This window comes from Camellia sinensis, chromosome 13, assembly GCF_055761805.1.
Source record: "Camellia sinensis isolate YWXY chromosome 13, ASM5576180v1, whole genome shotgun sequence".
NCBI lineage: Eukaryota > Viridiplantae > Streptophyta > Magnoliopsida > Ericales > Theaceae > Camellia > Camellia sinensis.
Window position 1 is genome coordinate 9,335,713 of NC_138973.1, and position 144,179 is coordinate 9,479,891.

Consider the following 144,179-nt stretch of genomic DNA (forward strand, 5'->3'; position numbering starts at 1 on the left):
AAATGCCACTATATTAAGATAGCTAAATTTCTATACAAAGGAGTAGATTATAAAACATAATATTAAGATAGAAAATGATGTAAAAGTCTATTTTTTAGATCTAGTGATGTGTCATGGACTAAACTCTTGTCATCCTCTTGAGAAACCAGCTCCATGAGTGGTACTGCGTATCCCGTGCATTATATACCCAGGGTCCAACTTAGGTGATATGATAGGGATCTACTTTGCCTGCCTTGCCGCTCACAAACTAATGCATTTGTAAAGTGCTTGGTGTAAAACTCACATTTCCAATGAGTCGGCACGTGACATGCTACCACTACCAATCCTTGACACCCTCGTTAAGGGACATTACCTTGCTTGCTTTCATGCTTGTTTGTTCCCCTATCCGTAGGAACCCGCCCCATGCGAACACCACCCTTGGTGCGGACACCATAATGAAGGTGCTTGGTGTAAGTCTATAACAATCACGACCCGTGATTAACTGTTAAGCCATGATTAAGTATGCCTGACGAGTAATTAAAATGAAATCTTGAGTTAATTAAAAGTGAATTGCATTGTTTGTATTTATATATGTCTATCATAAGAATATCTGTTCATGTTTCTGTTTGTTTTGTGAATTAAATACCTTATCAACATCCGATTATGAAATTGACTTAAGTTATGTGTTATTTGAAATTTTTAAAATTTTATGGTAGGTTTAATTGAAATTTGATTCAGAACGAATTAATTAGAATAAATAACACCCATTTGCTTAGTTTAAGCTTAGGTTAATTAAGTCAACTTAATGAATTAAATACCTTATCAGCATCCGATTATGAAATTGACTTAAGTTATGTGTTATTTGGAATTTTTAAAATTTTATGGTAGGTTTAATTAAAATTTGATTCAGAACGAATTAATTAGAATAAATAACACCCATTTGCTTAGTTTAAGCCTAGGTTAATTAAGTCAACTTAATGGGGCCTATATAAGGCTCATGTCTACTCTTGCCTAGGTTACACACTCTTGTTTTTTCACTCTAGAGATTCCAAACGTGAGAGAATGAGAGAATTAGAGGGTGAGAGTTGATTTCAAGAAGGAAATGAAGAAATTGCTAGGCAATTAAGAGGCAATTGGAGAATTGAGAGAGTTAAGAGGGACCACGCGTGAGTGTGCTTATGGTTAGGACGGAACTGAACCAAAAATTAAGATCCAATTTAATTTAATTTAATTTATTTGTTTTACTAAACCTTTTTCTTTCCCCTTTTTCAGTTTTGATGCCTTTTAGGTCCCTTACTTTTTTTGCCCTTCGGCTTTTGTCATTTTATAAGTGCTTTTAAAAAAACACTAAAGCCCTAAAGACATTTTTATTTATTTTATTAATGCATAATACAACTAAAAGAAATCAAAAACAACATTATATGTATCCATTAAGAATCATGGAGGAATATGCTCTGTTGACCTACTTTATTAGATTTCAATTCTTAGTCCTTTTGTCTCTACTTTCTTTTTATTATTTAGTAAAATTATTTATTATTATAAAATTATTGTAATATATGCGGTGTTTCGACCAATAAGATCGTGCGAAAGATGATGGATAAGGGTCAATTTTATCTTCTACACACCCAATTAAAATGAGTCAGATTGATTCTATCTATACTGTATCAAATTATTAAAAGAGTATTGTAATAAAGTTTTTGATCTTTTAATAAAAACAATAAAATTATATTTGAATCATAAAGTCAAGTTTTGCTAATTTTGATGGTAATTTTAGAAAGTTGCAACGATAATATTGAGAGAATATTCGCTTTGATTTTGATTTTGAAACCAATGTGTAATCTTGAATCATACTCAAGTTAATTTTGTCATTTTATGCCACAATAAATGTAGCTATTGATGAACATATATGCGTATCCATTAAGAATCATGGAGGAATATGCTATGTTGGCCTAGTTTATTAGCTTTCAATTCTTAGTTCTTTTGTCTCTATTTTGCTTTTATTATTTAACAAAATTATTTATTATTATAAAATTATCGTAATATATGCAGTGTTTCGGCCAATAAGCTCTTGCAAAAGACGATGAATAAGGGCCAATTTTATCTTCTACATATCCAATTAAAATGAGTCAGATTGATTCTATCTATACTGTATCAATTTATTAAAAGAGTATTGCAATAAAGTTTTTAATCTTTCAATAAAAATAATAAAATTATATCTGAATCATAAAGTCAAGTTTTGCTAGTGTTGATGGTAATTTTAGAAAGTTACATTGATAATATTGAGAGAATATTTGCTTTGATTTTGGTTTTGAAACCAATGTGTAATCAAATACTCAAGTTAATTTTGTCATTTTATGCCATTAAATGTAGCTATTGATGAAAATTACAACTTTTGGCATTTAGGGGTGTAGTGGGGCTCGTGGAAAAATTATAATATAAATTCACTTCATAATTTATGTGGTATATTTTTATAATTCTATTGGTTATATATTATTTATTTATTTTCATTTTATTTTATAGATCTTACATAAAGCAATTAATAAAATTAAAAAAAAAACATAATCTAATTATAATTTTTGAAAGACAGGATAATTCCTATTATATTTAGTTATACGTGCAAAATGAATGAAAATTAATGAACTTATGTAAGAGGGAAGGAATATGAATATTTTTTGTCCCACTCTATTTATTGAAAAAATATTACATATAATTTTATTTTTTTCGTTTATGAATACAAGTGAATGAGTCTCATTCTGACATATTTTTCTTATTTTTAGACATAACTAAATGAGTCCGATGATCACATTCCCATTCCTGCGTGAATGAGTCTCGTGATCACATTTCCATTCTTGCACATGATTTTGGTTATCCAAATTTATATTTGTTTTGAGAGAAATGTTAGATAAATAATTACAATTAATGGAGTGTAGGTGAAAATTGTAAAAAATAACACAATTCTCATTTACATTTAGTACATTTTTCACTTTACTCGTGTTTGTCATTACTTTCACCATTTCACATTTATTTGATATTAGTGCATTGCTATTCAGGTTTAAAAATTAGACTTACTTTTTAAATTTAATAATGTGTCAAGAAGATACGCAGTACAACTCGTAGAACCAGTTTTTCGAAAGGATGACAAGCGCTCAGTTCGTGACAAGTGATATTAGAGGTAGCCTAGGGGCACTAAAAGATAAGGATAATACGTGGGAGTTTGTCACGACCCAAACTCACCCCCGTAGGTTTAGTGTCGTTATCGGCCAGTAATCCTTGGATCACCAAAGGCCTCTAAACATATTAATATATAGTTAGTGGCTGCGGAAGCAAATATACAATATAAACGTAGTCCACTAAGCTATGTTGACATACATGGAACAAAATTTTCAAAAAAAACTTCATTCACATAAGTGTGACGTCATAATTACAGTATCCACATCACATTCAGTACAGATATGACAAAATGGGACTTAGCCCTATAACACACAAACTGAAAACCATTTCATGTTCCAAAAGAAACGAAGTCTCAAACGTATGCCACATAAACTTGACTTGTTCACAATTTGGAAACCTCCTCAGAAGGCACAACAGCTGGTTGGAAAAAAAAAAACAAAGACTTCAGGTCATCAACTCTGGGTCTGGTCATACGCCTAGTGACCTATATACATATATGAATAGTGAGTGAAGCTCAATAAATAATAACAGAGTAAAGGGGTAAATGAATGATGTCCCATAACTAAATCAATTCACAGAAACGGATTCATATTCATATTCTTGTTCAAGTCATTGACAAAAATCAGAATTCTTACTTAATCTTACATCCATTAGAGCTAACAGATCACATACAGAGCATCGAAGATCATACTTGTTAGTTCCATAAAGGAACCTCCGGCCGGGTACGGATAACTTATCAGTTCCATAAACGAACCTCTAGACCAGGTACGAATAACTTGTCAGTTCCATAAAGAAACCTTCAGCTAGGTACAGATAACTTGTTAGTTCCATAAAGGAACTTCCAGACCGGGTACAGATAACTTGTCAGTTCCATAAAGGAACCTCTGGCTGGGTACAGATAATTTGTCAGCTCCATAAAGGAACCTCCGGACCGGAAACTAATAATATACTTAAGCCACGAAATTGTCAGAAATTGCACAACCATTCATTGTACATAACATAGCATTTCATAGAACAGATCTTATTCTGTATACAGAAAATAATAAGGTTGAACATAGCTTTACTACGTTACTACTCACATAATATTGCACAGATAACTTTGATAACAGCCAATGGATTAACAGTTCATGGCGCGTGACCTACACAAACATATCAGATACACATATTGAAACACATGCTCGGGTCATACTTAACTTATTTCGTTTCATTCTTAGTGTGTTTCTAGTCCTTATCCTTCGTATCATGTCTTAATCTTGGCCCAGGAATGCCTAGGATGCAATGAGGATGCCAAAATGCATTTGAAAACACTTGGTAAAAAATGCTGGAAACAGGAGTCTCGCTCAAGCGCAACTTCCTTCGCTCAAGCGGACATGCAAATGTGAGTGGTCGCTCGAGCGCAACTTCTGTCACTCGAGCGGTCTGTAAACTTTTGCAAAAGTACTGGTTGCTTGATTTTCCCGCTCGACGGTCGCTCGAGCTTGAGACTCAGGTCCTCGCTCAAGCGCAACTCTTATTGCTCGAGTGGTCTGTAAAACATGTGAACCTATGAGAGATTTCATTTTACGCTCGAGCCAACTTTTGGTCGCTCGAGCGGAAGCGTAAGATCACAGAGTGGTTGCTCGAGCGCAGGATCTGTCGCTCAAGCGAAGGGTGCGAATTCTGGAATCTCCAGATTTCACCCCCAAGTCCAAAACTCGAATTCAATGCCTTCAAACTCAACCTTTGGGCTCCAAAACTTGAGAAAACATGTTTAAAATTAGAAGACATGGAGAATGTCACGCCTCCAAAAGTACACAATAAATATAATCCAAAAACATATATAAGTGACAACATAAATCAGAGTATAATGTTCTTTCATTTCTTAACATAAATAGTACAAAAGGTTTAACATAAATAAATGCTCTATAAGCTTACATCTTTCCAAGTCTTGGTTTGGTTACAACAAATAGGAGATTAGCTCATATAATTAAAGCCCTAAGCTATACAAAAAATGAAACAAAATAACGAAGCTCTTGCTTCCCAAAAGTCCCTCCAATGCTATCGCCTTAGTAGAGGCATGCCATCAATACCTGAAAATATTATTTTCCCAAATAGGATAAGCCACAGCCCAGCAGGAATAATCTAACACAATATATGAAGTTTAACAAAGATATAAGTACGATGTGCATTTACAATGCATGTAGTATAACATTCATAAGATACCAAATCTGATTCTTGATCCATTTTATTTCAATTCATTTCTGGTTCATTTATTCCTCTCAATTCATGAGTCAATTTCATTATTTCTTTCATAACCAAATGAGACTACAACTCAATGGTTCTACAATTCCACAATCAATACAGAAATACTTCAAACTGCCATTTAATGGATATTTTGTCCGCGGGATCGACACCCATGTATAAATTTCGGGACTTTCACCCAAGACACTCCGATTAACTTAATTATAATGGAGTCTATCCTCTTTTTCCTCCCAAACAATGGAGTCCATCTCCTTTCTCCTCCCAAACAATCATACATATACAATGTATATCAACATAGTCATATTCAATGACAACCAATAAGAGATTAGTTTCAATTCACCTAATCTATATGTAATTTCTATAACAATCAAAGCTATCCTCCACCGATAACCCAATACAAATATTTCTAAACAGATATGCAATCTCAAGATAGATACTTTATTCAAAATTTTTAAAGATGTAAGGTATTACATACTCAATCCCACCATCTATTCCAATACTTGCTCAATTCCATGTTTACAACACCAATTTCAACTATTTATACAAAATAAATATGATAATCATTTTAGGGCAAAAATCCCCTTCATCAAAATATCAATCCAAGTACCAAGTCAACCATTTTGACATAATATGACTTCATTTTCAAACCCTATGTTCATTTATTTCACTTCTATCAAAAACCCTTCTTTTCATTTCACCCAAACCCTACGTTCATGCACAAATATCCCCAATATTCCACCATTGTTACACAATGACAAATAACTAAGCTAAAAACCATATGAAAGTGTAGAAAATCTCCACCTCAAGTCTAGAAGATCAATGGAGCAAGGATAAAACTTCAATGATGCTAAAACCAAACTCTAATCGAATAAAAATGGAGCTTTCAAGATGCTCTACCCTTTTTCCAAAGGCATTAGAGCGGAGAGAGCAAAGGATCTAGGCCAAAATATAGAGAGAGAGAGAGTCAAGATCTAGGTTTTTAGAAAGTTTTAGAGAGAGAGAGAAGAATGAAAAAGTGATATAAAATGTCACTTTGGCGATCTGATATACGCACAGTTCGCTCAAGCGGAAGAGTTGATGCTCGAGCATTAGACACAAAAATTTGTTTCGCTCAAGCGCAAAAGTGGCTCGCTCGAGCACAAAATACACACATCTAGAACTTTTGCAAACAACAGATAAACCGCTCGAGCGCAATAAAGTCCGCTCGAGTTCCAACCCGCTAGAGCGTGAAAAATTCCACTTCAGTACTTTTGTAGACGTGCAAAGTACTGAGGGTTTGCAGATCCCACTCGAGCGCAAGAAAGGTCACTCAAGCGGATGACCAAAAATCTGGGCAACACAATTTTTGAAAACCAAGTAACCAAGTTGTTCCAAACACACTCAACATGCCCAAATAACCAAATTTAAGGAGGAATAAAGAAAAAGGGTAATGAACAACATTCAGAAACCATAAACCCAAATCCGGACCACTATAAGTGTCGGGTCAAAACCTGAATCGCTATAGAGAATCAAAGATCATTTCATGAAATCAAGGCCCAAAAGCTAGCCCATTGCCTAAAAGTCAACTCAAAACTTTGAAAACATATCATATATGCAATAGAGCGAGTTCAAAACTTCTAAATCATGATCAAAGAAGGCAAATTTGTGGAAAACATAATAAATTCTCAAAACTATGGTAGGCTTGGTGCATGTGTGAGGAATCTTAGCAATTAAGCTCAAAATGGAAGAAAATGTGCATGCATGCATGATGTGTTCCTCCTTCTTACCTCACTAGCTCAATTCTTGCATAATTTAACTAAATTCTCTTGAATTCTTGTAAGAGTAAGTCAAATGAAAGCTTAAGGAATGCGAGTCTTACCTAAAGTCCTCAATTCTTTTTTATGGCTTTTTTTTAATATTTTTTTTAATGCTATCCTAACAAAAAAAAAGTGATGTTGTGACAATCTATTTGAATATTTAAGACAATTTTCTATCTCGCACATGTCTTTTTTAATTATTAATCAATCATCTTTTCTTTTTTTTTATTCATGAAATGGATATGCAGATAGGCTACTCCAACATATCCACCAAGGAATATTGCCCCTTAGCACCTACAACATATTTGCAGGGAATCCCACCGCACCTACGTCAGGGCCGAAGTTTAGGCCCCCGCGTGCTCCAGGCGTTAAAGAGTATGTTTAACCCCAACAAGAGGCTATGAAGGCTCGAATCCAAGCCTTAAGCGAGGGATTCAAAAGTCTTATCTTTTTTACATATAACGGTATCATAAAAATAGAATAAGTCTATGAACTCCACTTTAACTACCAGTTTGGAAATGTGTGGTCGAGATTGAATTTGTGTAGTGTGGGGATCCATGTATAGAATAAATCTGAACCATAAGATGATAATTCTAGATAATTTGTAGATAGTTAAGTCTAAATTTGTTGTATTACTATAAAAATAAGTCTAAAAAATGAACTTATATATATTTTTCTCTTTTTCTGTATTACTTTTAGTGTATCATCTGTCTCCACTTTTGCAACAGAGAGAGATATTAGTAGTGAAACTCATTATATCAATGATAGAATGACATATGAGATGAATTCAGTATGCTCCATCTCAGCTTTCTCTCTAGTTGAGAGCTTCTCTCTCTAGACTTTTCTTTTCCTAGGGTTTTTAGAGGCTGCAACAGTTGGCAGTGGAGAAAAGGGCTCCAGCAGCCTCTGGCCTCCTCTCTCCTTTCCCCTCTCCCCTCTTCCCTCCCCCTACCCCTCTTTTTCTCTTTTCTTTCCTTGCTTTGTTATCTAATGACTTGAAAGTTTTGGCTTGCCACACTCTCATTCTTTGTGAGGTGTTTCTTTTCCCCCTCTATTTTAACTCTGACAGTGGCCTTCACGAATCCGCCGTCACGCCTCTTATCTGCCTTCCGCCGGCATCACCTCCTCATCCGCCTCATGTTTTCAGCTATCATTGCCTTATTCCCCAGATCTACCGGATGTTTCCCCAAATCCTTTTTTTCTCTGCCAGAATCTTAGCCTTTCTTTCCTACCGCCTTCACCACCATCGGATTCGCCACTGCTGCTGCTAGTAGTTTGTTTGGTTGTGGGTTTGTTCATTTTTTTTGGGTTTATTTTATGTTTTGTTCTACTGTTTTTTTGGTTATTTAGAGTCCATCAGTGTGGGATTGTTAAGTTTACCCTCTTTGTGGTTGGGATCTATGATTTATTTCGGACATGCTTTATTGCCAAACTTTTATGATCAACTCTGTTTCACAGTATGAGCGCGAGCGCAAGCACGAACACGAGCACGAGCACGAAATGTGTGTTTGAATATTTTCATAGTTTTCTCTCATTTGTGCTTCTTGCTTTATTTTCACTTTGTTTGGTGTAAGTTTTGGGTTGGATGGACTCTTGTAAGTGCCGTTTGGTTTTCTTGAATGAAATTTTCTTTAAATTAAAAAAAGAATGACATATGAGATGATACATATCAATAGATAGTATAAAGGGTAAATTACAAATAAACTTTCTGAGATTTGATTAAAATATGAATTGCCCTCTGTGGTTCTGGGAATTACATTCCACCTCTTGAGATTTCTAATTTCATAACAAATCGCCTATTTTATTAATAAATCATCAAGTCAATTATTGTTTTTAATGATGTTAATTTAGGTAATTTTATTATTGTATAGGAGAGCACTTATGAATTTCATTTTTTAAGTTAATTCTATTAAATAAAAAATTCTAACAATGGAGTATTTGTAATTTTTCAAACTATATAGGATAATTTGTACTTGAAGCAAAGCTCAGAGGGTGTATTTGTAATTGTTACCCAAAAGACAACCTAAGGGGGGGTGAATTAGGTTTTTGCAAATAAAAGTAATAATACCCTAATAAAAATTATGACTAGCACAGTAGATAAATATAGTTAATGAAATAAAAATAATTAAAACAAGTGTTCTAACAACTATATCAATTAATGATTTTAGCACAATAAAAATATGAAATATACCTATGGCAATTTCAATAAAATAAAGAGATAAGGAAGAGAGAGGCAAATAAATTTATAGTGGTTCGGCTTCAACTCGGCCCACGCCCACTCCTCAAGCTTCACTTGAGATTTTTCACTATTTTCTAACTTCACAGGGTGCTAGCAACCTTTTCACAGATGGAGAAATCCTCCACGGATTTTACACAGACTTTCTAAGTCCAAAAACACTGAGTGTACTACACTCTTACAGGGTTGAAAAGAAGGTATTTTTGCTTTCATAGAAAGCTACAAGAATTATCTCTCAAAGATAGATATAAAAATGAAACTCTGATTTTTCTATAACCCTCACACAGGAAAGATGGGCTTAAAGCTATACGACTCAATGTATAATTTCTAAGAGATGATGTAAACAAAAATTGAAGAACACTTCTTAAAAAAAAATTCAGAGAGTAGATAAGAGTGATTTTAGATCAAAGAATATTTTCTGGTTTCCGTAACTTGTTTGTAGTTGCTGTATCTTGTTCACATCAGAGGCTTTGATATATATAATGAAACTTATAGCCGTTGTATTCATTTGAATATCTTTCACTCCATCATTACTAATTTGAACTTGTGGGAGACAAGATCATTACTAATTTGAACTTTTTGAACTTCTGCTATGCTGGGCTTCTTTGAACCTCTGTTTTGGCCTGTTTAAACCTCTGTTTTAGGTTGTTTGAACCTTTGTTTTTGTTTTGAAATGAACTCCTGATTTAAGCAAAGATTAAATACATTCTAACAACATTTAGGATATTAAATACATTCTAACATTATTTAGAATAAAAGTTTAGTAAGAAATAGTAAAATAAATTTTGATTATATTTTTATCTTCCAAGTAAATAAAATCATAATTAAATAAATTATCAAAATAAATTTTGATTCTATTTTTCTCTTCCAAATAAATTAAAACAGAATTAAATAAATCATCAAACTAAATAAGTCTAATAGTAATTTACCCTAATATAAAAAGTGATGAATGTAACATTATTATTCTCCCAATAATAGAGATCTCCATTGACATCCTTCAATTGCAAATTGCTTAATGCTAGTAATAATTATAAGAATGTTGATAAATTATATCAATGATAGAACAATCTATGAGATGATTCATAACAATAGATAGTATAAAAAAGTGACAAATGTAACGTTATTATTATCTCATAATAGAGATCTTCATTAACATCCTTCAATTGCAAATTGTTTAATGCTAGTAATGATATTAAGAATGTTGATAAATTATATCAATGATAGAATGACATATGAGATGATACATAACAATAGATAATACAAAAAAGTGATGAATGTAAAGTTATTATTATCCCTGTTACAATATCACACAGAGAGAGAAAATATTATGTTATGTATATATTAAATATTGTGTTAAATAATTATGTAACAATGTATACAAGACTCCTTTCTATAGGAGAAGAGAAAGTTAAGTATGGTAATGAATATAATATGGTATGTATGATAGACAAAATATATAGTTACTATATTTAACACCCCCCTCAAACTCAAGTATGGATATCAACTTGAGTTTGGAGAGAGAAACTAAAACATGAAATAAAACTAAAAAATAAAATAAAAGGTAAATAGATTGCAAAGTCCGAACAGGAGCGCAAGGGCGCTTAAGATAGATCAGGGGCCAGATATGGTTGTGTTGGACCGTTTGAGGAACTGGTCGGAACTAATGCTGGGATAGTTTAAGGTCATGCCGAACCATCTTAGAAACTGGCCAAAACTAATGCCGGGACAATTTAAGGTTGTGCCAGACTGTTGTAAAACTTGGACGAAACTAATGTCGGGATAGTTTAAGATCGTGTCGGATCGACGAAAAAGAGCTGGATGTTGAGCCAGCAAGCGTGACACACACATAACTTATGATGTAATGTTGAACGATGATGACAACAGATGAATAAGTGTGCCAAGAGTTGACTTTGGTGGTACGCCAAGAGGCGGCTTGGACGGTGCGGCAGAGGAGATGGCTTGGGTTGTGCACCAAAGGGGGCGGCTTAGGTGGTGCGCTAAGGGGGTGACATGGGTTATGCGCTAGAAAGAATGGCTTGGGTTGTGCGTCAAAAGGGTCGACTTAAATGGTACGCCAAGGGGCAGCTTGGATGGTTTGCATGGTGTATAACCATGCTCACCATAATATAGATATAATACCTCCTCTCAAACTCAAATAGGTTTGAAGATATAAACCTATTTGACAGTGAAACAGAGGAAAAGACAAAATGGAGCAGAAATAAAAAAAAAAAAAGAAATAAAAAAAAGAGATTGCAAGTAAAAAAAATATTATAGAAATATTTAGGATAGAAATAAACTAGTGGATAGAGGAAGAGATCAACACGAAGCGATATAGTGGAATGGGTTGAGGTCTAGCAGCTACCGCCTGCCGGTGAAGTGAAATTTCTATGTACTTAACCTAACTCTGATACCATCTTACAATATCTACGAGAGAGAGAGAGAGAGAGAGAGAGAGAGAGAGAGAGAATATTATGTTATATGTATATTAAATATTGTGTTGAATAATTATGTAACAATATATACAAGACTCCTTTATATAGGAGGAGAGAAACCTATGTATGATAATAAATATAATCTGGTATGTATGATAAAAATAATATATATTTACTAAATTTAACAATCCCAATAATAGAGATCTTCATTGACACCCTTTAATTGCAAATTGCTTAATGCTAGTAATGAGAAATATGAGGTAAAAAAGTTTGTTTGAGATGTGAGTTGGCTTTTTGACTATTTTAGCCTGGAGTTAAAAAGCTCGTTTGGGATGGACTTTGTGGTTTTTTCGACTTTTGTAAGAAAAAAAAATGATTATGATTTAAATGTGACATTTTATTTTATTGGGCTAAAAAACCTATTTTGTTTTTTTGGCTAAAATAACCCTAACTTCACCCAAACCCACATACCAAATGAGCAGTTAGTATATTTGGAATGATTTTTTAATTTTTTATGAAAAGATGTGCAAAAAGTAAAGAGAAAATGAAATATTTGACTTTTTGATATAAATTATTGGCTTTTTAATTTTTTTAGTAACTTTTTGACATTTTAAGCTGAAATAGTGAATTGCTAAACGAGACCTAAGAATGCTGATAAATTATATCAATGACATATGAGATGATACATAACAGCGAATAGTATAAAAAGTGATAAATGTAACGTTATTATTATCCCAATAATAAAGATCTCCATTGACATCATTCAATTGTAAATTGCTTAATGCTAGTAATGATATTAAGAATGTTGATTAATTATATCAATGACATATGAGATGATACATAATAATAAATAATATAAAAAAGTAATGAATGTAATGTTATTATTATCCCAATAATAGAAATCTCCATTGACAACCTTCAATTTCAAATTGCTTAATGCCAGTAAAAATATTAAGAACGTTGATAAATGTACCAATAAGTACATCAATTACACCAATTTCTGAATTTGGAGTACTTTATAAATCGAGAAAAAGTTACTTATTTAAATATAATATTTCGTTTGGTTTAATTTGCTTCATATAAAATATTTTAGAATTGAAATAAACCATACTGACAAAAGATTGGTTAAAAATTAAAATTTTGATTGTTTTTGAACAATCCACTTGGTTCCACCGGATTTTCTTGCACCACTATTTATTTTTAGAATAATGCTTGGGACCCCCTTTTGGGGGTTACCCCCTCACCCCCTTTGCCACGTGGCAGGGGGTGATTGGTGGAGTAGGAAAAAAAAGAAAAAGAAAAAGAAAAAGAAAAGGTAACCAATGAGAGAGAGAGGGGGTCAAAGGGGGTGGGAAAAAAATGGGGGATGAATCATTACTCTTATTTTTATACTATACTTAAAGGGCGTGTTTATTTATGTATATTAATAATGATTATGCAAAAACATTTATTTTGTTTTACAATTAATTACACTAAGATCCTTAACTATTAACGAATAATACTTTACTCATGCATTTATGAACTATACATATTAACCATTTCAACTATGAAAATCATACAATACGTCTCTTTTTGAGGTATAGTTTGAAAGGGGTCTATAAGAGTAAAAGTGTTACACTTTTATAATTGAAAAAGTCAAAATATATAAATTCATTGATAAAAAAAATAAATAAAAGATATTCCCTCATAGATGAATGTTTGCTGTGATAATTACATGCATGAACTTGTAACAACTCTTTTAAGCCGTCCTATATGTTTGTCATTGTCGTTGATTGAATAAATTAGAATATATTGATTTTAGCATAGAGATTTGGGAAATAGATAACAAACAAAAATTTTAAAAATAAATAAAAAATAAAACACAACGCATAAAGCCAGCCTACAATGGCCTCGTTTGGTGTAGTTGTCAAAATAGATTATATATTATAACTTAACAGATTACCGATTATGACTTTAATCAGAAGCTGTTAATCTGTTTGGTGTAACTGTTAGATTATAGATTTAAGTTGCTGAGTAGTATTTATTAAATAAACTGTGAAGTAACTTTTTCAATTAACTTTTATTTTTTGTAATTCACTATTTGTCTACATTTCTCATAAAATAATAATAATAATAATAATAATAATAATAATAATAATCTATAGTTCATTTGAGTCTTTTTCTATTTTTAAAAAAAATAAAAAATAAAAAAAAATCTAATAATATAACCGTAAATTAACATGTCCACAGTAGAAGCTCATAATTAGAAGTAAGGGGTGAGTAGTTTCTCAAAATCAACTTTTTTGAGTTAAAATAAGTTGTTAAAATCAGAAACTGTTTGAAATAAGTTTAACTAATCAGTCCAAAATAAGCTTTCCAAAACTAAGTCTCCGTTTGGGAAGTGGGTTGGCTTTTTGGCTTTTTGGCTTTTTGGCTATTTTAGTCTGGGCTATTTTAGCCTGGTTTGGGAAGGGCTTTTTGACTTTTTGGCTTTTTTGATTTTTTTTGTGAGAGAGGATTGTAATGATTATGGGTTGGATTTGATGTTTTGTTTTTTGTGGCTAAAATAGCCTATTTTGTTTTTTGTGGCTATTTTAGCCAAAAAAGCCTGGCTTTTTGCTTGCCAAACGGAGGCTAAAAGTTACAAGTTGGCTCAAAAAAACCAAACAAACACCCCCAATATAGCATGAGAAGAACACTGGTCTCTTCCTTCCCACTTCAAAAATAGCACTTCCATCTTTTTATTTTTATTTTTTAATTTTTGAGTGAGCAGGTATATATACTCGATTAATAAATAAATTACACTTTAACCTTTTACTAACAGTATTATATTTTTCTTCATAATTTTTAATTTATTTTAATCTCAACTATCTATTAACATTCTATTATGAAAAAATATATGAATTTTACACACGTATATATCTTTCCTCTTACATATTTTTCATATTTTTCATAAGATATAAAAAATATGTAGATATCTCCTGCATATATGTAAAACAAATTAACTCCTAATTGAGCATTTTAATCATGAAGTTAGTAATTCATATGTTACTTTTCTGTTCTGTTAATAAAATGACAACAATAAGGGTTGGATTGAAATAAATCAAAAAAAAAATTAATATAGCAAAAATAATAATTACCCATAAGTGAGGAAAGATATTCACATGTATATTTTTTTTATTCCATTCTGCTTTGTTGCTCTGTTTGCATGTCTCTAACCCCCCTCTCTCTCTCTCTCTCTCTCTCTCTCTCTCTATAGCGACACATATTCTTTCCCTATATAAATAAAAAGTTCCTGAATTTCAAAAAGCACAAAAAAACAGTCTTGAAACCCCTTTTTTTTTTTTTGAACAAGGTCTTGAAACCTTGAAAACCCAAAAAGAATCGCTCTCTCAACGCTGCTTTTGCTTCAGTTTTAATCTCTCTCGATTCGGCAATTGTTTCTACTGTGAAAATGGTTGTCGATCAAAGTTTTGATGAACCTAATGATCGGTTTCCGATGGGGATGGGAGTACTGGCGGTCGACGATGACCCCATTTGCCTCAGGGTTTTGGAGACTCTGCTTCGCAAATGCCAGTACCGTGGTTCGCTTTCTTCTTATTCTCTGTTTTGGGTTTCTTTGTAGTGTTTTTATGCGAAATGGGTCTCTAGATTTGGACCTTTTGCTTCTTGATTTGGTGTTTTTCAAGTGAATATGTGTAACTGTACTCAATCTTTTTCTCTGTTTTGATGAATATGTATGTGAGATTTTGGAGGTGGATTGTTGAATTTGTGCTTTGGCATGTGTTTTTTTGGAGTGAATTTATAAGATTGCTGTTACAAAAGGTTTGTTTCTGTTTTTTTGGAGGTGGGATTTTAGATTTCTGATTTTTTAGCAAGATTTTGTAATTGATTTGTTGATGGGTCTAAATTTTACACCTCTCTCTCTCTCTACCTGCTTAACATGATTCAACTTTAAAATATGCATGATGTATTGGCCTAAATTTCTGTGTTTTCTAGGGCTGGAAAGAGAAGATATATATTTTTCCCTATATTGAACAGATGAGTTAGTACTTGAGAGATATATATTCATTTCCCAAATAAATATTGGATATGAACTCTGTAATCCTGGTTCCTAGATAGGGTTTCTGATTCAGTTGTGGTTTAGTTTCCATTTAAGCTGTAGTTTTGATTTTTGATTCCTTGAAAATATTTGGGAATTGAATTTGGCTTTTATAATTGGGTTATGGATCTGCAGTTACGACAACCAGTCAGGCGATCACAGCACTGAAGTTGTTGCGAGAAAACAAAAACAAGTTTGATTTGGTTATCAGCGATGTCCATATGCCCGACATGGACGGTTTCAAGCTGCTTGAGCTTGTGGGGCTTGAAATGGACCTACCTGTCATAAGTAAGCCAGCAGCATTGTACATGAGACTATTTTATTGCTTCCTTGTCTTTTTGGAATTTCTTTTGAATGAATATGTATATATAGATTAAATACATCCATTTAGGTGTTATTGACTGTTAGTTGATCATTGCTTTCATTTGAGATTATTGTATACTAAAGTCTTTCTTACATTTTTTATTAATTAATTAATTTATTTCAAGTGGTTTTGAAAATTTTCAATGGCTTTAGTGTTCTGGTTTTTAACTCGGTGGTTGATTTGGAAGTTGAACTTCTGAACTGCAGTATTTACTTCTAAAACTGGAACATTAAAAAAAAAAAGTTTGATTCTTTATCGGATCATAAAAACCCACTTTCTGTAGATCTTTTCCTTCTCTTTGGGATCAAACATCAATTGCAACAATTCAATAGACGGCTCATTGGGATACATGTAGATGAATGAATAATACCCCCTAGGAACGTATAGGAAGTTCTTTCCCTTGTATGGCTTGAGAGAAAGATGATTCAAAGTTCTGTTTTTGTATAGAATTACAATGGCAAATGGTCTATAAACTGATCAAATCCATTAGATTATGAGGTCCTTTTTTCTTGTTCTTTCCTAGGGAAAAAAAAAAAAAAAAAAAAAAAAAAAAATCATTTGTACTCATAACTCAAGTTGGATAACTCTCAAATAGCTCAGAGGAAAATATTTGGGCATTTCATTTGCTGACTGGTCTTTAAACCCCTTTCCTTTTTGTCTCTTTTAAAAGGTAGGATATATCTTCAATTGGTAGTGATTATTTATTTAGGTTTTTGGTTTTCTAAATTTATGGACTTGTTAATGTGGTTCTAGTGTTATCTGCAAATGGCGATACCAAGCTTGTCATGAAGGGCATCACCCATGGAGCTTGTGATTATTTGTTGAAACCTATCCGAATTGAGGAGCTAAAGAACATCTGGCAACATGTAGTTAGGAGAAAGAAAAATGATCCCAAGGATCAGAGCAATTTTGACAAACCTCATCACGAAAGTGGAGGAGGACAAGAGATCACAGTGACAGGGGATTCTGATCAGAATATTAAGCTCAACAGAAAACGAAAAGACCAGAATGAAGACGAGGGTGATCGTGCTGACGATGGACAAGATAACGAGGATCCATCAATGCAGAAAAAACCTCGGGTAGTTTGGACAGTGGACTTGCACCGCAAATTTGTTGCAGCTGTTAATCAATTGGGCATTGACAGTAAGTTTTTTTTTTACCCTTGTAAGCAGCAAAGTTTTCCATTTGTTTACTGTATGTTTTGATCTTGGATTTATTGAGAGAGGGAAATTAAAGGGACATTAAATACTTGTACCTATTCGTTTTTTTATTAGAAGTAACCAAACAAAAAATGGCATATGAGGCAATTTGAAGTATTCCTGGTGGTAGTTGAGTGAGTTAGAATTTTTTGGGCTCCTATATCTTCCTCCACTCTTCTCCTCTTCTCTTCTCTTTTTCTCTCTTTCTCTCTGCTTGTTCTCACAACTTCATTTTCTGTAGAATTCTTCTTCTGATTTTTTTCTCTCTAGAGGCTTCAATTGCCACGTACAATGGAGGCGTCTCGGGTATTCATAACTGACTTCCTAGGTCGGTTAACAAGTCCATAAATATGGGAAGAGCTTTTGTATTGGGCATCAAGTAGACGTGCACCAATCAAGTGAGCTTTAGTGGTTTGTGCTCGAGAAGCTCCAAAGTTTGGTGTGAGTGATGTGTCCTAAAAGACTTGAGCGTTCCCTTAGCGTGTGTATTGTGTACAAATGAGAGGTGTGTCAATTAATGTGTGATTATGAGCTACTCATGTGCACTAGTGTGCACAATTGTTGTGTACCGGTCGTGTTTAAATAAAAAGTACTTTTGTTGTGTTCATATTCAACGAATCAACAGTGGCAATCAAAGAAACATGTTGACCATATCTTTTACTTCTCTCTCATTTCTAATGCAGAGGCCGTACCTAAAAGGATTCTAGACATGATGAATGTGGAGAAGTTGACTAGAGAAAATGTGGCAAGCCATCTACAGGCACGGATCCTTATCTTTCGCATGGTTGTTTTGTATGATGATCTAAAACTCTTGCGTGTCCTTAATACTTTGCTCAATTTGTGCAGAAATACCGGCTTTACCTAAAAAGGATTAGCTGTGTAGCGAGTCAACAAGCTAATATAGTTGCAGCTTTAGGCGGCGCAGATTCTGCCTATTTGCAAATGAGTTCTCTGAACGGATTTGGAAATTATCACAGCATGACTGGTTCTGCACAGTTTCAGAACGCTATTGTTGGGTCGTTCTCCTCTAGTGGAATGTTGGATAGATTGAACACTCCAGCTGTTCTAGGTTCACGTGGCCTGTCTTCAACAGGAATGATTCAGAGTAAGTTCCCGCCAGTTATACTACCCGGAAATCAAAATGGCAATACATTTCAAGGAATGCCAACATCACTGGAATTTGATCAACTACAACATAACAACGGTGTCGATCACTTTGCAAATCTATCCACTGGTACTAATGAGTCAATGGTTTTCCCCATTTCCGGTGACTTCTTAGATGCAAACATAAATGGTAGTACCTCAAGAAACTCTCTTCATGGTGTCCCTTACAACCCTGTGATTTTACAAGGGCACCCTCAACCTCAAGAAATTGAAAGGAGGGGAGTATGTGGAAATCAATCTCGTGTCACTGTGGAGCCCTCAAATATTGAATTTCCTTCACATATGCCAGATTTTGCTAGATGTACTGACACTTGGCCTGCTATTCAGTCTTCTGAGATCCAATCAAATTCTTTTACATCCAGCGACTTTAGAATCAATATGTCTTCAATAGCCATGGATGGTGGGAGTAATTCTCATGATATTTCTTCCGTCAATTCAACAAATGCTCAATTTCCAGAGTTGAGAACAGATTTAAAATGCCTAGCAACCCTGGGACTTGGAAGTAATGGTGAGCAAAGAATGAATAATGGCAAGAAATCAGGGTGGGATCACAATAAGCTGGATGCATCTCACAACCCTAATCTTATGCAAAGCCTGATGAACTCTGTGATCCCTCATGGTGTTATGAATTCATACAACCAGAGGTCGGATCCCATGAACACGGTGGGCAATAGAAATAATGATTTCAGTATGATTGGACGACCAAACCTTGTTGATCATCACTTGTCAGTGCAGCGTAATGGGGTTGAACAATCTGCCATGGAGGCAACAGTAAACATAAAGCAAGGATACTCTTGTAATAACGATGACTCCTTGGAAGATCTAGTGAGTGCAATGATGAAACAGGTATGATTTAAATCTTATATTGTCTGTTTTTGTCCTGTTAGTTTGATGTCTTCGTTCACATTGTCTCCAAATCATTTCAATTCTTGGTGATATTAGATTATGATTCTTGATTTTTGAACCATTTGCACATATATTGAAAGTACACTGTTCTTAGCAATTTAGGACATGGAGGAAGTTTCTTTAATTTACCAACAGGCACGGGCTTCTATTTCATATATCTATTAGATTCATACCTATCAACATATACACATTTATATCTGCTTGATCCATCTGTACATCAATGTTATTAAGAAACATCAGTTACGTAAAATGGAACTGCTAAATGTGGAATGCTATCTACTATTTTAATACGAGATCAGACATTGATTTTTTTTTTAGTCACATGTGAGCATTATTATTATTATTATTTTCTTTATTTTCAACTTTTACAAGTTTTGCTGCTTGCATAAAGCCATGTCATGTTTCTTGTTGAATAATCACAGTTAAATCATCTCCTCTGGTTTTCCTAATGAGCGGTTGAGGTTCCTAAAATTCTGATCTCATTGTCATTATTATTCATTTCAATTTCCTTCATCAGACCCAGGATATTTTTACTTTTAATTTTATTTATTTATTTTGTAATTTCCTCTTTGAGCATTTAATATTACAATCTGATATATGTGATGCAGGAAAATATAAGAGATGGAGACTTTGGATGTGAAACACACTCACTTGGGACTTGCATATGAAGATATATATAAATATAGATGTTAGCTACTAACACCAAGCAAAATAGTGTTTGATGAGAGTTTATGCTATCAAGTAATTTGTAGTTAATTTGTTCTTGATATGTAATCAACAGATTTGCAGGACTGGATTTCATATTTGAATGAACCCCTCTATCTTTTTTACTGATACTGAGAATTTAAACAGAAAAAAATATATATATTTGAATAAAAAAACCATTATCAACACAAAAAGTAATAATTTATTGACTTTAATAAGTGAACTTGAATAAAATTTTAATTTAAAAGGACCTTATTTATGTTCAATTTTTTTGTCTTCAATCTAGAACTTTGAAGTAGATTTTTCTTCAAGTTTGGATAATTGAATCAAGAATTCTCTTTCATCATTGTAAATTGAATCACTATTTGGGATCCAAGATCCTATTTTATCTTTAATTCAATCTAAATTGTTTTTATCTAATCAATAGGTGTAAATAGAAAAGACAAATCTCTTAGACAATATTTAATGTTGCATCAACCTTGCATCAGATTGAGCATCAGATTTGAATTTGATGGAAAGAGTCATTTTTTCTCTCTCAAATGATTTCACTAAATTGATATTAAATTGAAAACGGAGCAAAAGTTTTACCAAATTAAGGAGTTGCGTGAGATTTTATCATTTCACCGTGCGTTTACGTTGGAGGTGGCCCTACCGGACAACCGGCTAGGCGTCTGGCCGATTATCCCACCGGTCGTCCTTGCTTACAAAAAATTGCATATCTGTTGTGCAGTGTTTCAACCAGTACTAAAAGGCTAAAAAACAGACAACTCCAAACCCACCATTACCATGGCTTTATCTTCTCACTCTGCCCCCCACACAATCCTCACCAGTACTCCCTCTTCCTCTTCACATTCACTTCCAAGACTCCTCTATCTTCCCTACCACCACTCCCTCTCTTTCCCAATCAAATCCACCACCACTCAATACACACAAAATCTTCCTACCACCACCACCTTCCCTGTCTTTGACAAATGGAGAACTCATGTCTCTTTCTTTTTCGCTTTCTTGAACAAGACCAGAGATGCCAAACCCATTTGGATTTGGTTGCAAAGAAAATTGAGAAAAAGAAAAGAAAATAAAAGAAAGTTCTAAATTACAAGTTTGATATATAGTTATATGTTGTATTTAAATCCTGCAAAAGGGAAAAAGACACCCAATTTGTTGAATTAGGAGTTGAAGTTGTTCTTGTGGCCTTTAACCCACTCATAGTGTTGAGAAACCAGTTAGTTGTATGTGGAGGGAAGAAAAAAAAAATTCAGAACTCTAACCGGTTGACCGGCCGGTCGTCCCACCGGACGTCTCTAGTGTTTTGATGCACGTTACAGTGCAACGATTGAAGCTGCTCGTATCAGATTGAGGAAATTGCTTCTTTTTTTTCACTCAAATTTGGTGAAAAATTTGCTAAACCGTTGAAAATGCTCTTATGAGAGCAATTATGAATTTTACTTTTTAGTTAATTCTATTAAATAAAAAAATTTAACAATGGGGTATTTATAATTGTTCAAACTACAGGAGACAATCTGTACTTGAAGCAAACCTCAGGGAGTGTATTTGTAATTTACGGTAGTATAAAAAGTGATGAATGTAACATTATTATTCTCCCAATAATAGAAATATCCATTGACATTCTTCAATTACAAATTGCTTAATGCTAGTAATAATATTAAGAATGTTGATAAATTATATCAATGATAGAACAACCTATGAGATGATAAATAAAAATAGATAGTATAAAAAAGTGATGAATGTAACGTTATTATTATCTCAATAATAGAGATCTCCATTGACATCATTTAATTGCAAATTGCTTAATGCTGGTAATGCTATTATGAATGTTGATAAATTATATCAATGATAGAATGACATATGAGATGACACATAACAATAGATAATACAAAAAAGTGATGAATGTAACGTTATTATTATTCCGGTTACAATATTTCAGAGAGAGAGAGAAAGAATATTATGTTATGTGTATATTAAATATTGTGCTGAATAATTATGTAACAATATATACAAGACTCCTTTATATAGGAGCAGAGAAACCTAAGTATGGTAATGAATAATATGGTATGTATGATAGGCATAATATATAATTACTATGTTTAACAATCCCAACAATAGAATCTCCATTGACACCCTTCAATTGCAAATTGCTTAATGCTAGTAATGATATTAAGGCCTCGTTTGGGAACAAATTATTTTAGTAACTTTTTGGTTTTTTGGTTAAAATATGAGGTAAAAAAAATTAGTGTGTTTGAAATGACTTTTTAGTTTTTTTACAAAAGAATGTGCAAAAAAATAAAGAGAAAATGAAATCTTTAATTTTTTTGTACAAGTTGTTGGCTTTTTAATTTTTTTAGTGACTTTTTAACTTTTAAGCTGAAATGTAACGTTATTATTTTCCCAATAATATAGATCTTTATTGACATCCTTCAATTACAAATTGCTTAATGATAGTAATGATTATGTTGATAAATTATATCAATGACATAAGAGATGATACATAACAATAAATAATATAAAAAAGTAATGAATATGACGTTGTTATTATCCCAATAATAGAGATCTCCATTGACAACTTTCAATTTCAAATTGCTTCATACTAGTAATAAGATTAAGAACGTTGATAAATATATCGATAATTATATCAATTAGATTGATTTTTGAATTTGGAGTGCTTTACAAATCAAGAAAAAGTTACATATTTAAATATAATATTTTGTTTGGTTTAATTTGCTTCATATAAAATATTTTAGAATTGAAATAAACCATACTGATAAAAGATTGGTTAAAAATTGAAATTTTGATTGTTCTTGGACAATCCACTTGGTTCCACCAATTTTTCTTACACCACTATTTATTTTTGTATTCTACTTAAAGGGCATGTTTATTTATGTATATTAATAATGATTATGCAAAAACATTTATTTTATTTTACAATTAATTATACTAAGATCCTTAATTATTAACGAATATTACCTTACTTATTCATTTATGAACTATACATATTAACCATCTCAATTATGAAAATCATACAAATACATTTCTTTTTGAGATAGTATGGAAGAGGTTTACAAGAGTAAAAGTGTTACATTTTTATAATTAAAAAAATCAAAATATATAAATTCATTGATAAAAAAAATAAAATGATATTTACTCATAGATGAATGTTTGCTATGATAATTATATACATGAACTTTTTCATTGGATAAATCAGAATATACAGCATGGAGATTTGGGAAATAGATAACAAACAAAAGTTTTAAATATAAAAATAAAAATAAAAAACACAACGCATAAAACCAGCTTGGGGTTGGAAAGTGAGATTTTAGTTTAATTTAGGTTAAAATTTTAAAAAAAAGATAAAATAGGTTAAAATAATTAATAAGACAAAATATTACATCAAATTTATAATTATTTTATTTTTTTTCTTACAAATATCACATCCAATTACAAAAAAATTCAATCATCTTCTCAAATATAAAAATATTAACCTACTAAAATAGCAACTTCTCAAACACCCATTGAGAACAACACTGGCCTCTTCCTTCCTACTTCAAAAAAAAGCATTTCCTTCTTTTTATTTTATTTTTAATTTTTGAGTGAGTGGGTACATATAATAAATACATTGCACTTTATCCCTTTATTAACAAGTATTATATTTTTTTTCATAATTTTTAATTTATTTTAATCTCAACTATCTATTAACATTCTATTATGAAAAAAAGAAAAGAAATAACGTATATGAATTTTACACACGTATATATCTTTCCTCTCACATGTTTTCTATAAGATATGAAAAATATGTATGTATATATCTCCTACATATATGTAAAATAAATTAGCTTTCAAAAAAATTAAAAGCAAAAATAATATTTATCCATAAGTGAGGGATAAAGTGTAATTTGCCTAATATTTACTTTATCCAGCTTTCAAAATTATTCCATATTTTCTCTCATTTATAGAGAGAGAAAGAAACAAAAATAAAAACAAAACAAAACAAAACATAAAAAAAATAAAAAAAAAAAAGAAAGAAAGAAAGAAAAAAATTAAAAAAAAAAAGAGAGAAAGAGGAGTTTTCAGTTTCACTCTATTATTTTTGGTGCTCTCTCTCTCTCCAAAGTATACTCTTCCAACTTGTTTTTTTCAGTCTATGTAGTCATATATTCCATTCTGTTCTGTTGCTCTGTTTGCATGTCTCTAACATCTCTCTCTCTGTCTCTCTCTCTATATATATATATATTAATTCAATGATAACAGACAATCAACTTTCCCCAATCACTCTCTCTCCTTCTCTATAGCGACACATATTCTTTCCCTATATAAATAAATAGTTTCTGAATTTCAAAAAGCACAAAAAAACAGTCTTGAAACCTTGAAAACCCAAAAAGAATCTCTGTCAACTCTGCTTTTGCTTCAGTTTTAATCTCTCTCGATTCGGCAATTGTTTCTACTGTGAAAATGATTGTCGATCAAAGTTTTGATGAACCTAATGATCGGTTTCCGATGGGGATGCGAGTACTGGCGGTCGACGATGACCCCATTTGCCTCAGGGTTTTGGAGACTCTGCTTCGTAAATGCCAGTACCATGGTTCGCTTTCTTCTTATTCTCTGTTTTGGGTTTCTTTGTAGTGTTTTTATGCGAAATGGGTCTCTAGATTTGGACCTTTTGCTTCTTGATTTGGTGTTTTTCAAGTGAATATGTGTAACTCTACTCAATCTTTTTCCCTGTTTTGATGAATATGTATGTGAGATTTTGGAGGTGGATTGTTGAATTTGTCTTTGGCATGTGTTTTTTTGGAGTGAATTTATAAGATTGCTGTTACAAAAGGTTTGTTTCTGTTTTTTTGGAGGTGGGATTTTAGATTTCTGATTTCTTAGCAAGATTTTGTAATTGATTTGTGGGTAATGATACTTCCCACTAAAATGGTGCCCAGTGGCAAGCACTTTAACCAAAAAAAAAAAAAAAAAAAACAAGACGCAAACGGTGAGTCCCGTCCGCTGTCACATCATTAATGGTGCTTTTAGAAGTGGTCTCAATCATTATTTATGATTTGTTGATGGGTCTAAATTTTACACCTCTCTCTCTCTCTCTACCTGCTTAACATGATTCAACTTTAAAATATGCATGATGTATTGGCCTAAATTTCTGTGTTTTCTAGGGCTGGAAAGAGAAGATATATATTTTTCCTATATTGAACAGATGAGTTAGTACTTGAGAGATATATATTCATTTCCCACATAAATATTGGATATGAACTCTGTAATCCTGGTTCCTAGATAGGGTTTCTGATTCAGTTGTGGTTTAGTTTCCATTTAAGCTGTAGTTTTGGTTATTGATTCTTTGAAAATATTTGGGAATTGAATTTGGCTTTTATAATTGGGTTATGGATCTGCAGTTACGACAACCAGTCAGGCGATCACAGCACTGAAGGTGTTGCGAGAAAACAAAAACAAGTTTGATTTGGTTATCAGCGATGTCCATATGCCCGACATGGACGGTTTCAAGCTGCTCGAGCTTGTGGGGCTTGAAATGGACCTACCTGTCATAAGTAAGTCAGCAGCATTGTACATGAGACTATTTTATTGCTTCCTTGTCTTTTTGGAATTTCTTTTGAATGAACATGTATATATAGATTAAACACATCCATTTAGGTATTATTGACTGGTAGTTGATCATTGCTTTCATATGAGATTATTGTATACTAAAGTCTTTCTTACATTTTTTATTAATTAATTAATTTATTTCAAACCAAACCAAACCAAACGAAGCCTTAAGTCCCATCAAATGGGGTCGGCTAATTAATTTATTTCAAGTGGTTTTGAAAATTTTCAATGGCTTTAGTGTTCTGGTTTTTAACTTGGTTGATTTGGAAGTTGAACTTCTGAACTGCAGTATTACTTCTACAACAGGAGCATTAAAAAAAAAAAAAGTTTGATTCTTTATCGGATCATAAAAACCCACTTTTTGAAGATCTTTTCCTTCTCTTTGGGATCAAACATCAATTGCAACAATTCAATAGACGGCTCATTGGGATACATGTAGATGAATGAATAATACCCCCTAGGAACGTATAGGAAGTTCTTTTCCTTGTATGGCTCGAGAGAAAGATGATTCAAAGTTCTATTTTTGTATAGAATTACAATGGCAAATGGTCTATAAACTGATCAAATCCATTAGATTATGAGGTCCTTTTTTCTTCTTTTTTCCTAGGAAAAAAAAAAAAAAATCATTTGTACTCGTAACTCAAGTTGGATAACTCTCAAATAGCTCAGAGGAAAATATGTAGGCATTTCATTTATTGACTGGTCTGTAAACTTTGTCTCTTTTAAAAGGTAGGATATATCTTCAATTGGTAGTGATTATTTATTTAGGTTTTTGGTTTTCTAAATTTATGGACTTGTTAATGTGGTTCTAGTGTTATCTGCAAATGGCGATACCAAGCTTGTCATGAAGGGCATCACCCATGGAGCTTGTGATTATTTGTTGAAACCTATCCGAATTGAGGAGCTAAAGAACATCTGGCAACATGTAGTTAGGAGAAAGAAAAATGATCCCAAGGATCAGAACAATTTTGACAAACCTCATCATGAAAGTGAAGGAGGACAAGCGATCACAGTGACAGGGGATTCTGATCAGAATAGTAAGCTCAACAGAAAACGAAAAGAGCAGAATGAAGACGAGGGTGATCGTGCTGACGATGGACAAAATAACGAGGATCCATCAATGCAGAAAAAACCTCGGGTAGTTTGGACAGTGGACTTGCACCGCAAATTTGTTGCAGCTGTTAATCAATTGGGCATTGACGGTAAGTTTATTTTTACCCTTGTAAGCTGCAAAGTTTTCCATTTGTTTACTGTATGTTTGGATCTTGGATTTATTGAGAGACAGAAATAAAAGGGAAATTAAATATTTGTACCTATTCATTTTTTTATTAGAAGTAACCAAACAAAAAATGGTTTTATGAGGCAATTTGAAATATTCCTGGTGGTGGTCGAGTGAGTTAGAATTTTCTGGGCTCCTATATCTTCCTCTACTCTTGTCTTGTCTTCTCTTTTTCTCTCTGCTTTTTCTCACAACTTCATTTTCTGTAGAATTCTTCTTCTGATTTTTTTTCTCTCTAGAGGCTTCAATTGCCGCGTACAATGGAGGCTTCTCGGGTATTCATAACTGACTTCCTAGGTCGGTTAACAAGTCTATAAATATGGGAAGAGCTTTTGTATTGGGCATCAAGTAGTCGTGCACCAATCAAGTGAGCTTTAGTAGTTTGTGCTCGAGAAGCTCCAAAGTTTGGTGTGAGTGATGTGTCCTAAAAGGCTTGAGCGTTCCCTTAGCGTGTGTATTGTGTCCAAATGGGAGGTGTGTCAATTAATGTGTGATTATGAGCTACTCATGTGCACTAGTGTGCACAATTGTTGTGTACCGGTCGTGTTTAAATAAAAAGTACTTTTGTTGTGTTCATATTCAACGAATCAACAGTGGCAATCAAAGAAACATGTTGACCATATCTTTTACTTCTCTCTCATTTCTAATGCAGAGGCCGTACCTAAAAGGATTCTAGACATGATGAATGTGGAGAAGTTGACTAGAGAAAATGTGGCAAGCCATCTACAGGCACGGATCCTTATCTTTCGCATGGTTGTTTTGTATGATGATCTAAAACTCTTGCGTCTCTTTAATACTCAATATTTTGCTCAATTTGTGCAGAAATACCGGCTTTACCTAAAAAGGATTAGCTGTGTAGCAAGTCAACAAGCTAATATAGTTGCAGCTTTAGGCGGCGCAGATTCTGCCTATTTGCAAATGAGTTCTCTGAACGGATTTGGAAATTATCACAGCATGGCTGGTTCTGCAAAGTTTCAGAATCCTACTGTTGGGTCGTTCTCGTCTAGTGGAATGTTGGATAGATTGAACACTCCAGCTGTTCTAGGTTCATGTGGCCTATCTTTGACAGGAATGATTCAGAGTAAGTTCCAGCCAGTTATACTATCTGGAAATCAAAATGGCAATACATTTCAAGGAATGCCAACATCACTGGAATTTGATCAACTACAACATAACAACGGTGTCGAGCACTTTGGTGATCTATCCACTGGTACTAATGACTCAATGGTTTTCCCCATTTCCGGTGACTTCTTAGATACAAACATAAATGGTAGTTCCTCAAGAAACTCTCTTCATGGTGTCCCTTACAACCCTGTGACTTTACAAGGGCACCCTCAACCTCAAGAAATTGAAAGGAGGGGAGTATGTGGAAATCAATCTCGTGTCAGTGTGGAAGAATTTCCTTCACATTTGCCAGATTTTGCTAGATGTACTGACACTTGGCCTGCTATTCAGTCTTCTGAGATCCAATCAAATTCTTTTACATCTAGCGACTTTAGAATCAATATGTCTTCAATAGCCATGGATGGTTGGAGTAATTCTCATGATATTTCTTCCGTTAATTCAACAAATGCGCAATTTCCGGAGTTGAGAACAGATTTAAAATGCCTAGCAACCCCGGGACTTGGAAGTAATGGTGAGCAAAGAATGAATTATGGCATGAAATCAGGGTGGGATCACAATAAGCTGGATGCATCTCACAACCCTAATCTTATGCATAGCCCGATGAACTCTCTGATCCCTCATGGTGTTATGAATTCATCCAGCCAGAGGTCGGATCCCATGAACGCGGTGGGCAATAGAAATAACGATTTCAGAATGATTGGACAACCAAACCTTGTTGATCATCACTTGTCAATGCAGCGTAATGGGGTTGAACAATCAGCCATGGAGGCAACAGTAAACATAAAGCAAGGATACTCTTATAATAACGATGACTCCTTGGAAGATCTAGTGAGTGCAATGATGAAACAGGTATGATTTAAATCTTGTATTGTCTGTTTTGGTTCTGTTAGTTAGATGTCTTTGTCCACATTGTCTCCACACCATTTCAATTCTTGGTGATATTAGATTATGATTCTTGATTTTTGAACCATTTGCACATATATTGATAGTACACTGTTCTTAGCAACTTAGGACGCGGAGGAAGTTTCTTTAATTTACCAACAGGCACAGGCTTCTATTTCATATATCTGTTAGATTCATACCTATCAACATATACACATTTATATGCGCTTGATCCATCTGTATATCAATGTTATTAAGAAACATCAGTTACGTAAAATGGAACTGCTAAATGTGGAATGTTATCTACTATTTTAATACCAGATCAGACATTGATTTTTTTTAGTCACGCGTGAACATTATTATTATTATGTTCTTTATTTTTGACTTTTACAAGTTTTGCTGCTTGCATAAAGCCATGTCATGTTTCTTGTTGAATAATCATCACAGTTAAATTATCTCCTCTGGTTTTCCTAATGAGCGGTTGAGGTTCCTAAAATTCTGATCTCATTGTCGTTATTATTCATTTTCAATTTTCTTCATCAGACCCAGGATGTTTTTACTTTTAATTTTGTTTATTTATTTTGTAATTTCCTCTTTGAGCATTCAATATTACAATCTGATATATGTGATGCAGGAAAATATAAGAGATGGAGACTTTGGATGTGAAACACACTCACTTGGGACTTGCATATGAAGATATATATAAATATAGATGTTAGCTACTAACACCAAGCAAAATAGTGTTTGATGAGAGTTTATGCTATCAAGTAATTTGTAGTTAATTTGTTCTTGATATGTAATCAGCAGATTTGCAGGACTGGATTTCATATTTGAATGAGCCCCTCTATCTTTCTTACTGATACTGAGAATTTAAACATAAAAAATATATATATTTGATATAAAAAAAATATTATCAACAAAAAGTAATAATTTATTGACTTTAATAAGTGAACTTGAATAAAATTTTAATTTAAATTTTATGTTCAGTTTTTTGTCTTCAATCTAGAACTCTAAAGTAGATTTTTCTTCAAGTTTGGATAATTGAATCAAGAATTCTCTTTCATCATTGTAATTGAATTACTATTTGGAATTGGATAATTGAATCAAGAATTCTCTTTTATCATTGTAAATTGAATCACTATTTGGGATCCAAAATCCTATTTTATCTTTAATTCAATCTAAATTATTTTTATCTAATCCATAGGAGTAAATAGAAAAGACAAATCTCTTATGATACTCCATCTAGTATATATGTTGCTTTTGCAAATGTTGTTTTTTTAGCTTCTTTTGCTGCGTTGTTTATTTATTGTTTATTGTGTTGATTAGCAATCCCATGAGAATACTCTAAACCACAATTTATTTGATTTGCAAACATAAATTTCATACAAAAAATTTTACTCGAATGATGTAACGTTGAAAATTTTGAAATATTAAGTCATTTTGATGGGTAATTTATCCGAAATATAAGCCCAAAAGAGAAAAGTTAAATCGAAATTGAAAAATTTTACTCCACATATTGTACACACTTTGTTGAGTCATGTAATTTTTTTGATAAATATTATAAATTTTTGTGATAAATATTACATAATCTTTTGATGGTGATGTTACGACAACTCCTTAAGTGAAAATATTATATTTTACAATAATTTGTGACACAATTATATATTTTTGTTTACTTTTTTTTCGTCCAAATGTTACTCAACAACAAATAGACTATTATATTTCAAATTGTTGAGACAATGCAAAAAAAACACAACACTACAATAAAAATAACTAGGAAGATACAATACTTTAACAATGTTTAAATAGATGATCAAAGTTAATTCATTAGAACATCAAAAAAAATAAAGTGAATTCGTGTGTAAAAACAACGTAAGATGAAATTCTATAACTGTCAAACTGCTATTTCTATCTAGATTGAAAATATTACTTCTCTACCACCATAAAAATAAAAATAAAATAAAATGAGGGGGGGTTAAAAAAAAAAGTTCGGGCAATACAGCCAGTAATATTAGTTCATTTAGTGTAATCATGCAAAATAACCGAGGCCAAGGTCATTTCCCAGTGCTTTCATGGTTCGGAGTGTCTGCATCAGCATCTTGCTGCTTTTCTTCCATTTCCGCATCTCCTCCAGCTTCACTGGTGGTACATACAGGTTGAGTAGTAGTACCTTGCACATCAAAACCTGAATTGCTCTTCTCTTTTTCTAGGTCTGGTTCTGTTTGAGGCCCGGACTCCATTGTTGGCACCTTATTCTCAGTTGTTGCCTCGGGACCGGACTTGTCATAATCTCCTTGCAGTGTGGTTGGTGTCACCAACTGTGAATCTGCATTTAGTATCTGATGTTCTGAACTAGAAGAAGAATTCTGCTGGACCAGAAAGAGGATTTTGTTTATGTCTTGATATATGGATTCTAGCGGAAGGACGTTCTTGAAACCTGCTGGTTTGTCTGCCAAATATGCCTCCACTGATTCATTTGCATTTTCTCCTACTACCTTGCACATCTACATTTATATGGAGAGAGAGAGTAAGAAACAATTGTTAGTTCTTGCATATTCATTTGTCTCAATATATGTGTAAAAACTGCACTACAATGTGTAAGAAAGTATATGAAGGTATCTGGGAATATGTGAAAAGAGCATTGAAATTCTACATATTTTGGCATTTTCTCTACCTTATTGACAGTCCATAGGGTTGCCATTAGCATGATCTATGATTAAATAGCGCAACTTATAAATTTTACCTCATTATAAAGCCGAGCAATTTCCAAGCGAACAGGTTTATCATCACAGGCAACAGCTGAAATTTCTTCTGAAGCTGCACAAGAACAGGTCAGATCATATTAACTACCTAAACAAGCCCTGGCTCTTTTAACATGTTAAAGATCAGTGGTCCATCAGTATGCAATGAAATAACAACAAAGCACGAAGGAATCCAATATACTAGTTAATAACTGAGAGTTGCCAAACATTATTCTTGATTTAAAGAAACAGTGGGTGCACTTACTGATCACTTGTGGTAACTGATTATTAGTTTGAGAATCAATATCCATGGAGCATGGGCTTGGTATATCGAGAACCTTGGCTTCAGTCTCCGGCTCTTCAATAGGAGTCTCATTTGCTTTTGCGTCACCCTACAATAACATCAAATAATAAAGACAAACCATATGAGTTAAGTATTGCTTCATTGCAGTAAACTAAGAATGCAATTTATGTAGTCTATTTCGCGCAATTTATGTAGTCTATTTTGCTGGCAACTCTTTCATATAGAACCATATTCAGAGTTCGTAGCGATTAAGTCACATAGGAAGATGAAATAAACAAACCGCCAAACAAGAATTAAGATGGTATGCTTTTGATTTTTGGTTAATAGAATAATCAAAAAGAAAATAAACCTAAACAGAAGATAAATTGCTTTATTTTTCTTTAGCTGGTCAAAAAGTATTTTAGAAATTCCAACCAAACAGTGCCAAAATATTTTTTTCAACATTAACACACCAACGAGAAGAATATGCAGGAAGTAAAACTTGTGAATGAACTTACAAAGACTTCTTTTTGGTATTCTGTGTTTAGTAATTTCTCCAGAAAAAGAACCTTTTTCTTGATAAATTCAACCTGTCTTCTCTGCATCTCTCTATAATGATATAATGACGAAGAATCTTGAAATAACTGTGATCGGTTTGCAGCGTCAGGTGCTCTGTTTGCAGCATCAACTGCTAAATCGTTCCCAACAACAGTTCCCTTTGTCTCATTCATAGGAGTTTCGGCACTAACCACATTTGCACCATCTTGTGATTGAGATGCTCCTGGTACAGGGAGAGTTACAACCGGAAGATTCAGCTCCTGACAAATGACCTCTTGAACCTTCAGGTCCTTGTCATCAACAATAGCTTGCCACCTTCCATAGCCATGCCTTCACATCCAACCATATTAGTTATGAACTTATGACTGTTAATATCTATCATATATAAACTATGAGCACTTATCTTACGACTAATCCTATCAAAGTTTGGGCTTGTTTGGTGCAGCTTATGAAGCTTCTTATAGATTTTTTATTTTGGAAATTTGTGCCAAAATGTTTGGTGTTTGGCACTCACATAAAACATTGGGGGTGTGACATGCTATGGAAATGCGACTTGCCCCATAGTTCTGGAAAAATAGTGCACACGACACAGACATTTACTCATAAACACACAAGTACTTCCATAGATGCATAAATTCACATATAAAAAATGTATTTCTTGTCACGTCTTTGTATTTAGTCAAAATCCACTTTTGGAATTATTCAAGTTCACAAGGCTTGAGCCCATCCAATGGCCATTTTATTTCCAATATCAAAAAGCAACCAAAATATGCTTGTCTGAGAAAGATACATAAAATCAGAAGCTCATGGTTAACAATAACATTAGTAAAAATAAACATATAAATGATAAGCAATACAATCAATTTCCATAGAGTGTTACCAGCAAGAGTCCATCATATCAAAGACGTGGAAGTCAACAGCTATGGCATGCTTTTAGGACATTAACTGAAACATAAACTTTAAACTTATTGACAAATATAACTAGTACTGTACTGCCTACATGATCACTTCTATTCAATATATACTTTGAAAATGAATTTATTTATTTTTTCTCAAGTAACTCACACAGTGTATCTAGAAAATGTTTTGCACCAAATTACCATAACACAGAATCTAAAACCGTGGTTGGCAATCAAATTAAACAAATCAAAAAATAATTGTCACCAACACATAAAATTCCCATCAAACTATAACTTACAGCTATGTACTTTAATACTTCTCTCATATCTTTCCCTTCTTTATAAAGGATGCATCTTCCTTTCTATCTCCATTTCGTTCAATTTACCTCTTTTTAGAACAGAAAAGAGAAATAAACATAAAAAATAAACATACTTTAATACAGCACGGAGTAGTAATAGATCATGATGCTCTTTCCAAAACCTTCCACTCTTCAATCCTGGGAAACGAGATACTATGTCATCTGGAAAAAGGGGAGTGCCTAGCTTTTCCGATGCAGCCTTCACCTATCATTGTACAAAAAGGTTTATAGTTAAAATTTTAAATGAAATTACCACGACAGTTCTAAGATTCAATATATGATATTTCTAGATCTTCATTGAAGCAACATTTACATTTAAGGACTGCTTGATAGATGTTGAGGGGGCATACCATGATACTACCAATGGAAAGGATTATAATTTTTTAAACTTCTGTGCAATGAGTTAGCATTTCAAAATTACAGTTCTATGGATTTTTCAATCCATGCCAATGTGCATACATGGATTGCTTCAACTAAGAGTTCAGCTTATTGTAATTCTTTTTTATATTGAATTTTTTAAATGAAAAACACCAATGCTTAAGACTCATGTCATGCATCCTAGACCTATATGTCAGGAAGTTAAAAATGGAAAAACCAGGCTTTCACCATATAAACACTATTTGAGATAAGGAGGGATAGGACAACAACAGTCCTCACAAATCATAGCTTTAAGATGATTCCCAAGTTGACCACTCTTTTAAAAATCCAAAGCTACAAAAGTACTAACCAACCAAGTGAAACTCTTTCATCAAGCATACAAAACTTACTTTGTCCCTTATCAGAAGTAACACTGCAATCCTAACAAGTACATCTTCTATCCTTAGTCCTTCTTTAGGAACACCATCTGCAGCAAAATAATGAGTGAGAACAACAAATTAATAGCAGACAAAAAGGAAGAGAGAGAGAGAGAGAGAGAGAGAGAGATTAAGGTCATAAAAGATGTAGAAAAAGCAGCAGCAGAAAAACTAACTAGAATAAATAATCACCTGAAAAGGTTGGTGAGTCAGTAATATCCTCAGCGATGTGTGTCAAGAAAAGAGTCCCATATCTGGACAACAAAGATTAACCATAAATCAATGCACCCTACTGTTACAAAATTGCAAATAAATAAATAAATAAAAATAAAAATATGAAAGTTTTCGATTAACAAAAATGCTGCAGTCACATTTTAGCATCACTACAAGTCACTAATCAAGAAGATTCCAAATATTAAGAAGATATTATATTGCGTACTCTTTAATTTCTTCGCAAGTCTTTTGCTTCAAGCGTGGTGTGAACTCTGCCCAGTCAAACTCCCCAACTCCAAATCTGTCAAACAATCTATATCATTAAAGACCAACATACGAGCACAAATATATCATTTATTAGAATACGAATAAAATAAGTTGATTCTGCATTTAAATATACATCCAAAACTAAACCTCATCATAATCTGAACAAATGCAGCCCTTTGATTTTGATTGAATCCCTTTACTCTAAATGATCTCCCTTCACCTTCCATCAAGGGAAGTGATTCAGCACTATCCACTGCAAATGATTGGAAAAAGGGCCTATGATCAAACATGATCACCAACTTCTTCAAATTATCGTATTAGGATGATACTAGCTACACAAAACAATACCACGGATTTTCTTTCTGTAAGGCCTCCTCCCAGTTAGAATTCCAGATGCAGTTGTTTCTTCATCAGTTAACTCAGCTTCATAGTTATCGTCTTCTCCTTCAGAACTTACATCTTCCAAACCAGCAAGGTCCTCGTCTTCTACAGACACCATCTAAATGAGCCCCAAGAGCACATGAGAAACATAACATTAGAAATCCATCTTATTTCATGAGCAGTCAGGTGAAACATCTGTCCTGGACAGGACTCAGAGATGTTCACATCGAAGAACAACAATTTAAATTTTCACATGGGATTATTAACATAGTATAGAGCAGAATTCCACAACAACTACTGTTTTATTCCATAGCATGTCAGAAGTTGATGCAACTTCCAAAGTGAATGAAGTTTAACAGACTCTGGTATCAAAGAAATTCAATTTGAAATAACAATTCACAAGATGAATCATAGGTTATGTGCTTCAGAAATAATGAAACAAAAAAGAATGGGTGAGGATTGATAAATTTGAAAGGAATGCAATGTGGATTAATTCTCCAATGATGATAAAGAATTATGCACAAAAGGGCTTAGAAGACAAACCCTCTGTGCCAGCAAATTAAATTGATTACAAAAGCAATGTACCTTTTAAAATGATGTAAAATACCTGTTTACGGCTTCTCTTCCCCTTGCCCATGGCGTTAAACTCTTCAACCTTGTGTACTTCATATCTGTCTTTCAACAACTCTTCCCAATAGCTAGCTCTATCTGGGTTGTTGGTGGTAGTTTTATTTTCAGTTGATGCCTTTCGTGCTTCCTCTTCTGCTGCTGCTTCCACTTCATCAATGTACTCAAAATTTGCTACCTAAAGCATATGTGCAACTTTAGTTTCCTTAAAACCAAAAAGCATAAAATAAGATACGACAAAGATATCATAATAAGACAGGCCAGATACCCAGTTGGAATGGTGAAAATAAAAAGGGAGAATATCAAAAAAGTGGAGACTAGAAAAATAATTCAAAATGATGGAGGTACAAGTGATTTATGCATTAGATAATGCAAATAAATCTTATACCATCATTTAAAAATTATTATTTTTTACTTTCCACTTTTTCGAAATTATCCCAAATAAAAATGAGGTCCAAAACTATTAAATGTAAACAATAGAAACCACTACAACATCTAACCAAGAAGAAATTATATAACAATGAGTCAGAATATGTTACATCTTTACTGGCTTGTATGTTTTATTAATTCAACTTGAATACCCACATTGTTGCTCATATAACTTCCCAGAAGTATGAAGTTATTGGAAAGTGAGAGAAAATAGCAGAGTTTAGACAATCTGAAAACAACTTTCCTTTCATAGGAGTAGAGTGGTCGATCTGGAGGTTAGCAACCAAAAAAAAAAGTACGGCTATTAGCTAAGCAAATAAGTACTTAAGAATAAAATACATGAACTTGTTCCATGTCACAAGGGACTGAAAAATTGATCGAACACCAATGGACTGGAAATCTGTCCTAGCACCAGGAATATTCTGAAAAGGTATTAAATGTCTAGAAACTTTGTTATATAGATCAAGGTCAAGCCTTAAAGGTGGAATATGCGAATAAAGTTTGTTTTGAGAGGCTGACTGAAGTGGCCACAGAAAATTTACACCAGGTGCTTCTGAGTAAAGAGACTAGTCCTGACACTTGGATATAACTAATATTGAAAAGAAAGAGAGTAAGTAAGATACAGCGGAAAACCAATACAACCCCCGTCCAAGAAGAAACAATATAACATGAGAAGGAATAAATTGTTCTGACCTGCATGTTTTGTTAATTCAACTTGAATACCCAAATTCTTGCCTACATAACTTCCCAGAAGTGTGAAGTTATTGGATGCTGGGTCTGGAGGTTAGCAGGGTCAACATGGAAGGAAGGGTTTGGCTTGCCCACTCTTCCGGTATCCCAATATAACTTATAACTATATTAAGCCCCACAGTTTGATAATATAGATTAGCAATGACGACGAATGAACCTAAGAGAGCAGCACTTGTTCAATGAAGTTCTCATGTTCAGTTAAGGTCTCACAGCATTCATCAAACATTCTTCATTCTTTTGTGAGCAAGTTTCCCAAATTCTTTTGCTCATAGACTAAAATTTATTGCTTCATTGACCACAAAGGGAATGGGAACACGAGGAAAAACAAAAGCATCTCTCACAATCATCTAAAAAGTATTAAAAAGGGATTATTAAACTCAAAAGTTTGTTACAATTTTGAAGTGTCTAAAGCCGAAGTTCAAAAGAAGACCTTATGAGGGCATAACAATATGACAACAATAAAAAGGAAAAATAAGAAAAATGCTACATCCACTAGAAGCAAACATTAATGGGTTCTTTACCAACCCCATTAAAGTGATTAAGTCAGATAATTTTCAATAACTAAGCAACAACTTAAAAATGAAAAGTTCACTTAAAAAGGGTCTGAATTTGAATTAGGAAAGTCTTGACTTATTATTTAATTCTTAACACATGAGATGGGATTAAATGGTAGGACCTGCAAAAGGATGCTATGATAGGTACTGAAGAGCTCTAAGAGAACAGCATAACCTATGTAAGAAGTAGGAATGTATTTTCAGCAGTAAGAAAAACTTTGACTGGGCAATCTCCAATGACACATTCAGAAGGAAGGGAACAATATTCAGAAGGCATTTTGACACTACTAATGAAGTAATTTAAAAAACAACTGCGTAGAGAAGAAACTAGTTGCTTACAGCAAAACAAGATCACATATGCAGCTCACAAGTGTCAAGAAAACTATATGATGCAGGCTACCAGAAATGCACACTCGTACCCATATATAACGAAATACTCAGGAGAATGACAAACCTTAAAAGCTTTCAAAAATCCATCTTCTTCTTCGTCATCCATAGTTGCATCTTCATCTCCAAGTTGATCACGATTAAGTAACCTAACAAAAATCAACCATTAAATTTGTGGAGAATTCATTTGGATATCATGGACAATAAACATCAGCATAGAAAACATAATTTTACCTATCGATTGCAGCATCATCATAATGAATTTGCCGGGATTTCCCAGCTTCATCATTCTCATCAGCAAAAAGTTCCTTGGAGCCATACCTTATGATGTCATTTAATTCTTCCTACATTCAAATGGAAATAATGTCATCATACATCAATTTTCAAAGGAAAGCAGAAACTATCAGGAATTCGAAATTGTTTTCTTTCCCGATGTAAGAATTAAAACAACATAGCTTATATTTAATCTACTATGCATTACAAGTAGAGAAAAACAGCATACAAATACAAAGAATTCATAACACACCACAAGCCAGAATACTACAAACCCTAAAAAATCAACCAAAAAAACCAAAATTTTCACGTCTTGGCTTTTTCTTTTTCTTTTTTTTTTTTTTGATGAATAAATAGATTTTATTAGAAAAGCATCAAGATGATGCAAGGAATACAAAAACCACCCACAAAGGGCCAACCAAACTATCTAAGTAAATCCTCCACAAAATCTATAAAAACCAAAACACTTGGATCGGCTAAATCCGTAACCCAACTATGCAAAACCAGCAACAACCGACTCTCAAGCCAGGAAACGGAACGGCAATCATTCTGAAAAACACGCCTATTTCGCTCCAACCACACCAACCACATCAAATAATGAGAAGCAAGAACCCAAGCCTTCCGACGTCGCTTCCCCACCCTAACCCCACCCCAGCTTTGAACCACATCCAATAATGACCCCGGTTGCACCCAAACCATCCCAAACGAAGCCACAATAGAATTCCAAAGTCGAGACGCAACTGGACAATGTAAAAGCAAGTGATCCACTATTTCCCCATCCTTACAGCACATACAATACCAATTAACCAAAACCTGCCCCTGCTAACGCAAGTTATCAATAGTCAAAATCTTCCCAAAGCAGCAGTCCAAACAAAGAAAGCCACCTTGGAAGGTAAACCCGTCACCCAAATGCTCTTCCAAGGAAACACTACCCCACTCCCCCCCTCAAGCATACCATAAAAATAAGACACTGAAAACACCCCTTAGATCTCGAACAATCCCACACCAAAGAGTCCGCTCCATCCCCCCCATCCTTGACACCATACAAAACGCCCAGCAAGTCCACCAGTTGATCCAATTTCCAATCTTGCACATTACAGCGAAAATGAACATTCCAAACAAACACCTACCCCTGCCTAATTCTAACAGACTCCACCAACTCCTCTCCATCCACAGCAATAGCATAAACCATAGGAAACATACTCGCCAAAGGCACCTCACTACACCACCGATCCTGCCAAAAGTGAGTCCTTTCCCCTACCCCGACCTTAATCCGAGTCCTATCCCAAAACTTCGTCCACCCTAGCCAAATTCCTTTCGACAACCCACGATCATGAGGATGGACCACCCCCTTTGAGCACCATCCCCCTCTGGCCACCCCGTACTTCGCCGCCACCACCCTCCTCCATAACCGCTCCGTCTCCATAGCAAAACGCCACAACCATTTCCCTAAAAGAGCTCGGTTAAAACCCACCAACCTCCTAACGCCTAAGCCCCCCCTCTCCTTCGAAATACAAATCCTATCCCAAGCCACCAAATGATAATGAAAACCCTTCCCTCCACCACCTCATAAAAAATCTCGTTGCAACTTTTCCTACCGCCTAGCAACCGCCACAGGAATCACATGCAACGACATAAAGTACGTCGGAATACTAGAAATGACACTCTTGATCAATGTGAGCCGCCCTCCCTTAGACAAATACTGTCGCTTCCACCCCGCCAACCTTCGCTGCACTCTATCTACCACCCCATCCCACACCCCTTTCGCCTTAAAGGTAGCCCCCAAAGGAAGCCCCAGATAGGAAATTGGTAACTGAGCCACCTTACACCCCAAAATAGCTGCCAACACCGGAAAACGAACGACCTCGCCCACAAGAATTAATTCTGACTTGGCCAAATTAACTCGAAGCCTAGACACCGTCTCAAAACACAGCAACACACATCGTAAATGCCCAATCTGATCTGCATCCGCATCACAAAAGATAAGCACATCATCAGCATAAAAGAGATGAGAAACCACCAGAGGAGCAAGCCCCTGCCCCACCTCGAAACCCGTCAACAAACCCCCTTGAACCACCTTGGACAATAAACGACTCAGCGCCTCCATCACCAAAATAAACAATAAAGGAGATAGAGGATCCCCTTGCCGTAATCCTCGTCATGTAGGAAAAAAGCCCGCCGGAATGCCATTAACCAAGACTGATAACCGCACCGTAGAAATGCAAAACTGAATCCACTGCCCCCATCGCTCCCCAAAACCCATCCGTTGAAGCACATACAACAGAAAATTCCAATTCACATTATCTTAAGCTTTCTCAATATCCAGCTTGCACATAATCCCCGCCTTCCCTTGCCGAACACGCGAGTCCACACATTCATTAGCCACAAGCACAGCATCCAAAATTTGACGACCCCTTACAAACGCATTCTGAGACTCTGACACCACCCCTTCCAGGACACCCCGAAGTCTATTAGCCAAAACTTTAGCAAATAATTTGTAGACACTACCCAAAAGACTGATTGGCCGAAACTCTCTAATATCCTCCACCCCACCTTTCTTGGGAATCAAAGCAATAAAAGTGTCATTAAGACTCTTCTCAAACTGTCCCTCCTCATAAAACTGATCAAATACGACCATCATTTTTGCCTTCACCACCCCCCAACAATGCTGGAAGAAGGCCATGGAAAAGTCATCTGGCCCAAGGGCTATATCCCATGACATACTTCTTAACGCACCCCAAACCTCCTCTTCCACAAACGGGCACTCCAGCATCAACACCACCTCATCTGAAATAGTATCAAAAGTAACTCCCTCCAAATCCGGTCGCCACCCCTCCCCTTCCGCCCTAAAAAGATGCTGGTAGAAACCCACGATACCATTCCAAATATCCACTTCTGAGGAAAACAACACCCTATTGACCCACAACCACCCTATCTGATTCACCCGCCGATGAGCATTTGCCATTTGATGGAAAAATTTAGTATTGCGGTCCCCGTCCTTCAACCACAAGCACCTGGACTTCTGGCGAGAACTAGTCTCCTCCATCCTAGCAATCCGTCCATAATCCTTCTGCGCCCCCTCCCAGCACACCACATCATCTGTCGACAAGCCCTCTCTTTCTTCCTTCTCATCCAACCCCTGCAAAATCGACGAAGTACTCGCCTTCTGTACCTCCAACTGACTAAACAGCTCCTGATTTCACCGTTTCAAATTAGATTTAAGCAACTTTAACTTTTGAGCCATCCGGGTACTAGGCAACCCGGCCACACTATAACTCCCCCACCACGCCTTTACCGTCTCGCCAAAATCTTCGGTCTGTAACCACATATTCTCAAAACGAAAAGGCGTCGGGCCACGCTGCACTCCCCCACTATCCAAAAGGACAGGCCAATGATCCGAGACCGGACGATGTAATCGAGCCTGGAACATCTGGGAGAAATGCTTTTCCCAATCCCCCGTGACCAGGAATCTATCAATACGAGACATTGACCAACCTCCGGACCAAGTATAATCCCCTCCCTGCAACGACATATCGATCAACTCCATCGTATCCATAAAAGAGGAGAACGCCTTCATCGGCCCCGTCACCTGCCTGTCCCCTGTCTTCTCTTCTAGACTCCGCACAACGTTGAAATCTCCACCTACACACCAAGGCCTCTCCCAACAAAAAGCAACAGCCTGTAACTCCTCCCAAAAAGCCTCCCGCTCCGATCTCCTGACCGGCCCATACGCCCTCGTAAATACCCAACGAAAATCATCATCCAAACATCTGAACAGACAGGATAAGGAAAAACCTCCCATCTCCACCCCCTCCTGCACCACCACCCGATTATCCTAACACATAAGAACACCACCTGCTGCCCCTATAGCTGGTTGGAAGGCCCAATCCACATGCCTCCCACCCCAGATATCCCTGACAACATCCACCCTCACACACTCCATTTTGGTTTCCTGAAGGCACACCACATCCGCTCTAGCACTCTTCAGTAATGATCTAACCACTGCCCTCTTTCCTTTATCATTTAAACCCTGCACATTTCAAATCAATATTTTCAAACGCATGGCAACAACAAAGGATCTCCGCGCCCCTTCCTCATCCGCCGACCAGCTTCGGTCCTGTTACAATCATAATTAATGGAGCACTTTAATCTACGTAATTCCTGGCCTCCTCTATCCTTCTGGCCCGTGCTCTATAACTCTTGCCCCCTTGACACACCTCCTCGCCATGACATCTCAAAGGCTGAAAACAGTTTCAAAGCCTCTTCCCCATGCCCTTTAAAAGAAACACCCAAAAATTTACTAACCTCAGCAATCCGAGCCAACACCCACTCAGAAACCTCTTCCGACGTTGGTGGCTGCTCTGTCTGGAAATGCACCTAAGAATCCTACTCTATATCGGACTGAGAGATGGGTGCCACCATTTCCCCAGCTTCCACTACCAATGGCTGAAGGACTATAGCTAGGCCATCACCAATCTTAGCCCCACCAACTTTGATTCTGCCCCTCATTCTTCATGGTCCTCCTCACATCCCTGCTCAGCCTATCGAGCTCCTCCCCAAGCGGCGAAAGTGAAGAAGCTAATTCACCAGCCACTGTGTGTTGCCCATGGTGTAACGGCAACGTGGGAGACCCCGCCTTCCTGAGAGGCGTTAACGTGTCGTTCATCCCCAACACTGGCGCCTCACCGCCGTTGTTTCGGTGACCCGACCCAATAGCAGTGTATAACGACCCGAAGACCTGGTATATCGTTGGGTTCACCTGTGGGCCCACCTTCCTTGTTGGACCAGGTAATCCTTGAGCTAAGGCCTGAGAAGAGTTCAAAAACCCATTGGGCCGCACAACTGGATCTCTAGTCAAAGAAGATTGGGCCACATGCATAGGCACCCAAGTGGTAGGGCCTAAAACCCCCTAGCCCACCTTCTTAACTTGAGAGGCCACGGGGCCCAAATTCCCCTGGCCCAATTTATTAATTAAAGGCCTTGCATATGGTCTGCCCACATACCTATCTCTCAGACCCTCCTTCCCAAAGCTACGACTTTCCCTAAATCGTCCAGACGCCTAATTCCGCCAATCTTCACGCCTCCATACTCGGGTTTCCTTATTCGTTACAGTCGCCAGCTAGGAAGCTTCAACCGACGGCCTCGACTCCGGCCAAACTGGTAGTGAGTACAACCACGACTCCAAACGAAGCAAAACCCTAGTAGGAAGGCTTCTCCCTTTTCGGACAGCAACCGAACTATTCCCAGGTCAGTCGACTGTTCGTTGGCCTCCACAAAGCCCCCGCACCGATCGCTGACAGCCCAATAGGTTTCTTCCCCACGGAGGTGCAAAGGTATACCCATCACTTTAACCCATTTGTACATCCCCGCTCCCAACTTTTTCCCCTTGCCACAGAGCACAGTCAGTGACCACCAACGCAGAGCTAAATCTCGTCCATCAATCACCCATCTGTGCCGCAACACACCTTTGGCCTCACACCGAGTTGTAAAAACAAACAAGAAAGCCTAACTCCTTATCGGACGAATCTCCACTCGCCCAACCCCCTTCCACCAACGGCCAACCCAATCCACTAAAGCTGAGAAGCCAACTCCTCTGCTCCCCCACCTCTCCCACATGACCCACCAACGCCCTCTTTAACAAATGAGACCACCCCTCCTCTGACACACCCTGCACCACCACATCATCAACCTCCAACAAGTCAATTGCCCCCGTAGCCGCTGTGGCCACTCTCCACCCTTTCGGTGCCTTCTTACCAGCATCAATCCAGGTCACCCAACCATCCCCTTTAGCAAATCGTTCCAAAACTAGTGCCACACCCTCCCAGCCTTCCCCAAAATCTGAAATGGGAAGAAAAATCTGAGTTCTTTCACCCTCCGAGGTAAGCATGATCTGAAACGAAGAACTGCCATCACCCTCTGTACGAATCCAAACCACCACATTGCATCGTCTCCCCTCCAGCCGACCCGCAAATGACTGACGGCCTTGGTTCCGCGATGCCCATCGCATCTTCTCACCTATCCATCGTACTTCAAACCCCACCAACCTGACTTCCCTACGCAAGCCTTGTCCTCGCTCCACAATGGACAAACATCGATGACCCCCAGACGTCTCCACCATCTCCTCAATCTCGAAGGACCGTCCGCCAAGAAAGAGGATCCGCCGGCGTGGGCCAATCTCCTCCCTCACCGGAAGCATTCCAGGTAATTACCACATCCCACCGGAAATCGCTTCTTTATATGTATTAAAGTGCTTGATTTTTCTATCTTTTGGTTTGTTTGTTAGGACATCTTGAGAAAAGAATTTGTAACCACGTCTTGGTTTTGTATGGTGGAAGAAAAGATACTTTCAGTTTGAAGGAACATGTTTAATGGAAGTTTAAACTCCTTAGGTCACAAGATTGAACAGCTAAATTTGTAATGAAAATGGAGGCTCCAAAAAATCTCACTGGTACTTGGGGATTCTGCAGGATACAATGAATCGTAGCAAATTGCAATGAATTAGCAATTGAATTGCACAATTCACTCAATTAAAGATTCAACAACATGATTGAAATTGTTTTGGTTGAAAACATTTCGTCCTGATTTTTTTTTTTTTTTTTAATTTTAAAAAGCGACATTTCTGCAAACATCATGCCAGGATCACACAGACACACAAGCAACATTGCACTTCAATGATGTAAATACTTACTATTAGTATACCATTCCATGTCAGTCAAAGAAAAGTCTGTAGGTAGAAAAGATTAGAAATAAAAATGCAAAAGGTACAGTGAAATGGCAGCATTTCTGATAAGAAACCAGTAGTAACAAACAATATTGTTGATTATTTGAGATGACTAGATTTAGATTGGTAAATCATCTAAGTACTTTGTTTTCATTCTGAATATGCTACTAGAATTGAACAGGAAAAGTGCATCACATGACCTAAGATGAAAAATCTGTACCTGGTTGATGTTTTGTGCTTTCAGCCTCCCAACAACTAGATGCTCTAAAACCATTTTCTTTTTTGTCATTTGCATCATCCTTTCTTCAATGGTCCCTCTTGTTATGAGTCTGTAAATCATTACCTGCAAAATAAAGAAATTACCAAAACCATATAGACCATCGCTGATTGCAGTCCCTGAGCCCAGCTTGTGGCAAGCCAAAGTGTGACTTGAGCCTACTTTGCTAAGAGAAGATAGAGAAGCAAAAGACAGACTGCAGACAGCAACCATGTGCTATGGCTCGAATCCGTAGTCAATCCTATTTCTGATAGGGGCAGTTGACAATTGAATCTGATTTTTCCCATTATTTTCGTATCCATAATAGTGCAAAAAGAAGGCCCTCACCAAGGTGACCAATAACATCTGCCTGTACACTCTATAAGATAGAACTTTTACCTTATTTGTTTGGCCAAGTCGATGAGCTCTGGCCATTGCTTGCAAATCAGCATGGGGATTCCAATCACTGCACCAGACATATACAATGAATACAACACAAATAATGATGCTTCCAATCAATGCACCAGACATATACAATGAGAGCCTAGTTTGCCAAACAAACTAAGGTTGTTTGCAATCCTAAGATTATGCGGACAACCAAGGCCGAACATAACTAATTTAAACAATTTCAGTCCATTCAGAAGACAAGGCCAAACAAACTTTTGGACTTGGTTGGCCGCACAAAGTTCAAACACAAGAATAAAGATCTGCAAATCATCATTTATGTTAAAAGATATCCTTCTAAACCCTAGTCATGCCACCCCCACCACCATCCTCTTTGGTGTGGATGGATAGAAGTTAGAGAGGAAAGGAGAGAGAAGGAGGAAGGGAAAGAGGGTGGGTGTAGAGAGAAGTGCTGAGGCTAGTGGTCGGGTTAAGTTTGGAATTATGGAGTGTAGAGAGAGAGAGAGAGAGAGAGAGAGAGTATTTGACCATTCAAACCATTAACCATTCCAAAGAATGATTTATTTTTCCAGTCTCCAGGACCAAATTCTACAAATAGATACACAACATCCAACTGAAACACCCACATTCAAGTTTCTTTGTCACAAAGATACTGACTAGATCTTGCACTGAGCATTTGGCCCACAATAATATAGGAGCTCAAGGCCATAAACCCAGTGCAACCATCACTGCTACTCTGAAGGAACACGGAGGGAAAGATTTCAAATCATCTATCTTGTTTTCTCATACAATCATTTATTCTGATGATAAGAACATTCTCTGGCATTCAAAAAGTTGTCTATCAATAACCCTCGAAATTACTTTTAACATCTCCTTTTATCAGTGCAGGACCACACTGCTAACTCGTAGGTTACTCAAAACCTCCTATCATAATTTTTCTAATTAATAAATTAGAACCACTTTTCTAAAACCAGTAACAGGTGGGGGGAGAAGAACAGAAAAATCAAATCCAAGAACACTAGTTTATTTATCAAAAATAAAAAATAAAAAAATCCAAGAACACTAGTATGTACCTGTCATATATAATAACTGTATCAGCAGTTGCAAGGTTAATTCCCAAACCCCCAGCTCTAGTAGATAGCAAAAAACAAAATCTGGAAGAATTCTTGGCATTGAACCGGTCTATTCGTATTTGTCTCTCAGCCCCACCAACTTTACCATCAATCCTTTCATATTGCCATTTCTAAAAAAATTACAAAGACTTTCAAATAAAATTTCCACATACATAAACAATCCATAGGCTATGGAAAAGGCATAGAGACCATATACAAAACTAGTTTAAAATCCATACTTTGAAGCTACAGTAATCTTCCAGCAAGTCCAGCATATGCTGAAACTGAGAATATATCAGAACTCTATGCCCCTGCTCTTTAAGCTTCACCATCATTTTGTCCAGAAGTTGCAACTTCCCAGAAGATTCCAACAGTTGTCTGTCAAATAGAAGACATAGCTCAAACGATGAATCTTTCCATAAGCACAAAATGTCAGAACAATCCTTTTTGATAAAAGAAGAACCAATAACAAACATCATTTAAGCTATAGAGACAGTTTTCTTGCCTATAGACATGAGCTAAACATAACAAAATCATTAATGCTGATGCAGGCAAAAAAAAAAGAAGAAAAAAAACCCAGCTTCTCTAATACACAACAGACATAGTAAGATAAAAATCGAAATGCATAGGATTACTTGTGAGACTCGTTTGCATCCTCTATATATGGTTCAACTCCTTCTAGCATATATGAGTGGCAGCAGAGCTTGCGCAATTCCATAACCACATTGATAAGAGAAATCTGGTTTCAGAGTATCCAACCATAGTTAAATGTCTAAGTTAAAAATAAAAAAAATAAAAAATAAAAACACAAAATTAACTGTTTGTCAAAATAATATGAGAGGAATGCTATCTATCTTACTACAACCTGCAACCTCACCTGCGCACCACCTTTTCGAGTTAGTATGTCATAGTTGCGAGTCAAAATAGCCTTGTAATATTCTTTCTGCTTGCTACTCAATTCCACACGTAAAATGAGCTCCTTCTTAGGAGGTAGGTCCTTCATAACATCTTTCTTCACTCCTGCAATTTCATTAAAAACAGTTTCACACCCACATGTCAGCAACATATTAACAATTTTAAAGTAAATAATATATAACCAAAATATCAATTGCTTGAACAAAGAGAAGGAAATGCAAAAGGTATGATAAGTTTTTCAAACTATTAAAAAAAAGGCATTTGAACAGGAATGATTTACAAAAACAAATATATGCACATGCTAAGAAGCACAGTCCATGGCCCGGACATGGAGACGTGACACGACACTTGGGGGACACTTAAATATATAGTTTTACATATTTATTCTATGGCATACAAAATGATAAGCAATTATTATGTCTCATTTATGAATATTTAATTCAAAGATAATAATTTTTTAAAGTCTAAAGAGGATAATAGAAAAAATTTAAAGCGATGTCTTTCCATCTGGCCTCAAGAGATAAGAATTGTAATCCACAACTCCATCTACGAAAATTCCACAATTTCCCAACTGGCTGGGGTTCCCAAAAAGAGTATACTTCAAAGTAAGATTTCGTTCCTTCAATTAGAAAGAGGCATCCAAATAGTAGAGTTAACATTTAAACAAATGATGCTGAATATATTCCCTCAAGTCCTCGATATCAACTACTATACCTCCTTAAAGGGGAATTGAGAGCAAGGTTCTGAAAAGCGGTTGCGGTCGCCGTAACGGTGGCGGTGACGCGGTTGCGGTTGCGGGGTGTAAAGGTTGTAGTGTAACGGTTGCGGTAACCGGAACCATGAATTTTTTTATTTTTCGCACAATTTGAAAAAAACTTACCGATACGCATATTTTTTTTCTATGATCATATTTATTGGGTTAAAAATAAATATTGATCAATTTTTGTAAATTTTCAAGTATGATCCAATATATTTCATATTTTTAAATCACTATAAATTGAGTTTTTTACATTTTATTTCAATAATTAATGATTTTATATTATACAAAAAATCAATCACTAACTATTATATATAAGATAAACAATGACAAAAGTAAGAGAATAAATAAGAACTTAAATATATATATACATATTTTAACCAAGCCAAATAGTTAATGATCACACTTATTATTATTATTATTTTCAAACAATATATAGATAGACACACACAAACAAAATAGTTTAGTGATAGCAGCTAAATAGAATAGCATAGGTCTTACAACTTCAACAAATCAATAACATGTTCTTCATCTTCCCTCTTATCTCTCTCTCTCTCTCTCTCTCTCTATCTCTTGCTCCTCCATTTTCTCTCTTTATTTTCCCTCTTCTCTCTATCCCTCTTCCCCAATTTTCAGCTTTTTTTTGTATATTTTTTCGGAAAAAACAGTTTGGAACCGTTACGTAACGGTGCGTAACAGGCCGTTACGGCAGCCGCTACGGCCGACACACCTGTGAATCTCAATCACACTGCAAAAGCGGCCGTAACGGGTGGCGGTAACCGCCAAAACCGTTACGTAACGGCGTTATGTAACGGTTGCGGCCGCTTTTTAAAACCTTGATTGAGAGTCAAAATAAAACCAAGCCATCAAATTTTGGTTAAACAAAGCTAATCCTACAACTTCAATGAACTGTTTCTGCTTTTGATTCTTACATGTCCATCTCTGCCCCATGCATAACCAGGATTAAACAAAAAACAAATGACACTCCAAAACTACATAACAAACCACCCAAATAGTATATGAATGATAATGAAAAGAAATGATTCTTCCATCTTCTATCTGATTTGTACAAGACAAAGAAAATGGATTTGCATTAAATTTAGCAAAAATTAATTAATTAATTGAAAATAACATATTCTGCACAGGACACAGAATTGTAGACGTGTTTCAATTAGAAATCTCATAAACAGAGCCAAACAAGAGTAAGTGAAATAGATTTTTTTAATACTATACTTAGAGGTGAAGATAAATCAACTGAAACTGTTATCACACCATGTCATCCCAAAACTCACACCACAACTGTCATCCCAAAACACCCAGCTAAACACAAAACCAACTTTGAACATCCTTTGCTGAAGTAATCAGTTTAAAGTTACAGCTAAATCCTTGTTCATGCTCTCCATCTTGGACTGTTTTCTTAAACTTCTCAAGCATTCCTATTTGTTATTAACATTATATTTTCATTCTAATCAAAAAAGAGAGAAGCAAAGACGTTTCACTAATTTAAAGTAAAATATTAACTAACATAATTGAGAATGAAATATAACCTACGTAAAGTTTAACATACAAAACATAAGTTGATGAGCACAAAAATTGAGTTCAAGATTAATACTTCTAAGAAGATGAGGTGCCAACATCTTATGAAGCCTTGAGATCTGCTCCTCTTGATTAATATCCTTGAACTCCTCCTGGAATTCCTCTAAACTTCCAAACTGCAATTATTAAAATAAAATACTAAGAGAACGGAGTTTAAACTTAAATGTTGAATCTAGTAGCCATCTATTTTGGTTGTATTTGCTTCTTATACAAAGCTGCACTGAGTAACTGATACTAACCTTCCCAGCATCAAGGAAGTGCATAAGCATGAAAAGTTCATCCAGATTGTTCTGAAATGCATCAACAGAGTAGTCGTAAGTTCATGGCAAAAATCTAACTGAATAATAGCAATTTTATATAAAATTTACTGCAAGTGCTGAAGCTACCAGAAAAGGTATTAATCAGTTTAAATCAAATGCCTATTGTGCATGCAGTAAATATATATTTTCCTTTCATTTTTGAGAGAGAGAGTCAAGCTACTCTAGTCATCTGTCAAATAAGAAAAATAAAACCATTGACTGTAACTAAGCTTTGACTAAATAGAATCAATATCCCATTGCAATATTTCTACCCAGAAAATGTACACGCAGTATCCCATTAGTGCACTAAAATTTAGATCATAAGATACAGGGATATTAAGCAAACACTCGTCAAGTCAAATTTAATAAGGAAGCAACTAGATGACTAAAAGCAAATCAGTAAAAGTGATAGAAGAAAAAAGGAAGCAGTATTAAACAATCTTGGAGAAACAAAACTGTGGCTTATCAATAAAAGCATCCAAGGTATTTGGACCCAAGTTAGGAAGCTTACACAAGATGGATTAGGATATGCATATATAAATGTTACAGAAATGTGTTTGGTTTGAGTTTTTTGGATTAAGTTTTTTGGTTTCCATGTTTTTTTGTTTTTAGTGAATATTTTTAAATTTTTAAATATTTTTTTTACTTTTTTAGATGCACCTTACTTAAATGTATCTAAAAAGTAAAAAATTTGTGAAAAAATATTTTAAAAAATTAATAAATACATAAAAATACAAAAAAAATGTACTGAATTCTCATATTTTTTTTGTATTTTTAGTATTTAGTGAATTTTTAAAAGGTTTTTTTCACAATTTTTTTACTTTTTAAGTATATTTATGTTAGGTGTGTCTAAAAAATAAAAAATAAAGTGCTTAAAATATAAAAAAAAAATTCAGTAAAAACAAAAAAAAACACGGAAAACAAAAACATAGAATTTTCTGAAAAGTGTTTTTGGAAAAAAGGAACCAAGCAAAGTGAAAATTTCCCATTTACAGGATTTATTAATTACAAATAGCATGTCGACGGAAAGCTATGGCTCATATGAGTGACCTACACAAATGAAAACATAGATGATGAACCAGGATCTGTTATGGGTCAGTGGAATGCGGTGGGTTTGGAGACAACACACCACAGAGAAGCAGATACATTAATTTGGCTGGATGATTTAAACTCTGTATGGAAAGAGCAAAAAAAGTCGCTTTTGTTTTTGGCACTTTTGTCTTTAGTGATATTTTTAAAATTTGTGTTTAAAAAATTTATTTTTTCAAGCCTGTCTAGTTTAGAAGGATCTAAAAGTAAAAAAATAAAAATCATTAAAGACAAAAAAAAAGTCAACAAAGGCAACCTCTAAGCTTTTTTTTTTTTTTTTTTTTTTTGTCTTTATTGGATTTTTTTTCTTTTTCTTTTTCACATTTCAGTTCCGTCGAGTCTAGTAGAACCTACAAGTGTAAAAATTTTTTGAAAAATTCTAGAAAAAGTTCACTAAACTCGAAAGAAATTCAGCAAAAAAAGTTGCTAATAAAAAATTGCCAAACCCAGGCTTAGAGTCTTGTAACTATGTCGGACTCATAAATGTTAGAGAATATGAAAAACACCGCATGATGAAAGATATGTAACTTCAAAATCCAAAGCAGGCGAAATGTGGCGAAGGTCAATTACAAATAAATTTAACAACTGAACTTCATCAACTATTTTGCCTTCGTTGGATCATCAAAATATACACCTTCAACAAGAAATAACAAAGTTGCTGTAGAAAATTTAATGTATAAAGAGAAATAGAGAATTGTATTATTGATTGATATATTGATATCTATTACAATGATTCATGATTCCTATATATAGAAGAGGGTGAGTGTGTAGTAGGTAAGAAGTAGGTGAAGTGGAGGTGGTAGTGGTGTAGTGGGTTAGGTTTAGTGGAGTAGGTTTAAGTGGGTGAAGTAGGTGGAGAGTAGGTGGATTTTAACAACCCCCCGCAAACTCAAGGGGGATAGGAACTAACCAACTTGAGTTTGGAGAGAGTAACAAAACAAGAAAATACATAAAAAATAAAAGAGGATAAGAGACACTGTATGGTCGTGTCAGACCATTGGTGAAGACACTGGATGGTGGTGTCATAACGTTGTAGAGGACACTGTATGGGGGTGTCATAACCATGTAGAGGACACTGTATGGTGGTGTCATAACGGTGTAGAGGACACTGGATGGCGGTGTCAGACCGATGTAGAAGACAGTTTATGGGGTCATGTCGGACCGATGTAGAAGACAGTTTACGGGGTCATGTCGGACCGTTGTAGAAACTAACCGGAATCAATGTCGGGACAGTTTACAGAGTCTTGTCGGACCCATGAAGGAGCTAACCGGAATCAATGTCGGGACAGTTTACAGAGTCTTGTCGGACCCATGAAGGAGCTAACCGGAATCAATGTCGGGACAGTTTACAGAGTCTTGTCGGACCCTTAAAAAGTCTCACCCTCAAAAGGTGTGCCCAATCTTTCAAAAGGTGTGCCATCAAAAGGCGTGCCCAATCCATAAAAAGGCGTGCCATCAAAAGGCGTGCCCAATCCATAAAAAGGCGTGCCATCAAAAGGTGCGCCAGACACGCGGCGATGCACGTGATCGACAGAACGCGTGTCGGCCTCTTTGTCATGGTCTTTATAAACCGAAGCGGAGGCTGAGGCTTGGAAGCAGAGACAAAAACCTGCTAGAAAAACTCTGAAAAACTCTTCGTTTTCTGAGAGAGATTTCTGAGAGAGATACTCTGTAACACTCTGTTTTCTGAGAGAGACACTCTGTAACACTCTGTTGTCCAGAAAATGGCTTCGTCTTCCCGTGGTCTGCTCACTCTCTTTCCAGACCTTAGCGAGTCAACAAGAGAGATAACTGGTGCGGGGGCCAGTGAACCTCAACCAAGCGCCCCAGGGTTTGCTCCGTTGAACTTTCCTATGCGGTCTGTGGAGCAAAAAATGGCAGTGCAAACTGACATTGAAGCCAATCAGTATACTTTGAAGTCCTGTGTGGAGACGATGACAGCAGTCACAAACTTGTCGCACCGGCTGCAGAGTAGGACAAATGAGGTGCAGCATTTAAACGGCCAATTGGCTCTGCTCCAGCGCATGTATAAGGATGCGCGAGCAGAGATAAGTGTGCTGAAGGCGGAAAACAAGGAGCTGAAGCGGAAGGCTACCGTGATGCTCCGATTTGGAGGTCCACCATATGCTGTAGTGGAGGAGCAGGGTGGAGTGAACGTGCTCGGTGGAGTGGGTAGTATGGAGGCAGCGCCGGTAAGGGACACCCAAGAGAAAAGCAAGAAGAAGAGACCTGCAGCAGAGTAGAGAAGAAAAATCCCACTGTGGGTGCGGGTGTGTTGTGGTGGTTTGTTTGTTTGTTGGTTTTTTTTTTTTTTTTTTTTTTTTTGTGTGTGTGTAAAATTGTGATCGGGGTTTATCCCTGAGATGAATAAAATATGATTTGGTGTGCAAAGCTATATGGTATGAAGGGAATTGGAAAAAGATTAAAAAGAATGTGAAAGAAAAATAAAGAAAAAATAATGAAAATATATTTGAAATCAAAAAATGAAAGATGGAGGAAATAAGGAAAGTGGTTTGGAGAAAATAAATAAAAATAAAAAATAATGGAGTTGGAAATCAAACGGAGGAGAGATGAAGATTTTTTTTTTTTTTTTTTTAATATAATATAATAAAAAGAGATATATATATATATATATATATATATAATAAAGAAAGTGGGGAACAAGAGTGTAAAGAAAAGAAAAAGTATAGGTTGCATCGTGGATCACATGGGTGAGTAAAAGAAAACAATAAAGAAATGAGTGGGTGCCCCCCATATGCAAGGATAGTGCTGGCACTTCAATAGGTGGTACAGCCTGTTGAGCATCAGCTTTGACAGGAGCTGCCTTTGGACCTTTTCTCTAATAAATGCGTCAAACTGTTGCTGTTGGTGTTATCAAGAATGTGGAGAAGAGGAGGCTTGTCTGATGGCCTCTTGGGCTGTGTAATCATATCGAGGTTGGTGGACCTCTCAATCATGTTGTCACCCTCAAAACCAGAGATGGGGACAAAAGGAATTTTGTCAGGGTTGTAACCAACCTTCTTCAGATAGGAAGAGACTTCCTGCACAATTTCATCATACCTTGCTTTTGAGTACTTAGGAGTGGTAGCATCCATCTTGTTACAGCAGCAAATCATCTGCCTCACTCCAAGAGTAAAAGGAAGGAGAGCATGTTCACGGAAGAACTTGGGCTCCTTCTCAATCTCCTTGCCAGATCGACGATCAATCTCAGCAAACTTGACAACAATGTGGGAGGTGTGGCAGTCAAGAACTGGAGCATACCCATTACCAATCTGACCCGGGTGATTCATAATAATAACCTGGGAGGTGAAATTTGCAGCTTCCTTGGCTAGACCATCCTTTGAGTTGGATGCAACAAAACCACGCTTGAGATCCTTCACTGCAACATTGTAGATGAAGACGATCGAGACGGTGGTGTATGGGAGGACAACAGTGAGAGGAGAGGCAGTGGTGGTGGACTCGAAGAAATTTCAAGCTATGTGTAGAAAATTCTAGCAGATTAGGTTGAGGTCCGGCGGGCGGCCAAGGCGAGGTTGCCGCCCGCCGGTGAAGCGAAAAATACTAAGTGCTTAACCTTGCTCTGATACCATGTAGAAAATTTAATGTATAAAGAGAAATAGAGAATTGTATTATTGATTGATATATTGATATCTATTACAATGATTCATGATTCCTATATATAGAAGAGGGTGAGTGTGTAGTAGGTAAGAAGTAGGTGAAGTGGAGGTGGTAGTGGTGTAGTGGGTTAGGTTTAGTGGAGTAGGTTTAAGTGGGTGAAGTGGGTGGAGAGTAGGTGGATTTTAACAGTTGCTCAATAATGATGTCATCCCAGGCTAAAGAAATATATACTAGTATGAGCCCTCATTGCTACTCACTGGAAAGCAAACTCAGTTGTCGAGCTAGGAGCGCAATTACTTAAAAATGAAATTTCCAAAAAAGGAAAACCAATTAAATTGAGATTTTTACAATGAAAAAGCAAATGCTAAATGGGAATGAAAAGGCGGAGAGAACATTTGGGCTCCATTTTAAGTAAAATATTTTACAAAAAAAAAAAAACATTTTTCTTGTAAATTGATTTTACGAAAAAAAATGTTTATGTTTTTGTTTTTGTTTTTGTTTTTTGGCATTTGGTTGACACTTGAAATAAAAACATTTTATTATCTAAAAGAGAAATTTTGATTCAATAAAAATGTTATTTATGACTTTTTAGTGAGCTAAGATACTTATTTGAAAAGGCTAAATGTGTTGAAAGGGTAGTGAGTGAGAGTCAATTTTGTAAAAATTGACTTGCAAAAATTTTAAAGGTAAGTCATTTTTGTGAAAATGATGCAAAAATATTTTCCTTAAAAAACATTTTACTTACTTTTTGTTTAACCAAACAAAGGAAAATGAATAAAATATTTTTGACAAAAACATTTTACATCAAGACAAACAGAGCCTGGTTTGCATCACCCTAGGAAAACCACACAATATTCTCCAATCAATCTCAGCCCTAAATTGAAACCCCAAATTTATATAGCAATAAAAATTGCACTTTTCAAAAAGTTTCAGCTTATTGTAGTTAAGAGTTAGACTATGATCTCAAAAAAGATAAATAAATCAAACATCAAAACAAAATGTTAGAACGTGTCCCACATCACCTGGAGTTGTCCCATTTGTGCTGGTTATAAGACTCTAGTTTTCCTCTCCTTAAGCCTCGTTTGGGGACTGACTATTTTAGCCAAAAAGCAAAAAAGCCAACTAAAACTAGTCACATCACCTCTCTACTTTTCTGCACATCTTTTCGTAAAAAGCCAAAAAGTTACTAAAATAGCTTGTTCCATACCTAAGTTTTAAAGAGAAGTGTGGGTTGAACTTTTCAATTTGATATCAGAACTTGGTTGGACCTATGATTGGTGTGCCGTTTGTCCAGCTCCTGTATGTTGTGGTCCAAGAGGATGGGTTGGAATGTATCTCACATTACCTGGAGTTGCCCCATCTGTGTTGGTTATTATAAAGCTCCAGTTTCCCTCTCCTTAATACCTAGGTTTTAACGACAAGTGTGGATTGGTTTTTTCAATTCAAAAGGAAATGAACATTGGCAAACCTTGTGGATCTGGAATTTTTAATTAAACAAAGAAGAAATTTACTTTTGGGAATAAATGGTGATGGACTGATTCAGTGCAGCTTATTTTAAGCTAAATGCTGATACTCAGAAAGCAGAAGCCAAAAGCACACCTCCCCAACTTCTAGGTAATCAACCTTTGTCAGCTTATTTAAGCTAAGAAGAGTTTCAAAATGAGGGGTCCAAAAAATGTTCCTTACCACTGGATTAATAGAGAAGATAACATGAAGGAAAAAGAAAAAGAGATGAGATAAAATGAACAGCAAGCAAGCTCACGAGAGAGAGACACACGCAAAGAGAGACAGAAACAGAGACAGAGAGAGACATAGACTTTATTCTCTTTTATACATAATTTCCAATGTACCATTTTAATGTGAATTGACTTTCCTACAATGGTCTATATACAAAATCCCTACAAACTTATATGCAACACCAAAATTAATGCGTAATTTTTTTTGACCACTATTATTAAACCATTAAAACTTCGCAAATTAAGATTATGAAATAATTTTGCATTCTCTTTATATCACTAACCTACCAAAATAAACATATTTCCATGCCAAATTCTCAACGGTTACAAATTGGATAGCTTGCATCACAAGTGCAAAGAAGCAACAATGTTCGGTCAGACAAAATTCCACCCCAAGTGAGCATCAATTGTTCCACTCGTACCCATTAATCAACAATTAATTTAATGAGGGCATATATAAGCTAAAAAGTGATAATCAGAAAGCAAAAACCAAAAGTACCCCCCCAACTTCTAGGTAATCAACCTTTCTCAATTTATTTAAGCTAATAAGAAGAGTTTCAAAAGGGAGGGTCCAAAAAATGTTCCATACCACTTGATTAATAGAGAAGATAACATGAAGGAAAAAGAAAAAGAGATGAGACAAAATGAACAACAAGCAAGCAAGCTCAGAAGAGCAAGACAGGAACACGCACACACAGAGAGAGAGTTAATACTCTTCTAAACATAAATTCCGATGTACCATTTTAATGTGAATTCATTTTCCTACAATGGTCTATATACAAAATCCCTATGAACTTTTATACAACACCAAAATTAATGCTATCCAACATAAATGCCTAATTTTTTTTATTATTAAACCATTAAAACTTCCCAAATTAAGATTATGCAGTAATTTTGCATTCTCTTTATATCACTAACCTACCAAAATAAACACTTCCATGCCAGATTCTCACCAGTTACAAATTGGGTAGCTTTAGTCAGACAAAATTCCACCTCAAGTGAGAATCAATTGTTCCACTTGATGCACTATGTGCACTATGCCAAATGTTAGGTGCGTACCCAATCTTTCCCCTCTCAAACACACATTATTGTGTCCTATTTGGGCATTGTTTTTTATATATGTAATTGACTAATCAATGTTGACTCCTTACTAATTACAACTCATATACAGTGGATGAAGGACCCAGAAGTGTTTCGCTCTCTCTCTCTCGCTCTCAATATGGCATTGAAGAATTCAATTGTGAGACATGTTCCTTCTTCTCATGTCCTCTCTCCTTCATTCCTCTCTCATTTCCCTTTTTTCTTCTGGTATTTTACTTTCTTTTTTTTTGTTTGTTGTCGATCAACAACAAATACAAAAAAAAAGGACAAGAAGTCCTCTAAAATGAAAAAGAAAAATGAACCCGAAAAACATCTATACGTCACAAACCGCTTTCCAATCTCCAAAAATTAAAAAAAATGGAACCCCTTTGAATTATATGGAGATAGACGCCCAAAATGATGCCAAATGACACACTTTGCCCCACATCGAATATACATCCTCAAACTTGTCCTAAAAATCCTTGAATTCCTTTCAACTATAAACCCCAAAAAATCACAAATACAACACATCTCCACAGCACTTCCACCAAGCCTTGAAACTTAACATTTGAGCATACTTCCCCGAGGCCACCCAATGAACACCGCCCAATAAGAATAGACGTTGCAATAGATTCAATCCGTTGGGCAGTGTAAGAAGAGATTATTCAAGGATTCCTCATTTTGCCAACACAAAATGCACCACTGAGGACAAATATAGTGGTTAGGCCTCCTTGCTTTCCAAGAAAGGCAGAATTCCTACCCACAATGTTGCCTATAGCCAGACCCCTTTCTCCTTGGGAAGGGACGCTACTCCCCAATTGACCAAATGATCTTTCTTACCTTCATCCTTTCCTTCCCAAAGAAAATCCCTCATCAACTTTTCAATTCTTTTTCTTCTATTTTTCCTCAAATCACAAGAACCAATATCAGGAAGCTGCAGGAGTCTATTAGGAGCAGCTTCACATGTGTTCAAACCATATGGATTGTACATAAAGCCATCCAGAGTTTTGTAGTGCTCTTTTGTCTCTGCTTTCAAACAATTTGATATGACAAAACAATTTCATGTGCACATTCAGGATCCAAAAAATTCCAGGTCCATATCACTAATTGTTAACAATTTTACATTTTTTTTATCAGCAGTTAACAATTTTTCATTAGCTTTGCGCATGCATTAGTCTTGGCTTGGTTACTTTCACATATTCTGAATTTGGGAATTGCTTTGTATAGTTCATTTTTTTTATTATTGGCAATGTATAGTTCATCATCATCCTACGCGGTAATTGAATGTAAGATTGTGGATTAATTTGACTGGAAAATCAGCTTAGCGGCATATAGATATTTTATATTGAATTGCAAGTCTGTGGATTATCTTATTCTGGTACATCACAATGATTGGGTCTACTATTACTACTAATGTGATTAAAAGGCCCTTAATTTAATCCCCTGATCAAACTAGGATACAAACCATAAAACCAAATATTGTCCCCAAGGAAGGACGACATGGCCAACAGATGAGATTTAGGGTTTACAGGGTCGCAATTACATATTAAGACAAGTCATCAAGACTAAGATGGCTTATACAAAGCAATACAGAAAGAAATTTTGCTATGATTAATATATCAGTCCCATATCTTTCATGGTACTGACAATACCAAGTAACAACACATATCAACTGGTATGCAGCATATCAGTTGAAATGTGAAACAACTATTACGAAATTCCAACGATTCATATAGGGAAATGTCTACAAAGAGGTGGTACTTTTGTTTTGTTAAAAAATTAGTTAAAGGGCAAAATGCCATCCAATGAATAAATATGCCACTAAGAATGAAACATGTCCCAAGAATAAGAGATTTATAAATTATAACAGTACCCAAAAACATAATACTTGAAGTTGACAACAAACCTGAAGAGGTGTTCCTGTCAAAAGGACACGATGTTTAGTAGAGTACTGCTTCATCGAAGAAAATAATTTTGAATCCTTATTCTTGAGACGGTGACCTTCATCAACAATCTACATAGAGATATCACCAGTTTTTACTAGCAAGAAACATACTGTAAACTAGCAAAGGACTCAGCAGGCCAAAGAATCTTACCATACACTCCCACTTTATCGGTTTCAATGATGTAGTGTCTAAGTTAATCATTTCATACGATGTTAGGAGGACATCAAATTTTATTCTATCTTGCTTGCTTTCACCAACAATTTGACCAGATTTCTTCCTTTTGCTCTTCTTATTCTTTTTAAAGTAAAATTCATACTCCCTAATGGTGGCACGAGCTTGGGAAGAGCCAACATACATGACCTGCGGCAAGAAACTTTATTCAGGTAATGCAGGTCCACTGATTATCAATAGAAGGTTGAAAAACCATATACATACAACATTCATTTGAGGTGCCCATGTTGCAAATTCACGTTCCCAGTTACGCAATGTTGAGAGTGGCGCTACTACTAAATGTGGACGACGGAGATTATCTTCAGCCAGAGATGCTAAAAAAGCAATGCTCTGTATTGTTTTCCCTGCATCAAAGGTAAACCACATATTTACTTTATTTCGAGTATGACCGAGTCACTTAAAATATTAATAATAAGAATTTATATTTTTTGATATATCCTCCTTGCCATGCGCATACGCAAGTTCTTAACTTGCAGAAGTTAAACATCTATTCTTCAATATAAAGGAACTCTATTTGCTTTGTTCAGCATGCTGGAATGAATCAGTGGAAAAACTGGTTAAGCGGTCATTATCAATACAATTAATCTCACATTAGATGGCCTAGATTAATAGCACACTTTCATTTTATGGTTATTAGAACAATAGTTATCTAAATAACGGATTTAAGACTGACAATCCCTACTTCGATCATTCCATATATGATACTCAATGTAGTTGGAATAATCATGTAATAGTTGCATTGACAATTTCTTATAACTCGGGGGCTGTTTGGTGCAGCTTATCTGAGCTACTTATAGCCTTTTTTATTTTGGGAGTTTGTGCTAGACTATTTGGTGCAACTTCTGCTTATATCTTATTAGGCAAAATAGCTTAAATAAGCTGGAAAAAACTGATTACTGAGGGAGGGGTGTTGTTGGCTTTTGCTTTTTGATTATTATCTTTCAGCTTACAAAAAGTTGCACCCAACAGGCCCATTATAAATGGCAGTGACAGCAACAGTGACACCTACACTTAAGTTCCATTTGTTGTGAAAGTAGAAACAGCAATGCAAATCTAACTATTGATATTCAAAAAGGAACTACCAGAAGAAAAGAAAAAAGGAAAAACAAAAATAAAATTACACAACAATTAGAGAGAGAGAGAACCTACCTAGGCCCATTTCATCTGCAAGTATCACATGCGTTTGTTTGGACCAAGAGAAACGTAAGAAGTTCAACCCTTCAAGCTGATATGGATGAAGTGAGCCTTCATTTACATCAAAATGCAATTAGAATTTCATGATGGTCAAATTAGAACAGAAATAACAAACAATCATGCACAATCACATAAAGCAGATATCAGACCGGATGTACCTCCAGAAAGAAATTCAGGACTGTGTTCATACTGTTGAAATTCTTTCTGTTTGTTTTTTGGTTCTGTGGCATCACGATTGTTGCTCTTCTGCTTACTTGAAGATAGTTTGCGATGCTTAGAGTGAATTTTGTTAAATCTACTAATTTCTTGTTGAAATGAATTAATATCTGATTCAAATTCCCAATAACATTCATCATAGGGAAGCTCTTTCCATTTAACAAAATACTCCTTCTCGTCATCATCTCCCCTACAAAATTAATGAATGAAATTCAAGCTCTCAATGCCACACTATAACAAGCCATGAACATGATACTATTATCAGAATGTAGCAAAAGAATCAAATATGTCTGATTGTCTCCAATCTGAAGTTTATTCAAGATTTCGCATAATAACACTAAAGATTTGGAACAAAGTTGCCCAAATTAATTAAATTCGGAAGTTATCAAAGTTTGAGTGAAATTCAAATTTCAATGAAGGGTGGATTGGCAAAGTGAAAAACGTTAGGATAGTTGAAATTTACAGCCAGAGTTGAACACTATTCATAGAACAAGAGTAATATAAAAGTTGAGATAGTTGAACCTGCAAGCAAGAATCCGATCAACAGTAGTCCATTCAGGACGAATAGCCACAAACTCATCTTCAGAGTTATTAATTGATGACATTTGACGCTGGAAGTTGTTTACTTTAGTCCTCAAACGAGGATGTGCCTTGTAAGCTTTTAAAAATTCTTTCTCGGGCACCCTGAGATAAGGTATCCAGCAGATGAGGTTATAGCATCTAAAAATATTCAAGGAAAAACAAACATACCAAGAAAAAAACCTAACAAATTTATTATGGCACCAGAAAAGACAACTAGAAGTATTCCAATTAGTTTACAAGTCACCAAACTGTAAACTAGGACATTCTCCTTCAGGAGAAATAAACTACTCAAGATATCTAGGTTCCTTTATAATAAAAGAAATTGTCAATGGCAACCACTAAACACAGAAATACCATGTGCAGTGAAGATAAGATAATCCTTTCCACTTCACAAGATATTGTTTCACAAATATTTGCTTTGAACCCAGCTTAGAGGCATCACTATCATCAGCAACAGTAGGGCGCATTTCACAGTCTAAGATCTTTTCAATTTCATTTAGAGGGCTAGCCTGCAATGAGAAAATATTTTAAATCTTGCCAGCATCAATATATTACAATGGCATGAAAGTCTAGCAAAACTAGCAACATCAAGGCATAATGGAACCCTACACATTCAGGGCACCTCCAGTTGCTAGGACGAGGGGGTTTCAACGGTGCAAGTAAACACTTGGGGTGATAGGCATATGTACATGTTTCACAGCACCAAGGATTTCCACCTTCACCACATGCTTGACATGAATCAGGTTTCTGTAGACAAAATAAATAACAGAATGAAAAATTTTAAGTTATATGAGACCGCATATCTTCTAGAATATAAAACCCAAGAGGCAATTTTTGACATAAAAGCTCTAGTATTAGTACAACCACGAAATTGATGCATTTCAAATTCAGAATACCAGCAGCTGTCCAAAACATTCCTGATACAGTACCTGTCAATCTGAAGATGAAACCTCACAGGAGTTTCTAGTCCTTAGCCTAAACTATTTCAAGAATAGCATAAATTTTTTTATGGGATCTCCTTTTGCCAATCCTTATAGTCAAATCAGAAGTATCATAATTATCATTCTAATCCTTCACATTCCAAGCCAATTATATATCTAACATACGATTAGGTTCAAGCAGCAGACAAGAATACCTTAAAACAAGATTACTCTACTATGAAGAATAAATACTATTAATGCTATCCACGTTCATGCACTCTGACAACCCAAGGTTTCCATTATCAAATGTTTCGGTTGAAGTCCTCTTTGGACTTTTTGCGGAAGCAAAGGTAAAGAAAAATTAGGTTGTGAATCTGTCACAATCATTAATTGGAAAATTAAAACTCCGAAACAGCGAACAAATTACAACTCTTCAATAACCCAAGGTGATTCCTTTAACGATTCTTCAATCAAAACCCCGAGAAAAACACCAAACTTAAGGAATTTTCCCACTTCATTTGCTACAAAACGGTTTGAACCCATGGCCCAGGCCACAATTTATATTGCCTACCTAACCTTTCACAAAATACTGTTAACGTAGGCCATTTTACCTTACATAAAAGTTGCCCACTCTTTAGAACCTTAAGCCCGCCTTGTGGTACTTATAAAGACCAACTATCACAATGTCACATTCAAAACTCTCTAAGAGTTGGACTTCTTGCAGATTAATTTCCACAAGAAAAAGGCTTCCATCAAATTCCTTGAGAAAAAGGCCATTAAAACTTTTTGGCTTCATGAATGGATGAAACAAGACAATGGACAAAGTACCACAAGCTGCTAGCTTGAGTAGAACCTCCTGTTACCCTAAAGGGGAGCAGAATTTTAGTCCAACTTGTGACACCGGTCTCTGTGTTTTATTATCTAAAAAATAGTATAAAAAAGGTATGTGCCAAATTGCAGCAACCCGTTTGTTTATAGTGAATTTGCCATGGATCACAGTGTTTCAAAATCTATGGGGCTGTTTGAAACTTTATTTAGTGCTCAAAACTGAATAGATTTCATGGATCTTCCATTAATTGTGTATAATGCATAAGCACAAGTAGCTACCACCTAAAAGGAGCTGAATTTTAAGTCAGACAACCCTATGTTTTCACAGAATGCCAACCTCAATCAATGAGACATGTCTATAAATTTCAATAATTCAGAACTGATCTTTCACTGGTTTTATTTTTTTGGCATTGTCAAGTTGAACATTCCAATGAAACTAGTTGTGATTTAGTTGCAGCACCTATGGGAAACAATGCAATCATATATCTGACCCAAGCAAACACGCTCCGCCAGCCCAAATATGAGCTGGGCTACAAAATGCATCCACAAAGAACCAATCAAGCCCGTTTCAGTGAGTGAAATCTATATAAGAGCAATGGGATCAATGCTAGACATTTACAGAAGGAAGTGCAATCTCGAATATCTGATGATTGCAGTAAAATTCCTATAAAATCTCCCAGTGTTGAGGTTCAAATGAACGGAAGAAACAATCCATGCTAGTCACTTGTAAAAGGAAATATCTGATTGTTCAGTCAATTTTTACTGTAATTCACAATCTCACCTACCAGTGCAAGTCCATTTAAAAAATGCATCCTATTTTGTAATAATAATGAATAATGTTCATATCTAGCAAATGTTGTGAACTTGTCTTTACAACTATTAACTTCATTGAGAACTGCAAAAATTTTATATATAAATTACTGCAACAACATACAATCGTAAATGCTCAACAAGGCTCATTGACAAACCTGAGCTCAGGCAAACCAACACAAACCAAACTTAAATGGGCTACTCAAGCTTAGCTCAGGCATGACCTTTACTGGAGCTTGTAAGTTAACCAACACCATCCTGAACAACCCAAAACTCAGCCATCTCAACCCAATTGAAGCTTAGCTCAGGCGTGACCTTTACTAGAGCTCGTAACTTAACCAACACCATCCTGAACAACCCAAAACTCAGCCATCTCAACCCAACTGCACCTCTAGCTGAACCACCTATATTTACAAATAAATGAGCACACAACGCTTGATTCGTAAATGTTACAAAGTCCCAATGACTGGTGACAACATTAAATGACTGCCTGAGGCATATAAGAATTTTAACGCTTTTATCTTTTAGTTTCGTAATGAAGGAAAAATTCATTTTGCAGTTGGAAAATCTCACAAATTTCAATTATCATTAAGTGGTGAATATGTTGTCATCCAAACTTTCCCAAATTATTGTCCCAGCTGTATGCATAATGCTGCATCAAACCAAGAAAAGCGCAGTTAATTTCTTCAGCATGAAATATAGAAATGACTGTAGAAATAAGGTAAATCAACCGCGGGGGGAGGGGGGTGAATAGCGAGTCAAGGATGGGCCCATGGTGTTGCAAATCGGGGCGAAAGTCACCCACCCTTACGATTACGAAAAATTCCCTTATTACACTAGTATTTGCTATTAATTATCTCCAAAATATATAGGCTCACCCCCTTTAGAGTTAAAAAAAAATTCAAGTGGTTGCCCACTCTATATTAATATATATATTCAAACTTTATTAATTAATACTTAATTAAATAAGTTCTTAATTATAATTTGATTTTTATTTGGAGAGCTTTGAAATCGTCACATTGGGCCCGGCAGTGTAATAGAGGATATGTACATGTTGAAGCATGAGACATTTAGTGGTCCAGCCCAAAAGTTAGAAACTAACAAATAAAAAAACCCTCAATTTGATCTCACCTAAGCAATCGATAGAGTTTTCCCCCTTATTTATCACCATGGTCTCTGTGTAATCAGTTCACCAAAAAATCATCCCTTGGCTAAAAAATTAGAGCTATTTAACTAGTATCCCCTTCTACATTTGTCTAACTATATCTATACATTAGGGCATCTACAATCTCTGAGTCAAAACCTATATCAAATTTAAGTTTGGATAAAAATCACTCAAAACACCCTCAACTCCTTGACCTAAACTAATACCAAATTGAGTTTTACTCAAATTTTTACCCAAATCAAGAGAGACTCAAATGTTTACTCAAATTTTCAAAGTTATTTTGTGACTCTTAAATTTATCACTCTACCAATAGTAAAACTTTTACACAAATTTCTATTTAAATCTGAGTTTGTCCATTGGAGTGGTTCATAGGTGATTAGGTCAAACAAAGCAACAACACTTAAATTTTTCAATCAAACTGTGTATAAAATAAAACAATAATTCAAAACTAAATGTAGAATCCTGGGTCACTCCAACAATGCCTGTAACCAAATAACGTTAATTTTGGCACAGATATCAAAATCATGAATTGAAACAATCACAAGTAACAAAATAAAAAATCAAGAGTTTAAAACCCAATTGTGCTTAACAAAAATGGGTTCACAAATCAATTATGCAAAAGAAACAAACAAGATACAAAGAACAACAACAGACCGCATCAGCTCTAACAATCCTTTCAAATTTTTGCGGACCAGACCCAGATTTTCCATGGTCGATATCAGCATCGTCGTCCCAATCATCAATGTTGTAAATGGGTTTTCGATCAGACCTAGCACGAAGCCTCTCGACCAAACTACCCATTTTTCCCCTGCAACAAAAACATATATATATAGGGAGCGAGAGAGAGAGAATTGAAGCCTCTATGTGAGTGAATTAAGCTTCGATTGAAAGCTGAAAATGAGTTGTGAATAGATTTCGATCAAATTGGAATTGAGTAGCGAAGCAAATGCAACGCAAGGACTTACCTGAGGAGGAAGAGCTGTGCGCATGCGAGAGTGACACTAAACGATATTGTCTGAGTGGCACTTTTATATGGGACTTGGGGGTTGCTATATACAGAGCCAGAGGTGTGTGTGATCGTCCTATTTCATTTTTTTTTTTTTTTTTTTGGGGGGGGGGGGGGGGGGGGGGGCGGTCGTTCTATTTCTTTTCCTTTTTTTTTGATGAATAATTTTTCTTTTTTTTTTGGTTCTGTTTTCTTGCAAATGTTGTTTGGCAGTAGTGCTTTTGAAATTAGGGGTTTTTTCCGACCACCACCCCTATTGCCCCTAACTATGCTATATGATTATCATTGCCCCCTATGTTGCACGCCCAAATCAGTAACCATCATGGCTATTTGGCCTTTTCTAGATGAATTTGGATCATCGGCCGCCCTACCCGGCAGTCCCCAAAACGACGTCGTTTTGGTGGTTTTTTTTTTCTTTCTTCTTCTTCCTTCTTGTTTTCTCTCTCTCTCTCTCTTCGATGATCCAAAACCGGAGGGGAGGGGAGGGGAGGGGGGAAGAGGGAGGAGGGAGGGGGAGGTCCGATCGTCGCCGTCGCAGCTCGTCTCCTCGCCGCCGGCCGTCGCAGCACGCCGTCGCAGCTCGTCGCCTCACCGCTGGCCGTCGCAGCACCGCCACGCCGCCGTCTCCTCCGCCTCCGCCTCCGCCTCCTCCTCCTTCTCCTCCTCCTCCTCCTCCTCTTCCTCCTCCTCTTCCTCCTCCTCCCCCACTGGTTATGGCCCCCTCCAGTTCGGCCCACCGGCGGCTCTTCTTCCCCTCCCCTCCCCCTCTCTCTCCTTCCCCTCCCCTCCCCTCCCCTCTGGTTCTGTCGAGCTTGACGAGGAAGAAGAAAAGAAAAAAAATCAAAAACCCCCAAAAACGACGTCGTTTTGGGGGGCTGATGGAACGGCTGCCGAAAACGGCGGCCGAGGATCCTTGCTCTTTTCTAGATACCCAACCTCCTTCCTCTCCCCCTCAATCTCCAATACCGTAAACCCACCGAATCTCTCTACACAATAACTAAGCCTTATTTGTCAATTATACGTTTTAATTAAAAAATTAAAAAATTATTATAAATTATCACATTATTTTTTTATTTTTCTATATATCTTTTTATAAAAAACAAAAAAAATTATTAAAATAATATTTTCTCAAAAAAGGTTTAAATTAAGCGTCAAAAAACAAAAAAAAAAATTAAAATGAACACCACACATTGGCGTATTAAATACGTGATTGTTTAATATTTTAGACAAACACGTGCATAAATACAAATTAATTATTGCATAAATAGAATTTTAAAATAAAGGATAGATACATCTCAACAAGGATTTGAGATGGCTAAGGCCCATTTGTTTTGGGTTATAGGGAGGGGATTGAGATTCATAGTAAGGTAGAATTCTCTAATATCATGTTTGTTTTGAGAGATGGAGAGAGGATTTGTAATCCCCTCCGGACTACGAATCCCCTTGGTAAGGGGATTAGAATAGGCCTGTAGGACTTTGTATTAGAAAAATAGTCCGGCGGACTAGAAATTTATTTTTTATTTTATTTTTTACATGTCGGGTATTTTTTTTAACATTAATGTTTAATTTTTTGTATTTTTTGTTAAGTAAAAATCATTATTTTATTTATTTTATTTTTTTTGAAATTTTTTATTTTATTTTTATTTAAAAAAAAAAAATTTACATGTTGGGTATTTTTTTTAAAACATTAATGTTTAATGTTTTTTTATTTTTTTATTATTTTATATTTATTTTATATAAAAATAATTTAACAATCTTCACACTAACAACTATCATCAAAATAAACATAATTTTACTTAATCCCTTCACTATCAATTCCCTCACTATTAATCCTCTCAATTCTACCTTTAAAAACAAACAAGAATGACAATGAATAAGGGAAGGGCTAGGGACTGCGATAAGGGAGGGGAAGGAAAGGAAATGACGATGGCTGAGAAAGGATGGGGTGGGACTATGACAAGGAAGGAGAGGGGAAATAGCAATCGTGAGAGAGTAACGTCGGGGCTATGGCAGGGGTGGACAGGGACATAAGGACAACAATGGAGGGAGGAGGAGAAGTTGGCTTCAATAGGAAAGGAATGACACAAATGAGGGAAGGAGGGAGAATCATGTGTGGGAGAGTTAAAATATTTTTTTAAAAATAAAGAAATTTATCATTTTGATGACATTGCACTTAGAGTATTCTTACCAGTTTATCTACATTTTACCTTAAAAATATTATTAAAAAATTCATTTCCTATTTTAGGAATCACTTTTTCATTTACTTCTCCCAACAAACTCCTTATTATTTCTTTGTTCTATTAAAATAACATTTTTTATTACTTTTAAATTTAAATATTTTTTAATAATAAAATAATAAAAGCAAAAGCAACAAAATAATAAAAACAAAAGCAAGAGCACACACAACATGATAGCTTATGTGCAACGAAAGAGGGTCGACCGGGTGGATGTCCGGAGGACCTTTAGGCATGCCTTCAAAACGAAATAAAAAATAATTTTATATTTTTGGATAGTGAACAGTGGCTCCCTACATTTGGGGAGCAACTGTAGCAACACTTTTATTTGAGAAGCGAGTTAGGGATTTGATGGGGGTTCTTTTTGACAGCAAAATCCCTTATTTTGAGTAAGGATACCATATAAGGCATTTGCTGGGGATGCTCTTACAAACTCTCTGTTTACAAAGTTATCAAAAAACAAAACTCTCTGTTTACAAATTATTTTCCCTATGTAGCAATTTCTACGCCTATTACTGTGTACAATCTCTCTGGGAAATATTTTCATTCCGTCGACAAATATCACTTCCCTTCGGAGGGATAAATGTAAGGAATGTGCGCAAGTGTGCACGTGCGCACACACGTAAAGGATGTGTTTGTTTAGACGGATTAAATAAGGAGGAATTAAAATTTACATAATTGTTAGTCTTGGGATATATTATCTTTCTGACTATTTGGTTTGACTAGATTTGTATCCCATGTTTATTTAGTATCAGGAAATGACTATTTGGTTGGATATGATACGAATCCTATGTTTGTTTAAGATATTATGGAGAAGGATAAATGTTCAAATGACTATTTTATCATTTTCAATTATTTACTAAGTAATAGTAATATTAAACCTATATTTAATATTTTAATTATTTTTAACTATATTAAATAAAAATTTATTTTAGTTTTTACACAATTAAATAAATTTATTGTTTAAAAATTAAATAAATTAAATCAATAAAATATCCATAAAAATACATGTTATTTTTTTAATTAAAATTTTTAATAAATTTATTTTAAAAAATAACAATAATTAAATAATGAAATTAAATAAAACATCTATTGAAATTTAGATAATGAAATTAAATAAAATATAAACAAAATTTTAAAATAAAATATCAATAAAATGTCTATAGAAAAATATTTTAAATAAATAAAAAATAAATAAAAATTAAATAAAAATATTTTATTTTTAAATTGAAACAGTTAAATATTATTAAATTTTACTAAAGATAATACATAATTAAATAATAGAGGGTTAAAATGGTCATTTCACAACCTAATCTCATATCCTCCTTATCCCTCCATTTGTGTCCCACCTCACCACAAGACACAATAGTCCAATAGATTTGAAACTAATAGTCCGACACAAAAAAATTTAAACCAAACAACATATTATTGGTCTGAATGAACTAATAGTCTAATCTCACATCTCAATCTCTCAAAATAACATTAGTGTCCCACCCCTCCCATGAAACACAGCAGTCCAATAATAGTTTAGTGTAGAAAAATTTGAACCAAACAACAAACTATTAATCCGAATAGATTAATAGTATAATTCCACCCCACAATCCCTTGAAAAAAAACACCATCCGAGGGAAATCAAATATGGGCTTTGTTTGGAAAGCCAGGTTTGGGATATTTTTGGCTATTTTAATCACACACAAAAAATAAAATAATTTTTTTAGTCTAATAAAATAAAATATCACATCTAATTTATAATCATTATATTATTTCTCTTAAAAAAATAAAATAAAAAAATAAGCCAAAAACCCTTAGCAAATAAGGATAATGGCGCTGTTTGGGAAGCTGCCAATGAGGCTATTATAGTCTCATTTGATAAATAAGCCAAAAAGTGACACTGTTCACAGTTTTTTTTTTTTTTTTTTATAAAAAAAAGGCACTGCGCTGGACACCCTTTATATCAATTTAAAAAATAAAAAGTTAGGGACAAATTTGTCATTTTAAATTTAAACATCATTTCAACACACTTTCCAATACAAGAACCCAACTAAAAATTCATCTCATATTCCCAAACACAAAACTAAAATAGCCTAGTAAAATAGCCACTTCCCAAACGAGGCTAATGTTGGAGAGCTCGAATTTGGCCTCCCTAATTCCTCTAATCTCCAAAATGACGTCGTTTTGGAGAATTATTATTATTATTTTTTCTTTCTCTATTTTCGACTCTGAAACAGGGAGAGGGAGAGGGAGAGAGCAAAGGGGAGGAGAAGAGAGAGAGAAGACGATCGTCGATCGCCGATGCCCAGTCACCGATCGTCGCCCAGCCGTCAATCGTAGTCGCAGCCCAGCCCCGCCGTCGCAGTCCCCTCATTCCTCCTCCTCCTCCCTCCTTCCTTCTCCTCTTCTCCTTCTCTGCTTTTGAAAGGCCCCTCCAGTCCCCTCCTTTCTCCTCCTGCTCTCCCTCCCCCTCCTCTGCTTGTTGAAAAAAAAAAAAAAAAAAAAAGATTCGGGTAGCTCATTTCGAGTTAGCCAGCACGACTCAGCAAATAAAACCGTTTAACCCCGAACTAAAATAACTTAAAAAAAAAAAAATCAAAAGCCAAAACAACCAACCCGCTGCCCAAACCAACCCATAATACATTTTGTAGCCCTAATCCCTTACTCAGTCTCTCGCTCGCTCTCTCTCACGCTCTCAATGGATCGATTCATCTACGATCTCGGTGATTCATCTTGGCGATCCGATCTCAGAATGATACTATCTCGCTGATTCATCTCAGAATGATTCAATCTCGGTGATTTATCATTCTGAGATTGTATCATTCATCTCAGAATGATACAATCTCGCTGATTCATCTCAGAATGATGCAAGCTCGGTGAAAGATCTCTGAATATACACTTACCCATTTACAATGCCATATATACATTTACTTTCCTTTTTCCAGATTCTCTTTAGCTTGAGGTACAGATCTCCAATCTCTTCACTTTCTCTACCTTCAATTCTTGTGTGTATGTATATTTGGATTTATTTGTGTATAATCACCCCCAATAACAGTTCCACAAGGACACTGTTAGAGTACGCTTTGCCAAGTTTAAAAAAAAAAAGAAGTACACTTTGCTTTAGGTATCCCTTTTCATTACACGTTTTCATTCTAGTTTAGGAATCCCTTTTCATTACAATTTTGGAATCCCTTTTCATTACAATCTCTTTGATTTCCATATTTAGTGTAATATTTCGTGTATATAAATATGTACATGAATATCCCAGAAATTTCACCTCTCATTCTCCAACTCACAACAAACAGTTCTTCTGTCAAATCATTCATTGCCAATAATCTTTGGCAAAGATTCAAACTGTTTGTGTTCGTGTTCAAGCATAATGAAGAGGAAGAGTAGTGATGATGATTGGTGTAAATTTGTTCATAAGGTAGACGATGCAAAGGACAATCTTCTCAAACTCAAAGGTGAGACTAAATTGAAGGTTTTACGGGCATTCATCAAGAACAGTGATCTTGATTTATACAAGATCACTTTGTTTGAGTTACACAAAGCCAACAAGTCCTTAGTATCTAATCCTGCAACATGCTTACAAAAATCTGAAGAGGTTGGTTGTTCGAAGCAGCATCGTGCTGATAGAGATGATGATGATGATGATGCCGGTGATGATGAAGAAAGGGTAGTAGTTGTACCAGACCAGCAGCCACCGGAATTGCCTGAAAAATTGAAACAACTTCATAAAGATCGAGAGGTTTCTGAGACAGTTTTGGTGATCCAAAAGAAAATCTACAGCACCGACGTTAACACTAGTCAGGGTCGTCTGTCAATGCCACTGAGACAAATAAAAAATATGGAATTTCTCAGTGAAGAGGAAAAGGATTTGCTCAGCGAGCGGGGAGGGATAGCGGTTAAGCTAATTGATCTAGCAGATAAGAATTGTGAAGTGTATAATGTAACTCTAAAGCAGTGGAAATTGAAATATACCTCAAATTACTGTCTAGTGACCGGGTGGAACACTTTTTTGACGAAGAACAGACTGGAAGTAGATACGACGGTGCAGGTCTGGGCTTTTCGGGTGGACTCAGAGCTGTGGTTTTCTCTAGTTAAGAATTTAAACTAGTTGATTTAGATTGTCTTTTTTTTTTTTTGGTAATGGTTTAGTATTAAAATTTTATGAATATATATAAATTCATTAACAATATAAGAGAGTTACATTGCTTCAAATCTAAATGTAATGTTAGAAATCATACTTTCCTATCCCCTTTTTTGTTTTCAATTTCAATTAATTGAAGCACAAAGCTATACAGTTTCTGAAAAATCTATTTAGTTGGGTTTTAAATCAATCTGCATATCATAGATGACTGCCTATGTGTTTCCATGATAACCCAAAAAATAATAAAATAAAAACCAAGCAACTGATATTTTTCTGTACTTAAAAATTTCTGAAAAAAACAGGAGCAATATATTTCGAAGAACATTGAATGACACAATGAAATTGGAAAAATTGAAACCTGCTTTCGTTGAAAATTGAACTCAAGACCTCCCGCTTACTAAACGGGTGTGGCTATGCTGTGTGTACAACAGGAGCCAAGTTACCGCCCATTGATTGCATCTCTTTGGCTTTAGTCGTAACACAGCATCATATTCAATCACACCAGAAAGGGTTATTTGATTGTTTTAGTTGTACTTGTGATTTAATGGAAATCCTAGTCGTGAAAGAATGGTAAAAACTTCAATGATAGTCTGTATATCCTAACAACATGACTTAAAACCAAATATAGAACTAAAATGCCTATGAAAATTGTCTCTTGTTGTCACAAATTTTCAAGAAACTTCATTAAAAACATTTTCTAAGGGAAAATGAAAACTTGCATATCAATTACCTTTTTTTAGGGTTTTGCTATCCCAGCTTTTGTAACAAATTAAATAATATTACCTCATTCCATAACCATGGACATTATACAACAAATATTGCAACTTTGAACCATATTGCGAAGTTGTAAAAGTTCATTTTATTTCTTGCCAAAGTTTTGTTTCCCAATAATGTCGTTCAATTTTGTTGTTTAATGTACAGTGGATGGAGATGTTACATGTGTTGTTTTTCTCATGTCAAGCATGGAGCATCTCTATCAAGTTTGTAGTTTTTGATATTCTTTTTTCCTTTTATTGCATTTTCAAAATTTATTTTTGGGTTTTCTGATATTTTTTGGCTGCCTCAAATGCTGGTTTCCTTAACATGGAGCATTTCCTTTTGATTTAGTGATTTGGGGTTATATATCCAATGAGGTTGCTCAGGCTGCCGAGGAGGATCTGGCTGCTGTCAAGGCTGAACTTTCCAGTAATCAGACTAAAAGGTGGCAAGCACTAGGCATGTTAAGGAACATATTTTTATGTGTCAATTTACCATGGGAATTGAAGAAGCAGGCCATCAATTTCCTTCTTTGCATTGTTGATGGAAATGTCTCCCATGAATATAATAATGAACATGTGGTGTGTTCGATTTACATGCCTAGTCTTTTTGCTACTTTGCAGGTAGTCTCATGCCATTTCTTGTGTATATATATACCGAATTTCATGTTTATTTATTCTCTAACAGTTGAAAGAAACACTTCAGGCTGTTGAGATGGTTGTTATCTATGCACCAGATGCAGTGCTAAGGAGGAATGCTTTTGATGCATTGAAAAAGGTTATTTATTTATTTTTTATTTTTTTTGGTGGGTATTTTATGTGCTTTGAAACTGTGTATAGTCTCCTGTGTACAAGTTGTTCAGTTGCTTTGGTCAAGCATAGGGCTGTGACATGATAGATCATCAAGATATTACAATTCAATTCATCATGTCATCTCTTCTCCTAGTACATATGCACTTCGAAAAAATTCAGGTAAGCCTTTTTTATTATGGCATTCCCTCGATTTGTTCTATGTAACATAATTGGATTGTTGTTTCAGATTTATTATTAGCTCATTTGAAATCTGATTGTTGTTTCAGATTTATTATCACTGAATGGGAGATTTACCAAGAAAAGATTAGAGCTCTAATTTGGATAGGCAAACATGTTTCTTTGCCATTGGGTGTGTTTTTCGTGGTGTGTGTTTGTTCTTAAGAAGAATGAACAGCAATTAAATGGAAAACAAATTACAGATTTAGTAATTTCAAAACCAAATGAGGATTTAGTATTTTCAATTTTCTCGATCAGTTTATAAAGCAGTAATAATAGTTCCTGTGGTTTCCTTGATAATTAATGAACTGGTTGGGTAGCTGAATTTAGCCCGTGTTTGGGTTTGGGTTTATAGACTCATATTGAGTTAATGAAGTCATCTTTCTATTCACTAGACAATTTGTTTCTTCAAAACAGCATTCATATGGTTTGGCAAAATATTTTGATTATTTCAGTTTGATTCTGGGATGTGTGGCCATAGAGCCTAATGCAGGGCTAGTTAGTTTTGATGCTAACATTAAAAGAATGTGAGTAAATGTGAATCTTATACCTAAATTGTTAACTCATGAAGAATATAATCCCAATCCTTGATCACTTGTAATTTAATTCCTTTGAATTTAGCACATTCTAATACCTTATTTTTCTGAAGTTCTTTTGTATAGTTTTTTGTCCTTAGCTATTGACATTTGCATTATTTTCCTCTCGTAACCAGGTTCTTGCAGATATTCCAACTTCTCTAAGATTTGACACTTTAATGGCTTTGATTAAAAATACTGATTCATCGTCCATGGTAAGTCATTAAGGTCACCTGACGGTGTGTTTGAGCATGTGGGTTGGGGTTTTTAATTAATCCTTTTGAAGTGTTGGCTGCATCTTTATACAGATTGCAATTCTCATTGATTGTGTGAGAAAGGAGATGCACATGGAAAATTGCCAAAGGATTTCAATAGGAAATGAAGTAATCCATGCACAGTATAATGCATGCTTCAGTGCAGCATTTTGGAATGCTGGTGCCCTTGAATTGGTAGAGTTGATTCTGAGGCCCACCCTTGGGATGACCTGCATCCCTCCCCCAGTATGGTGATGCGGTATTTCTCTCTCTTTGTAATTGGTTTGATGTTACTGTAATATTGAATTTGTTTTTCTAAGTGAGTTTGAGGTTTGAAAGTTAGGATAGGCATTTAAATTTACGGTTTTCTTGAATCTGCACTTTGTCTTTCTAATCACAAACAGGATCGACCAAGAATTACGAACAGAATATACAAACAGAATCGACCAAGATATTGGAGCATCTGTTCAAACCCCTAGATATTTGAATATATGTAACCTAAACTAAATTTTGCCTCTAATAGATAGACCTTTTAATATTCAAAAGTGAAAGGAGGTCTGTTTAAGTGCCATGTGTATTTCTGACTACGGTGACAAATGCCACAGGAAATACCAATTACACCGGAGTGCTGTCCAAGAAAAACTTACAGAAGGCCTACAACGAATGGCTTCTACCTCTCCAAACCGTAGTGACGGGTATTGTGGCAGAAAACAAGAAGGATTACGACCGACTTGCGATGGACACTGTATGTGTCTTAAACCCCGTTGAGTTAGTTTTGTACCATTGTATTGAGCTCGTTGAAGAAAAGCTGAAAAATGCTACCTAGGCTAATCATGTTCAGATTACAATATTTGATATTTTCATCAATGGGGGAAAATCCCATATAGTTGATTGTATGAATTTACAATTTGGTTAATCCAAATGTCATTTCATTTCTAGAGTCTAAACTAATTAACTGGCATTATGGTCCCATTCTGTTGCATGAATTTCCTTATTTTGTAAAGAGCATTTGATATCCACACTACACTTAGCTTTCACACTTATTATTATTTTTATTTTTGTTAGAGCTTCTCACAAGGAAAGAGGCTAAAAATGGAGTAAGAATCTCATTCTCAAATTAGTAATGCTACATCCCACCAATTTTGAACTCTTAATACCAACCCTCAATGACATGACAAGTACTCATTAGATAGTTTTTATGTTTTAGTGGGATTATAGGTGTTGTGACTTGTGACACAAGTTGGTTTGGGAGTCCAAAATTAGTGGTTCAAAACATTTTTCTTTTTAAATTATACCATTTTGAATTAATTAATTTTGAATAAAAATGAAAATAAAAAAAAAAATATTCTTAGTATGTGAGTATTTTTTTTTTTTTTTAAAAAAAAAAAGAAAGAAGAAGAAGAAGTGATTGTCAAAGGTTGGAGATGGCGGTTGTTTGGGGGAGGTGGTTGTTGAAGGTGGCTGCTACTAGTGGAAGGTGGTTAGCATTGGCCCAATGTGGTTGTTGGATACACGTATTAATGGTTGAAAATGATTGTCAATTGTTGAAGTTGGTGGTCAATCGGCCGCCTAAGGTGATTTTTAACAAAATGTGGTAACCAACGGAGAAAGGTGGTAACCAACAGAGGGAGGTGGTGGCCTTGGGTTGGGTGGTTGGAAAAGGAGATTATTGGCGATGATAACCAGTGGGAATAAGCAAGAAATAAAAATATATGTATATATTAAGTAATAAAACTAATTTTTGTGTGTTTGTTATACCTTTTTGAAAATGAAAACATAAATCAAATGAATTTTTATTTAAATTTTAAAAAAATTTATAAATATAAACGTTAACAAACAAGTTTTATTGACAAACATATTAACTAAGACACAAGACACCCACTTCTACATTGTGTGTATAGTTGATACATTTGTTTGTTGGTGCACTTGGAATAATTGTTACCCTATTAAGTATGCAACAAACCAACTTGTTAGGTGAAGAGTAGATATTAAGGTCCTCTACTGCTCTTCAAAAGTCTTTGACAAATGTGTAACCAACAAAAGAATAAAGAAACATTTATGTCTTTTTGACATATTTCACAACTTGAAGTAATGAGAATTTACTCCCCAAACATAGAAGAAGCCTCCAAAAACATCAAAATTTCAGACATGTCTAAACTACTAGGATCTCTAAACTACCCCTAAAAACCTTCTTCAGGACGACTCAGCTTCTTTATGCCTCTAAATATTTGGCAATTCGAGTATATTGTAGAGTCATTTTATCCCCAGCTTTTCCCGAGAAGATGTGTTATACTTACAAGCAGCCCCTCTGCCACATGCAAATTCAGGATCACTGGACCAACTCTATTCAACGAACACGCCCTTTAATAACCACAGCCACTTGCTTTAGATTTGAGAAACAGCAACATTGTTTCTCATCAGCTGAATCCATATAAACTCTCGTCACCAGAATCCTCTTCAGATGGCGTTGTATTTAGATCAGGTAGAACGAAGCATCTTTCCCTGGTCTCAACTTCCTTTTCTACTTTGCAGGAATCAGGTGCTGGGCGATCACCGTGCATGGTAATTGTTGGTGAGGCTGGAATATGGTGGAGAGTAGAAGCTTCAGTCAAATTGGGTTGTTGATGGGAATTTGCGGCCTTCAGATCATCTGCAGCAGCAGCAGCCATCTTATTTGCTGATTGTGAATGTAGATCAAGCTGCAAAAAAGAAAAATAACGAACAATTTACATCACCTTCATCATAATCATTATGAAAATAAATAAATTATAAATCAGACATGACATCGAAAAGTCTACATTATTTTAACCACCATACATACACATCCCAAACAGGTGAGTTCGAACACGAGCAAAGACACAGAAAGGATAGATTGCATCATTAAGCAAACACATACATCTCCACTGCCAAATTTGGTCCCAAATGTAAGTAGTAATGAGCTTATATAGTCCAAATTCAGCATTAAAAATTTAGAAATGTCAATCTCTCACCTTTAAGAGGTTCTTAAAATAGTAGTTCATGCGTGTAATGGGTGCTTTAGAATTAACTTGGATTTGAAGCAAGAATTTATTACCCTCTCTCTCTCTCTCTCATGTTATCATATCTCAGGCATACACATGCATTCGGGTATTACTAATTCACAATTAGATAATTGAAGTTTGAAGATTTCTTGGGAAGTCCTGAGATTAAAGATCTAGTTTTACCAAAAAAAGCATTTTGATAAAACCATACCAAGTTGGTATTATAGTAGTTTATAAGAATACCAACTTACAAGCCGCCATCCTTTTTGGTTCAAGACTCTATATTTGTCTACGCTGCATTTTTCATGTGATTGATGGATTGACAGATCATGAAATAGAGAGGAAGATAGTAAATGGGTTACCTTGATTCTCTTGAAATGATCGCTTCTGGCTTTTTGTTCATTAAATGTTACACGTAAGGTTGCCAACTCCTGTTAGACAAATACACACATAATAATTGAAAAATTAGGATTAATTTCCATTAAAACAAATATAGATTTGAGTTCAATTAGATGCTTTGGCTGCTTACCTTGTTCAAATTTATCCTTTGCTTCAGCAGCAAATTTTCTTCCTCTTTAAGTTCAGCAAATGTCTACCATACAATCAAGAAAAGAATGTCAAAATCATACCAAAACCAAGACTAGAATTACAAACTCAGGCCTCGTTTGTTGGAAACATGTTATTTTAATAACTTTTTAATTCTTTATGAAAAAATACACAGAAAAATAGAATGATGTGACAACTTATCACATTTTGGTTTTTTGACTAAAATGTTTAATCTCCAAACAAGGCCTTAGAATACTACACATGTTGCATTTTGATGTATAAGGATGAATTCTGTTTTTGTCCAAGTGTTACTTCATGGACGCTACCTTTTTTTTTCTTGATCGCTTATTGGTGGCACCGGTGGTAGTGGCAGTGGTGTCACCAGTAAAAGAACCCTGAAAACAACCCATAATTCAGCATGTGTCAACAAAGGGATGGAAATATGGAAATAAGTGAATAACAATTGAAAAAGTTCTTAACATAAGCTGATGATGCATTTATTTATACAATCCATCTATGTATAAAGTGGTCTGATAAGATAACTCTAAACAAAAGGTTAAAACCTACTATATATATTATACACATATATCTCTCAATAGAGGTCACTAGTTCATTGGTTAAAATCATGTGTGCATAAGTAATAACAAAGTCCTGTATCTAATCCCTCTCTCCAAACCAAAGAAGATTAAATTGAGAAGTCAAAATCCTCTAGCATAATTTGTTTTATGCCTGAGATTCAACTATAAGCTTGCTAATAAGAGGGGATGGGATGGGCCCTTTACGTAGAGATATGTGGATAAGTTCAAGCTCAGCTTAAGGACATTAGGCCCAGCCTTTAGACCCACCAATAAAACAGAAGAAGCAAAAAAAATAAAGACCCACCAATAAAACAGAAGAAGAAAAAATAATAAAGTAAAAAGGCAAGAAGAAATATCATTGTGGGTCCATCATAACACAATGTTAAAAGCATTCTATTATTCTCCCATCACCACATTTTTAGGGGAAAACGAGAAAAAAAAAATATTTACACATAAAAAATAAAACCAAAGTAACAATTCTTTGGGGTTTGGGTATACTTTCTGCAAGTAAACAGTAAAATTCATCCCTCAAAATTAATCGAGATGTATATAAGGTAGTTCGGACTGGTTATCAAAAACTAACCATTCATTATTGTGTGAGTGAGTGATTGAGAGAGAGGGCTTTCAAATTGGTGGGTTCACATGACATGTGACGTGGAAGGTAGAGGAGGAAGGAACCCCACTACACACGTGAGCCACCACGTCGGAAAATTGGATCCAAAAATCAATTACGTGGGTATTCAATTCATCCATCATTTGCATATTAAAAAAATAATAATATTTGAAAGTTCTAATTTAAAAACTCTAATGTAATTTTAATGATGTGAAAATATCATGTAAAAGTGAGACTCACTCCTCTCTCTATCCCTCTATCTTACACCTCATTAGATCTCTCTTTTACCTCACTGAAATTTCATTTAGCGCTCTCAAACTAGAGAGCTATGTATCAATACTCCAAAAAAAAAAAATTTTTTGAACTACATCGTTTTACTTGTCTCTGGTATCAATTTTATTTTTATTTTTTTATATTATGTTAATTTACTTTAATTGATCTTCAAAGTAACCAAGGAATTAACATATAATTTAAAATTATTCATTCTCTATTTGCTAAAATTGACGTAGTATGAAAATTTAAAAAGACAAATTTGACACAATAAAACTACAAGCGCTAAATAGACAATAATAATAAATTATACGAAAAAAATTTAAAGCTATAACTTTTTGAAAAGTCATATAAACACACACCCCGCAGAAAAGGTTGTATAAGGTCAAGTTTGGCATCCTCAAAAAAATCTAAAAAGTCAAAAAGTCACTATTCTATTTAAGTAAAATCATCTTATTTATGTCACATCACCTCTCTATCACGTCATTTCAAACCCAATTCATATTTCATAAAAAGTCAAAAAATACACTTATTTAGGACACCCCAAACAACCCCTAAATGAAACAAGGCCGACACGAGGGAGTGTTTACGAAACAGCGCCAAGTTCTCATAATGACCAATATGCCCTTGCTCAAAGCTAGGAATTTTGACCACGTTGAACGGCATTTCAAAAAAAAAATGCCATAAATGATAGGGCCATTGGGGAAGCTTCATGGTTTTGTCACTCACTCCTCAACCGACATTTAAAGTTTTAAAAAAAAAAATTTTAAAAAAAAATGAATACTAGTACTTATTCATCATGACAAATCTAACCTTCGCGGAAAGGGCACTTTTTATTTTTATTTTATTTTATTTTTTTGATTAACCTAAAATAACAGCAACGAACAAATACAAGAGGGCAGCTAGTGACTCTCACAAGAAGGATTAACCATGACTTACAAATTGATTAGGAGAGTCTTCAAAAACAACAAAAAGTCTTGGTTAATTACACCCATGTTGGCAAGAGTGTCAGCACAAAAGGCACTTAGATGGGATTGAACGAGTGTTTTCCTCAAAAACACACATGTAAATTTTTCGATCTACATATATCTATTTTCGAGTTGCTGAAAACACCCCTTGACGCCCCCATTTAAGTGATAATAATGTTAAAATTGAGAATAATATCAAAATAGTTTAAAATTTAAATATCCTTTTCAATCAACTTTACTCAAATAATTTTATACAAAAAATTAATAATTATCATTAATATTTTCCCATCAGTATATACGTACACACACTCTCCGTATATGTATTAGCAGAGCGGCCGATCGAAGAACGACCGTCCAAATATGCATAATTACAAAGTTGACCTTGTCTATCCACATGCTGACGGTGGCATTTTCGTCAAAAAAAAAAAAATTAAAAAAAAATAGAAAGACAAAACGAAGAACTGAAAACGATGCGTGCGTGGGGATCGTGAAGCTGAGCCACCACCGCTTTACGGGCCATACAGCAAATTAGATTGATTAGTGAGGGTATAATCGTCAAAAGATGAGATCAAATAGATAGCGACTCTTCAATCAAGTACAAGGACTCCTTCGTAATTTTACTCTTACGGTAGGGGTAGTTCGGTCAACCCGAAGATAAATCAGGTAGCCGGAAAGCTGACAGTCGCCGGAAAAAATGGAGACGAAGAAGAACTTGGGGCAAAATTGTCAACAACACAAAATTACAGCTATTTGCAGACACGAAAAGCTCGAATAGGCGCAAAAGCGAAAGCGAAAAGTTTCCAAGTATTAGCTCAGTGAATCAACACATGGAAGCGTGAGATCGAATCGCAAGTAATCTGACAGCACCGCCGTAGACGGAGGAGGTCGGAGATATAGATACAAACCTTAGATCTGCCGCCGGAGGACCGATCTGATGGTCTGCTGGACTCGTCGCAACCGTCGCTGCTTCCGTCGCCGGTGCCGCAGCTCCAGGAGAGCGGCGTCGTCGGGCTGCACCGCATCGAGTCGCGGTCCTTCCTCGCTGCGGCCGGTTTCGACCGCCGCTGGCGGTGTCCCCACCGCAGCGGCGGCGGCGGCGATGCGAACGATTCCGATGAGTGTCTCAACCGAAACAACAGCTCCACCACCATCGCGTCGTCGGTTAACGCCGCCGTCAACCAGTCGTCTGTTGTCATCTCGCGTCGCCTTAGACACAGCACAGCTAGAGAGAGAGAGAGAGAGAGGTGAGGTAGAGAGAGAAGGAAATGGGAGATGTGAGAGGGTGGCGGAGAGAGAGAAAATCTATATGTAGAGAGAGAGAGAGAGAGATGTACCTATATATATATGGATTTGTGTTACGGTTTTGTGTGTGGCGAAGGAGTGGATTTTAGTTCGTCGGTTCTTTCTTTGTTGGGAGTGGGTGGGTATGTGAATGGGGCCCACTTTGATACACGTGGCACCGATGCCTGTCCTAGATCTGCTTTCGCCTAGGGTTGTTTCTATCGCGAGATGAGTTTATCTAGATCTAACTCTGGCCGTACGATAAGATTGGTGGCGTTCTGCTACACTCGAATGAATGGGTCGAACTAATTTTTCACAAAACAGATGATTTTAATGATCGGAATGAGTAGATGTAAATATTTTTAAGAGGAATGTGAGAGATACAAAATTTTTTATTAAATAAATTATTAAACTTTTCAAATAAGTGTGGAATTTTTTTTTTTTTGTGGACTAAACATCTATGTGAGATTTGATTATTTATTTTGGTAGAAAATTTAGGGTTTATAGTATTTTTCTATTTTTAATCTGTATAAATTTGGGTTGGTTTAGGATGTGAGTGGGTTTTTAAATTTTTTAGATTTTTAGCTATTTTTAACTTGGGTTAAAAAATTTCGTTTGGAATGAATTTTTTGATTTTCTTGATTTTTGTAAGAGAAAAAATAAAATAATTATGGTTTAATCTTATTAATTTTTTAACATATATATATATATATATATACTTAGAACTATTTTAACCCAAACTTAAAATGCCAAACGAAGACTTTGGAGTCTTTTGGAAATTTAGTAAAAAGCCAGCTTCCAGTTTTTTACTCATTTTAGGTCACATTATTTCTCATATAACTTACTCACAAAAAGATAAAATAAATTAAAAAAATTAAAAAATTAATTTTTTGTCAACTTCTCAAAACACTCCTTTGAAGGGATGATGTATTTCGATCCAATCTAATCGGCCAAAACTCTTAAAAAAATGAACATATTTGATTTCAAAAAACTGAATTCATTTTTTTAAAAATTGAATTTTTTTTTTTTTTTGCCTTTTAAGCACGTTAAAATTAAATGAATTTAAAATTTAAATAAATTTGATTAAAATATTATTAAAAATATAAAAATGCGAATTAAAAATTTAAAAAAAATATTTTTGAAAACTGAAAACCAAATAGGATGATTATGTTTTATGTTTGGGTAAATTACACTGACACTCTCTGAGGTTTCTATTAAATACAGATCTCACTCACATTTGAAAAATTACATTTATCTCCTGTCAGATTACAATAACATATTTGTCCCTCAGCCTTTATACATATAAAATAATAAAATAATGTTAATATTTTGTTCATATCATTTCAAGAGAAATAACAATCATCTTCTTTGGTTTAATTTACACACAAAATTAATTTTTTTTTTTATTTTTCGTATTTTTTTACTGATTTTTTTAATATTTTAAGCATTTTTTTTAGATATACCTAATCTAGATATACTTAAGAAGTATAATATTTTGTAATTTTTTTTAAATTCACCAAATATGAAAAAATATAAAATAAAAAAAATCAATAATATTGTAATAAATGTGAATGACAATGCTTGATAATAATGTAATAAATGTGGGTGAATAGATGAGAAAGAAAAATGATGGTGGAAATAAAAAAGAAAAATTCAATTCATGTATAAAAATTTATACAAAAAATATCATAAAAATATTGAGATAGTGATGTTTTAAATATAAATCATGTTCATAAGTGTTTTGTTTTAAAGTGGAAGGCCACCATTAAACTATATCATTGTGTTTAAAAATTTTATATAAAATTTATATTTGTATATCATTACTTAATAAATAATGTTATATGTACTAATTAATGTACACACTAATATACTAACAGATGATGTGACATCATTTGTATGGTTTTGGGTATTTGTAACTTGTATAATAAATGTGGTCAATAATAGTTGGTACACTAGTGTGTATACTAATTAGTGCATGTAGCACCATTGTTACTCAATAAGAGTATGTTCAGCTATAATTTAATAATGAAAAGTTATAGAATGCAATTATGATGATAGGACAAAGAAATGGTCGAAAAAAAGACAAAATGGTCATTTAAAAATTTTAAAGCATGACATTAGCAATCTAGGAGATAATTTTTAATGAGATTACAAATTTCAGGGAGAAAAATGTGATTTTTTAAACGTGAGTGGGGATCTACATTAAACAGAAACCTTAAGGGGTTGTCAGCGTAATTTACCCTTTAGGTTTTGTGTGTTAGAAAAATAATTTTTTATTTAGTAATTATGTTTGATATTTATGAAATATGAAAGTTAAATCTTTAGTTTTATTATCAAAAATAAAAAATTTTAAACCCCAAATAATAAAGAATTACTGAAAAATAATTCAAATTTTTTTTTCAAATAGTAAAATCCAAATTGTTAAATCAATTTGTATCCATTTGTCAACTTAGGCGACTCACTCAACCCACGTCCACTAATTAAATGATATGATGCATATTGATTTTTTTTTTTTAATCCATCTAAGTTTCAACAAATAGCAAATGAGAGGTCACTCTGTCCAACACAATCCACAAGCTCCTAATGTAGGTCTCGTTTGCAAACTTAATTATTTTAGTTGTATTTTTACTTTTTGATTATAAAATGAGATGAAAAAGAAATTGTGTTTGAAATTATTATTTTATCTTAATAATTATTTTAAGAGTAGAGCTTCTCTCCAGTCCGTGATCAGACTAGAAGGTACTCTGTTGGGTCCATAGAGGCTCACCATATGTCTCGTTTTGATAATCTGAACCGTTCAATATGCAGAACTCATTGAATACTATATGCTCACAAAAAATCACATTGATCGGATATTGATAGATATCTCATCAGATCAGATTTTCGTCAACCGTTTATTTTTCACTGTCCATTTTTTTTATACAAAATTGATTTGATCATGTAGCTATCGATATCAAATCAATATGATTTTTAAAACATATATAGTATTCGACAAGTTCTACACATTGACGGTTCAGATTATCAAAACAGATCCCGTAATAGGCTTCCACAAATCCAATAACATCCTCCAATCTGTCAAACTAGTGAGAAGCCAGCCCTTATTTTAATATTTTTTTTGGTTAACCTCAATTTGAGTTCCCAAATAGAGCCTGAATGCAACGGATCCGCATCTTTATCAGTTGAGAAATGCGAGTGAATGTGCCGTGCGCTGCAGAGGATTATTCCTGCTCTACCGAAATGCTTTCCTTTTAAATGTTGGTCACGGGACTCACGTGCGAGCGTGTTAATCGGCAGTGCAAAATATTATACCGGCGCTGCTTGAGGGCCCGAATTTCGGGGCTCGAATGCCCCGAAATTTCCACTTTAGGTAAAAAAAAAAAAAAAAAAAGGAAAAAAGAAAGAAAAAAAGAAACAGTTTCCAAAAATAGAAATTAGGGGCATTAGGGGCAAATTTTTTAGGGCCACCAATCATTTTCCAATATTATACTCTCTCCGTCTTAAAATATTAGTCCCTTATTCTATTTTTTATTGTCCCAAAATATTAGTCCCTCTTCAAAAATCAAGTACAAAAATAATGTAAATTTCCTATTTTGCCCTTCTTTTAAATTAATAAACAATATAAAAAGTACAATTATGACATTGATATTCCCAAAAAATGTACTATCAAAAGGGTAATTTTAGAAAATTAACTTTTTTCAAATGCAATAATTGTACTATCAAAAAAAGTTGGATTCCCCAAAAGGGACCATTATTTTGGGACGGAGGGAGTATAAAAGATAATATAAAAATATTTTTCATATAAAATGACGTTACTTTATTGTCATATCATTATTCATGTCAAATTTTTTGACCTTTTACTTATTTTAGTTAAAATTTTAATTAAAAAAGATAAAATAATTTTTTTAACCTAATAAGTTAAAACATCACATCCTAATCATTTTATTTTTTTTCTCATAAAAATAAAAAAAATTAAAAAATCTATCCCAAACGAGACTTTTTAACTACAAGTTAAAATAATCAAAAAGTCAACTCACATTCTAAACGAATCCTTAACCACTAATAGTTTTTTTTATAATTTTGAAAATATTATTGATATAACATTCTAAATATATATTTGTTACAAAATTTTTATTTACAAATTATTCAAATAATAAATTACATGTAAATTACGCACAAAATTTCATTTTGATATGTTTGCTTTCATTTGTAACAATTTAATCCACGTTTAGTCAAGTCAAAATATCATCAACTTTCGTTTAAGAAATTGGCAAAAAAATAGTTATGTGATAATAATGGAATTATCATAATTGAAGAAAATTAAAAATAGAGTTGTTTATAAAATGTAGATTCTAAATGTAATTAATTGAAAATCATGCCCTATAATAATAGAAATTGATAAGATCTAGATTGTAGGTTAACTGATCATGAAGAGATTTTTAGAGCATCCTCATCAAATTAATTAAAACTTTATGCAAATAACATTGTAGATTAACCAATAAGCCTTTTTTTCTTTTTAGTTTTTAATTTTTATTGAGCCAATCAAACAATGCCTTCTGAACTCTCCAGGACTCATATGATTAACTTACCAACAACCCAATACCAAGGACAGACCCAGTTCCAAAAAAAAAAATAAAAAAATAAATAAAATAAAATAAAATAAAATGAGAGAGAGAGAGAAAGGACAGACTAGCAAATATTACAATTTATATAATAAGTCACAAAGATTTTTGAAAATGTCTAAAATGTATGAGGCACACATTTCATTTGGATGGCTCAGATGAATCCAAAGTGTATATCAATAGTTTGGATTTGCTTTGGATGGCTCACATTTCCTGCCCAACACATTTCTGTGTCTCCCCCATACCCTCTGTCTCCCCCATACCCTTTGTCTACCATCTGTCTTCCCATTCCTACTCTGCACTGACTCTTTCCTCAGTATCTACCTTCCATTTCCCTCTCTGTCTACCGTCTGGCTCACATTTTCCTTGCTCTGTTTTTCTATTTTTGGGTTATACGGGTGAGTTATACGGTTTGGATTTTATATTGGGTGTGTGCAGATTTGAATGATATATATTGAGTTATTGAATTGTATGGAAAATAAATTTTGGGTTCAAAAGAAATTCTGGATGATATTGAGTTGTTTGAATGATATATATATATATTGAGTTATTGAGTTCTTAACTGCTGAGTTCTTAACTATAGTTTTGAAAACATGATATTATTTAGTGTTGAAAACATGATATTGAGCCAATTCAGTATTGAAAACATGACTTTAATAGAGTTTTGAAAACATGATATTATTTAGTGTTGAAAACATGATATTTGAAAACATGATATTGCTAGGTTCAATAGAGTTATTGAAAACATAACTTTAACCAATTCAGTATTATTATTTAGTGTTGAAAACATGACTTTAGTATTCTTCTTGAATTTTTCTTCTTCGGGTAATTGTTCTTCTTGTTGAATTTTTTTTTCCCCTCTATCAGCTTTTGCCTTCATCACTTTGGCTGCTCGACTATTCACTTCGGCTGCTCGACATCCTGCTCGGCTGCTCAGTTAGTTTATTACTTTGGTTCTTATTGTTTTTGTTTTGTTATTGCTTTGGTTGCGTTTGGCTTTTGCTTTGATATTGAGCCAACTAATATATACGGGTGAATTTTTTGATATTGAGCCAACTGATATATTGCTTTGCTATTGAGTAAAACTGAAGAAGAATTTTGTATATGAATTTTGCATATAATTTCGGCAAGAATTCTGCATATGAATTCTGCAGAATTTTGGCTGATTAATGTTTTTGATTTTGAAATGGGTTTGAATGATTTCGGTTTTGATTTTGAAATGGGTTTGTATGATTTCTGTTTTGATTTTGAAATAAGTTTTCGAATCTCTATATTTTGGTATTTATGTATTTCTATATATGTATTTTGATTTCAGATTTGTATGATTTCAGCTTGTATGTTTGCGGCTCTATATTTTGGTTTTGAAATAGGTTTCTATGAAATGGTTTTCAGGGATTAATGAAATGGGTTTTAAGCTGTGTTTAGTTTCATGTGTTTGCTACCTACATTAATTGTCAGTTTTGACATTCAAACTATTTGGTGTTGTATTTTGGATCATACATTTAGTGATACTTCAGTAATCATAAACATTTAGGTGTCATTTGGTAACACTTAAGTTTTCTCTTTTCTGTTTATATTTATAAAAATTTTAAAAATTCAAATAAAAATTTGTTTGATAAAATTTTTGATTTATAAATCAGTGATCTCAGTTTATAAATTTGGCCAAAAAATAAAAACACAAAAAATGTGTTTCTATTTTGAGTTTTCAGTTTTTTTTTTTTTTTTACAATCCAACACTAGCCACCACCCGCCACAATTTTCCACCATCGTCTTCCGCCATCACCACCCACCCCCCACCACCACCTGCCACCACCACTCACCACCCACCTGCCACCACCACCGACCACTCGCCACCACCACCCACCACCATCACTCACTTGCCACCCACTCGCCACCACCATCCACCCCTCGCCACCACTACCACCACCCACTCGCCACCACCCCCCATCGGCCACTACCATCCACCGCCCGCCACCACCACCTGCCACCTACTTGCCACCACCACTCACCAGCCACCTGCCACCACCAGCCACCTGCTACCCACCCGCCACCCACTACTACTACCACCACTACCCACTCGTTACCACCTACCACCCGCCACTGTCACCCACCCACCCACCCACCACCACCACCACCATTACCACTCACGACCACTCGCCACCACCCACCACCACCCGTCACCTGTTACCACCACCCACTTGCTACCACCCATCACTCGCCACCATCACCCACCCACCCACCACCACCCATCCACCACCACCACCCATCCGCCACCACCACCACCCACCCACCACCCGCCACCACCACCCACTCGCTACCACCCACCACCGTTACCCACCCACCCACCACCACCACCACTACCACCCGCCATCCGCCACCCACCTGCCACCACTACCACCCACCACCCGCCACCGTCATCCACCCACCCGCCCACCACCACCACCACCCACCACCAACCATCATCACTTTCTACCACCGTCTTCCGCCGCCACTTACCACCAATTGCTATTTCTCATTCTTTTTTATATTTTTAAATTTTTTTAAACATTTTGTCAATTACCAAACGCGTTTGTAGTTTATGTTTTTCTAAAAATAAACAAAAATCAGTTTATAAAATTTTTATAAATATAAACTGAAAACGTAAACGTTACCAAACACACCCTTAGTGATACTTCTCGTTCTAGTAATCATAAACATAAGAATCCAGTAATCATAAACACTCAAAAATCTAGTAATTCAGTAATCAAAATTTTTTCACTTCCTTTAATTTTTCTTTTTTTGTTTTCAAATTAGAAGATACTTCCTGTTAGGGAATTTTCAAAACGGATTTTCAAATTTATAGTTTATTTTTGAGTGTTTTCAAAACCTTCAATGTTTTTCTTTGGAAAGCATAAAATAAGTTTGGGGCTTTGTTTTACATCGGAAAGAGGGGAAAACATAGAGCACTCAATAAAAAGCTACATGAAATATTCCTTTGAATATGGTATTATAGGAAGAATTATTATTATTATTATTATTATTATTATTATTAATTTGAATCATCAACTAAGAAAATATTAAGTGTATTATATAAAAAGATTATGTATATACAAATTGTGCATAAATTCAATTTTAAAAAATTTGGTTTGTTTGTTTTCTTAATTTGTGTGCGTGCATGTGTTTTAAAAAAAAAACAGTGTTCCTATTTTTGTGTTTGTGTGTTTATAATTTATTATGTTTTCGTATAATTTATTATGTGTTCGTATTTTGGTTTGTTTGTTTGTTTGCACTATCACAAATGTTCGCAATTTTTTAGACTTAATAAGCTTTTGTTTGTTTGTTTGTGTAGAAATTCAGTATTTAAAATTTTGATTTTTCTATGTTTGTTATTTAAAATGAAATTCAGTGCTCTTAAAAAAATAGATGATCTTGACAAATCATGTGAATCATGTGAATCTGTGTGTTTTGAAATTTTGATTCACATGAGTGTCATGGATTTTTTTGTCTTACCAACTTCAATTGTTTAGACTTAGACTTAGACTTAGACTTAAATAGTTTGTAATTTTTCCAGTTTCACTTTTTCAAGTCACCTGTCAACTGAATATGCTCCATTTTAGTAGTCATCTTGGGCATGTAATTGATTATATATATGTATATGCATATCTTAGCTTGGTGGCGGGTTGTTGATTTTGCTAAGATAAGAGGCTTTTTTTCCATAATTTTAGCTTGCTAAATTTATATCAAGGTTCTGCTTCAAGGTTGAGGCCTCACCTGTTGGTCATGTAATGAAATCTCAATGGATAAGCATTCTATTTCACATTTAATTCATTACACTTTCACAAATCATGCCTCTCTTTCTAAATAGCACACCATCAAGTTCCACATGGATTGGATTCTGAATTTCAGACATCACCTGGCAAGATATATAGATCAATTTCCATCACACATGGACATGTGCATGAACGCTTCAAAAATGCGACAAATATACCAGAGATTCCATGTGATAGTTATCCCCACGTAGAAAAGAGAATTGATGCCATTATTAAATGTGCAGTTGGACTTTGACAGATTAAACTGTGAATGATTCCATTTTTCCAACAAAATTATTAAAATTATAAGTTCCTTTTTTCATATTATGAAAGTCTTAATAATACCTATTTGTATCAATAGATGCATGTTAAACAAATTATGTGTGTTTGGTTCAAAGTAACATTCTAATAAATGACATATCTTCAGGGAATGAAACTCTTTAGCCGGTCAATTTCATTAGTAAATACCAATCCCATTAGGCATAAGCTAAGTCATAATCAAGAGACAAAAGCAATTGGCTGATGACTCCATAATGTTTTCCCTTTCTATGATCACACTCCACCTCCAGATGGTATTTTTATATTTTGGACCCAAAACTACCAGTTCTTTAATATAAATTTAGCTCATGATAGTATCCAATGCTAAAATGGAGGCGAAAAAAAAACATCCTAGGAGATGCTTGAAATACAAATAGCCAAAATTAGAAAGAATAAGCCTTCTTGATCAGCTTTATATGTTCAGTGCACGTAGAATTAGAACAGCAAAGGACTCCAAAATTATTTGGCTATTATACACAGGAATTAAATTGTTCAATTTGCTTTTAGTTTATGATTTTTTTTTAAAAATTTAATATTATCATTTGTAAATGTTTTGCAATAATAGATTAATCTACAATAATAGATAGATATATAATACTTGATCTTAAAATGTAATTTATCTAGTTTAATGTAATTTATCCAATTTAATCTTAACATTATGTTTCTTAAATGGATTTAATTTTTTAAAGGTTTTGGATTTGAATTAATACTTGATGGGTTTTATTTTTTAAATAGGTTTTAATTTGTTTACATTTTTTGAACAGTATTTATTCTTCTATGTTGTGTGCTTTTGGATGATTTTCATTTCAAATAGCTTGGGGAGTTGGTCTAACCAATTTGTTATGTTTAATGGGTTTTATTTTTTAAATGGGTTTTAATTTGTTTATATTTTCTTGACAGTATTTAGTTTTGAGGTGTTGTGTGCTTTTGGATGATTTGAATTTCAAATAGCTTCGGGGAGTTGGTCTAACCAATTTGTTATGTTTACACTTGAAATTGGAATTACTCTACAATTTTTTTTGCATTTTAGGCCCTTAATACACTTGACATTAACATATGGACAGTAAATAAAAGGGTTCTTGGTATCATAGACAGAATATGGGCTAGCATTTTGGTAGAATATCACATATTTTTGCTTCTTTTCTTTTTTTCATTACCAAGATGAGTTGAATGCCTACATTATACTGATGTGCTTTAGTATATAGATTTAGTAATATTTTTTTTCTTTTTATTATAGATTTAGTATACAATAACTTTAGTTTCTGTCAGTGTTTATAATTTTTTTTTATTTGCTCTTACATTTTGATTTGCAGTATTGGTGAACATTAAAAATCTTATATGTTTATTTCTTAATTTGCATTAACATTAGGGAGAGTTGTTATTTTATTTGAGTTTTGTAGAGCATGTAATACAAGCAAAAATGCTACATATAGCGATCCCGGTTATCCCTTTACTGTTCTGTTGTATGCCAGACGCGGTTCCGTGGAGTTGGTAGTTGTACCTATCGTGTTGTCAACCTTTAAACCCTTTTTGTTTGAGTTTTAGAATGTGTTGGGCTTGGTTGTTACAGGTTGGTAGAGCTTTAGCTCCCATTATTGTTACCCAGTTTTTGAATGGTCCGCTCGAGCGGGTATTCTTGCGCTCGAGCGGGGTTTACACACTTCCAGTATTTTGTGCCCCTGCAAAACTTCTGCAGGTGTGTTTTCTACGCTCGAGCGGGTTTCTTGTGCTCGAGCGGGCTCATTGGCGCTCGAGCGGGTAGTTCTTTTTCTGAAAAGTTTTGGGAGGTGAAAATCTACGCTCGAGCGAACTGGTCCTTCGCGCTCGAGCGGATGTGTTTTGCTTTTGTTTCTTGGTGCTCGAGCGGGCCTTCTTGCGCTCGAGTGTGACCAGATTTTTGTGCTTTACGCTCGAGCGTTCTATTCTCCGCTCGAGCGGGTCATACGTATATGAGTCATCCGCTGGGTAATTTTAAATCACTTTTTACATTTCCTTTCTCTCTCTTACTTTCCCAAAATCGATTTTGAGAGCCTCTCTCTCTAGGATCTCCTTTCTCTCTAGGGTTTGATCTAGTTAGAGTGTCTCCCTATCCTTCGGCCTTTGTAAAAAGTGTGTTGATCGTTGAGGGCTATATTTTGATCCAAGAATTTCGGGATTTGGAGCATCTTCGTTTCCTTCGTCTTCTTCGTTGGGTTTCATCTTTGAGGTAGGGATTCCTACACATCGTTATGGGCTTTGACCTAGATTCTGAGCTTTTGTATAAATGGTTTTGGATTTTGGAAGTTAGGGTTTCAAATGTGTGATTTTGAAAAGAGGGGTTTTGTTTCTTTTGAACCATAACTGTGTATTTGGGTTTCAAAATGAGTATGTTGATGTTTTTGGTAATATTTGAACCCTTGGGGGTCAAGATTGAGAAAAAAAGGGTGAAAGTTCTAAATTGTGTATAAATTAATTGGTATAATTAATTTGGAAAAGTTATGGATTTGCGAAATTGAGTTGAATATAATGTTAATGGTTCATTATGAGATGGAATAGTGGAGTTAGATTAATAAATCGTTCACTTTTGAAAATGTGGATAATTTATCTGTTGGTGCTTCTACTATCTGTTTAGAAATAATTGCCTTGGGCTACCGGTGGAGGGTAGTTTTGATTGTTGTAGACAATGCATGATGATTAGGCAAACCAAAACTAATCGATTGGATGTGTCATCGAATATGACGGTTGAAAGAATACATTAATTTTATGTATTGATTGAAATTGTATATGATAATTGCTTATATACATTGCTTTGTGTGGGAGGAGATGAGGGATGTACTCCACGGTTTATTTGAAGATGGGGGATGGACCTTTAAATCGAAAATTGTTTGACATTGATACAGCACTATAATATGTATCATTTGTGAAGTCTAGAAGTGTTTTGCTTGACATTGATACATCATTAAAATGTGTATCATTTGTATTGATTTATTGAACTTGTATATGATAACTGCTTTTATACATTGCTTTGTGTGAGAGGAGATGGGGGATGTACTCCACGGTTTATTGGAAAATGGGGGATGGACCTCTAAACCGGAAACTATTTGACATTGATACAACACTACAATGTGTATCAGGTGGGAAGTATAGAAGTGTTTCTATGTTTATTTGATATAGCACTAAAATGTATATCATGTAGAAAGTATGGAAGTGTTTTGTTTGATTTGATATAGCACTAAAATGTATATCATGTAGAAAGTATGGAAGTGTTTTGTTTGATTCGATATAGCACTAAAACGAATATCATTTAAGAAGCATGGGAATGGTTGTCTGACTGTGATACAACACCAATATGTGTATCTATTATGAAGTATGAAATGTTTAAAATGAGTTATTATCTCACCTGAAATAGAAATACCGTAGCCATGAGATGTGATCTCATTCAAAATGATTGGCCTAGTTCTGAATCGTAATTATAAATCAAGAATCTGATAGGAAATGGAAACTGGAATAGAACACGGATATATTAGTCATGGGATTGAATAGTGTTATAAGTTGTTGTGTACTAGTTAGACATTTATCAATCACTGACATATTAGTTATCGTTCATACTATGTTTAGCATATCTCTACTAGGCGTTGGCTCACCCTATATGGGACATTATTTTTAGGTTCAGGTGTTGAGCCGTCTCCGAGACCTTAGCTTGGAAGATTGAGGGAGTTGAAGATTCTTATTTGTTAATTTTGTCGTATTACATATATATCAAGCCAAGGACTTAATTTGTATCCTGAGTTAGTACTCTTCTTCTGTAACCCAAGTGTTGACTTGGAAAGTTGTAAGCCCATAGGACATTTACTTTTAATGTTAACATGTATTACATTTTGCAAGAATACCCAAATGATTGTAATATAATATCTCTTTTCTGTACCTTGAATGTATGATATTATGGGTTAATTTTGAGGGTGTTACATTACAAGTTCTTTAAGAAAGAAAAATTTAAATATATTTTTATAACTGCATTTTAATCTTAAAATTATTTACTACGTGCCCTCTGTCAATTTTGATTAAACATTGAGCAGAATTATTGTGAACCAAATTTCTCTCAGAACTATTAAACATTGAGGAAATGTGTCTCTCATCACCAAATTTCTGTCAATTTTTAATTAGAATTATTGTCAATTTTTTTAATAAAAAAAAACATTAAGCAGAAATTGGTTTGCTGTTCAAAAAAAAAAAAAGAAGGTTATACACATTGTGTTTACTGTCAACTGTATATAATAGTTGGTCTGTTAATTATTGCCAATTATTTGAACTATGAAGCAGAAATTATTTGAACTAAATTTCATCAAAGAATTAAAAAAAACATTATGGGAACCAAATTTCTGTCAATTTTGATTAAACATTAACCAGAATTATTGTGAACCAAATTTCTCTCAGAACTATTAAACATTAAGGACATGTCTCTCATCACCAAATTTCTGTTAATTTTTAATCAGAATTATTGCCAATTTTTTTAATCAAAAAAAAATTAAGCAGACATTATTTTTTCATTAAAGAATTACTGTCAATTATTTGAACTATTAAGCACAAATTTGGTCCTTACACATTGTTGGAGAAAAATGGTTGAATAAGAAATTGCCTCATAAATGTGTATATAACTCACACATTTAAGACTCATCAGTTTTACAAAATTGATTGGGCAGTTTTGCTAGCATTAGTTGCCAGCCTTGATGGCTAGAGGCTCCTCCCTTCTTCCCCATGGTGTATAAAAGGAGGCTCTATTCCTTAAAAAGAAATATAGAATTTTTCCTTGACATCCATACACTGTCAGTCTACTTCTCCTATAATTTTCTTCCTGAGAGAGAGTGCTGCTGTTGTCCGTTCGCTAAGCTAATCAGAAGGTGCTTCTGTTGTAGCTGGTAAAAACCGTTGTATCTTGGGAAGTAGACGCCGGCGTACCTCCAGCACCCAACGGTGAGGCGGCAAATCTATTTTAAGGAGACTGTGGTATCACACAGGCTTCGGTTTGCTTCCTTTAACCATTTTATATTTTATCTGTATTTTATTCAGCATGTTATTTTTCCTGGGATTGAAGGTTTGTTTTGTTCATCTCATAATTTTGCGATATGCAATGTGAAATTATGTAATGTGAGTAGTTTTTCCCAACAAGCTTAAAATAGTTTCGACATTTATCATAGAATTAGATTAATAGATTCATAGGTGTGTGGAATAATTTTGCATGTAATTGGCCACTGGTAGTACTAGCGAGTTAATTGGTTTATTAGATGCATGTACACATGGTTAAGTTTTTGATTTTGCCATTTTGTGTATGCTACTGTTTGGTCTTCCTATGGCATGGAATAGGCCACTGTTATCAATAGGGAAGAAGAGTTCCATTGGTGCAACGTTAATTCACTGTATTTTCTAATTAATTTATTAATTTATGGTGTACCGGTTCATGCCTTGTATTTCTAGATTTACATGCTTCTAGTTCACATGCTTCTAGTTTACAATATAAATTACATGTTCATTCGGGTTTAATTTTTAGTGTAATTTACATTTCTAGCATGTTTATTAGGTAGTAAATTTTCATGTAACTTGTACCTATTAATCTTTAATTTAGGTGTGGAGTTGTAAAGTCTATAACTTGCCTATATTTAAATTCATGTTAATTTCTCTAGAATTATTTGCATGTTAATCATGTCATTTGCAATTCTTGCCTAGTAATGTGATTTAAGTATTTAGGAGTTATAAAATGTTTGTATCTTGCCTCAATTAATTACATGTTTAGTGTACCATAAGTTCATATGTAACCTTTATCAATTTAAAATATGGTTTAATTATATTTAATTTAGGTCTGTAACTTATATAGTTAATTACATGTTTATTATGTAATTAATTTTTTACAGTTTTTTTTAGTTTAAATTCTAGATGTGTAACTTAAGGGTTGGTTTTAATCTTTACTTACACTTATTTATTAGTTTGTTTGCTAGTACCCTCCCCTTCAATCACTACTTTGCCAAAAGTAAAGAAAAGCTGAGGGAGGTTTTGTTGTATTTTGCTGCTAACTCTTTATTGCAGGAATACCTATGGAAATGGGAAAAAGGATTAATTTGGACTAAATATTTGAAGCAATTGTTTGCTTAAGTGTTCATTTGTGGTTATTCACCAATATGTAAAGCACGTGTTATTTGCTTGTAATTATTGTAGCAATTTTGTTGTAATTGCTTGTACAGTTTGGAACTTGGTGTGTTTAACCTAGTTCATCCCTTAGAAAATTTAATTCTTAAAGTTGTTTCCCATGGACTAGGAGTCAACATGCTTTTGAAAGTTTTGTCTAAAGTTAACTGGGTTTTAAGTGGGACCAGTGTGACCCCTTTAGTCTTCCTGGAAACTTTCCTGACCATGTTCGATTTTAGGTTGCGTGGTGAGGCTAGTTTTGAATTAAATTTCCAATTGTGGGATTTTCTAGTGTTAAGTTTGATTTTTGGAAATACAGAATAGTGAAAATTCTGCTGTAATTTTTCAGAAATGGCAACTGTCTCTGATGCTGCTACTGCTGCTGCTAATGTTGGTGGGGATCCGAACCCCGGGGCGACTGGTTTGCCAATCCCTATTGTGACCTCTGTGGTTAATCCTCCTGTTGTTACTCCGGCTGTTTCGGGAGGACCGCTCAATCATCACGAGCGCCCGGAGAAGTTCACGGGAGTGAATTTCAAGAGATGGCAGCAAAAGATGCTGTTTTATTTGACTACTCTAAGCCTTGCGATGTTTCTGAGTGAAGATGTACCAGCCATAGAGGAGAATGAGCAAGATAAACCAAAGTTCATGGCTCTGGACGCTTGGAAACAAGCAGACTTCTTATGCCAGAATTACATTCTGAACGGCTTGGCGGATCCGCTTTTCAACGTGTTCTATGCCAAGAAATCGGCTAAGGAGTTGTGGGATGCCTTGGACAAAAAGTACAAGACCGAGGATGCTGGGGTAAAGAAATTTATCGTCGGCCAGTTCCTGGACTTCAAGATGATGGACTCTAAAACTGTCCTGAGTCAAGTCTAAGAGTTCCAAGTGATTTTGCACAAGATACATGCAGAAGGGATGGTCCTAAGTGAGTCATTCCAGGCAGCTGCTTTGATTGAGAAGCTGCCCAACGGCTGGAAAGACTTCAAGAACTACTTGAAGCACAAACGAAAGGAGATGACAGTCGAAGAGCTCGTTGTCAGGCTCCGGATTAAAGAGGACAACAAGAAGAAAGGAGGGAGTACCTCCACTGTCAAAGCCAACATGGTTGAGCACGGCGAGTCCTCGGGGGCGAGGAAAAAAACCACCGACAGGCAAAAGCTTAAAGTTGGGGGTTAGAGGAGGAATCTCCAAAATGCCAGCCTACAAGCCAAAGGAGCCTACTTTTAGGTTTGATGGCAAATGCTTCAACTGTGGAAGTGATGGGCATCGGGCAGTTGATTGTCTGAAGAAGAAGCCCTACAGCAAAAACCCTCCCCAACACAAAAATCGGGCACATATGGCTAAAATGGAGGAATTGCCACACGATGTGGACGACATGCATCTGTCAGCCGTCGTGTTAGAAGTGAACATGGTGGGGTCAAACCTGAGGGAGTGGTGGGTGGACACTGGGGCCACTCGCCATATTTATGCAGAGAAGAGAATGTTCATAACTTTCGAACCGGTTTCAAACAGGGAGAAGTTGTTTATGGGAAACTCTACAACCTCAGCTGTTAAGGGTAAAGGCAAGGTGATCCTGAAGATGACTTTAGGAAAAGAACTGACTTTGAACGATGTCCTTTTTGTGCCGGACATTCGTAAGAACCTAGTCTCGGGGTCTCTCCTAAGCAAGCATGGCTTCCGTATAGTGTTTGAATCAGACAAGGTCGTGTTGACCAAGGGCGGGGTCTATGTGGGGAAGGGATATATGTCAGGTGGTATGTTTAAATTGAATGTAATGACTCTTATCCCTAAGATTAATGAGAAAGCTTCTTCTTCTGCTTATATGCTTGAGTCCCCTAATTTATGGCATAGTAGATTGGGTCATGTAAATTTTGACTCTTTACGTAGATTAATCAAGTTAGATCACATACTATCTTTCAAGATTAATCCACAACACAAGTGTGAAACTTATGTAGAAGCAAAATTGACAAGGTCTTCTTTTCATTCTATTGAAAGAAGTACCTAACCTTTGGGTTTAGTGTATAGTGATGTGCGTGACTTGAAAGTTGTACAATCACATGGTGGCAACAAGTACTTCATCACTTTTGTTGATGATTGTACTAAATACTGTTATGTGTATTTGCTTAAAAGCAAAGACGAGGCTATTGATAAATTTATTCTTTTTAAGAATGAAGTTGAGAATCAATTAAGTCGGAAAATCAAGGCATTAAGAAGTGATCATGGTGGTGAGTATGAATCCCCGTTTGCCGAGACTTGTGCTCAATTTGGGATTATTCACCAAACCACAACGCCTTATTCGCCTCAGTCAAATGGTGTTGCTGAACGGAAGAACAGAACGCTGAAAGAGATGATGAATGCAATGTTGATAAGTTCTGGGTCGCCACAGAACTTATGAGGGGAAGCAATTCTCTCCGCGAATTATATTCTTAATAGAATACCATGGAAGAAAGTGGACAAGACTCCATATGAGTTGTGGAAAGGTCACAAGCCTTCATATAAATACCTACGAATGTGGGGGTGTCTTGCAAAAGTGGCGGTACCTACACCCAAGCGGGTTAGGATAGGTCCGAAAACCGTATACAATATTTTCATTAGTTATGCACAAAATAGTAGTGCATATAGATTTCTTGTGCATAAGTCTGATATTTCAGATATACACAAGAATACTATCATGGAATCTAGAAGTGCCTCTTTCTTTAAAGATGTATTTCCGTGTCGTCCCCAAGACTGGGTTTCGAGTTCCATGAAAGAAATAAATGATCATGAAGACGATCACATAGATGATCACATGGATGATCAAACAGCTGATCAAATAACTGATCAAGTAGATGATCAAGTTGATGAAGTAGATGAGCCAAGAAGGAGTAAAAGGGCTAGAACCACAAAGTCTTTTGGTCCAGACTTCTTGACTTATATGTTAGAGGGAGAACCTCGAACGTTCCATGAAGCTGTGACTTTACCTGAAAGTCCTTTATGGAAAGAAGTAATTAAGAGTGAGATTGACTCCATCTTACAGAATCATACTTGGGAGTTGGTTGATCTACCCCCAGGCAGTAAGGCCTTGGGGAGTAAGTGGATCTTTCGAAGAAAGATGAAAGCGGATGGGTCAATTGACAAATATAAAGCTTGGCTAGTTATCAAAGGATACAGACAGCAAGAAGGCCTGGATTACTTTGATACGTATTCACATGTGACAAGGATTACATCCATTCGCATGGTGATTGCAATAGCAGCTTTACGTGGTTTAGAAATACATCAGATGGATGTAAAGACAACTTTCTTAAATGGAGATTTAGATGAAGAAATCTACATGGAGCAACCCCAGGGGTTTTCAGCTCCAGGAAAAAGTAAGAAAGTCTGTAAGCTTGTCAAGTCATTGTATGGTTTGAAGTAAGCTCCCAAACAATGGCATGAGAAGTTTGACAATGCTATGTTGTCAAATGGGTTTCGAATCAATGAGTGTGATAAGTGCATATATGTTAAAGACACTGACAAAGGTTATGTCATTTTGTGTCTATACGTTGATGACATACTCATTGTTGGTAGCAATGATGAAATGATTAAAGCTACCAAAAGATTGTTAAACTCTAAGTTTGACATGAAGGATATGGGCCTTGCAGATGTCATTCTGGGTGTTAAGATCACCAGAACATCTGGTGGTATTGTACTTTCTCAAGCTCATTATGTTAATAAGATACTTGAGAAATTTGGAAAGTTAGATACAAGTATGTTTAGGACACCGGTAGACTTAAGTCTATATTTGACCAAGAATAATGGTGAGAGTGTCTCTCAACTAGAATATTCTCAGGTCATTGGGAGTTTGATGTATCTGATGAGTTGTACAAGGCCGGATATCGCCTACGCTGTTAGTAGGCTGAGTAGATACACGAGTAATCCTAATGTTACTCATTGGAAGGCCATTATGCGGGTGTTGGGGTATATCCGTTACACCCTGGATTATGGGCTGCATTATACCAGATACCCAGCGGTACTAGAAGGGTATAGTGACGTAAATTAGATATCTGATATAAAAGATTCCAAATCCACTAGTGGTTATGTGTTTACCCTCGGAGGGGCAGCCGTGTCTTGGAAATCTGCCAAGCAAACGTGTATCTCAAGATCAACGATGGAATCTGAGTTTATTGCTTTAGATAAAGCAACTGAAGAAGCTGAATGGCTTCGCCAGTTTTTGAGGATATTCCACGTTGGCCGAAACCTGTGCCAGCTATCAGTATTCATTGCGATAGCCAATTAGCGATTGGTCGGGCACAGAGTAATATGTATAATGGAAAGTCTAGACATATCCGTCGTAGACATAATTCCATACGACAACTACTCTCAAATGGAGTTGTCTCTCTAGACTATGTCGAGTCTAAGGACAACATTGCGGATCCGCTAACCAAAGGGTTAACTCGAGAGTTAGTAGAAAAGTCGTCAAGAGGAATGGGGTTAAGGCCTTTAGTAAAGGTTACCGGAACGGAAAACCCAACCTAGTTGACTGGAGATCCCAAGATCTAGGTTCAAAGGGCAACCTAACTTCGTATAACGGGTGAGCCACTGAAGAGGTAAATCCTCTTGCCTGTTCCTTTATACAGTGATGCCCTGTGGGGGTGGAAGGTTAAGCTAATGCTTTTAATGACCATAGTGATGTGGTATAATGAAATACCGTATCTAGGTCACCTATGTGAGTGCGAAGTGGGGCCGCTTCTTTAAGAATTGCCAAGGCCGAATTCTTTAAAACACTCACAGAACCAGGCTAGTGTTCCAGGGCCATACCGGACACACCAGTGAGAATAAGAACAATGGTTAGACTAACTCCTGTGTGAGGTTTATTGTCTCGGTTTACATAACGGTAGAACAGCTCAAGACATCACGTTCACTGGTCAGCCAGTAAATTCGATAGGCTTTCACTACGAAAGGTTCAAGGCCAACAGCTACCTTTTCTGATGCAGGGTTAGTCTATGTGCTCTCTCTCTTTCCGAGTCTTTGTTGATAAACGTTGAGCGTTTATTGTATTCAATTAATTTTTATTCATGTGGGGGATTGTTAGAGAAAAATGGTTGAATAAGAAATTGCCTCATAAATGTGTATATAACTCACACATTTAAGGCTCATCAGTTTTACAAAATTGATTGGGCAGTTTTGCTAGCATTAGTTGCTAGCCTTGATGGCTAGAGGCTCCCCCCCTCTCCCCCATGGTGTATAAAAGGAGGCCCTATTCCTTGAAAAGAGATATAGAATTTTTTCTTGACATCCATACACTGTCAGTCTACTTCTCCTATAATTTTCTTTCTGAGAGAGAGTGTTGCCATTGTCCGTTCGCTAAGCTAATCAGAAGGTGCTTCTGTTGTAGCTGGTAAAAACCGTCGTATCCTGGGAAGTAGACGCCGGCGTACCTCCAGCACCCAACGGTGAGGCGGCGAATCTATTTTAAGGAGATTGTGGTATCACACAGGCTTCGGTTTGCTTCCTTTAACCATTTTATATTTTATCTGTATTTTATTCAGCATGTTATTTTTCCTGGGGTTGAAGGTTTGTTTTGTTCATCTCATAATTTTGCGATATGCAATGTGAAATTATGTAATGTGAGTAGTTTTTCCCAACACACATAAGGTTGGTCTCAAAATTATTTGGCTATTATAAACAGGAAAAACATAATAGATCCAAAATTTTCACTAAATCAAGGATGAACAAAAAATTTCACCAAATCTCCAATAATAATACTTTTAATCTTTTTTGATAAAATTTTAAAATAGAGTATGGATAGGAGATGGTTTTCTTTCATAAAAAATGGTATGGATAGGAGATGGTTTTTAGGATAAGTTTGGAATTTTTTTGAAAAGATTTGAAGATGTGAAGAGAGTAAGGATTAGAGTATTCATATCAGATCAAGCTTTTAATCAAATTTTCACTCAAATTTGATGAACATAGAGAGAGAGAGAGAGAGAGAGAGAGAGAGTAAGTTAAGTAATTTACTAATCATAACCATCATGGTTTGGTTGTCCTGACTCCTTATTGTTGTTGTTAGAACTTAAAGCTTGGATTAGGATTGGTTGTCCTGACTCCAGTGGGTAAATTGAAGTGTAAAACATTTAGCTGATTACGTCGCAATTCATAAAATTGGTCTATCTTAAATTTTTAAAATTTGGTCAAGATTTATTTAAATTTGGTCAATTTTGCTACATTATTAGAAAGAAGTCAAGTACTCTCTCTCATACCCTAACCCAAGGACCTTCTCAATTATTTATTTTTTGGTTCTTCTTGGAGGCCTGAGTGCTAGATATAGTAGTAGTGGGTAGTTTTGTAGATTAACTTGACATTGAAAATCATGTGTGCACTGCTACTTGCATTGTGCCCTTAATGAGGCATAGTCGGGTTGCTCCATCGTAGTTATGTAATGATATCTTTTGATGTAATATGGGCTTTTATTCTCCCTTTTATTTATTTATTCTTTCCAAAATAAAAACCTAGGCTTAGGCGCCCATAGGATTGTTTGACAAAAAGGCATTATTCATTTCTATTCAATTTACTAAACCATCAAGCGCATCACTAATCACTGGAATGCTCAGTTGAAGAACTCTACATGCTCAATTTTGTTTTTCAAAAATAGATGCAATCAACCATGATTTAGTCACCCTTTTAATGAAAGAACATTTCATTTAGTAGGTCACACATGTATGCAAAATATAGAGAGAGACATCACTACGATATACCTTTACACAAAAATTGTACCATTCAAACGTAGTATATTTGTTGTGTGATTCTAAAAAGAAATGGACTATTTTTTTTTCATTTAATTTTTTTTTGAATATCTACAGTTCCTAATTAAAAGAAAAATTTGAAAGACTTGGCATTTTAACATTTATGTGTAATATGGCAAGAGAGTATATGTTTTTTTTTTTTTTTTTGTACAGATGATAAATATTTTTATCAATTTTTTTTGAATATTTTTTTATAAATATTTTAGTGCTCTGTGTTGTACAGATGATAAATATTTTTCATAATTTTTTTTTTAATATCCAGAGTTCCTAATTAAAAGAAAAATTTCAGAGACTTGGCATTTTAACATTTATGTGTAATGTAGCAAGAGAGTTTATGTTTTCTTTTTTCTTTTTTTGGCACCTTAAAGGAGTATAGTATTCTATGTTGTATTTCAAAAAAATCTGGTCAATGTATATATGTGTGTATTACTTTAGTTATCTTCATGAAAAAAAATGTATTAAACTTATAAGTATTTAATTAACCCAAGTATTTAACATAATCCGTTTTGCTTTGAATCAAATTCACTAAGTATTTAACTTAACCTACAAAAATGTATTCAACATTTTATTATAAAAAAAAAAATTGTACCATTCAAATGTAATATATTTGTTGTGTGATTCTAAAAAGAAATGAACTGTTTTTTTTCAATTTTTTTATTTTTTTGAATATCTAGAGTTCCTAATTAAAAGAAAAATTTAAAAGACTTGGCATTTTAACATTTATGTGTAATATGGCAAGAGAGTTTATGATTTTTTTTTTGCACCTTTTTAAGGGAGTATAGTATTCTATGTTATATTTCAAAAAATTCTGGTCCATGTATATATGTGTGTATTCTTTAGTTGTCTTCATGAAAAAAAAAAATGTATTAAACTTACATGTATTTAACTTAATGCAAGTATATAATATAATCCATTTTACTTTGAATCAAATTCACCAAGTATTTAACTTAACCCACAAAAATGTATTTAACATTTTGTTATAAAAAATTAAAAGAAAAAATTGTACCATTCAAATGTAGTACATTTGTTGTGTGATTCTAAAAAGAAAGGGACTGTTTTTTTCAATTTTTTTTTTTGAATATCTAGAGTTCCTAATTAAAAGAAAAATTTGAAGGACTTGGCATTTTAACATTTATGTGTAATATGGCAAGAGAGTTTATGATTTTTTTTTTGCACCTTTTTAAGGGAGTATAGTATTCGATGTTGTATTTCAAAAAATTCTGGTCAATGTATATATGTGTATATTACTTTAGTTGTCTTCATGAAAAAAAAATGTATTAAACTTACATGTATTTAACTTAACGCAAGTATTTAACATAATCCGTTTTACTTTGAATCAAATTCACTAAGTATTTAACTTAACCCACAAAAATATATTTAACATTTTGTTATAAAAAATTAAAAGAAAAAATTGTACCATTCAAATGTAGTATATTTGTTGTGTGATTCTAAAAAGAAAGAGACTGTTTTTTTTATTTTTTATTTTTGAATATCTAGAGTTCCTAATTAAAAGAAAAATTTGAAGGACTTGGCATTTTAACATATATGTGTAATATGGCAAGAGAGTTTATAATTTTTTTTTTGCACCTTTTTAAGGGAGTATAGCATTCTATGTTGTATTTCAAAAAATTCTGGTCAATGTATATATCTATGTATTACTTTAGTTGTCTTCATGAAAAAAAAATGTATTAAACTTACATGTATTTAACTTAACGCAAGTATTTAACATAATTCGTTTTACTTTGAATCAAATTCACCAAGTATTTAACTTAACCCACAAAAATGTATTTAACATTTTGTTATAAAAAATTAAAACAAAAAATTGTACCATTCAAATGTAGTATATTTGTTGTGTGATTCTAAAAAGAAAGAGACTGTTTTTTTCATTTTTTTTTTGAATATCTAGAGTTCCTAATTAAAAGAAAAATTTGAAGGACTTGGCATTTTAACATTTATGTGTAATATGGCAAGAGAGTTTATGATTTTTTTTTTCTGGCACCTTTTAAGGGAGTATAGTATTCTATGTTGTATTTCAAAAAATTCTGGTCAATGTATATATCTGTGTATTACTTTAGTTGTCTTCATGAAAAAAAAAGTATTAAACTTACATGTATTTAACTTAACGCAAGTATTTAACATAATCCGTTTTACTTTGAATCAAATTCACCAAGTATTTAACTTAACCCACAAAAATATATTTAACATTTTGTTATAAAAAATTAAAAGAAAAAATTGTACCATTCAAATGTAGCATATTTGTTGTGTGATTCTAAAAAGAAAGGGACTGTTTTTTTTATGTATTTATTTTGAATATCTAGAGTTCCTAATTAAAAGAAAAATTTGACGGACTTGGTATTTTAACATATATGTGTAATATGGCAAGAGAGTTTATATATATATTTTTTTGCACCTTTTTAAGGGAGTATAGTATTCTATGTTGTATTTCAAAAAATTCTAGTCAATGTATATATCTGTGTATTACTTTAGTTGTCTTCATGAAAAAAAATGTATTAAACTTACATGTATTTAACTTAACGTAAGTATTTAACATAATTCATTTTACTTTGAATCAAATTCACCAAGTATTTAACTTAACCCACAAAAATGTATTTAACATTTTGTTATAAAAAATTAAAACAAAAAATTGTACCATTCAAATGTAGTATATTTGTTGTGTGATTCTAAAAAGAAAGAGACTGTTTTTTTCATTTTTTTTTTTGAATATCTAGAGTTCCTAATTAAAATAAAAATTTGAAGGACTTGGCATTTTAACATTTATGTGTAATATGGCAAGAGAGTTTATGATTTTTTTTTTGGCACCTTTTAAGGGAGTATAGTATTCTATGTTGTATTTCAAAAAATTCTGGTCAATGTATATATCTGTGTATTACTTTAGTTGTCTTCATGAAAAAAAAATGTATTAAACTTACATGTATTTAACTTAACGCATGTATTTAACATAATCCGTTTTACTTTGAATCAAATTCACCAAGTATTTAACTTAACTCACAAAAATATAGTTAACATTTTGTTATAAAAAATTAAAAGAAAAAATTGTACCATTTAAATGTAGTATATTTGTTGTGTGATTCTAAAATGAAAGGGACTGTTTTTTTTATTTGTTTTTTTGAATATCTAGAGTTCCTAATTAAAAGAAAAATTTGAACGACTTGGCATTTTAACATATATGTGTAATATGGCAAGAGAGTTTATAATTATTTTTTTTTTGCACCTTTTTAAGGGAGTATAGTATTCTATGTTGTATTTCAAAAAATTCTGGTCAATGTATATATCTGTGTATTACTTTAGTTGTCTTCATGAAAAAAAAAATGTATTAAACTTACATATATTTAACTTAACGCAAGTATTTAACATAATTCGTTTTACTTTGAATCAAATTCACCAAGTATTTAACTTAACCCACAAAAATGTATTTAACATTTTGTTATAAAAAATTTTTAAAAAAAAATTGTACCATTCAAATGTAGTATATTTGTTGTGTGATTATAAAAAGAAAGAGACTGTTTTTTGCATATATATATATTTTTTGAATATCTAGAGTTCCTAATTAAAAGAAAAATTTGAAGGACTTGGCATTTTAACAATTATGTGTAATATGGCAAGAGAGTTTATATATATATATATATATATATATTTTTTGGCACCGTTTTAAGGGATTATAGTATTCTATGTTCTATAACCTAATTGAAATTTGGTTAAGATTTGTTTAAATTTGGTCAATTTTGCTGCATTATTAGAAAGAAGTCAAGTACTCTCTCTCATACCCTAACCCAAGGACCTTCACAATTATTTATTTTTTGGTTCTTCTTGGAGGCTTGAGTGCTAGATATAGTAGTAATGGGTAGTTTTGTAGATTAACTTGATATTGAAAATCATGTGTGCACTGCTACTTGCATTGTGCCCTTAGTGAGGCATAGTCGGATTGCTTCATCGTAGTTATGTGATGATATCTTTTGATGTAATATGGGCTTTTATTCTCCCTTTTATTTATTTATTCTTTCCAAAATAAAAACCAAGGCTTAGGCACCCATAGGATTGTTTGACAAAAAGGCATTATTCATTTCTATTCAACTTACTAAACCATCAAGCGCATTTTTGTTATAAAAAATTAAAAAAAATAAATTTGTACCATTAAAATGTAGTATATTTGTTGTGTGATTATAAAAAGAAAGGGACTATTTTTTGCATATATATATATTTTGAATATCTAGAGTTTCTAATTAAAAGAAAAATTTGAAAGACTTGGCATTTTAACATGTATATGTAATATGGCAAGAGAGTTTATGATTTTTTTTTTTGGCACCATTTTAAGGGAGTATAGTATTCTATGTTGTATTTCAAAAAATTCTGGTCAATGTATATATGTGTGTATTACTTTAGTTGTCTTCATGAAAAAAAAATGTATTAAACTTACAAGTATTTAACTTAACATAAGTATTTAACATAATCCATTATAGATATCCTACAAGTATTTAACTTCACCAAGTATTTAACTTAACCCAAAAAAATGTATTTAACATTTTGTTATAAAAAAAAAAATTGTACCATTCAAATGTAGTATATTTGTTGTGTGATTTTAAAAAGAAAGGGATTGCTTTTTTTCATTTAATTTTTTTTTTTGAAAGACTTGGCATTTTAACATTTATGTGTAATATGGCAAGAGAGTTTATGTTCCTTTTTTTTTCCCACCTTTTTAAGGGAGTATAATATTCTATGTTGCATTTCAAAAATTCTGGTCAATGCATATGTGTGTATTACTTTAGTTGCTTGATGAAATAATTATTTATTATTGCTTATAAAATGGCTTTCTTATGTGGTGAATTTTTTTTTTTTGGCATAAATTTATGTTTGGACTTTCCAAGTCATAAATGGTGAACTTCAAAATATTTATGATTATAATGGGTTTTAATTTTGGTTTTAATTTCATCTCTATAAAATTGAAGTCAGTTAAGAAAGAGAAAAGTTCAAATTCGAACAATTATTGTGCTCGAGTTTTAATTTATCATTTTAATGTGATTGTTAAAAAACATCTATTCTAAATGTTGGGTTGACTCAGAAAATGTGAGTTTGATTATGGGTTTCTCAAAGAATGTAGGGAGAGAGAGAGAGAGAGAGAGAGAGATATAGAGATAGATTATTTGGGACTTGGTTTGTGATTAGTGCCTTGTATTGTACAAATTAGTCTGATAGGGAAGGAACTGTTTGTTTGGAGCTATTTAAAAAGAAATTATAGCGATCCCGGGTTTACCCTTGTTATACCGTGATCCGGACATGTGTCCGTGGATGTTGGTAGTTGTTTATTATTTTGTTTACATCCTTTTACTTCGTATTTGAGTTATAGGATGTGTTGGGTGGTTTTGTTTCAGGTTGGTTGAGTTTAGAAACCAAAACTAGTTGCCCAGATTTTTGGCCTGTACGCTCGAGCGGAGGTGTTGGCGCTCGAGCGGAGAATACACCCATTCAGTATTTTCCTGTGCAGCGTTGTACGCTCAAGCGTGGTATTGGCCGCTCGAGCGGGGTTGTCTGAGTGCCGCTCGAGCGTAGGGTTGGGAGCTCGAGCGGAGACCTGGTTCTGCAAAAGTGCTGGGCGAGTGCATTCTGCGCTCGAGCGGGAGGTTGGCCGCTCGAGCGGAAGTCTGTGAGTGGACGCTCGAGCGGGGTGTTTTACGCTCGAGCGGAGACCTGGGTTAAAGTCCCGAAATTGTGACTTTTCAAATCACTTTTTCACTTTCTCTTCTCTCTCTTACTTTTCCAAAATCACCATTGTTGAGCCTCTCACTCTAGACTCTACCTTCTCTCTAGGTTTTGATCTAGTAGGAGTGATTTACTCACCTTTGGCCTTTACAAAAAAGTTGTTGATCGTCGAGGGCTTCATTTTAATCTGAAAATCTCGGGTTTTGGAGCACGTTGGGTTTTGTCGTCTTCTCCTTTGGGACTCCGAATTTGAGGTAGGGATAACCTACTCCTCTCTATGGGTTTTGTCTTTAAATTTTGGTATTTTGAGATGTTGGGCCTGGTTTGGTAATTTTGTGAAAGTTTGGGACTTTTGTGTAATTTTACCAAAGTTGAGGTTTTATTCATAATAAACCTAGATGCATGTTTGGCATAGAAAAATGGAATGATTGTTGAATCATTGATGAAAATGGGACCTAAGGGTTGAAATAGTAATTATGGAAAATGGCCTAATTACATTGTTTAATTAATTGGGATAATTAATTGGTGAGAAATGAGGAAATGAAATGTTGATTGAATATCTATTTGTGCATTTATTTTCTGTTTTAGAAATAACTGCTTTGGGCTATCGGTGGAGGATAGTCGAAATTGTTGTAGACAATGCATGATGATTAGGTAAACGGAAACTAATCAATGGAATGTGTCATGGAACTTGACGGTTGATAGAATACATTAATTGTGTGTATTGTGTGATTGTATATAGAACCAATGTGTTTATATACGTTATGTGTAGAGGAGGAGATAGGGGATGTACTCCGCGGTTTAGGGGAAGATAGGGGATGTACCTCTAGACCGGATAGGTATTGGGAGGAGATAGGGGATGAACTCCGTAGACACAGCTCATATGCTTGTCTAGAGAAGTGAAGATAGAGCTCATATGCTTATCTTTGTGAAGTGTGGATACAGCTTGTATGCTTATCTGTGGATATTGTTGATATACATATCTGTTGTAGAATGTGGATACAGCTTATATGCTTATCTGAGGATATTGTTGTTATACATATCTGTTGAGAATGTGGATATAGTTTTTATGCTTATCTGAATGTGAGATATAGTTTTTATACATATCTGTGGAAATGATGATAGAGCTAGTATGCTTATCTGTTGTTAAAGGGAAAATGAAAAGTAATTGGGACTTGTAAGTCGTTGACATAAATATGTTATTTATGTGATTGTATCAGTGTTGACCAACTATCAATTGCTAATGTTTTAGTCATTGTCCATGGTTGGTTTAGTGTATTTCTACTGGGCTGTGGCTCACCCTATATGGGAATATCATTTTCAGGTGCAGGAAGCATGCCACCTCCAAGGACATAGCTTGGGAGGCTAGAGGCGGACATAGTGTAGTTGTTTTACTTTTGATGTATTACATGTAACTTCAAGCCAAGGGCTTAATGTGTAAACGAGTAGTACTCTTTTGTTGAAACCAAGTGTTAACTTGGAAAGCTGTAAGCCCGTAGGGCATTTTGTTTTGATGTTAACATGTAATACTTATGTAATGAAACTCAATGAAATAAAGGAATGTGGTTAGTTTAATGTTATTATTTTGAGGGCGTTACAAAAATTAAGGGTGATTTATTTAGTTGATCTTCCTGCAACAAAAAAATTAAACTCACACTAAAAAAAAATTATTTAACATTTTATTTGTTGTGTAATATATTTATTTAGTTGTACAATTCAAATATAATATATTTATTATGTGATTTTGGTTTTAATTTCATCTTTATAAAATTGAAGTCAGTTAACAAAGAGAAAAGTTCAAATTTAGACCATTTTATTGTGCTCAAGTTTTAATTTATCATTTTAATGTGACTGTTAAAAAACATCTATTCTAAATGCTGGTTTGACTCAGAAAATGTGAGTTTGATTATGGGTTTCGCAAAGAATGTAGAGAGAGAGAGGGGGAGGGGGAAGAGACTATTTGTTTGGAACTATTTAAAAAGAAAGTAAGGGTGATTTATTTAGTTGATCTTCCTGCAATAAAAAAATTAAATTGACACTCAAAAAAATTTATTTAACATTTTATTTGCTGTGTAATATATTTATTTAGTTGTACCATTCAAATGTAATATATATTTGCTGTGTGATTCTATTATACAGATGATAAATATTTTTCATTTAATTTTTTTGTGAATATCTAGAGTTCCTAATTAAAAGAAAAATTTGAAAGACTTGGCATTTTAACAATTATGTGTAATATGGCAAGAGAGTTTATGTTTTTTTTTTTTTTTAGGGAATATAATATTCTATGTTGTATTTCAAAAATTCTGATCAATCCTTATGTGTGCACGTATTACTTTAGTTGTCTTCATGAAAAAAAAAATGTATTAAACTTACAAGTATTTAACTTAACGCAAGTATTTAACATAATCCGTTTTGTTTTGAATCAAATTCACCGAGTATTTAACTTAACCCAAAAAAATGTATTTAACATTTTGTTATAAAAAATTAAAAAAAAATTGTACCATTCTAAACAGAGAAGGCACGTGCCTCTGGTATCTGTTGACCTTTTTCTTTTTCTTAGAAGTTTATATTTTTATTTATTTCTTTTCCTCTTGATTGTAACACGTTAAGTATTTTCTATTCATGACAGTTATTTATTTAAATAAAATTTTGAATTTTATTATTCGATTTGGTAGCAACATATTTGGAAATAACATTTCATTACCAATGAAATCCATTTTAACTTTTATTATTACTAATTTTTTGTTTCTTTGTGTCTAAAATTATATAACCAAACATTTTTAGGTTGAAGTACAACAGTTATGAACAATATCACTATTTTTGGTCAAGTAAGCTTTTTTTCTTCTTTTTTCTCTTCATATAAATTTAAGTACCTCTCTTATAAATTTAAGTGCAACAGTTATGGACAATATCACTATTCTAATTTTTTTTTTCCTCATACTTTATAGGTGGATGGGGACTTACATCGAACCGTAATATCACCTCCCTTTACTAATTTTCTTATTTTTGTGTATAAAATTTTATTTATCAGTCTAAAGTTTTTGTATGTATTGGTTCGATTTCTTTAAGAAAGAAATGTTAATATTGTTATTCGCGATGAGTGTGACCTTAATACTATTCACATTCGTGAGGTAAGCCTAAAAGTCACTTGAACATTGGACATGTATTTTTTTATCATTTTAAAAATAATTTATAAATATATTCTACTTATTTTTTTACAGGCAAAGGCAAAGAAAAAAGACAAAGCAATATCAAAGGAAACGAAAAAAGTTATTCTTATGGCAAAGGAAAGGAAAATGCACATCCCATGGTATGGTTTCTCAACAATTTTTAAAAGTTTCTTTTTCGAATATTATATAGATTTTTTTAGGAATTGCATAGTGTCATATACTATTTTTTATGTACATTTTTCAAAAGTTTCTTTTTCAAAAATTTATTCAATTCTTTTTATTGAATGTGAAATGTTTTTCTGAAGCATGTTAAAGTAAGCATTTGTACAACATGCTAACGCATTTGTATGAACATTAATTTGAATTTTTAATATGCTTGTCTATTTGTATGATAAAAATATGTTGCATTTGTACAATATGTTGCACCTACAACATAGCATAATAAAAATATAATAGAACAAAATGAAAAAGGAAAATAAGAAGAAAGAACAAATATGTGATGAAAGGGAAACTACATAAGAGAGAAAATGATGTTCTTAAGGAAAGAAGAAAAAGACAAAAATGCATTTTAATATAACAGAAACAACAAGAAGAGAGAAAATGAAAGTACAAGACATTACACGCTAATATTTTACGTACCCAATGATCTAATATTTACATTTTCAACGTACATTTTGTAAAGAGATGGGTAATGTCTTAAAACCAATAAGTGCGTGCATAGTGAGTTTGCAGTTTTGTGTGCTTAATGTGTTTTCAAATTATTTTTCCCTTCCTTTTTAAATTTCATAAATACATGCATTGGTTCTTATATGACTAACAACTTAACCGAGTGAAGAGGAAAAGTTAGTTAAAAGGAAGAAAAAATACATGATGTAAGGGAAGCAAGTTAGTTAATCTTCACATTTTATGCACCTTCTTATATAATATTCTCATTTTAGGCACACAATGATAATGTGTTATCAAAAGCTGCATTGGCCCAATGTGCACGACAAGAACGTGAAAAAAATCAAAAGCCATTTTCTACATACCAATTGAGACAACCCCTGTGGCGAGAACGAGAAAGAGAAAGATCGAAGGAATGTATTAACCCAAGACAACCTTCTTTAACACCAAATTGGTAAAAAGAAAAAGAATTTTTTACCCAAGACAATCTTGAATTTTTTATTTTTACTATTACCACTTTATTATATAGATTTTAATTTGTTTACAAACTATTTCTGTAGGCCTCCTCCTACAACTCCATGTAGAAATGTTGGTGTGGTCATCTGTGATGAGCACGACCTTAATGTTATCCGTATCCGTGCGGTAAGTACAAAATCAAGTCAAACATTGTATGTATTTTATTTATATAAGATTATATAAGATTTTTTTAATCTTTTCAATATTTTATTTATATTTGTTAGGCAAAAGATAAAGAAAAGGTCAACCCAATGTCTAAAGGAAAAGAAAAGATGGCTCATTCCGGCAAGAGAATGACAAATGCATGTCAAGTGGTATATATTCTTTTTTAAAAATATGACGCAAAACTAATCAAAATTTTGAATAGTTAAAATATATGAGTGTATAAAATGAATTTATTGTTTTATGTTGTTTTTGTAGAATGATTGTAATATGTTTTCCTGTAACTTGCTATTATTTGTATGTGTTTTTCAAATTCATTTATTCTTATTTTGCATGGATACATGTGCATTTATAATGTACCACCCATAAGTTGCTACTTATATAAAGAGAATAGGAAAAAAGAAACGAAGAAATATATAAAGAAAAGAGAAACTAAATAAGATAGGTTTTTAATTCTTATTTAATATATAAAATAGAAAACAAAGAAATGGAAAAGGAAAGGGAAAGGCAAAGGGAAGAAATAAGAAAAAAAGAAATAAAGATAACACTATTAAAGGTATAAAACAAATAAAATAGAAAACAAAATTAAGAGAAAGGGAAGAAATAAGAAGATAGTTTCATTTTAAGCACAAAATATTCACATATTTTGCTTCAATGATAAAATATTTTCTTTTTAGGCACAAAATGATAATGTAGTATCAAAAGCTGCATTGGCCCAACGGGCACGGCGAGAGCGTGAAAAATTTGAATTTCAATGCTTGCAACGAGAGCAAGAGGGATTAGAAGAATGTGTTCAACTAAGACAACGTTCTTTAACACCAATTCGTCGCGATCGCACTCACTTGGAGTGGGAAACAATAACTGAAGATTCTCAGTCGGCCCAAAAATGAACAATAGTTACCCATCATTCTACATGTTCGTTTTCTATGCCAAGCACATCTTCAAATTCACAAAGGAATCAGTAAACTACTGTGTCTAATCTTGAAATACATACTTTTACTTATACCGTTTTGTTTTACAAAATTTTATTTATACACAAATATTCGTAGGTCTACTCCTATAAATCGATTTCTTCAACAAGATCTATGTACTGATGATGAATTAGAAGATCTACCTACGAGTATATCAATTGACGCCCGGGCACACAAAGATTCTTGCCACCATTATCTTGGCAAGATGGATGTATTATGTCCTTATTGTTCAGCCTTACATTAGATGGATGAAAAATTGACAAAATCATCTATAAAGCGTCCCTTATTCGGAACTTGCTGTTTGGAAGGAAAGATTAGGCTACCTTTACTTATTACACTCCCTCTACCACTTCAGGCATTGTATGATAGGAATAATGATCAATCAAAATCCTTTCGAAGTTATACTCGAGTGTACAATGCAGCCAATGCTTTTACGAGTCTTGGTGCTACATTGGATGCTAGAGTACTCAGTAGAATGGGCCCTACATCATTCACAATTCATGGAGAATTGCGACATCGAACATGATCACTACAACCACAACCAGGGCAGGATGCGAGTTATGCTCAGCTGTATATCTATGACCCTTATTCAGCTTTAAAAATTCGAAATCGTAGAAATCCTAACTTGAGAAGGGATGTTCTCAAAATTATTTAGGATAGTTTGTTGCAAGTCAATGCATTTGTAGATAAATATCGCCAGGCTCATGCCATTTTACATCATTTAGACTCGGCCGGACACAATCTACCTACTCATCTTCATTACAATTCAACAACTGATCGACATCGGTATAACCTACCAACTACAGATGAGATTGCAATTGTAATACCAGGTGATGGAACAAAGGTAAATGGAATGAGAGGTATTATTTTATATTTTCGAGGAAATAATGAGTTGATGCAAATTAATCAACGTCACCCAGCATACTTGCCATTACATTATGTTATATTATTTCCATATGGTGAGCTTGGATGGGAACCTGAGTTGAAATTGTGGAATGTTCAGTATGATCGACCTTCAACTGATCGACTTACTTAAATGAATTTTTATAGTTATCGTTTGTTTGAACGACCCACAGAGTATTCAACAATTTTGAGAGGTGGGAAACTATTTCAATAGTTTTTGGTAAATGCTTGGGTTGCAACTGAGCAAAATTAATTGACATACTACAAGTTTAATCAAGGGAAACTTCGGGCTGAGCTTTACCAAGAGTTGTCAGATATGGATCCAGATTATGTGCGACCTGGACAAATTGGTCAAAGGTTTGTTTTGCCATCTTCATTTACTGGTAGTCCTAGACATACGTTTGAAATCTTTCAAGATTCAATGGCTATCACACGATACAACCAACACCAAGATATTTTTCTTACCATGACTGCAAATCCCAATTGGCCAGAAATTACTTCAGCATTATTACCATATCAAAAACCTATTGATTGTCCTGATTTAATTGCCCGTGTTTTTGAGTTGAAGACAAAATGTTTGCTGAAGAAGATAGAAACAAATAAAGTGTTTGGAAATAAAGTTACACATGTTTTTACAATTGAATTTCAAAAACGAGGCCTCCCTCATATGCATGCACTTTTATTTCTCAAGGGTCCAGACAAAATTCGAACATGTGCTCAAGTAGACAAATTGGTCTGTGCAGAATTTCCAGACCCAAAAGATGATCCTATGCTTTTTGAAACTATCAAATGTTGTATGGTACATGGACCATGTGGTGCTCGGAATCCGCAAGAACCATGTATGGAAAATGGTAGATACACTAAGAGATACCCTCGTGCTTTCACAGAAACAACAACTATGGATCAAGATGGATACACTATCTATCGTCGTCGCAATAATGGTCAAGTACATACTGTGAGAGGGCAAGAAGTTGATAACAGGGATGTCGTACCATACAATGCATATCTTTCAAAACTTTTCAACTGTCATATAAATGTGGAAGTTTGTGTCGGAATGAGATGTGTCAAGTATATACATAAGTACATTTATAAGGGTTATGATCGTACAATGATGGTGTTAGGAATGATAAATGAGACTTAACAATATCTCGATGCAAGGTATATTGGACCTCCAGAAGCTGCTTGGCGAATATTTGGTCATCCTTTGCATGCAGGGATGCCAATAGTTGTACGATTGACACTTCATTTACCTGGAATGCATCGTGTTGTTTTTAACCCAGAAGAGTCATTACAAACGATTCAATCTAGAGCTGGTCAACAAATGTCAACTCTTATTGGCTTCTTTGCATATTGTGTTGCCAGTGAAGATGAATGTCCATTCATTTATCAAGAATTTCCACAACATTTTGTTTGGCTCAAGTTAGAAAAGAGATGGAAATCAAGAGAAAGGGGATATGCAATTGGTAGAATGTACTTTGCTAGCCCTAATTATGGTGAAAGATTTTATCTACGTTTGTTACTAACCGTTGTCAAAGGACCAAAGTCGTTTCAGTCTTTACGCACGGTCGATAATGTTGTGCATGATACATTTAAATTAGCATGTGTTGCAAGAGGGCTTTTAGAAGATGATGAAGAATGGATACAATGCTTGAAAGAGGCTGCAGTCATAAAAACTGGATATCAATTGAGGAGATTGTTTAGTATTATTCTCACCCAGTGCTTTCCACTAAATCCATGTGCATTATGGAATCAATTTTCAACGCATATATGTGATGATCTTGCATATAGATTTGTACATTGTTTGTCATTTTTAAACCAACTGAGGCTCAAATTGAAGATTATGGTCTCCATCTTTTGAATCAAATGCTTCATGAATCAGGCAAAAGTTTAACTGACTTCCCATCCATGCCACAACCTACTGCAAATTGGAGTGCAGTAGTTGGTAATCGATTGATAGTTGAACATCAACAACTGCAGAGTGAGGCACAACATGCAGATCCACAAATTACTATTGATTGTCTCAATAATGGACAGCGGAATGCTTATAATACAATCACTTCTTCAGTTTTTCAAAATAAAGGAACTGTTTTCTTTTTGAATGGGGGTGCAGGAACAGGGAAAACATTTCTATACAATACGATTGCATTAAAATGTCGTAGCCTTGGGCATATCGTTGTTACTGTGGCTTCGTCTGGAATTGCATCACTGTTACTGGTAGGAGGTCGCACTGCACATTCAACATTTTTCATTCCATTAGATGTCTTGAAAAATTCACTTTGTGGGTTTAGCAAACAATCATTACAAGCTGAGTTATTTAAAGAAACAAAACTCATAATTTGGGATGAAATTTCTATGCAACATAGACATTGTGTTGAGGCGGTTGACCGTACATTGAGGGATATTTGTGATAATGAAAAGCCATTTGAGGGCATTACTGTTGTTCTTGGAGGAGACTTTCGACAAATCTTACCAGTTATACCCAAAGGAGTTCGTGAGCAAATTGTGAATGCATCATTAAGACACTCTGTTCTATGGAAGCATATATATATATATCTTGACTTTGGATTTTAATATGCACTTGAATCATGAAGGCCATGAAAATGCTAATTTTGTAAATTTTTTGATGGAGGTAACACTACTTTAACCTGTATTATATAGATTATTTTAAATTAATAAATTGTGTTTACACTTACTTTTTTATTGATTTCACTTTTTTTTAGATTGGGACCAATCCTCAAGAAATCGTTAACCTTCCATCAACAATACACAAATGTCAAGATTTGAATGAATTACTCTCTACATTTTATCCACAATTGAATATGATAGAGACGTCAACCCCAACATTTTTAACTGAACGCACAATTCTGTCTGTGCGTAACGATGATGTCAGTGACATTAATACTACTGCACTAAATATCTTTCCAGGGAGATTTTATACTTATCTTGCAGCAGATAAAATGCCTGAAGATAATGAAATTGATCCTACCATTACAAATAGATATCCTAATGAATATTTAAATTCATTGGATCCTCCTGGGTTGCCAACTTTTAAGTTAGAGTTGAAAGTGGGATGTCCTATAATATTGTTGAGAAACATTGCACCGAAAGATGGACTATGTAATGGTACAAGATTGATGGTTACTAGGAGCGACACTCGCATAATTGAAGCTCAAATTTTAACTGGAGAAAAGTTTGGCAATTTGGCATTCATACCAAGGATATCTTTGACACAATCTTCTTCAGAAATGCCTTTCCAAATGACAAGACGTCAATTTTCAGTCCGATTGGCATATGCCTTGACCATTAATAAATCTCAAGGACAATCTGTGAAATTTGTTGGGGTTGATTTGCGTATACCAGTGTTTAGCCATGGGCAATTATATGTGGCATTGTCTAGATGTACATCCTTTGATTGTATAAGTATTCTCCTCCCTAAAGATAATTTGGATTTTACTACAAATATTGTTTATCCTGAAGTGTTGCTGTAGTATTCTATGCAGACTAAATGACGTTTTATTAGAAGGTAACCACGTAGATTTATTTCTGTTGATTATATAACTTTTTCAAAAATTTCAATTTAATAATAAATTCAAATTTGGACTTTTGTAGGATTGGACCGAAAAATCTGTGGAGCTTAAAAGGAGAAATATAACTACCTTGCTTTGATGGGAATGTAATAAGGTAATTCCAATCTGAAAGTATTTTGACATGTATATTTCTAACAAATGTACTAATCTATATTTTTTTTGTTTCCACAAATTACCAGATTATTGTGCATATTCCTCATTGGGGATACATAAAAGTTGATACAAAGACTTTTTGGAACGTAATGAAGAGGAAGTTTGGGCAAACACATATTTGAAGACATGTTATTGACACATCTTTTGTAAAGCATACATATTTTTGGTGTATGACAATATAATTTTTGGTATATGATATGTTAGTGACACATCTTTTGTAAAGCATACATCTTTTGTAAAGCTTTAACCCACTTTTTGTAAAGTTTTAACCTCATCTTTTGGTGTATGACAGTATAACTTTATTTTTGTTTTTTATTTAGTGTTTACACTTTTTTTTACTGCCTTTTATATTTTGATATGCAATATAACTTTAAATCTTATATGTTTGTTTCTTAATTTGCATTAAGATTATGGAGAGTTGTTATTTTATTTGAGTTTTGTAGAGCGTGTAATACAAGCAAAATTGTTATAAGTTCTTTAAGAAGAAAAATATTTCAATATATTTTTTCAGTATCTTTATCAAAAAATGACACAAATTTTATAAATTTCAACATAATACGTATAAATTATAACTGTATTTTAATATTAAAATTATTTACACCGTGTCTTTAGGCACGGGCATACGCTAGTCTATCTATAAAAGAAAGAAAATGAATTTGCCCAATTCCACTTTAACTTCTGAATTCTGAAGTTGGTAAAGTCATGAAAGGAGCTATAAAAACACATTAAAAATCTTAACTGTTCATACTCTTGTAGTTGATCCTTCAAAGTACACTAATTTTGTACCCATTTAATGAGTCTAAACCGACTTGATCCTTTAATACTTTATAAAATCATTCTAAACTTTAAAAAAAAAAAAAAGCCAACAAAAGAGATGGCAATGAGAGTTAATGGATTGGCTATTAATTCCCTATTCTCATTCCCCTATAATTATTTTTTCCCATTCTCCATTCTCCATCTCTTAATGCGTTTGGATTTTCCCAACCCAACTTGACCCCTTTTATTTATTTATTTATTTTTTAAGGTTCAACAACCATTTTTTTTAAAGATTCACAACTAAAACTAAATATACATTTCTATCTTATTTTAGTTTATTTGGTTCAACAACAAAATCAGATACACATTAATTAACATTGTCACATTATTTTTGTCAAATTTTATGTATATTTAAATTTTTTTAGAAAAATTCTATTCCTACAAAAAAATTCCATTTTCTTTTTTAATTTTTTTAATTTTATGTATCTCCTTCTCCTCTCTATTAATTGATCTTCGATAATTTGAAGGTGAGTTGTTGCTCTCATTTCCATCTTCTTCTTTTTCTTTTTAAAATTTTTATTTACATTTATAGAATGAATTTTCTTATTTCAATATCTCCTGCAATTGTTTTATTGGATTCTCTCTGATTTGATGGTAACCTTAGATTGAATTTCTCAATTTTCATCTTAACTAGTGATCACCTTAATTGAAATTTTGTACAGTTTTGTCTTCAATTTCTGTGACAACCACCTCCTTAATTAAGTAAATTAATTAAATTGATCATATGTCTATTGTTAATTATGTAATTATGTGCTATGTGAATTATGTGCCGTATGATATAATTATATATATATATATATATATACTTGCATTGATTGATATGGTAGTGTTATTGTGAACAGATACGTAAAGGAATGAATTTAACCTGTCTGATTCGCTAATTTTTACGAGTTAGAATTAAATAATAAGATAGGAAATTAGAGCCTAATCCATCTTAGAATAATTTAATTTAGTGCAATTAAAGATAATGAAATGGTGAGATTAATTTAATTAATGTCAAATTGATTTTTAATTAATTTCTTAGTCTAAGGTGATACACTTAATTTATTAGTCTAATTTAATTAATTTAAGCCCAAGGTCTTTATTCATACTCACCAAGTAGATTAAATGGAATAAGTTAAAAAGAAGAGGTGTAGTGGGTCTTTTATTCCTTGATGCATACACGTAGAGAGAGAGGGATAGAGATTGTGAGAGTTCAACAAGAGTGAGAAGGGGCAGAGAAGAGCTTAGATAGAAGTAAAGTCTTGCCTTGGATCCTCCATAACCATCAAAGCAAGGTAAGGTTTTCTTTCCAATTTCTTGAGGTAGAGTCTTGTTTACCTATCATCTTTTAAGATTGAAGTGTAAATTAGCATTGTTGGTGAAGAATTAAAAACTTTGGCTCATATAATGAAGAATCGATACATGCATGGCTTATAATGAACAAATGAGAGATGTAATTTAAGATAGCTTCGTGCATGGCATAATTCTTGAATTGCATGCTTATTTTCTTGTTGTTTTGTTTGAGTTTTGTTTTTAGGAGGAAATCCATGAAAATTAAGGGAAGAAGCTCCATGCATTCACAAGTTAGAACTCAAGTTGTTTAATGAATAATTTTGTATTAAGGGTTGAGAATTTAAATTTGTTTAAATGGATTTGAATTGTGAATTGAAACCATGAATTGTATTTTGAATCAAATATGTTCTTTTTAAAGTGTTGAGTCAAGTTTTAAGAGCTTATGGCATGAAAATAAACTTGGTTTTTGCAAGGTTTTGCACTGCCCAACAGAGTAGATTTCGGGCACCAATTCAGCCCAGACTGCTCGAGCAAATTGGGCCCCCGCACGAGCGGCCCAGCTTCAATAACCCAATGATGCACACTATTTACCGCCGCTCGTGCGGCCAATCCACTGCACGAGCGGCCAAGGCAACCGCACGTGCGGCCAACATGGCAGTTCCAGTTTTGTTCTTTGCTTCAGTTTTTCCTTTTCCGAGCCTTCGTTTGCATAGTTTTTTAAGGTTTTCATGGTCATTTATATCTCATGTGTGCATTAGAATGCATGAATGAAGTTAGAATCAAACTGGTGAACAATAAATAGAGATTAACGGAATAATAACCAAGCGAATATAAATAGAAGTGATTGAATCCAAAATGGGTGAAATTGAACTGTTGTGCTTAATTTTGTTTGTTAGGTCAGACGCCATAGCTTAGTGTCGTATCGTTTGCGTATCAAGGAGCCCACTGTGAGTAACAATATTGTAAAAATATGTTCAATCGTATTTATTTTCAGATTAATAAATTATATTGCTTTCTTAAATGATACTTTTATCGATTGAATGATGATCCTATTTTGAACTGTATTCGTGGCATCCATAGCATATTGTCATTGTTATTGTTATTGACATCATTATTGTTACAGAGATCTCTGTCAGTTCCAAATCTTGGAACTATTGTTATTGTATGATGGCCATCAATTGATTGTTCGGTCTTTTAAGACCTAGTGTATTGTTTGTATGGGATGTACCACGTATGACCTATATGAATATGATGTATCAAAATGATTGAATTGAATGATTGATTGACGTATGACATTGATTGAAACGTTCTAATACTAATCGATTGTTTCAAAAATTGAAGGACATCATTCTTAAACTCTTTATACATTTGTTATTCACTAGGCTATAACTCACAGTTTATTATATATATGTAGGTGGCCAAGCACCGGACCAAAACTAGAGGCGCCAACCCAAGCTCATGTTTTGTCAAGCCAGCCATCGTGCCTCATATTGAGGTTCCGAACCTGCACGAGTCAAGGCTTTTTGGGTGATACTATCCACCCTTTTGCTAAGTGTTAAGAATGTCTAAGATTTTTGATTGTACAATTTTTGATGATGGGGTTATGTCCTTATCTTGTATTTCCATTTTCTATTATAAGTGGTTGTGAATATGACTATGTGCATGAAAGTTTATTTCCATTCAGGTCTTCACAGCTCATTGGACGATGTATATTATAATTGATTGACTTCCGCCAGCCCCTTTATATTGCATTATTGTCATTATTGATATGCAGGCCTTCGGTAATCACGGATTACTGGTCGGTTACGACGTTAAACCTATAGGGGCGGGTTTGGGTCGGGACAATTTCCATGTTTTGGTTATGATTAATTGCGCATTTTTGATCAATAGTTACAATCTTATCGCCGCTAAATTGCCGTTGTTGTAATGAGAGGATGAGAGAGTGAGAATTAGAACTCTAATTGTAAACAAAGTAGTGAAAACTAGGGATGACAATGGATAAATTACCCTGTGTGTATCTATGGAAACCCAACCCAACCCAAATATATGGGTTTTCTCCTTTTTTCTTGTTCGTCGGGTAGGGTAAGTGATGTTCTTTAAATCTCCACCGAATATGGATACCCATTAATTTCCCCATATTTTTTTATTTTTTTTAGGCACATCGGAAAATAATTTCTCCATATGTTTTCACTACTCTATTTACATAATTCTCACTCTCCCTCATTGTCTCACTACAGCAACAGCGATTTGCAATGGCGACAATCTAGCAGAGACAAGATTGTGACTATCGATCAAAAACGCGCAATTAATCATAACCAAAACATGAAATTTGAAGACAAAAATGTACAAAATTTTAATTAAGGTAATTACTAATTAAGATGAAAATAGAGAAATTTAATCTAAGGTTACCATCAAATCAGAGAAAAACCCAAATAAAACAATTGCAGGAGATATTGAAACAAGAAAATTCATTCCATAAATGCAAATGAAAATTAAAAAAGAAGAAGAAGAAGATGGAAACGAGAGTAAAACTCACCTTTAGATTATCGAAGATCAATTAATAAAGAGGAGAATGAGATACATAAAATTAAAAAATTAAAAAAGAAGATGAAATTTTTTTGTAAGAATATAATTTTTCTAAATAAATTTGAATAATTCTAAATATACATAAAATTTGACAAGAATAATGTGACAATGTTAATTAATGTGTATTTGATTTTGTTGTTGATCTAAATAAAATAAAATAAGATTGAATGTATATTTAGCTTTGGTTGTGAATCTTTAAAAAAAATGGAGAGGTCAAGTTAGGTTGGAGAAAATCCAAACCTATTAGGAGATGGGGAGGATAGTATGGGAATGGGGAATGAGGAAAAATAATTATAAGGGAATGGGGACGGGAATTAATATCCACCCCATTAATCCCCATTGCCATCCCTAGTGAAAACATATGAAGAAATTATTTTCTGATGTACCTTAAAAAAAAATATGGAGAAATTAGTAGGTACCCATCCCCACCCCATCCCTAGTGGAGATTTAAACAATATCACTTATCCTATCCAACGGACAAGAAAAAAGGGAAAAATTTATGTATTTGGGTTGGATCTCCATAGATATTCACAGGATAGATTATCCATTGTCATCCCTACCAACAATAAGCCTTTGACATTTCCGTATTTTAATATTTTTATCACATTACGATTAAAAATATATTAAGACAAAAGGTAAACATTTTAATTTTTTCAAAGTGTACATTTAAATTGTGTTTTTAAATGAATGAGACTCCTTCTCCAGGTGTACTTATTGGAGCTTCACTACAAGTTTTATTTTGACTATTCATTTAACTCATCTTTTTAATTTTTATGTGTAGATTATTTAGAAAAATTACTTTGTTTGATTCTATTTTTCTAAAAATACTTTTCAGAAAATTATACTTTATTTTTTTCGTATTATTTTTATTTTTATTGAATTTTAAAAATATTTTAAGTAATTTTTTTTTACCTTTTAGACATACCTAACATAAATATAACTAAAAAGTAAAAAAATTTGTGAAAAAAATCTTTTCAAAATTCACTAAATATCAAAAATATAAAAAAATACGAGAATTCAATACATTTTTTATATTTTTATGTATTTATTAATTTTTAAAAATATTTTTTTATAAATTTTTTACTTTTTTGATACATCTAAATAGGGTGCATCTAAAAAAGTAAAAAAAAATATTCAAAATTTAAAAAATATTCACTAAAAACAAAAAAAATAACACGAAAGCCCAAAAACTCAATTTTTAAAAAATTTAATCCAAAAAAATTCAAATCAAACACACTGATTGTATTGATATGATAATAATAATGATATGATATTAATATATTTATCTTAAATAAATGGGGAAATTGGTTTAGGGTCCTTCCTCCACTTTTCGTAATGGAAGAGATCCACAAAATTATTTTTTGATGTCTAAGGTCCCTAAACATATATCAGATAAATTTGTCTCTCTTCCTCGCATACCAGAAACCCCTCTCTCATTCTCACCCAAAAATGGCGTCAAACATTCTCGTGGAAAGATTAATCGTTGCCATTACAAAACAGAATCAAAATATACAGAGAGAGAGAGAGAGAGGGATTTTGTAGCAGTTTTTGTGGTTGATTATGAAAAGGAACACAAGAGGAGGTGGAGCTATATATATATATATATATATATATATATATGTATGTGGCAGAGCTAAAATTTCTCTGATCATTTTCCTCCGTGGATATAGACATCTCGCTGAACCACCTGTAATCTTATGTTTGTATCTGTTCTTGCTTTTCTTGTTATTATTTACTGTGTGATTAGAATCGGTTCGTACATAACAACTATAATAAAATTATTACGTAGAGATCATGATAGATCGTAATCTGATAATATCTAATATATTAGATATAGATGAGGATCACTTGATTAGACACTAATGGAGTTCTAGAGGAAAACTAAAACAATGTCGTCTCAATCTTTGTACAACATTTCTTTGTTGGCCAATGTGAAAACCTTTCAACAAAGTGCCTTCAATTGGAAGTAATCTTTAAGAAAGTAGTAGCAGATTTATCGATTAATGAAACAACAAAAACAAAGCACTGATTGAACTAAAATAATGTAATAAGTTTTGTGCTGATGCAAAGAGGTTGATTGGTAGGAGGTTCACTCCAGAGAAATTTGAAAATTTCTCTGACTTCGCAGGCCTTCTCACAAAATTACCACTCCAGAGAAATTTGACTTCACAAGCTTTCTCACAAAATTACCACTCCAGAGAAATTTAAAAATTTCTCTACAACCTCCTTCACTTGTGCATGTGTTAAGCACTGGACCAAAATGCAAGTATGAATCATCTGAACAATAATCTAGAAGAAAGACATTGAGATTGTGTCAGTTGAAATACAAAACTAAAAGATCTATTGGAACTGTAGCTGTAACTACATTTGTGTACAAACATCTCAAGTTTTTTATCGTTAACATTATAAGAAATTGGAATCATTTGATTGCCATTAACCAGAGGTATTTTCCAGTCTCTGACAAGCCAGAGAAATACTTAGATTTTTCCAGAATTTCTCTGGTGCTGGTAAGTTGTCATTGTTTTCCCATTCTAATGTTGCTTACATATTATAATGTGGAATTTTTCCAGTTGAATTTAGTTGAACAATGTTGCTTACCTAATGAATCATAATGATTTGGATGTGAATGAGAAGAAAAGTAGAGAAACTCATCCAGAGAAATTTCTCTGGGCCAGAATTTCTCTGACCAATTTTCTCTGCACTGAAATTTCTCTGAACTGAAATTTCTCTGAACTGAAATTTCTCTGGGCCAAATTTCTCTAGACCAATTTTCTCTGGACTGAAATTTCTCTGGACTGAAATTTCTCTGGATCAAGGTTGAGGGACCTTAGACATTATGAAAATATTGTTGAGGGACCTTAGACATTATGAAAATATTTGATGTCCTTTATGCTATAAAATCATAATACCAGGGACCTTAAAAAAAAAACCCCTAAATAAATATACATAAAGACTATTTTAATGGTTTGTTATAGCGGTAAGACCCTAGTCCAATTGAACTAGAAAGAGTCCAATCTTGATGAGTGAAGAGAAGCTCGACCCTTTCCAAAATAAAGGATAAATTGCAAGTAACCCAAAGAAAATGTGAAGACACGAGGAGTACGGACTGATGCAAAATGCAAAGATATAAATAGGAAGTTGGTTTCTTTGGCCTTTCTTTGTCCCTCTCTACCTCCATCCATACATCCACAGCCCCATAATATCTCTCTCTCGCTCTCTCTCTCTGTATATATATATTTGTATGTCTTAGAGATCAGTGAATCCCATTTTTAATTTTTTAGACCATTGTAGAGGATGAGATAATTAGTACTCTCCCTTGATAGGAAACCATTTCACATTAAATATATCATTCCATGTATAACCCTCATTGAAACTAAAACACCCCCTTTAAAAGAGAGAAAAAAAAAAAAAAAACTCAAGATCAAGCCTCTTTTGCCCATTTTCTCACCTGGGTATCTCTCAGACCTGCAAGAAATTCAACAAAAACAGTAAAACACCACTCTCCAATGGTTTCCTTTGGCCAATTGAGCAAATGGGTACTGATTTCTTTGATTTTTCTTCAATTCGTTGATGGGTTCTATCTTCCTGGTAGTTTTCCCCACAAATACAATGTGGGTGATCAACTATCTGTCAAAGTGAATTCATTGTCATCAATTGAAACTGAAATCCCCTATGCATACTATAGCATGCCATACTGTAAGCCTTTGGAGGGTATCAAAGACAGTGCAGAGAACCTTGGAGAGCTTCTAATGGGAGACAGAATCGAAAACTCTCCGTTTCGGTTCAAGATGTATAGCAATGAGAGTGAGATCATGTTGTGCAATTCGCATCCTTTATCAGCTGATGAATTCAAGGTTTTGAAAGAAAGGATTGATGAATTGTATCAGGTTAATGTGAATCTTGATAACCTGCCAGCTATTCGATATATGAAGAAAGAGAGTTTTTTTCTCCGTTGGACCGGTTATCCAATTGGGATCAAGGTTGAAGATATCTATTATGTGTTCAACCATTTGAAATTCAAAGTTTTGGTTCACAAGTGTGAGGAGACCAGCATGGCTGGTGTCATTGGGGTCGGTGATGGGGCTGAATTGATCTTCACAGGGGAGAATTCAACTAGTGATTCAAAAGGTTACATGGTTGTCGGGTTTGAAGTTGTTCCTTGCAGCTATCAACACAAACCTGAGTCAGTCAAGAACCTTAAAATGTATGATAAGTACCCTTCTCCAATCCAATGTGACCCGGTCACAGTGGCAATGCCAATCAAGGAAGGCCAGACTATAACATTCAGCTATGAGGTCTCTTTTGTGGAGAGTGATATCAAATGGTCTTTGAGATGGGATGCTTATTTGAAAATGGAAGGTTCTAGAGTTCACTGGTTTTCGATTCTCAATTCTCTAATGGTTATCACTTTTCTCGCGGGGATAGTTCTTGTGATCTTCTTCAGGACAATCCGGCGTGACTTGGCTCATTATGAAGAGCTTGACAGGGAGACCTTAGCTCAGATGAATGAGGAATTATCGGGATGGAAGCTTGTGATTGGTGATGTTTTTCGTGCTCCAACCAATCCGGAGTTTCTCTGCATAATGGTTGGAGATGGATTTCGGATTCTCGGAATGGCATTTGAGACGATTTTCTTTGCTGCACTTGGATTCATGTCCCCAGCTTCTCGTGGCGCCCTTCTTTCAGGCATGCTTTTCTTCTACACCATGTTTGGTGTCATGGCTGGTTACATTGCTGTTTGGCTTCTGAGGACAATCACAAGTGGTGATTCCAATAATTGGTTTTCTATTGCTTGGAGAGTCTCATATTTCTTTCCTGGAGTTGCTTTTCTCATACTAACAACTCTGAATTTCCTACTGTGGGGAAGTCACAGCACTGGGGCAATCCCATTCACTACATTTCTAATCCTGCTTTTACTCTGGTTTGGCATATCAGTCCCCCTCACCCTCATCGGTGGATTTGTGGCGAGTAAAGCCCCTTATCTCTCATACCCAATTCGAACCAATCAAATTCCTCGTGAAATCCCTTCTCAAAGATTCCCCTCTTGGGTTTTGGTCCTTGGAGCCGGGACTCTACCATTTGGAACCCTTTTCATCGAGCTCTTCTTCATCATGTCAAGCATATGGCTTGGTCGTGCTTACTATGTTTTCGGGTTCCTCTTTGTTGTTTTGATCCTTTTGGCGGTGGTTTGCGCCGAGGTGTCTCTAGTCATTACTTATATGCACCTTTGTGTCGAAGATTGGAGGTGGTGGTGGAAGTCTTTCTTTGCATCTGGTTCAGTTGCTCTCTACATCTTCTTGTACTCTATTAACTATCTAGTGTTCGATCTCAAAAGCCTCAGCGGGACAGTTTCTGCAATTCTATACATGGGTTATTCTCTGTTCATAGCTATAGCAATCATGCTCGCAACAGGCGCTGTTGGATTCCTCTCTTCTTTCTTGTTCGTTCATCGCCTTTTTTCTTCAGTAAAGATAGATTGAAGGCTTAGGCACAACAGGAAGCTCTCGTTCCATATCAGTAATGATCATCTATAGAGAAGTGAATATCACAATTCTAGCAAATGTATTGTTAGCTAAATTTGTTCGGTATCTATATTTTTCTCGGGCGCTTGATAGAGGTAGTAGTCCATCAAATTTTGGTTATTAGAGTATTTAATTGATGTTAGATGTTTTTGTTTGGCTTTTTGCTTAATAGTAGCCATGAGAATACAAAGAGACATCTCTTGTATGCTCATATTCTAGTTCTTGATTGAAAGCAGCTCTACCTGAATGTTAGTAGACAAAAATGGGGAGGTCTCAATTTGGATTGCTTGTTTCCAGGGAAAACAGCAATTGAGAAAATGACTCTATGACTGGACTGGAATATGGTGTTAGCCCAATTGTTTTCTGTCTTCCTTTTTCGTGTTTTCAGAAACAAAAACTTTGAAAAATACATAAACACCCATTTTTTCATATTGCTTACATATTTTTTTGTGCAAGAATGGTTTTCTTAGACTTCAAAAGCAACTTTTCTTGCCAAACAAAATTTTCAGGGAAATGAAAACAAAAACCAGACATGAGCACGGATAGACAAATGGAGAAGCCAAAATAACCTTCAACTAGGGATTCTGATCAATGAAAACCTTTTGCATAGAGGAAAACTCAATTGAGCTCACAAGAAGCATCCCTTTCCTTCCATATGTGTGCTTTCAATCTTTGAGACTACTTGAGACATGGAGTTTCAAAAGCATTGAACACATAAATTCACAAACTCCAGAATCCACAACCCACATAACCCAATTATCCAATCAAATGAATCATCATCACCATTCACCAGAAATGCCCAAAAAATACTTATATTGTATGCATATATAAATTAGGAGTGGTTACATAAGGATTCAAACAGATTAATCACATTTCAGACAATACATTACCTACCAATCTAATTTAACCTAAATATCAAACCTTCAACAAACAAAAAATAAAAATTAGCACTAAGCTCTAACCATTTACCCAATAGCCCTAACCTATACTATACACGGATAAATTAAACAACCCAAACAGATCACATACTGAAGAGAAAAGTTCACAACTTGGCACAAAGCACCTAATTGAAGAGAAAGGTTAAGAGCTTGGTTTTTCCAATCTGAGATTTCCCGTTGAAAAAATAAGGGAAAGATGACCAATTGGAGCAACCAAACAAAACAAACTCATCAGAAACATCACAAACCCATCATCATCATCATCATCATCATCATCATCACTGTGATTTGATCAAATTCACAGCAAGTCAAGCCCCAGAAGTCGCCGTAGATCAGTCGTAGCATTTCTATTGTTGGTACCCAAAACACTTTTCTTAGTGAAGAAAGCAGGGAGAGGCAGAGAACTCGGCGATGGAGACGAAATACAAGCAGACCCAGCATAGAAATCGCCGATCCTCTTCTGTTTCGGCACCACCAAATTTATGGCCTTGTTCTCATCGACTTGATTCTTCATCGCCGTCGTCAATTCTTCGCCGCGTTTCAGGATCTTCACCTGTCCCATGACTGGTTTTTTTGCGGCAAAATTGTTGCTGCTTTTGTTGTTGTTGTTCTTCTCGGGGCTTCGTTTTCTGCGATTCGAAGTCTTGTTGGAATTGGTATTGGGTTTTCGGCGAGGAAGGTGATCTCTGAGGCAATCCTGAGGATGAAGAACTGCTAGTTCTACCATGGTAGAGAGAGAAATGAGATTTTGAGAGAGAGAAAGAAAGAGAGAGAGAGAGAGAGAGGACAAAACAATCAGAATAGAGAGAAGGATAACTTAAAGAGAGAGGGAGATAGATAACAGAAGAAGAGTCTAGAGAGAGAATCACAGCTGATATTTTGGAGAGAGACAAATGGAGGACGGTGTTTATATAGGAAATGAACCAAGAGAGAGAGTAATATTTTTTATTTTTATTTTTATTTTTATTTTGTTTTTGGGTTTGGTATTGCCAAAGTATCAAATTGTGTTTGCAATGACACCAAAAGTCTTGTTTGGGAGGTTGTAAAACTACCTATAAAAAGTCTGTTTACAACTCTTTCGGTGTGGTGACTTTCCCATTTTTGTGCCATGCCAAATGGGTTTTAAAGGGAAAGTTTATTAGGGTAGGTTTAGGTACGACTCTTTCTTTCTCTCTTTTTTTATTTTTTTATTATTACTATTATTTTTTGGGGTTAAAGTTTTGCTAAAACCATACGTTGGCATGTTGTTAAAATAGGCATTGGTAGGGGAAAGTTGATTTTAATTGATTTTTTAATTATTTTAATTTAATTAAAAAAATTGTGTTTAAACATTTTTTTTATAGGTAATTTGATGATTGTGAAAGAAAAAAAATGAAATGATTATGAATTAAATGTAATATTTTGTCTTCGTGAGGCATGCCAAAAAGTTTGATTTTTTGGCTATTTTAGTCAAAAAAAACAAAAAAACAATATAGATTACAAAGCCAATAAGATAAAATGTTACATTCAAATCATAATCATTTCATTTTTTTTCTCACAAAATTCAAAAAAATTAAAAAAACCTATTTCAAACAAGACTTTTTAGCTTAAGATTAAAATAGTCAAAAAATTAAAAAGTCAATCCATATCCCAAACGAACCATTTGTTTTATTTATTTTTTTAGTTTATTTTGTCTTTTAGTATATTATTTTAACTCAATCTTCTTCCCAAACACCCTATATAATAATGACATAATAATTATGCTTTCATTTGGGATGTGAGTTGACTTTTTAATTTTTTTAGTTATTTTAACCTGAGGCTAAAAAGTCTCATTTGTGATAAATTTTTTGACTTTTTTGACTTTTGTGAAAGAAAAAATGAAACGAATATAATTTGAATGCGACATTTTGTCTTATTGAGTTAAAAAACATATTTTATCTTTTTGTAATTAAAATAGTCTTAACCCAACCTAAACTTTCATGCCAAACATAGCCTATAAAAACTTTGTAATTATATATATATATATATATATATATATCATTACATCTTAAATTTCATGAACCAAATTCATGAAAAACAAAATTTAGAATATAATAGGTTGTCAGGTCGTTTCCAACTTTACCCATTATTTTATTAAATTTAAGTAAAAATTTTATTCTAACGGAAGTTTTTGATCTTTCATCAAATTGCCGATCGGCCAGGCGGATGTCCGAATGGTCGACTAGTCAGTGTAAATTGTCTAGGATAAATTGCAAAAAAGTGAATGTCCGGGGGGGCAACCGGCTTGTCATTTAGTGCTCCTACACTAACGGTTATTTATAATAATTTGATGAAAAGTTACACTCATTCTCAATTTGATGAAAAGTTTTAACTATTCTCAATTTGATATCAAACTGATAACAAAATTGGAATAGGATTCTAATCAATTTTTCATCAAATTTAAAGAAAATGTGAAACGTTGAAGATGGTCTTATGAATCAAACAATATCTCTAATCTTTCATCTCTTTTTTTACCTTAAATTTGCTTTATAATTTAGATCAAGACTCCATTGATATAGCTCACCTCAATGGTGAAAATAAAATTTTTCTATCAAATATTTTTAATATTTGACATATATATATTTTTTTAATAACTCGATATCCGACTCATTAGACTGATTAATTCACAGAACTAATATCACTGTCGATAATCCTAGAGTACGGTCACGTAGTGTTCTATGATAATGTGATTGATAAAAAATATAAATTATTGATTATTTAGGTTGAGTAATTGAGGAATGTAAAGGACGTCATAAATGATAATTATTGAGAAAGTATGACTACGTAGTATTTCGAGACTATTAATATAATTTTCTGTGAAAAGACTAAAGTGAAAAAAAAGTGAACTTCAATAAATTAAAAAAAAAAAAAGAAAAGAACAGAGATCTTGGATTACAAATCAAGTTATCAAGTAATAATTATTTGGTGTTTTTTTTCAACTTTTCCCAATTTGTTTGATTTGCTTCTTTTTTTTAGTTGTCAAATATATATTTTTAATATTTTGATAAAATTGAGAAAATAAAAATAAGAAAGGAGGGAAAATGTAATAAAAGGAACCTCAGATGAGAGGAGAGTGAGATATATATTCGAATTGTGATGTGGTGAAGGACAGCTGGAGGACTATAGTAGTATTGTTGGGACTTTATCTTCAAGAAACACGTCAAATACGGAGTGGTGGGATGACTTTTTTAGGGTCATGGCATGGGTAAGGAAGGACGCGTGTATCCAAAAAAACAAAAGGGAAGGACGTGTCACGTGTGTGTAAGCCACGACACGACACGACACGACTCGTTCCACCGACCAACTTCACTCTCGTTGGTGCCGAGCCGACTATGACTCCCCCACCTCCTCCACCTTTCTCTCTCCTCTACAATCTATGGGCTGCTTTTTAAAATTGAAAATTTTGGCAAAATCTCTTTCATTTGAGTCCTTTTTTATGATATGAAAATGATCGTTCATAATTTTTTGTTTCATAAGATGAGACTCTCACATTTAAATTTAATGAAATACACAAAAATATTTTTCTATATGTTTTCAGACAACATTGCCCTTCTCTCTCTCTTCTTCCATATATCACTATCAAAGATGAAACCATCTCTTTAATGTAAGCATTCGTTTGGTAGGTTTTGAGATTAAGGAATATGTTTTTTTAGTAATTTTTAAATTTTTTAATTAAAATATGATGTAAAAAAAAATTAATATTTTTGTGATGATTTTTCAATTTTCTATGAAAAGAAGTGTAAAAAGTAGAGAGAAAATAAAATCTTTAATTTTTTGGTATAGGTTATTAGTTTTTTGATTTTTTTAATAACTTTTTGATTTTAGTTATAAAATGATAAAAATAAATTAAAAAATTAATAAGACAAAATATCACATTGAAATCATAATCATTTTATTTTTTTCTCACAAAAGTTAGAAAATCTATCACAAATAAGACTTTTTAGTCCAAGACTAAAATAATCAAAAAATTAAAAAGTCAACCTACATCCAAAACAAACCCTGAGTACACAGACTTCAAGGCCCCTCTCTCTCTTGTACTCGCTGGACAAGCTCACTTCATCTTCTCCGTTCGTCGGTAATGCATATAGAAAGAACTCATCGAAGTTCTGATTTTCTCTCTCTCTCTCTCTCTTCTTATTTTCGGGATCCTTGATTTTTATTCAATTTGTATGTAGTTTCTCTCTCTCCGGTGCTTGCAATTTTGGCTCGATCAATTGTTTGTTGAGTGTTTGATTGCTTCTAAGTCTCGAAATTTTTGATTGGATTGTGTTCAGATTGTGTTAGTGGGTCAATCGTTCGAATAATATAGATACATATATGTATATATATATATATATATATATATATATATACATAATCAGAGACAAATTTGAGTAATGCCTTATTCAAAAAGACAGTAAAACTCTTCCCAAACCAAGCCTTTTAGCCCCAGGCTAAAATAACAAAAAATGCCAAATAGCAAAAAGGCAAAAAGCCAACTCATTTCCCAAGCAAAACCTTAGTATGCCTTTTCACTTTTATGAAAAAACATAAAATATGAGTTGGGTTTAAAGTGATGTGGTAGAGAAGTGATGTGACCCAAATAAGATGATTGTAATCTAAATAAGATAATGTGCTAAAATAGCACGTGCTATTTTAGCACAGGCCAAACAAGCACTTTGTCCTATTGACTTCTTAGCTTATTTTATCTTTTGTGACTATTTTAACCTAGTAACCTCCCCAACTGAGATGCCAAACGAGGGCTAAATTAGTTACTAAGGATATTTTGGTAATAGTGGCATTTGCTGAATTTTTCAGGAAAAACTTTTTAAGCTTGTCCTTAATGCATTAAAATTTAAGGTGTCATTTGGGATGTTGGCTAATTTAGCTTTTTGGCTAAATACAAAAAGATAACAAAAAAGACAAAATAGACTAAAAGGTTAATAAGATAAAATGTCACATCAAAATCATAATTATTTTACTTTTTCTCTTACAAAAGTCAAAAAATCCAAAAAAGCCAATCCAAACGAACTTTTTAGCTAGGACTAAAATAACTAAAAATTCAAAAAGTCAACCCAACTTCTCAAATGAAGCCTTATTATGAGGGAGTTTTGACTAAATTTTTCTTTGGAAGGGATTTATTTATTTATAAAATAAAATTATTATTAAAAAGATTTTGTTACTTTTTATTTTATGTATAGAACATCGTTGCTTGCATAACTGTAGGCGGTGGGATTGAAAGTGAAGGAAATTAATGATTTCATCGGAAAATTTTTATTTCAATGTAAGATCATTTCCAACGGTGAATCAGATTCATTACGAGATTTGAATTTGATGAAAAAAATATCACTTTTATGTCCCCAACGGTTTCACCAAACGAATATCAAATTGAGAATGAGCCAAAACTTTTATCAAAATGAGGAGCTGGAGCAGATTTCACCAAAATATTGTGCGTTTATGTTAGAGGTGGCCCCACCGGATAACCAGCCGGACATCCGGTCGGTTGTCCCACTGGTCGTCCTTTGCTTACAAAAAATTGCATACTTGTTGCGCAGTGCTTCAGTGTTTGGTTGGCTTATGAACTGCTTCACAATTAGGTTGTTTTTGTGGCACTTAACAATAAATTCAAGGTTGATACAGATTTAAATTTTTATCAAAATGCAATATGGAAAAGTTGCATGGTATATAGATTTAAATTTGTATCAAATATAACCGTTCTGCACCCGTAACTCTAATAAGTTACCGTTGGTGTTACAGAGTATTTGACAAACTTACTGTTGCTGTGATCTATAAAATATACGAATCTTTGAATTACACTATATCATTAGAATTTCTATTTTTTTTGTAAGCTTCAATTTGACAATATCATTACAATTTTTATTTTCTTTGTGAGCTACAGTGTATATTATCTGTTTCTCAGTGTCAGTGTATATTATTACAATATATTTCTCTGTCTAAGTTGGATGTTGTACCCTACTGAATTTTCTTCAAACTATAGAAGATTTTGAAATGTTTGAGGAATCACAAACTTCAGAGCACAACATTGATATTAATTTTATTTCGGAAACTTCTTGTGTTTCTCGTGGTAAAGCATTCACAATTATAAAAGATAAAATCTTATGTAGATCTTGGTTGTCAGTGTCCCAAGGTCTCATTACTGGTAATAGTCAGACCATGGCAATATTTTGGAAACGAGTACTCGTTTATTTTAATTTACAATTGAGCGGTGAATCAAATCGAAACCGTATTTCTTTGTTTCACTGTTGGTCTGTTATGCAAAAGGCAATTAATAAATTCTGTGGTTTTCTTGAGCAAATTCAATTGAGGCTACAAAGTGGAACAACTGAGGCAGACATGGTAATTTTTTTTCTGTTATTAAATATCTATTTTCTTTTGTAATGTATACTTGTTATCGATATGTTTTTAAATTTCATTTTGTAGATCACTGAAGCGAAGTGGATGTATCATGTAATACAGAAAAAAACACTTCACATTAGATACAAGTTGGGATATTTTGCGCCGAAGTTGTAAGTGGGATGAATTTAGAACACAACCCAAAAAAATCACGCAACATGCATATCAAGGTTCGAATCCACCCACTGAAGATGAGGATTTTCAACCCAACTACAATATTGCGGGGGACCAACAACCAACTAATAGATCAATACGACCAATTGGTACTAAGGCTGCGAAAGAGAAGTTGAAGAATCAAACAACTCACGATGTTAAATTTGATGAAATGGCTACCAATCAATCTAAAATTGTTGAAGTATTATCATTTATCTTCGCTAGAACTGTTGAGAGAGATGAACAAAAGGCGATAGACCGTGAACAGAAGGCTGCAGAGCGTCGAAGAAATGCCGAAGATAGGGAGGAACAACTTAAAATCTTATCTATGATGAATGAAAGAGAACAACGAAATGAATATCATAAAATAATGTCAATGGACATGACAAATTTAAATCTTATGCAAATGGCGTACTGTGAAGAGCTTCAATGACAAATCGTATTTCGATTAACAAATTGATTTCCTTGACTATTTCTGTATTGCATTACTTATTTCGATCAATAATTTCTTGCATTTTAATATATTTTTGTATTGCATTTTATTCTATTTAAATTTATTTATGTATTGGAATTATATGTATGTTCATGGTGGGTTGTATTGATTTTATTATTTACAAACAGTAACAGTTCATGTTGATGATGGGTTGTATTAGAAATATTTGTATTGATTTTATTATTTAAAAACTTAAAATCTTAATACAAACACACTTATTCTAAATCAACTTTGAAAATAAAAGTGATAGCAACACACCAAACATTGTCACAAAGTAAATTTATTGTACAGAGATTGTTAAATTTAAATTATACATGAACAAATTTGTTAACAGTGTGATTCACAGTTCAAATATCTATCAATTTTGTTTGTATACTTTAAAAAAAAAAAAAACATGCTCACAAATATTTTGAAGACATGCTCACAATTTATTTTTTTTTAAATACTCATGTTTACATTACCACCACCAAATAAAATTTTCCAATATGTTCTAAAAGGGAGATCCATTATATTCATAAAGCAAAATGTCCTAACAAAATATAAAAAATTGTTCCAAAGAAAGAAAACAATGAAAATACTTCATGTAATAGTACATTCTGAGAACAAACAAAAACCACATAATTTTTTTTCTCATCCAATCTCTCATCCAAACACATCAAAACTCATTGTTCGATGGTAGTGGAGAAAAGTAGTGTTAGTAGATGTCATTTACGTGATGCTCAATTTGATCCATATGATTGCTTGCCACTTCATGACGTCTTTCACTATCTAAACGGAACTCACCAAATTGTTGAATTGATGAGTTCTGAGCAATGACAAATGCATCAAACTGAGTACCCAATGCATTGACCTGATTTGCCATTTGTTATTCCCATTGAACGCGTTGATTATGTCATTCTTCTTCCATGGCCGAAAAATCAGTCCAATATTGAGGTTGTTCAGTTGATGGCATCGCATTGTCATGAGGGTCTTCCGGAGCATCATCTGTTGGGACATCTACATTAAGACTTTCCATTAAATTGTCCACTCCACTAGCACAAGTCAGTGTGTACTCCGAAATGGCTAAAGAGATTTTAATCTCTGCTTCACCTATAAGGCGGATCTTAAAATGTTTGAAAATTTTAGTGGATAGAGCCCCAAAAAGTCGTGATTGGCCAGTGATTTGACCAACATTTGCTACTATCATTTCTTTCATTATTATGTAGCACAAATCCACTTTTTGGCCAACTTCAAAATAGTATAACAAATAAGCATTAAAATATGGGACAACATCAAAATGTCCTCTTTTCGGAGTGACATTTTCTACTATCCACCAATGGAGAATTCGAAGGTAGGGTTTTAGATGTTCTGCTTGTAAATTAGTCCCGATAAATCTGTTCTCACAAATAGTAGTATATACGTCACTGATATTACCAACAATGTCAAGTAGGTTAGACTCAATCTAAAAATGGATATACATATCCTCTTCCTCAACTCCAATAATTCGTGATAAAGTGGGGATATCAAACTGAATACCATTACTCTTCATAAGATAGAAAAGTAAAGTTTCCATCTTCTTCCTTAGTAGCCCTCAAGTGAACATAAAATAAAGACACAAGCCGTGGATATACCTTTTGTGGTAAATGAATTAAATTTAACCCACCTATTGCCCCAAGTCTGCTAACTAACAGTGCGTCATATTGAGGTGGAAGATTAACCTTTCTCTCGGTTACACTAGGCCTACTAGAGAAGGTTTGAAAGACATGTTCATGATTGTAATTGAAAAAATCATTAGTAGGATAAGCCTCAATTTAAGGCTATTGTTGGCATGGTGGAGGGTTAGAGTTTTCACTATGTTCTGGTCTTGCTCTTTTTATTCTATGCATGATGTAAATATCTATTCAAATTTATTGGAAATATGTTAAATATCAATGGTGAATTACAGAGGTTAATAAATTCAATGTGAGAAGCTCAAATGGTGTGAAGTGTGATGTGCAAAAGTACAACAAATAAGGAACTGCACACTGAAGAAAAAAAAAAAAGGAGCCGGTTGACCAACCGGTCAACCCATCAGTCAACCCATTGGTTGACCTATTGGATAACCCACCTGTTACGGATTTGTATTTGTATTCGGTTTGTGTTGCTCTTTGGCTTTGGCTTGCTATTTTTGTGGCTTTGCCTTGCTGATTATTTTAATGCACACTTCTAATATTGAGTGGATATAGAGTGAATATAGAGTGTTTCGGGAGCAGAATTTGGCTTGACGGTCTTGGTTGCTGCTGCTTTGGCCTGGAGTTTGTGAAACAGATTTTTTATAGTCATTTCTCTTCAAATTTGAGTGTATATAGAGGGTAAATAAATGGGGTAGGTGGTGGAGGGAAGGCATTCACCAAACCTACAACTCGTATGTCACTTTGGTATTGAATTGTCAAATTTGGAAATTGTCAACTTTGGATGTACAGAGATATTGAATTGTCAAATTAATGAGTTATTTATTTATTTATTTATTTTCATGAGGTATTTAATAAATAAATAGTATATTTATTATTTTATAAATATTTTGCAATTCTTTTGAATATATATTTGCAAATTTTTTAATAATTCTTTTGTAACTGATTAAGACATAGTAATCAAAACTGAATTTCTTTTGTAATTTAATATATGTGGATTCTATATAAGAACACAACATTAGTAAATTATGAATTGGATAATTAGCACACAACATTTATGAATTGTCAAATTTATGAATTGGATTATGAAAACACAACATCAGAACAAAACTTGTCAAGTACTTAAATAATCAACTTTAAGAATTGGCAAAATTATGAAGAGCACTAACAACAAACAAACACTGACAGCTTTCCTTGCGTAATGACCTCCCATTTCAAAAAATAACCAAAAGTACATGTTCGCGTCTACGTGGTGAATTTAGTTTTCACCGTGAAGATGCCACAAATGTTCTATTATTAAACCATTGCAGAGGGCATGATGTGCATTTTTATCTCTAATACCTAAATGACGAGAGAAAAATGATTGGAAGTCATTGTTAGTACTACAGGAAAGTTCTACTGGTGAGTTGGTTGATGAAGTATCATAATCGAAAACAAGATGCACATATCTCTCATCTTCGACAATCATATTATGTAATATAACACAACTCTTCATTATATTCTCAAGCATTTTCGAATCCCAAAAACGTATGGCACCACCTATAATTGCAAATTGGAATTGGAGCACTCCGAATGCTTGCTCTACATCCTTCATTGCTGACTCTTATATCATTGTGAAATGTTGCTTCTTTGCTCATTGATGAGAAGAGATTGTTTGAACTAGTGTTACCCACTGAGGGTCTATATCATCAGCAAAGGTAATAACCCATGTTATAATTGTGTCCATTAATAGTGTAATGGACATGGGGTGTTTTACCTTGGGCAAGATCAGAAAACAAAGGCGATTGATCCAATATATTCAAGTCATTGTGTGATTTAGGCATTCTAAAAAATGTATGCCATATCCACAAGTCATAAGAAGCTATTGCTTCAAGAATGATGGTTGACTTCTAATGGCCTATGTATTAACCTTGCTATGCTTTTGGACAATTTTTTCACTCCCAATGCAATGCAATGCAATCTAAACTTCCCAACATACCCGGAAAACCCAGGAACCTTTCCAATAGCAAGTAATCTAATATTAGTTGATGTCGGAGATCTCAGGTATTCTGGTCCAAAGATTTCAATTACTGAATTGCAAAAGTGTTGCAAACTTTGAATTGCAGTGCTTTCCTCGATACGTATATAATCATCAACTGTATCTGCTGTCACTCTATATGACAATATTCTCATTGCTGTAGTCATTTTCTGTAGGGGAGACAATCCAAGAATATGAGTTGCATCTTATTTTTGAACAAAATATGGATCGTGTGCTTCAACAGCATTCAAAATTCGCAGATACAGAAGATGACGCATTCGAAAATGTCTCTGAAATATTGCAGGTGAATAAACTGGATTTGTTGCAAAATAATCAGTGAACAATCGCTCATGACCCTTCCATCTATTGCGACATATGTACTTATGTCCTACAACAGAATCACCTCTTTTCTTTGATCGATGTTGATTGTAGAATCTGAATCATACTAGCATTATTTATCTTATAAACCCCCAAAAGTGTAACAATTTTGTCATCATCAGAGTCACTATCAGAGGATGAGGAAGAAGAAGAAGAGGATGAAAATGAAGTGAACATGTAAGAATTTGAGGTACTCATAGTGCTCTGGTTTCAGTTTTGTCGCCTTCCAGATATAATGTACCTCTTGTCTGGTATATGGTACATGGATTAATATGTTTATATCAGTTTTTAGAAGGAAATCATTATTGGAGGCAACAAAAAATAAAAAATATTTAATGGAGGGAAAAAGAAATAGGAAACGAAATGGGAAACAGAAAGGGAAGGAAAAAAAAAAATTTTCAGAACCCTAATCGGTCGATCAGCCAGTCGTCCCACTGGACGTCCCCATTGTTTTGATGCACGCTACAGTGCAACGGTTGGAGTTGTTCATATCAGATTGAGGAAATTGCTTTTTTTTTTTAACTCAGATTTGGTAAAAAATTTGCTGAACCGTTGGAGATATTCTAAGTTTTTCTAAAAATTATAAATAAATGAAAAAATTATTGATTTTAATAATTAAATTTATAAGTTTTTTTAAGAATTTAAAAATATTTTATCAAAAATACCACTTATGTATAATTTTTCTAATTTTTAATGCTGGATAAGTAATGAGGAATTGAATGTCGGAAATATTAGGGCTCACTTGGATTTTTGCTCTATTATTTGTTTAATTTACGATTAAAACTTTAGATAATTTAACAGGGTTGTTTTTTTTTTTTTTTCCAAATTTAAATATGAATTTAAAAAAAATGTGAGATGCATGTGAAATTAGACATTTTATATCAAATTTAATAAATAAAATATCAATTTTATCTGTATTAAAATTTTAAGATTGATTTTGTTATAATGATAAAACTGTGAATTTTTTTAATATATTTTCATAGTAATAAATAAATTAATAACAATCATAATAGTTAACTCAT

The 144,179-nt window shown here is 34.2% G+C and overlaps 6 protein-coding genes, 1 long non-coding RNA gene and 1 pseudogene across 31 annotated transcripts; 4 read left to right on the plus strand and 4 right to left on the minus strand.

The window, feature by feature from the left end:
* The first annotated feature begins 14,982 nt into the window (after window positions 1-14,982).
* Window positions 14,983-20,403, plus strand: LOC114275401 (two-component response regulator ARR12). The gene is made up of 6 exons (XM_028217436.2): window positions 14,983-15,418; window positions 16,072-16,224; window positions 17,054-17,443; window positions 18,183-18,259; window positions 18,346-19,509; window positions 20,178-20,403. Exons 1-6 carry the CDS (start codon window positions 15,289-15,291, stop codon window positions 20,235-20,237), a joined length of 1,974 nt encoding a protein of 657 aa, XP_028073237.2. The 5' UTR covers window positions 14,983-15,288; the 3' UTR covers window positions 20,238-20,403.
* Window positions 20,404-24,262: 3,859 nt separating this feature from the next.
* LOC114275402 (two-component response regulator ARR12-like) lies at window positions 24,263-30,030 on the plus strand. 2 transcript variants are annotated; one of them, XM_082901409.1, is made up of 6 exons: window positions 24,263-24,868; window positions 25,677-25,829; window positions 26,697-27,086; window positions 27,816-27,892; window positions 27,986-29,137; window positions 29,805-30,030. In XM_082901409.1, the coding sequence occupies exons 1-6, from the start codon at window positions 24,739-24,741 to the stop codon at window positions 29,862-29,864; spliced, it is 1,962 nt and encodes a 653-aa protein (XP_082757535.1). In that variant the 5' UTR covers window positions 24,263-24,738; the 3' UTR covers window positions 29,865-30,030. The 2 variants fall into 2 exon arrangements, with proteins under 2 accessions (XP_082757535.1, XP_082757536.1); XM_082901410.1 differs by lacking the exon at window positions 26,697-27,086 and having other exon boundaries at window positions 24,433-24,868.
* Window positions 30,031-30,976: 946 nt separating this feature from the next.
* LOC114275400 (CHD3-type chromatin-remodeling factor PICKLE) lies at window positions 30,977-67,359 on the minus strand. Its single transcript, XM_028217435.2, has 31 exons — window positions 67,127-67,359; window positions 66,816-66,969; window positions 63,048-63,185; window positions 62,793-62,947; window positions 62,379-62,540; window positions 61,799-62,046; window positions 61,596-61,691; window positions 60,651-60,790; window positions 60,366-60,575; window positions 60,176-60,283; window positions 50,687-50,737; window positions 50,464-50,563; window positions 48,057-48,199; window positions 47,815-47,918; window positions 47,419-47,557; window positions 47,141-47,310; window positions 46,062-46,128; window positions 45,627-45,749; window positions 38,647-38,756; window positions 38,480-38,561; window positions 36,273-36,470; window positions 35,633-35,783; window positions 35,432-35,537; window positions 35,244-35,318; window positions 34,997-35,058; window positions 34,778-34,854; window positions 34,085-34,215; window positions 32,713-33,082; window positions 32,177-32,303; window positions 31,914-31,987; window positions 30,977-31,674 (listed from the first exon to the last, which is right to left on the minus strand). The coding sequence occupies exons 2-31, from the start codon at window positions 66,960-66,962 to the stop codon at window positions 31,225-31,227; spliced, it is 4,314 nt and encodes a 1,437-aa protein (XP_028073236.1). The 5' UTR covers window positions 66,963-66,969; window positions 67,127-67,359; the 3' UTR covers window positions 30,977-31,224.
* On the minus strand, window positions 65,071-65,649 carry LOC145805935 (uncharacterized). Its single transcript, XR_014348254.1, has 2 exons — window positions 65,570-65,649; window positions 65,071-65,400 (listed from the first exon to the last, which is right to left on the minus strand). It is a non-coding gene; the product is annotated as an uncharacterized LOC145805935 (long non-coding RNA).
* A 4,237-nt stretch (window positions 67,360-71,596) lies between the features above and the next one.
* Window positions 71,597-78,938, plus strand: LOC114275397 (aberrant root formation protein 4). 23 transcript variants are annotated; one of them, XR_014348258.1, is made up of 9 exons: window positions 71,630-72,354; window positions 72,698-73,491; window positions 74,464-74,522; window positions 74,650-74,921; window positions 75,004-75,269; window positions 75,377-75,473; window positions 76,039-76,116; window positions 76,210-76,414; window positions 76,761-77,106. XR_014348258.1 is itself a non-coding variant. In XM_082901415.1 (7 exons), coding segments are annotated over exons 2-6 (624 nt in total). In that variant the 5' UTR covers window positions 71,597-72,354; window positions 72,820-73,490; the 3' UTR covers window positions 76,411-76,414; window positions 76,761-77,106. The 23 variants fall into 23 exon arrangements, 6 of the variants coding, with proteins under 6 accessions (XP_082757541.1, XP_082757540.1, XP_082757542.1 ...); XR_014348271.1 differs by lacking the exons at window positions 74,464-74,522; window positions 75,377-75,473 and adding an exon at window positions 78,688-78,938 and having other exon boundaries at window positions 71,597-72,354; window positions 72,820-73,491; window positions 75,004-75,075; window positions 76,761-76,900; XR_014348272.1 differs by lacking the exons at window positions 74,464-74,522; window positions 75,377-75,473 and adding an exon at window positions 76,560-76,648 and having other exon boundaries at window positions 71,597-72,354; window positions 72,820-73,491; window positions 75,004-75,075.
* On the minus strand, window positions 77,979-83,641 carry LOC114275399 (uncharacterized). The gene is made up of 5 exons (XM_028217434.2): window positions 83,056-83,641; window positions 80,048-80,116; window positions 79,705-79,767; window positions 79,538-79,606; window positions 77,979-78,854 (listed from the first exon to the last, which is right to left on the minus strand). Exons 1-5 carry the CDS (start codon window positions 83,344-83,346, stop codon window positions 78,573-78,575), a joined length of 774 nt encoding a protein of 257 aa, XP_028073235.1. The 5' UTR covers window positions 83,347-83,641; the 3' UTR covers window positions 77,979-78,572.
* A 45,186-nt stretch (window positions 83,642-128,827) lies between these two features.
* Window positions 128,828-132,937, plus strand: LOC114319790 (transmembrane 9 superfamily member 11 pseudogene; annotated as a pseudogene). Its single transcript, XR_014348273.1, has one exon. The product of XR_014348273.1 is annotated as a transmembrane 9 superfamily member 11 pseudogene (transcript).
* Window positions 132,355-132,783, minus strand: LOC114319761 (uncharacterized). Its single transcript, XM_028266806.2, has one exon. It carries the CDS (start codon window positions 132,781-132,783, stop codon window positions 132,355-132,357), a length of 429 nt encoding a protein of 142 aa, XP_028122607.2.
* Window positions 132,938-144,179: the final 11,242 nt, after the last annotated feature.

What these genes read in the sequence shown, in the direction of transcription:
- LOC114275401 (XM_028217436.2), top strand. Translation starts at nt 15,289, where the DNA reads ATGGTTGTCGATCAAAGTTTTGATGAACCTAATGATCGGTTTCCGATG. An exon ending in TAATCAATTGGGCATTGACA is followed by an intron (nt 17,444 to 18,182) that starts GTAAGTTTTTTT and finishes TTTCTAATGCAG; the next exon opens with AGGCCGTACCTAAAAGGATT. An exon ending in TGAGTGCAATGATGAAACAG is followed by an intron (nt 19,510 to 20,177) that starts GTATGATTTAAA and finishes TATGTGATGCAG; the next exon opens with GAAAATATAAGAGATGGAGA.
- LOC114319761 (XM_028266806.2), bottom strand. Translation starts at nt 132,783, where the DNA reads ATGGTAGAACTAGCAGTTCTTCATCCTCAGGATTGCCTCAGAGATCAC.
- LOC114275400 (XM_028217435.2), bottom strand. Translation starts at nt 66,962, where the DNA reads ATGGGTAGTTTGGTCGAGAGGCTTCGTGCTAGGTCTGATCGAAAACCC. An exon ending in TCTTATCTTCACTGCACATG is followed by an intron (nt 62,541 to 62,792) that starts GTATTTCTGTGT and finishes ACCTTATCTCAG; the next exon opens with GGTGCCCGAGAAAGAATTTT. An exon ending in TCCTGAATTTCTTTCTGGAG is followed by an intron (nt 61,692 to 61,798) that starts GTACATCCGGTC and finishes ATGTAAATGAAG; the next exon opens with GCTCACTTCATCCATATCAG.
- LOC114275402 (XM_082901409.1), top strand. Translation starts at nt 24,739, where the DNA reads ATGATTGTCGATCAAAGTTTTGATGAACCTAATGATCGGTTTCCGATG. An exon ending in TCGTAAATGCCAGTACCATG is followed by an intron (nt 24,869 to 25,676) that starts GTTCGCTTTCTT and finishes ATGGATCTGCAG; the next exon opens with TTACGACAACCAGTCAGGCG. An exon ending in TGAGTGCAATGATGAAACAG is followed by an intron (nt 29,138 to 29,804) that starts GTATGATTTAAA and finishes TATGTGATGCAG; the next exon opens with GAAAATATAAGAGATGGAGA.
- LOC114275397 (XM_028217432.2), top strand. Translation starts at nt 72,305, where the DNA reads ATGCCATATATACATTTACTTTCCTTTTTCCAGATTCTCTTTAGCTTG. An exon ending in GTCTTTTTGCTACTTTGCAG is followed by an intron (nt 74,922 to 75,003) that starts GTAGTCTCATGC and finishes GAAACACTTCAG; the next exon opens with GCTGTTGAGATGGTTGTTAT. An exon ending in ATACTGATTCATCGTCCATG is followed by an intron (nt 76,117 to 76,209) that starts GTAAGTCATTAA and finishes ATCTTTATACAG; the next exon opens with ATTGCAATTCTCATTGATTG.
- LOC114275399 (XM_028217434.2), bottom strand. Translation starts at nt 83,346, where the DNA reads ATGACAACAGACGACTGGTTGACGGCGGCGTTAACCGACGACGCGATG. An exon ending in AAAGGATAAATTTGAACAAG is followed by an intron (nt 79,607 to 79,704) that starts GTAAGCAGCCAA and finishes TTTGTCTAACAG; the next exon opens with GAGTTGGCAACCTTACGTGT. An exon ending in ATCATTTCAAGAGAATCAAG is followed by an intron (nt 78,855 to 79,537) that starts GTAACCCATTTA and finishes TCTTTTTTGCAG; the next exon opens with CTTGATCTACATTCACAATC.